Raw genomic sequence first — 143,578 nt, 5'->3', positions numbered from 1 at the left:
TTTATTAAGGCTTTTTAGCCTCTTAGCAAAGTTAGGAAACAAAAAGAGAAAAGTTGTTGAGCAACTTTTTGTTGCTTGAGCAATTTTTGCTTATACATTACAAATGGCCATTTTAGTTCCTCCTAAAGCACAAATGTGCTCAAATTCCAACCAAACACCTATCCCTAAACTTCTAACAAGTCAATCAACTCATTATGCATTCATGGAGGCATTGTGCCACTAATAAGGAGCAACCAGCTGAACTTGAACTTCTAGGACCTAGACACACACAAAATGAGCTTTTAAACTCTTATTCTATGTACATGCTTCATATGAGAAGTTCAACACAACAAAAATGTGTTGGTGGGAATCCTTGGAAGGGTGCTCCTACACCATGCTCTAAAGGACTTACAAACATCACTAATTAATGTTACCATATAAGATTTCATAGACTTGTTAAGTCCACTCGATTAAGACATTTTTATGCTAGAATGATAGGAAATTAATAATTAAATGATCTGTAATATTTAATGCTACCTTTCTTTCTTTTTTTCTCTATGTTCTTCATTGGTCTCTAGTTGATCTCTGTTTGGCTTATTTGATTCTTCTCACTTTTATTTTTCTCAAACTCTACTTGATCTTCCTTCTTGTTTTCTCGATTTATCTTTCTCCTTTCCTTCTCTTCTTCTCTTAATAAATTGCATCCATTCAGCATTCAACCAACAACCAAAAACTTGTTCCAACTTCTCCTTAAATAGTGAACTCTCTACTTCCAGATTCTCCCAAGTTTTGCCACTTAACCACATTCAAGATCTCAAGTTCAATGTACTTAGTCACATAGAAAATATAATTTTCATTGAAATTTTTTCTCATACTTGTCTAAATCTCCATCATTAAATTTTATTTTATTTTTTCCACTTGTAGATCTTGTAACAAAGTTTGACTTTAGCCTTCAAACTTCTTGAATATTCTTTATTTTCACCAAAAGTTAGCCTCATATTCCATCTTTCTTAACTTTTCTTCTAGCTCATACTAGATGAAAATTACATTTCACTTGGTCAATACATTACTTGGTTAACATATGAGTTACTCAGTTAATATCTTAGTATCTCAGGAAATATTGTACTCCTCCTTTCACCTTGTCACTCAATTTAGCTTGTATAGCTCGGTGAATACATAGGCTTCATCATTAAATTACACAATTACATGATTGTAAAAAAATAAAACCGATATTACATTATCATTGTCTAGCTCATTCAAATTCCCATTGAATACCATACTTATCAACTATATCATCAACATACTTTCTTCAAATCCTCTTCATAAATCAAATGATATTGTACTCTACTGAATTATTATAATGTCTATCCAACTAAGACTTTGACATCAATGAAAACACAACAACTGATATAACTATTTCAAATACATTCATAGAATTCTTAGTTACATCATCAGTTGGGACTAACAATCTCCCCCTTTGGCATTGATGGAAACACATAAACAAATGGTTTTATATTACAAAACATTACATAAGATAATCAAATGTATGCATTAAAAATAATACAACTTTTCATCTCTATGAATTCGTTCAAGTTCTTTGCAATATTATTCAACATCATATGTACTTAGTCTATATCTTCAATAGTATCAATATTCAACATTACTCCCCCTTAGGATATGTTTTCTTTCTCTTTAGCAATATCTTTGAATTCTTATATATCATCTCCTCCTTTGACATTTCACCCTCAATTTTGATTCTCTCCATTTTATTATTCTCTCTGCCTTTACTTATTCTTCATCTTCTTTGTTTATTCTTCATCTCCCCCTTTGACAAAAATCTCAAAGGCAACTATAAGTTCCAATGTGAAACTTATAAAACCTTGTAGTTGTATCTTGTACCTTGTATGTACGATTTGCATTAGTTTCACAACTTCATGACTACACCTAAAGTGTGAACTCTTGCATCAACTCCACAGAGATATTTATGTTCATCCATGAATTGATGCAACATGCATCTTCACTTAGTGGATTTTGGATAGGAAAAGGACCCTCAATTAACCTCTTAGATACTCAAAAGAATATTTAGGCAATGGCTTAGTAAATATGTCTATAGTTTTCTCCTTAGACTTCACATATTCATATTCAATCCTTACTTGTCTATCTTGCACTTGCTCTATCAAGTAGTGATACTTGATTGATATATGCTTTGTCTTTGCATGCATCACTGGATTCTTTGATATATTTACTGTATTAGTGTTATCACAATAAATAGTAATAGGCTTGGTTATCTATTCTTGCATTCCTTCCAATAGTTGCTTAATCCAAACAATATTAGAACAACTAATTGCAACAACAACATACTCAGCTTCAGTAATAGATTGTGAAATGCACCTATATTTTTTTCTCAACCATGTTATCAATATTTCTCCTATAATGAAATCTCCACTACCTGTGCTTTTCTTATCATCAATATTATCATCCCAATCAACATCAATGTAGACTTTAAGAGTAAAGTCACCATATTTTTTATAACATAATCCAAAATCTTCAATCCCTTTAAGATATATGAATATCCTCTTGATAGTAGTCATGTGTGTTTCCTTAGAATTAGAGGAAAATATTGTAACAATTCCAATAGCATGTGCCATATCCAGTCTACTATGCACAAAATATTGAAGCTTACCAATCATTGATATGTATTGAGTTTCATTTACCTTGGCAGTAGTTTCTTCTTTTGATAATTTCACTCCAGTCATCATAGGTGTACCACCTGGTCTTGACTCATCCATTCCAGGTGTTTTCAAGATTTCCTTCACATATTTAGACCAGTTCACATAGATACCATTCTTTTTTTATGAACTTGTAAGCCAACAAAAATTTTGATCGCACCAAACATTGACATCTCAAATTCTTTACTCATTTGATTGAAAAATGACTTACATAGAAAATCATTTCTGCCAAATATACTAACATCCACAAAAATTTCAGCAATCAATCCATATCTTCATATTCATTCTTCAAATATAGATTATTGTTCTCACTTGTTCTAGCAAATCCAATTTCAATAAAGTAAGAATATAACATTTCATACCATGCTCTTGATGCTTGCTTTGATCCACATAATGCCTTGTTCAACTTGGAAACTAGGTTCTTCTAATCATGTTCAACAAATCCTTCTAGTTGTTCTACATAGACTCCTTCTTCAAGTATTTCATTAAAAAATGCAGATTTGACATTAATTTTATAAACTTTGAATTTCTTGTAGGTAGCATATGCCAACAATGTTCTTACACCTTCCAATATTTCCACATGTGAAAAAGTCTCACCATAGTCAATTCCTACTTCTTGGGCATAACTTTTGCAACCAAGTCTTGGTTTGTTTCTCCCCACTTCTCCATTTCCATTCAACTTATTTCTAAAAATCCATTGTGTTCCAATCACATTCTTGTTTGCAAGTCTCAGTACTAATTTTTATGTATTTTTCTTCTCTATTTGATCAATTTCTTCATTCATAGCATTTATCTAATCCTCATTATCAATTGTAGCCTTAACTATTTTAGGTTCAAAATTATCAATTAAACATGTATTATCTTTTAACTTAGCTCTTTTGATTAATCCAACAATCCTATCTCTAATGATTTGTTCAAGTGAAAAAAAATTTCTCACATGTTTTTGTAACATAGATTCTCAACATTGTTCTCAATCAATTGGGGTTCAGCTTCCTACTTAGGTTGTACTATATGCTACTCAAATAAAGTATGTTGTTTCTCAATAGATCGTTGTTGTATTTTAGGTAGTGTATCAAGTACATCTTCATACACATATACAAATTTGTTGCAATCTTCAGGTTCCTTCTTTCTTTCCACATCATTCTTATCTATAAACTGATCAATTCTTACATTTTAACTTTCAATCACTGTGTTAGTAGCTTTGTTCAAACATTTATGTTCTTTTCTCATAGATGAATACCCAAGGAAAATGCCTTCATCTTCTTTTGAATCAAATTTACAATTCTTTGCATCCTTAATAATGTAACACCTATTTCCAAATATCTTGAAATAACTTACATTAGGTGTATGACCATACTAGTGTTCATAGGGTGTCTTGTTTATTCCTTGTTTCAACTAAACTTGGTTGAGAGTATAGACTACATTACTTATAGCTTCTCTCCAAAATATTTGTGCAACATATTTTTCCATCAGTAATGTCCTTGCACAATCCACAATAGATCTATTTCTTATATCAGTAGTCCCATTTTATTGTGGTGTCCTTGGTGCAGATAACTATCTTTTGATACTATCCTCAGCACAAAAGTTAGTGAATTCAATAGACATAAATTCACCACCTCTATCAGATCTTAGACATTTCAATTTTTTACCAGTTTTTTTCTCAACACTGGTCTTATACCATTTAAACATATCAAAGGCATGTGATTTTACCTCCATGAACATGACATTAATCATCCTAGTGTAATCATCAACAAATAATATAAAGCATTTGTCACCATGGTAACTTTTCACTCCCATTGGTCCACACATATCACTATGCACTAGTTTGAAAATATCATTAGAAGTGTGTGAATTGCTTTAAAAACTTGAATTTTTCATCTTATAGAGTTGAGATTCTTTGCACATAGCATTCTCAAGTTTATGCAGATTTGGTAAGCCTCTAACTCTTTTCTTTTAGCTTACCTTCAACAAATTCTCAAAATTTATATGAGACAACCTTTTATGCCACAATGCCCTCAAATTTAGGAAACAAGAATGTATCAATAGTAAAATCAAGATAAAATAAATCACCTTTTGTTTGCATTCAAGTTCCAATCAGATTTCCTTCATCATCAAAGATCTTGACTATTATATTCTAAAACTCCAGCTCGTGAATTGCATTATTCAACTAGGCAACACTCAAAAGATTATACTTTAGTTCTTTTACCTAGTATGTATAATCACATCTAATTTTTTCATTCAACATTAGCTATCTTCAAGTTTGGGTATGTGCAGGATCATGGTCAACCAAACTATGGCCTAAGTGACAATGTAAAACTAGAAAATTAGGGTTATGTCAACTTGACATGTAATTTTAAAGTAGTTATGGACTTTATATCAAAAAGTTGTAAGAAAAGAATATGTAGAAAATTGAATTTAGTTAATAAAATACTAGGCCTTATCTAGAGATACAATTATTTGATTGGTTGATATTTTGGACTCTAATGCAATACTACAAAAATCTCAAGGAAAAAATAAAAAATAGGTGTATGTGTAACTACCTTAATCAAAATCAAATGATAATATTTTTTAATATAATTATAATTATATAAAGTAGACTCATGCCTGGATGTGACACATTTTTTGGGTATTTTTATTCCAAATAAATAATTAAATATGAATTTTCTACTATAACTTTTTTAGAATAAAAAAACTCCCATCTCTCACCACCTTAGCTAATTGAAAACTTTACAAAATTAATTTCTCTTTTTTTCTTATACTAGGCAAAGCATAGAATGTGACACAACTTTTGGATTTCAAAAAGGTTATACCATTTGAAAGTTATAGCTATCTATCAACCAATATGTCAATCAGTAGTTTACAAACATCTTCATTAGAAATTAGCTAATAAATACTTATTGAACTCATAATTTGACAAAAATTATATCGATGGAATATTTAGAGTGTTCTCAAAAAACCCTTTTCCTGTCATTGAATTTGGATGAAAAAACATTGTTAGATGGCTAGTCGAAGTCTGAATGTTAGGAAAACATGGCTCGAACACATTTTTTGAGTTGACCAAAGAGGTTTTGTAAATACCAAGCCTAATTGGGTACCCGATCCGTGGTGGAAAAATACAAAATTTTTAATTTGACATAGTGTGAACCAACTATACATTTTAAACCAAAAGGCTTACAAACATATGTAAATATGTTTTACGTTTATGATATAATGATATTTGAATTTATTTATTTTATTGTTTATTATATAATAAATTTTATTGTTATAATATTGTTTATGATATTTAATATGATTAGATATTATATTAGGATCATAGTACTATATATTATTATATAGTATTCTATATTATCTATAATATTATAAATATTATCTATATATCATTATTATTATATATATAATATTAAAAATATATTATTAAATATAGTACTACAATATATATTTTAACATAGTATTAGAAATTATTACATAGTATTCAATAGTTTATTAAATTACAATACGTCCCAAGGTTTCCTAGGAACCCTAGGGACATATGTTGTAATGATATGGATCTAAGGGAGTCATAGGTTACCTTCAATCGGTATGATTGATTACAATGTGTCCCTAGGGATCTTAGGATCCCCAAGGACACATATGGTGATGAAATGCGTCAAAGGAGGTTGTAGATTAGCCTACAACCCCCTTCAACCCATATGATCATTTACGATATGTCCCTAGGGGTCATACGACCCCTAGGGACACATGTCGTGATGAAATGGGTCGAAGGGGGTCAGAGTTTAGCCTACGATTCCATCCGACCCATATGATTGATTACCATATGTCCCTAGGGGTCCTAGGACCCCAAGCGACACATGTCATGATGAAATAGGTAGAACAGGGTTGTAGGTTAGTCTATGACCCCCTTCAACCCATATTATCAATTACAATATGTCCCTAGGGGTCCTAGGACTCTGAGGGACACATGTCGTGATGAAATGGGTCAAAGGGGGTCATAGGTTAGCCTACGACCCCCTTCAACCTATATGATCAATTACTATATTTCCCTAGGGATCTTATGACCCTGAAGGACACATGTCACGATGAAATGGGTCGAAGGGGTCGTAGGTTAGCCTACAACCCCATTTGGCCCATATGATTGATTGTGATATCTCCCTAGAGTTCCTAGGACCCCTAGGAGCACATGTCATGATGAAATTAATCAAAGGGGGTCATAAGTTAGCATTTGACACCCTTCAACCCATATGATTAATTACAATATGTCCCTAGGGGTCCTAGGACCCATAGGTACACATGTCACAATGAAATGGGTCAAAGGGGGTCATAGGTTATCATATGATCCCATTCAACCCATATGATCGATTATGATATGTCCCTATGGGTCATAGGACCCCCAGAGGTGTATATCATGATGTAATGGGTCCAAGGGGGTCGGAGGTGAGCCTACAACCCCCTTCGACTCATATGATTGGTTACGATATGTCCCTAGGGGTCCTATGACCCCTAGGGACACATGTCATGATGAAATGTGTTAAAGGAGGTTGTAGGTTAGCCTACAACCCCCTTCAAAGCATACAATTGATAACGATGTCCCTAGGAATCTTAGGACACCTAGAGACACATGTCATGATCTGAAATCAGTTGAAGGGGATCGTAGGTTAGCCTATGACCCCCTTCAACCCTTAAGATTGATTATGATATGTCCTTAGAGGTCCTAGGACCCCTAGGGACACATGTCATGATGAAATGGGTCAAAGAGGGTCATAGGTTAGCCTATAACCCCCTTTGACCCATATGATCGATTATGATATGTCCCTAAGGTTCCTAGTACCCCTACCAATACATGTCACAATGAAATGGGTTGAAGGAGGTAATAGGTTATCCTACGACCCTATTCGACCCATATTATTGATTATGATATATCCCTAGGGATCCTACGACTCCTAAGAACACATATCATGGTGAAATGGGTTGAAGGGGGTTGTAGGTTAGCCTATGACCTCCTTCGACCCATATGATTGATTACAATATGTCCCTAGAGGTCCTAGGACACATGTCGTGATGAAATGGGCTAAAGGGGGTCAAAGGTTAGCCCATGACCTCATTTGACCGATATGATCGATTATGATATGTTCCTAGGACCCCTAGGGACACATGTCATGATGAAATGGGTCAAAGGGGGTTGTAGATTAGCCTACGATCCCCTTTAACCCATATGACTAATTATGATATGTACCTAGGGGTCATAGGACTTCTAGGGACACATGTTGTGATGAAATGGGTCAAACAAGGTTGTAGGTTAGCCTACAACCCCCTTTGACCCATATGATTAATTACAATGTCCCCAGGGATCCTAGGACTCCTAGGGACACATGTCATGATGAAATGGGTTTGACCCTTAAGATTGATTAATATATGCCCCTAGGGGTCCTAGGAACCCTAGGAATAGATTACAATATGTCCCTCTATATCCTAAGACCCCTAGGGAAACATATTACGATGAAATGGATCGAAGGGGGTCGTAGGTTATCCTATGACCTCATTCAACCCACATGATTGATTACGATATATCCCTAAGGGTCCTAGGACCCCTAGAGACACATATTGCAATGAAATGGGTTGAAGGGGGTCATAGGCTAACCTACGATGGCCTTTGACCCATATGATTGATTATGATATGTCTCTAGAGGTACTAGGACCCCAAGGAACACATGTCATGATGAAATGGGTTGAAGGGGGTCGTAGGCTAACCTTAAACACATATGATTGATTACGATATGTCCCTAGGGGTCTTAGGACCCTAAGGGACACATGTCATGATGAAATGGGTTTAAGGGGATCGTTTATTAGTATACCACCCCCTTCAACCCATATGATCGATTACAATATGTCCCTAGGGGTCCTAGGACCCTGAGGGACACATGTCATGATGAAATGGGTTGAAGGTGGTTGTAGCCTACAAACCCCTTCAACCTAGATGATTGATTATGATATGTCCTTAAGGGTCCTAGGACCCATAGGGATACATGTCACGATGAAATGGGTCCATTTGACCCATATGATTGATTATGATATATTCTTAGGGGTCCTAGGGCCCCTATGGACACATGTTGTGATGAAATGGGTCAAAGGGGGTTGTAAGTTATCCTACGACCACCTTCAACCCATATGATCACTTACGATATGGCCAGTCTTAGGCCACTAGAGACGCATGTCATGATGAAATGGGTCAAAGAGGGTTGTTGGTTAGCCTACGAACCCCTTCAAACCATATGATCGATTATGATATGTCCCTAGGGGTCCTAGGACCCCTAGAGACACATGTCATGATGAAATGGGTCAAAGGGGGTCATAGGTTAGCCTACAACCCCCTTCAACCCATATGATCAATTAGGATATATGGTCCCAAGACCCCTAGGGACACATTTCATGATGAAATGGGTTGAAGGGCGTCGTAGCTTAGCCTAGACACCCTTCGACCCTTATGATCAATTACGATATGTCCCTAGGACCCCTAGGGACACATGTCATGATGAAATGGGTTGAAGGAGGTCACAGGTTAGCCTACAACTCGCTTCGACCCATACAATCAATTACGATGTCCTGAAGGGACACATATCATGAAGAAATGAGTCGAAGGGGGTCATAAGTTAGCCTACAACCGCCTTTGACCCTTAAGATTGATTATGATATGTCCCTAGGGGTTGTAGGACCCCTAGGGACACATGTCGTGATGAAACGGGTCAATGGGGGTTGTAGATTAGCCTACAAACCCCTTCGACCCATATGATTGATTATGATATGTCTCTAGGGCTCCTAGGACCCCTAGGGACACGTGCCATGATGAAATGGGTCAAAGGGGGTTGTAAGTTAGCCTACAACCCCATTCAACCCGTATGATCGATTATGATTTGTCACTTAGAGTCCTAGGACCCCTAGCGACACATGTGATGAAATGGATCAAACGGGGTTGCAGGTTAGCCTACAACCCCCTTCAACCCATATGATCAATTAGGATATGTCCCTAGGGGTCCTAGGACCCCTAGGCACACATGTCATGATGAAATGGGTCGAAGGGGGTTGTAGGTTATCCTACAACTCCATTCAACCCATATGATCGATTACAATATGTCCCTAGGGATCCTAGGACCCCTAAGGACACATGTCATGATGAAATGGGTCGAAGTGGGTTATAGGCTAGTCTACAACCCCCTCGACCCATACAATCATTTACAAATAATATATAATAAATGCATATAATATTATATAATATATAATAACTATATTATATAATAACATATAATAAGTAAATTTGATATATTCATATAATTGCTCTCAACTATATATATGATTATAAATATTATACTATATAATAATAATATATATTACATAACAATAATAATATATATTGTTCTCAAGTAAATAATATATATGACTATTAATACTATATATTATTGTCCCCACTTGATCTTCCTCCAAATTTTGGACGCAGATTTTAGGTACCCAATATCATATTGGATATCCAATTTGGGATGGGATACCCAATATGGGAATGGGTACTCGAATCTATTTACTGACATACTTTTACCAAAATATTCTCTATAACTGCAAACTTGACAATCACATTCTTTTTGGCTTTTTCACAGGGTTCAAAAGTGTTTTGTAGAAAAAACTTTGTTTAGGGCCTATTGTTTGAAAAGGTGGCTACAAAAATTGATTAGGTGTTTGGCATTGTTGTTTGAATGGGGAGTAGTAGTCGTTGAAAGGCTAAATGCAAAAGGAAGGTATCAAATGAAGACATTGCAACATATAGGGAAAGAGATAGGGTAAATCATCGGAGGAAGAAACAAGGTATGTTAAATGTCAATCAAGTCAATGAAGTATTAATCAAAGGTGAAATTATAAAGTTAAAAAATGAATATGTTCAGTTGGGGAATAAAAATATACCAATTGATAATGACAATGCCAGGATTGAAAATTTGGAGAATGAAAATTTACCATTTCATAATATAAATGCCATGATTGACCATGTCGAAAAAGAAAATGCATAGGAACATTACATATCTCGTAATTATAACTAAAATGAAGGTCCTGGATCACCAAAATGGTTAATTGAAATTGTTGAAATGATTATTAGTAATTTGAAAGGAAAAAAATCACAAAGAACCATTCGATTATGGGCTTCAAGACTACATAAGATGTTTTTCGACAACAAGATAGTGGTGGAGAAATGTCAACTTTTTATGCACTTATTAAAGATGCAAAATATGAGACCTATGATTTCCAAATTGAAGATTCGTGTCAATAATAAAATGGAAAGAAATTCCATTATTGTGAGGAATCTTTTCAATTCTCTTAATAGTACTGGAAAAATTATAGGGAGAAGGATAAGAGAGTTGCTTGAAGGTTTATTACAACCTCTTTGGTAAGCCATCATTTGAGAAAGGGTAGATAAATGAGATAAACTTATATTGACTTGAACCTGAATCATACTATTTTGAGAAGAGAACTTACTAAACAAAAGAGAATTAATGATCCTCTTCAATATGATATATGGGCTTTTGGTGGGTGACTTCTATGTTTTGATAAGAAGTTAACTGATGATGTGAAGAAAGAAATTACATAGATTTGGCACTCTAGCTCAAGAGTCTCACCCAATGCTAAAGATGTGTTGAAGTTGAGAATTGGCATTAGAGACCACATGCCACATCCTACACATTATTTGGAGGTAAGTCAAACTATGTTATTTAAATAATTTCATCCAATGTTACATGTATCACAAAGGACTTTTGAGTCCTTGAAGCCATTTTATTGTGTGCCACTTAATATTTGAACTACATGTTGTTGCAAATATCATGTGGAGTTTTCTATGCACCATAAACTATTACACTCCATCTATTCTAATTTTTATATTAATGAAATATTGGATAATTGTGGTACTAATGGGCTTTCAAAATCAGCAAGACTTCCTAGATCAATTTTTATGCACTAGAGTTGATGGTTGTTTCTTTTATAGAAATGATTGCTTAAATGAGAAGTGTTTAGAATGTGGTGGCTAATCCAAGTTTGACACATGTTTCCATGAGGGGTGTGAACAAGATCTTGGGAGGACAATAGTTAAAAAAAAGGCATATGAAACTATGAAATACACATTTAAGAGTGGAGATAAGGGCTCTAGATGTGAATTGATTGCAAAAGAAATTAGTATGGCTAGTTTTACTTTATATTTCAAGACAAATCTTTTATGAAAGTATGCAAGGCATAGTCACAGGTCTCAATGGTTGGATTAGAAATTTAGAATGTGTAAGGAGACTTTTCCCATTGGCAATATTATATCCGTTGTTGACTTTGCAGAGAACTACACATTGCAACCCCAAAATGAGACACGATCTTAGTATTACAACTCCATTAAGATTGCTATTTTTTCCACATAATATATAGACATGCCCCTAATAGCATGGAAGATTATTAGACAGTACATTTTTACATGAGTGTTGATAGATCTCACTCTCATGAGTTTGTGCAACATTGTTTCAAGAATTATTTTGATTTCTTATAGGAGCATGAAATTGTTATGGATAGACATATCATTTCGTCGGATAATTGTACAGGTCAATTCAAAAATGCTTGCATGTTTTATTGGTTGTGTAGGATGCACATAGAGAGGGGGTGCCTCATATTTGAAATTTTTTAGTCTAACCATGGGAAAGGAGAACATGATGGAGTAGGGGCATGTGTGAAGAGAGCTCTAGCTAAGGACCAATTGAATGTATCAAGAGCAGAGCTTCTTGATGCTTGTAGCTTTATTGATCGATGCAGTTCAACATTATCATAGGGGGGAATCTTGATTCAATGGTACACAATTTCTTTTTTTGGTTGAGGAAGGGTCCATAGGTGATAGATTAGATTATGCTACTATTAGAGATTCATCAAAAATGCATTCATTGTAGAGCTTTGATTCTATTAAATGGACCATTTGGACATGACAACTAACTTGCTTTTGTCCTAGTTTCTTTCAGTGTGATTGGGATCATTGTGATTTGAGTGAGTGGGTGGACACATGGGATCCACATTATCTTACTCCATTGTCTATCATACCCTCTATTAGAAATGATGACATGGAAAGTTCAGTTGAGTATACCATATATCAAATCTTTTTTAGCTAGGACAAATCCAATACAAATTCAGCATATAGTTTTCTAATGAAATAGAATGGGATCTCTAAATTTTTGTGTGGAGGTTCATCAAAAGCCATCCACAAATGATCCCAAAATTTCACACACATACCTTCATGTGTGCACCATTTAATTAATAATTTGGGCTTTGTGCGGTCTACTTTTTTACCAGTTTTTGGGTTCACAAAAAGGTTAACTATATCATCTTTACTTATATTTAGTGTCAGAACCTCATCATAGTCCAAACTATCATTAAACATGGCATGCATTTGCTCACATGAGAGGAGCAATATTTTGTTCATCAGTAAGTGTCGGAATATTATCCATTGTGATTTTTAACATGGATAATATGGGAGCCAATGCAAGTATAGTGTTATATGTGGTTTGCAAACCCCTTAGTTTGGTAAGATGTTCTTGTATCAAATCTTCAATTCAAGGAGGATTTTGGAGGGGTAGTGAATCATTTGGTCGATGGTTTTGAGGGGATATTGGATCATTTGATGGAGGATTTTGAGGAACATTATTTCATGGCATAGTGTTATCAATATCATTGGGGTCAACCATGCCTATTAAATTCAAAAGAATCCAAAAATTACTATTTGAATTAATATTTTTGAATTTAAAATAAAACAAATTGGTGATTTATTTATTTTTAAACCTAATTTTAAATATAATTCATTGAAAATTATCAAATAAACAAAAAAAATTACTTACTTGAAATTCCCAATATCATATACTCGTTTTGCTATCAGATACCTAAAATGGGGAGAAAAAAAAATTGAAAATGATTGCTCTTGGGTTTTTTCTTTAAATTGTAGTCACAGGTTTGGATATCCAATCCAATATCGGGTACCCAATAATGGATCAGATACCTGAAAAGAGTTGGTCTAACCTTTTGCTTTGGTATTTGGATGGGTGGAAAAAAGTTAGTTGATTTTGAAATGCTTTTAGACATTTTAAAACTCCACTTTTTTCACATCACCACTTTTTGGCACATCATGATCCTACACATACCCATTTGTCAAATTTAATTATATCATCGGCCATGTGATGTGAGCATCCACTATCTATGATCCATGTATCATTCTTGCCAACATGTGAAATAAGAGTTTTTTCACTGGGATCTTCCTTGATAACAACATAAACCATCTAAACTACTTCCTTCTCACCATCATAACTAGACTTGATGTGCTCTTCTTTAACAATGTAGAATGATTTGTTTCGTTTTTATTTGTAGTCCTTGTTCTTCTTGTACTTGTGATTTTTCTTATCATTTATGTCACTCTTATTTATGTTAGGACACTTAGCTACAAAATGACCAACTTCATTGCAATTAAAATACATTTGGGGTAGTTGAATTAACCTTTTCCTCTTCATAATCTCTTTGCCATCAATGCTTCAATATCATCCATATAATCCTCATAGTGAGATTTAGTTTTATCTTTACTATTCTCTTTCTTTAAACTGCCAATGGTTAGTGAAGACTTAAAAGTGATTCCAAGTGTAATCAAAGTATTATCATAATTCCTCAACTCAAATGCAGTCAACTGACCAACTAAACTATCAAGTGTCAAATCATTACCAAGCATATCAATAACTTCTTAAATTGTAGAAAATTTTATAACATAGATGGGTAGAAGAGTTCTGATAAATTTTCTTATAATATTTGAGTCACTAATAACTCCTTTAGAAGACATGATTGTACTAACAACTTCCTTGATTCAGTTCGCATATTGTACAACACTCTCACCTTCTTTCATTTGCATATCATCATACCTTCCTCTTAAACTTTTTGTTTTATCTCTCAACACATTTGGATCTCCACCATGTACAAGTGTCAGTTTGTCCCATGTTTTCTTAGCATTAGCAAGGTTCTTGACATCATCAACACAAGGTCATTCATGGCACATGAAAATTCAATCAATGGGCTATTATGATTTTTCTTCTCTACCATTTGTTCCAAGGTCATAGGAAGGGGTGGTGTAATGTATTAATTATCTAGGTAGTATGTAGCACTATCACCAATTCTAGATAGGTATAGCCTCATTATATTTTCCCATGAGGAGAAATTCTCCTTGTTCAACTTTGGTACCTCTCTCTTATACATCTTTGGATCTTTAGCTCAAGTTCCTTCAAACTTATTCCTCCAAGAACTATGCTCTAATACCAATTGTTAGATAATTTGTTCAACACTCCACCTCAGTTATCTAACAATCCTAAGACCCCTTACAATATGCTAATGTATAGAAATGAGTCCTAAGTTGTTATAAAGGGTCTTAAGTGGTTCTAAGACACATTTTTTTTGTAAGAAACCTTATAATTGCATACGATACACTAATGCATGCTTAGGGGTCATATGAGGTCCTATGAGACATTAATGCCTCATAGTATGCCTTAAGAACTCTTACCATAAATTATTGTATGATAAAGGGTCCTTGGATACCTGATGACCCCTTTGGATCCCTTAGCAACCATAAGATATACGATAAGGTTTCCTAAGGTAGGTAGGTAGGGAGGGAGAGAGAGAGAGAGAGAGAGAGAGAGAGAGAGAGAGAGAGAGAGAGAGAGAGAGAGAGAGAGAGAGAGAGAGAGAGAGAGAGAGAGAGAGAGAGAGAGAGAGCTAATAAACAATACAATGAGAAACAATCACAAAATTATCATGCATAAGTCAAGGGCTCAACAATATAATAATAGTCCACTAGAAATCATGTTGAAGATAATGTGTTAATTCCTTAAATTTGGCTAAGACTATTTTTTTTAAACCCTCAAGATCCATAATCTTTATCTAAACTCCTATGAAGCTAAAACCATTCTCAAACATCCTTGAAGTATATGCATAAAATGTAACTTAAGTATAAGAAAGGAAGATTACGCAAATTATACTTAAATATTACATTTTATGTATATGATTTTAGTGTTGAAATTGACATAAATGTGCTCTATTTAAAAGGGTTTTCTAGATTTTATTTACCATCCCATAGGGTGTACACACTATCATGTGTGTGTCTTATGACATGCATGTGCTATTTAATCCACTACATTTTGATAGTACTTTTGTGCTTTAGGGTGAACACACATTTTAATGCATTGGAATTCACCAAGCCCAAGACTTGGATTCTCCTTGGAGATCCAACTCAAAGGCTTGGTGATCTCAAATAGTTCTGAGACATTTTCTCCAACAAGCATACTGAAAATTCTTAATTTTCTTTTGTCCTCTTCATCACATTTCGTCATGGTTGAATATCAATAAAATTAGGTTACATGATATTGTAGATCTTTGTGTTAGCTATATAATCATATAATTTATTTTGAATTCAAAATATTTTAAGCCTTTAAACTATAATTTCTTTTGAATGTATGTCATTTCTTTCTCAAATACCAACATGTAGTATTTTGAGGTTAGATTTTGGCTTGTGTGTCTGATTTTGCAACAAGTTAGTTTTTAGAAACTAGACTTCATTCTACACATTTGTAAATAAATTTATTTTTTATTAGTTTTCAATGAAATCTAGGGGGAGCACACATATATTTCACCTTTTTTGGTATGTGTCCACTTACAAAATTCATTAAAATATATATATATATATACATTTTAAAATTACCCAAAAAATATAGGATAAACTACATGGAATTCGATAATGTCTGACCGAAGTGATTAAATAATTTCAAAAAAAAAGTTAACATTTTAGAAAGACCACACTTCACACTATGTTATGTTTTTACTAAAAAAAATAGTACCACTTTTTTAGGGACTTAAACTACACCATTTTAATAAAAAATAGTAGTTTAGAAAGTAGATTCAAAGGAATCTGACTTTTTTTTCTCATATCTTGAAATTTGAGTGTAACTATCTTCAAATATCGTTGAAGTTCAAAAAATATTGATTTCAAAAACAAATAAGTCGCATCTTATACCCCCCTTTTGGTACCAAAACTTTTTGCACTTACCCATGAATAATTAATACACATACGCATATACATATACATATGTGCACGCATGCACATATACATACATATATGTATGTGTGTGTGTGTCTTGTTGGAAATATAAGAGTAACTAAGAGGGGAAGGGTGAATCAATTACCACTAAAATAAATCCCAGATCACTTAGATGTCAACTCAAAATATAAAATTCACTAAAATATTGTTTCTCGGTAAACATACAGGCACTGGGTTGATATCAATAATCTATTGTAACTCAATAACTACTGAAATAACAACAATAACTTGAAAAATTCTTAACATGAAAATATTGTGATATTATCTGTGATTTACCTTACTTAAGTTAGTTGTATACACATGAAAGAAATAACATGAACACAAGTGACACCAAGATTTAATGCGAAGACCTAATTTGGGAAAAACCACCAATTGCAACTAGTTATTGATTTTCACTCTTCTAAAGTGAGCCCTGTTAGGAGCCAACCCTATTAAAGGTTACAAAACACACTATTAGGTGTGACCTTGTTAGAGGATTTAATCACCTTGTTAGGAGTGGCCTTGTTAGAGGTCTTTATACACTTCAATAGAAATGCCACCCTGTTAGAGGATTTACAAATAGTTGCTAAGCCAACTTTGTTAAGAGATTTAGATGACTACTACAATGATTAGAGAGTAACAATGAGTTGACTTAATCTCTAATACAATTGAATTTCTGATTGCATATCTCAACTATAGCTTCTATACTTGATCCTTCCTAACTGAATGTATATTTGTAGCTCCACAAGGATATTCTTCTTATCCTTCTAATTCACTTCCTATCAACATCTTCTATTCTTCTATTCACTTGCACACATTCAATCCTCAACTTAACCTTATACCTTACGCATTGTCAAATCATCTTGAATACATCTTAGAATAATTAATATTCATCACCTTAGTCGGCTAGAACCAACAAACAAATCCATTAAGCTTAATATGCCAAAATAATAAAATCCTTCATTAGCCAACCATGCTCAATAGATACTAACTTAGAAGTGATTTTCTTATGTTAACCAAGTGAACTTAGTTAACATTGCATCTTCTCAAACTTTCCTTGGTAACCGAGTGAGCTCGGTTAACATTGGTTCCATTCAAATTTTCCTTCATTAACACTTAACTTTTGCTAATTTCTCTTTGACACTTGAGTGAACTCAATAGTCATTGAGTTCTAAACTTGGCAACCACTAAAATGCTCAATAGACACATGAAGTTGTCTTTATCACCCAAGTAAGATCGGCATAAACTAGCTGGTAATGATATGACATTTTGTGTTACATCAAAGACAATACACAATTAAACAATTGTTTTCAACAATCTCCCTCTTTGGCATTGATGGAAACCCAACATGTCATAATACAATGAAATTTTAGAGCAAAACAATAGTAAGGAAAATATCCTTAGTTTCATTCTAATTCTCATATGAGAACTCTCTCTATCAGTGTGAACTCCCTTTGCCTTCAATTTCTCCCTTTGTCAGCAAACTTTTTCTTTAACATCTTCTTCTGATAACAAACTCTACTTCTTTGATATCAAACCAAGTTCTTCTTCTTTGACATATGTGCAAATTCTCCCTCATCATAGAACTCTCCCTATATAAAATTTTTGTGAATATTGAATATGAAAAATAACTCTCCCTCTTTGACCTCTCATGCCAAAGATAATATTCAGTGAATATCAATATACCTTATATATTGATTCATATGCAATCTATCATTTTCAATACTGCATCAACTAACTGATCTTCAACATGCTCTAGTTGATGCATCACTAAACTTCATTTAGTGAACTTCAAATAGGGGAATGACCCCTAACTTACCTGTTAGATACAAAAATGCATCCTTAGGTAATGGCTTAGAAAATATGTCTACAATTTATTCTTTAGCATTCACATATTCCTATCTTACCTCTTTAGCTTGCACCAAATCTCTTAGAAAATGATATTTTATTGCAATGTGTTTGGTCTTGATATGCACCCTAGGATTCTTTGATATATTAATTGCATTGGTGTTATCACATAAGATAACCACTAGATCCTTGATCTCTACCTTCATACCTATCAATAGTTTCTTGAACCAAACAACATTGGAGCAATTAACTATTGCTGCCACATACTCTACCTATATTGTAGAATGGAAAATGTAATTTTGCTTCTTACTTGTCCAAGACACTAGTCTTTTACCAAGAAAAAACACTCCACCACGGGTGCTCTTCCTGTCATCAACACTTCTTGCCCAATCAGCATCTATGAAGACTTTCAAATCTAGATTGCCTTCTTTCTTGTACCATAATCCATAGTCTTTAGTACCCTTTAGACACCTCAAGATTCTCTTGATTTCCATCATATGGTTTTCTTTAGGATTTACTAAGAATCTTGCCACCATACCAACTACTAATGCAATATCAGGCCTTGTATGCACTACATATTGCAGTTTTTCAATCATTGATATGTATGTGGTCTAATCCACCTCCTTGGAATCATCATTTTTGGAAAGCTTATGTCTAGTAGACATAGGTGTTCCAACTAGTCCTGAATCCTCCATTCCAAATTTCTTTAGTATCTCCTTGATATATTTGGATTGAGTAATGTAGATACCATCTTTTTTCTATTGAATCTATAATCCAACAAATAATTTTATCTCTCCAAACATGGACATCTCAAATTATTTACTCGTCTCTTCTAAAAAGGCTTTGCACAAGTCATCATTTCAAATGAACAATGTGTCATTCACAAAGATTTATGCCAATACAATCTTCTTGTTTGGTCCTTTTTTGATATACAAGTTGTTGTATAGTGTCTCTCGTGTTTGCAGTCTGTACCTTGTCTATTTTGATTTGAGAGATACTTGATATTCTTTTTAAACATATTTTGAGATGACCTGAGGGTCAAATGTCATACTTTGATTTAGTACCATAGACGCTTTACTGCTATGTTGTTCAGTTTATCATATTTGCATGTTGATGCTATTTTGAGATGACAGTAGATCTATGATGATATCTAGTTATATGGTTTATTGGGCATATTTGTTGATTTTGTTTTGAGATGAATTTTAAGCTATGGTTTTTTACTTCATTCTTGTATCTTTATGCTTTCTACAAATGTGAGTGATGTAAATGGATTAAATAGGTATTTTAATACATGCTGCTTCGGCTGTGATATTATATATAATTACACTTGATCATTTATTTTAGTGTGCAAGAATTATATCCCTGGCAGTGGCACATGGAGTTAGTGATTCAGCTATTCATATTTTACCAATGTCGTCCCTGTATGGTCGACGTGTCCTTATTTTAATTATTATAATTAAAACCTTTCGATAATTAGTAAATCCGAACTCATCTACATTATGTGATTAGACTAGTGAGTGTGTCTATGCATTTAGAGGTTCACTCTATTGTGAACGTGGTAAGTGTTTTTCTATGATTTTGGGTTTTTGGGTTTTAAATCTTTTCAGATTTAAGTTTTGGTAGCTTTGCCTTAGGTAAATTCTCGTTATAGAGAATAACTTGTTTTTATTTGGGTTGATTCAGAGTCTAGCTACTATGGTTGGCTATTTGCCCTAATCGACTATTCACTCAAAAAGTGAATAAGTGTTGAAAGAGGAATTTAATTCATCACTTTTTCTAATTTGGATTTTAGAATTTGGAGAGCTTTTTGAGAATCCTCTTCTAAAGGATTCAAATTTTGTTCATTCTAGGAGCTATGAGTGTGGGTTTTTCGCAAGGTTAGTCTCGTTGGATTTGGCTCAGGGAGTTTATGCTTTGCCATCACTTTCAGAAAATTTGGCAGGTTATTTATTTTATTGTGCGGGTTTCAATTTCTACCCCTTTTGCTATTAGGTAGGGCCTTCTCATTTTACTGTTTTCACTCTGTTTCTTGTAGTAGTATGTTAGGAGGTTGAAAACTAGTGTTCCCCTCTATTTATGTTTGCTAGTTCTGCCCGGTTGGTCGGGTATGAACGTTTTCCCTATTTTTAGGATGGGGGTTTGGGATTTTAAGCCGTTATGCTGGCCATTTTTGCATACAATGTCCGAATTCATTTATTTTTGGATTTTAAGAGTTTTTGCATCCAAAGGCCAAATGGGTTTTCATTTCAAAAAAAAATCAAATTTTGTGGCTTTTACCTTGTTTTGTGTGCTACCCTATTTTCTTGAGTTTTCTCGACACAATGTGGTTTATGGACCTAGATGATCCATTTGGATATCAGTCAAACCACTATTACATTTCTATGTTGTATTGGGATGTGTGTTGCATTTTTCCTCTAGATTCTAATTTTGATTGAGGGACTTGTTGCTTTGTGTTCTCATCCAATCCTTGTGTTGATCTTCATGATGGTGGTGCGCCACACATGAGTACATACGTGTACATTTATTAGGTGACCTACGGGGCCCGATCTTCCATGGTATTTCTAGAAGTCATGATCATTGGGATTGGGTTGGGAGTTTGCATGCCTATGAGCACTCATTGTTGGATAAGCGCAAGTAGGGTAGGGTAGCATACCGAGGGGCTTCTATCCTACAACCTAGTGAGTATTTCCCATTGGTTGGTAGAAGAAGTTTTAAATAAGTGATAACTAAATTAAAATATTTGGTTGGTAATAATTATAAGATAATAAAATGTTTGGGTTGTGTGCCTTCCATTGAGAAGAGTTGTTGCCTAGGTTGTGTGCCTTTTATTGAGAAGAGTGGCTGCCAATACTAGCTTGGGCTTGTCGATGCCAAGTGACTCTCCATGATGTCAACCCCTACGTAGTAGCCCACTGAGATGTTTGACCAAGACCTGTAGTTTATGCATTGTTTATGTCTTGGATTCAGTCACCATACTACTTGGCATGTGTGTTAGCTATGGATATTGTTCTATGTGTGTTTGTGGTTGGATCATTATCTCCATCAGCACAGCATGTGTGGACCTATGGGTGACACATGGTTGGGAGGCATAGCTACCTTCACCACTGCTAGGGACTGGTGTATAGAGATGGTCTATTGTTCTAGCACGATCGTGGTTGGATGTTTTCACTTGATACTTTGGTTTTCGGAGTATGCTTTCTGGTGACTTATGCTTTCATTGGGATGCTTGTATACCATGTTTTGATGATGTTAGTTATTGACGCATTTCCTTATTATGATGATTAGCATGTGATAGGTGATGTTATCTACTTGTAGGATTATCTTATGCTTTGTTGCTAGCATGTTAGATTTCTTTATGCTTATGTTGTAGCATGTTTAGTAGTAACATCCCTATTATGATAGTACAGACAATCTGGTCGATGGCTTGGGATGTTACACGTGGGAATTGGCTAGGGCCCCCAATGGTCTTATGATGCTATTGACAGTTGGGAGGAACTGTGTACTTAGTTAGTTGTTTCATTCATTACAATGTTAATTGTGTTATTACAATCTTGCTTTTAGTTCACTGTGATGTTTCCTTTCATACTTTTACTTCTTACTATTTCTTAGATGGTTATTTTTTATTCTTTCTATCTTTTAAATTTGGTTCAAGTGTTCTTGCCTTAAAATGTGGATCTGGTACTCCCCAATGTGGAGATTTTATACTTTGTTTTACCTTCTTCATTATCTTTTTAGTGTTTCTTTTTTTACCTAGGTGACCATGTGTGGACACATGGTGTGATACAATAAAGTATCGCATGCCCATTAGGATTTTGTTGTGAGATACTAGAAAGTATCGCACCCCCTTTTAAGAACTATTGTATGATACTGGAAAAGTATCATGTGTCTTTGAGAGAAGTATCACTCAATTCTTGAAAGTATCACCTTGCTTCCTTAGAAATATTGTGCGCTACTGGAAAGTATCGCCCAATGCTGATTTAAAGTATTGCCTGGATTTTTGCAAAAACCTATATGAGTGGACAGTGGGAACTTTTTGGTAAGACCCAAACTTTTTGGGAGTTGTTTCAAATACCCTCTTTGATGTTCTTCAATCCTTTGGTGTTGCATTTTGATTATGGTTGTGTGTCTTCCATAGTCAGTTCTTTGGAATTTAAAATACATCTTTTAAGTATAAGTTGATGTATTATTCCTTATACTTAAGATATATTTCAATATATGCGATGATTCATTTGATATAGGTTCCAGACCTCTATGGGCTAAGATAAAGATTCTAGGAAATTTCAAGGCTTCAGAAATTCAGACTTAGTCAAATTTTAGGGCTTCAGGATTTTAGACTTAGCCAATTTTCAGGAGTCATCTTTTGTCCTTTATCTTGGTTGATCTCTTATGTTTTCTTGTTTATGTTTTGGTCAGTGGTCACACTTGGAGATCTTTGGTGGTTGGTTGTTGGATAGTCTTCCATTGTAATCTTTGTGATCCATGTGTGTTGTTGTCATGTGCTCATACACTTGTTAAAAAAAATTATCTCGACTTATTTTAGATCCTTGTTTCAAGGATCTCTAGGTAGGGCATTACATCTGGTTATCATATTTCCTTTGAAAACCAATATTCATCAAATAGTTATGAAGTCTTTCATACCAAGCTTTGGGAGGTTGCTTGAGACCATACAATGCTTTGTGCAATTTACAAACCATATTCTTTTTGCTAGGATCTACAAAACCTTCAGGTTGTTCTATGTAAATGTCCTCTTCAAGAATTTCATTCAAGAATGTAGATTTCACATCTATTTGATAAAATTTAAATCCTCTATGTGCAACATAAGCAAGTAGAGTTCTAACACCTTCTAATATTGCAACAAGAGAAAAATTTCACCATAATGAATACCTTCTTCTTGAGAGTAACCTTTGCATACCAACCTTGCTTTGTTTCTGGAAACTTCTCCATCTTCATTCAACTTATTCTTGAAAACCCACTTTGTGTTAATTACATTTTTATCCTTGGGCCTAGGAACAAGAGTCTAGGTCTTATTCCTTTCTATCTATTCTATCTCCTCATTCATAGCTTCAATCCAACTTTCATTATCCAAAGCATCTTTCAATGATCTAGGTTCAAATTCAATAAGAAAACATGCACCTTTTAATTTGTTTCTTATCATTGTACCATCTGACTTGTCTCCAATGATCCGATCAAGTGTATGGTGCCTTCTTACATAACTTGCTAACACAAGTACTTTGGATTTATAACTCATTCCACTAGCCTCACCATGATCTTCGATATCAATCTTGAGTCCCACTGTCTGTGACTCCGGTCCTTCAAGCTTGATATATTTTGGTTGCAACTCGATAGCCTTTGATTATGACTTGGGTCCTTTAAACTATGACTCAAGCTATACTAGTTGCAACTTAGGTGCATCTAAAGATTTTGGGGACTCAAGAAATGAGGCCTCTTGACTTTTAATTGGATTTGGAAATGTATCAAGTTCAAATTAAATAAACCTTCTATAATCCTTAGGTTATTTGCTGCTCTCTTCTTCACTCTTTTCTACAAACTCATCAATTATCACATGTGCACTTTCTATGATCTTATGAGTGGATAAATTCAAACATTTATAACCTTTAGTTCTGCTAGACTATTCGAGGAATATACCTTTATCACCTTTGACATCAAATTTACCCTTCCTAGTCTCTTTCAAAATATAATATTTGCTACCAAATACTTTCAAGTAACTTATATTGGGTTTGTAGCCATACCATAGTTCATAAGGAGTTTGATTTGAGTCTTTCTTTAGTTGTACTATGTTCAAGGTATGCACTGCAAAATTGATTACTTCCTTCTCGTATTTGATTGCAACATTCTTTTCTATCATCAAAATTCTTGCACAATATATGATGGATATGTTCCTTCTTTCAACTATATCATTATGTTGAGGAGTATCAGGGGTTGATACTTGTTTTCAATTCCTCTTTTAGTATAGAATTTATTGAACTCATTAGAGAATAATTCACCACCTCTATCTGACCTCAAACACTTTAGCTTCTTTCCGATTTCCTTTTATACTCTTGCCAGAAACCACTTAAACTTTTGAAAAGCTTCAAACTTCTCTTTCAAATATATAACAGTCACCGTTCTAGAATAATCATCAACAAAAAGAATAAAATACTTATCTCCATTGTAGCTCTCTATTCTAATAGGTCCACATAATTCTATATGAACCAGCTCCAAGACTTCTTCAGAATGATAGTTCTTTCTTTTGAAACTTGCCTTGCCCATATTACCAATTTGACAATTTTTGCATAGGCCCATATCAGGTTTCCTCAAACTAGGAATACCTCTCTCTTTTGTTTTTGTTTATCTTGATCTAATTATCAAAGTTCACATGCCATAACCAGCTTTCTTCTACTTGAGCAATGAAACATAAACTTTTACTGAGATCTAAGTAGAATAGGTTACCTTTGGTTTGTTTACCAGACCCAACTAGCTTTCCTTTTCCATCTAGTAGCTTGGCCTTCCCATTCATGAATTCTACCTTGCATTCAATTTTATTCAATTGTGCTACACTCAATAGATTATGCTTTAGTCCTTCAACCCAATAAGCATTATCACATATAAGTTCATTGATTAGTGAGATGCAACCTTTTCCGTTTATGCAACATGGTTCATTGTTTTTGAATCTCACACTTTCACTGTCATAATGTTACATACGTTCAAACTTTTTTTTGTCACCATTCATATGATGTGAGAAACCACTATCAATAATCCATGTATAATTTTTTCTAACATGAGAGATAAGTGTCATTTTATCTCCATCATCATATTCATCTTTTACAACAATATAGACCATTTCATCATCTTCACTACTACTTGAATCTTTAGACATAAAACAAGATTTCTTACCTTTGTCCTTGTACTCCTTGAAGTTTTTGAAATCATTCTTGCCTTTGTACTTTTTGTTCTTATTTTATCTTTGTACTTTCCTTTGCCTTTGGGATATCTTCTTGCAAGTAATGCTTCAATGGCTTCAAGATCACTGTCAAAAATATCTTCCTCTTCACTTTTACATTATTTTCTCTTGGAATTTTTAGCTTTCTTCTTGAGAGAAAACTTGGCTTCAAATGAAGACTCAAGATTTCTAGAGCTAGGATTATAATTATCATAGTTATCTAGCTCAAATTCAATCAATCTTCCAACTAGAGCATCCAAATTTATCCTGTTATTTGGATCACATCTCATTTCTTGAGTTGAAGACACTTCAATTGCATAGATCAAAAGAAGGATTCTGAGTACCTTTCTTACCATTTTGACATCTTCAATTATTCCTCCAGAGACTTTGATAGCACTAACACTAGCTTTGATTCTTTCAACATATTTTGCAATGTTTTCATTCTCTCTCACCTTCATCTGATCAAATTGACCTCTCAAGCTTTTTGCCTAGGCTCTTTTCATGTTATCATCATCTCCATAGATATCCTTCAATTTGGTCCACATGTCATGAGTAGTAGCACATCCTTTGACTTCATCAAATTCAGCATAGTTAAGAGTTGGTGCAATGTCAATCATCATAATGTCATGATTTTTCTTTTCAGCAATCTGTTCCACATTCAATGTTCTAGTAGGAGCATTGTAAGCATTTTCTACATATTTCAAACCTAAAGTAATGATGGTTTCCAAGAAAAACTTCATAATTCCTTTCCATGCCTTGATTTTATATATGTTTAACTTGGGAATCCCACTTTTGTAAGACAACCTGATCTTTAGTTTAGGTCCTTGAAACCTCCTCTACAAGCACCAAGAAGCTTTGATATCAATTGTTAGAAAAATAAGAGGAGTAACTAAGATGGGAGAGGTGAATCATTTATGACTAAAATAAATCTTAGATCCCTTTTATGTCAACCCAGAATATAAACTTCAGTAAAATATTGTTGCTCGGTAAACACATAGGCACTCAGTTAATATTGATAATCTATTGTAACTCGGTAACTACTAAAATAAAAATAGTAACTTGGAAAAATTTTAACATGAAAATATTATGATATTATATGTGATTAACCTTACTTAACTTATTTTTATATAGGTGAAAGAAATGGCATGAACACAAGTGACACCAAGATTTAATGTAGAAACCCAATTTGGGAAAAACTACCAATTGCAACTAGTTACTGATTTTTACTCTGTTGAAGTGAGCCTTGTTAGGAGCCAACCCTGTTAAAGGTTACAAAACACACTGTTAGGTGTGACCCTATTAGAAGATTTAATCACCCTATTAGGAGTGGCCTTGTTAGAGGTCTTTAAACACTTCAATAGAAAGGTCACTTTGTTAGAGGATTTACAAATAGTTGTTAAGCCAACTCTATTAAGAGATTTAGAGCACTGCTACAATGGTTAGAGAGTATTAATGAGATGACCTAATTTCTGATGCAACTAAATTGTTGATTACAGATCTCAATTTTGGCTTGTATACTTAATCCTTCTTGATCGAATGTATCTTTACAACTCCACAAGGATATTCTTTTTATCCTTCTAATTCACTTCCACATAGCATCTTTTATTCTTCCATTCAGATTCAATCCTCAACTTGACCTTATACTTATATCTTATATATTATCAAGTCAACTTGAATACATCTTAGATTAATTATCATTCATCACCTTAGTCAGCTAGAACCAACAAACAAATCCATTAAACTTAATATGCCAAAACAAGAAAATCCTTCGTTAGTCGACCCTGCCAGGTAGATACTAACTCATAAATGATCTTCATGTGTTAACCAAGTGAACTCATTTAACACTGCATCTTCTCAAACTTTCTTTGGTAACTAAGTGAGATTGGTTAACACTGGTTCCATCCAACTTTTCCTTCATAAACTGAGTGAGCTCGGTTAACACTCAACTTTTACAAATGTCTATTTGAGGCCCGAGTGAATTTGGTAGTTACTAATTTTTGAACTTGGAAAACACTGGAATACTTGACAAACAGGAAAATATCTTCATCACCTAAGTGAGCTCGGCATACACTGACTGGAAAAGATATGACATTTTTGTGTAACATCAAAGACAATACATAATTAAACAATTATTTTCAACATTTTAGGAAGACCACACCTAACACTATGTTATATTTTTACTAAAAAATAGTACCACTTTTGGACGGCCTTAAACTACACTATTTCAATTTTAGAATAGTAGTTTAGAAAGTAGATTTAGAGAAATCTGACTTATTGTTCTCATATCTTGAAATTTTGAGTGTAACTATCTTTAAATATCATCAAAGTTAAAAAATTATTGATTTTGGAAACAAAAAAGTGGCATCTTATACCCCCCTTTTGGTACCAAAACTTTTTGAACTTACACATGAATAATTAATACACATATGCATATGCATATGTACATATATGCATAAGTGTGCACATGCACATATACATGTGTGTGTGTGTGTGTGTGTGTGTGTGTGTGTGTGTGTGTGTGAGAGAGAGAGAGAGAGAGAGATAATGCTAGGATTGGATATGAGAATGTAAGGTTTCAAAATGAAAATGTATGGATTGGAGATGAGAATGTAGGGTTTCAAAATGAACATGTAGATGTGGACTACGAAAGTGTAGGCATTGGCAATGGCAATCCACTGATTGAATATGAAGGAATCAACAATGATATTGTTGCACAAGAACCAAATGAACACTACATAACTCAAAATTATATGAGAAATGAAGTCCCTTGCAAGGAAGAAAATAAAAATAAGATAGTTACTTGAAATTAATGAGAACATAATGAACAATTTTGATGTCAAGAGATCAAAAAGAATCATTTGGTTTTCTATTTCAAGACCTTTTGATCATTTTGAAGCCACAAGAAATTGGTTGAGAAATTCCAAATGTTTTTGTATTTGTTAAAGATACATAAGATGAGGCCTATACTAGTGAAATTGAAGATTTGTGCAAACAAGAAAATAAAGAAAAATGTTATGATTGTGAGAAATCATTTTAGTGATCTCAACTCCATTAGAATGATGATCAAGGAAAAATACAAGAGAGAATCTTATAGGGTTATTACAACCTCCTTAGTAATTTTTCATTTGAGATAGACTCATTTGATGAGACAAACTTGTGTTCACTTGAACCTAAATAGTAAAAGTTTGGATACAACACTTGCAAGAAGAGAAAGATTTGATGGTCCTCTTCAAAATGATATGTGTTCTTATGGTGAGAGGCTTCCATGTTTTGATTAGAAGCTCATTGATACTATAAAGGATTAAATTCAACTATTTTGGCAATTTAACTCAAGAGTGTCACAAAATGTGAAGGATGTCTTGAAGTTGAGAATTGACATTCAAGACCACACCCTGCATCCTAAATATTGTTTGGAGGTTAGTCAAAAATATTTGTGAGACACATCCAACATTGGAAATATCACAAAGGGTTTTTGAAGAGTTCATTCTATTTTTTGTGTACCCTATAAGATTCAAAATACTTGTTCCAAATATCATGTGGAGTTTTCAATGCATCGTAGACTATTATGCTTCCTTTATTATACTTTGCATTGTTAGTGAAATAGGATATGTAACTTGTAATAGCACTTGTGGATATTTTATGTGTTTTCCAAGATGCTATATGAATGGATATATATGAGATATAAAGAGGCATGCCTCTTGAAGAGACATGTCTCTTTAATATATTAACTTACATTAGTAATAGTTATAACACAATTAATATACCCTCAATAAATTATAATGATTTTATATGTATATATCACCCTTAATATAAGTTAATTATTCCATATATAATATTTGTCATATATTATATATCTCATATATATGATATAATTTATCCAACAGAATTATAACATTAACACTCCCTCTTAATGAAGAAGGATAAAACATAGAGATATTACACCATAGGTAATAAAATAATACATTTAGGAAATCTTTGATTAGAAGATTTCTAGCGTATGATATCATATAAATATTGGACTATCAGAATATCAATATATGATATTCATCAATTACTATTTTATATCCTATTAGGTAACATGAGCATTGGCCTATTAGAATATCAATCAAATGACATTCACCAAGTACTCTGAGTAATGGCCTATCAGAACATCAACTAAATGATATTCACCAAGTACTCAATGTAGTAATGGCCTATCAGAATATCAAGGCAAGATTCACCAAGTACATAAAATATATCTATACAAACAACTTGTAGATAGTTAAATTGATAACATCTAACACCTAGTTGTTGATTTATAAGATAAAACCTTTCATGATTTATACAAAATGTATATCATGATACAAGTTATTGTAAGGTCATCACCTTTTAATAACTTCTCCTAATACAAGTGATAATCATTTAAAAGTCATCACTTCTTCATTATGCACACAAGGGGTAGGCTCATACATGTATGACATCAAAAGCTTGCATAAAGTCTCCACAAATATTGTCATGAGGTGTTGTCACAACATTCACCATAAAACATATCAGAGAATAAGGTTTCTCCCTCTTAGTTTGATATCAACTTTTCTAACCTCTTAACACAAGGTTCTCTCTGATGAGGTGTGGCACTTCCTTTGAATCTGTTATCACCCTTCTAACCTCTTGGAAGCAAGTCATGTCATGCTTCCCTAGTTCAATGGGTATTTTGATAGCATAAAGCCTTCCAAGCTACATACATGAGACTTTATATCATGAATCATAGTCCTTTAGCTATTATAGCTTTTGACTAGTGTTGAATCCATCAACAAGGTCTACTCCTTCTAAACCAATATCATCAAAAGTTTGATTGAAGCATTTTTATTTTTTGCTCCCTCTCTTTCTCCAAGGTTACCTCTAATGAACTATTAGACTCCCTCTCATAATTTCAATCATCAAGGATATTTGCTTCAAGAAACTCACATTATCCAACCTAATCATCAAATGATTCATGAATCCTAATTCACATCTTCTTTGGAGCTACTATCATAAGATTGAGTCTGCACAATATTTGGTAGCATGCCTAATGTACCAATCTTCTTTTCCTACAAGAACATCCTCAGAGACAAAGGAAAAGATCAAGGCAAATAGCTCTTTATGGTAATTATAGAAATACAAAATAAGAGAGAGACTACCATGAGTAGATACATGCAAATACCCAAGGATAATAAATATTTATATGTAATAATAATATAAGTTGCTCCAATGAGGGTCCATATGCATCAAATCAAGAAATGCCTCCATGTAAGAATTTTTCAAACAATTTGAGTATGTCTTTTTTGCTCCCATATAAGGATGGTTCAAATAGGAATAGAACATTGTTTATCATTCCCCCTTACAATGTTAGATTCCCACTCTTATATTATTGAACATATGGGTACGCCAACAAAGTTGCATATATTTGGACACACAACCTATCTCCTTGTAACTCAACCACATTGGTATGGCTTTAGCAATGTGTCCCATGCCTATATATCAAATAATGTTTGTTTACCATCATTTATTTCTCCATTTCTAAGAAAGAAAATCATTATCAATATGCAAACCATCTACACATCAAGGTCATTCCACCAAATACATCAACTCCTGCTTATTTAGATCTGCAATAGCCATGAAGAGCAGAAACCCCAAGTTCTCCTCCAAATCATGTGATTCTAATGAAGCTAGCCTATTTAATGATAAAATTGCTTGATGTTAAGGGGTCGATGTAGGTTTTAAGAAAACTAGGCAATCACAACGAGTATGAATTCCAATGAAAAAATACCCTTGAAGAGATCACAACATGATCACACTAGAATTTCCAAAGCAAACACCAAATTGATAAACCAATGAATATTGATGGAGATTAAACAATTTGAGTACTTGATGAAGATGCTATGACCAAGAACATATATATATGATCAAAATCACCAAAGTTTGACTGAATCATATCATGTATCTACTCCCTCTCAATATCAATCTTCCTCCTTTTTTTCTTTTTCTTTTTCTGTAAGAACATTCTCCGAAAATATCAAGGAAAATAGCTCTTATAGTAATAAAATCACCTTTAATAATTATAGTAGCATTATTTTATAACTATAAGAACATTAGAAATTTGATTTGATAATTAATTCATCATGGATTAATTCTATTTCAATATTTCATATTATCATATTATATATTGCTAGATTTATAAATTCAACTCAATAGCATAAAGAGATTTTAAATTTACTTTACCTCATTTTGACCTTAAATTGCTTCCCAATTCTTTTACCATCTTTTTACTTTAAAATGAATTGCCACGATCAATTCTTTCTAACTTGCTTGATATAGCTACAGATATTGAAAGCTTTGCATACATACCTACTTACCTGTAGGTGACATGTGCTCTTAAATTACTACACAATAGTTCCTTTTACCACATAATCTTTTGTTCATACTAAACTTGTCGATTGCCCAGGTATATGCTTGATTTGAGTAATAAGAAGTGTGCATTGTCTTTGTAATATCTTGTGATAGACTCAGATAAATTTACCTCCATATAATTTATGGTACGAAGGAGGATTCTGTACCACAAAAAACAAAGAAAATGGGGAATTTCCTCATCCACTAAAAAATGTCGTGAATCAAGCTCATAATTAAGGCTGCGCATCAAGGATATCATAGAAGATGGCCTTGCTAAGTTAAACTAATTTCATGGTTCAATTAAGGAATGCTTCACCAACCACTGGTTAAGTTCAAAAGAAAGAAACCATCAAGGATTTATAAATCTAATAATGTTATAATGAGGAAGTGTGTCGATGTTCTATCTCAAGTTGTTATTGGTATTGAATTGTGTCACGAGAACCCTACAAAACCGATCTAGTTTTAGAGTAAGTTGATACCATAGCTTGCACTTGTAGAGATCAGCCATGGTGGCATACCATTTAGACAACCCTAGCTGCAATGTTCTCTGTTGCTCCAAATACTTTACATCGTTGCCCATTTTGCAAGTTTTGCTTGCATACATTTTGCTGCATATACCATTATCATTGAATGATATTATACTTTTTGGTGTTCATATTTTAGCTTGACCAATTTCTTATTAAACATATTATCCTTCTCTTTAAATCTTAATATCATTAACTCATTCGATGTTTGAGAACATCATTTCCATCATGATATGAACATAGCAAAACAAATCAGAATACACAGTGTCCTCATCAATAACTTATGTTGTATTTCTACACATATAAACAAGGTTTGAATACTATTAACATTGCCACTCAATCCCCATCAATTAATGTTCATGCAAAGACATCCATGTCAATGTTCTTCTCTTGTACATTGTTGTAATACTAACTCCATACTTGTCGCTGATTTTATAAACTCAAAATCTTCAAAACCCTCGTGATCATTATTATTGCTTAGATATATCCATCATAGTATGCACTCATTCGTCACTAAAAGGATCACAATATACATAGTTCATAATAATTTCTCTTTCTGTAGAAGTGAAAGCAACTCTCACTTAGATTGGTCTTTTTGTGTTCGGAAAGGCTACATTTATACATTAACTCCACTTACAGACATAATAAACTACAATATCCATTTAGGAAAGACTCAACAAATAGAAGATTCACCAAACTCTTTGTCATCAAATGCAAACATCATATCTACACATTGTAGAACTTAGGCCTTTAATGGTTATAACTGGTTCTAGAACTGAAACCTACTTTGATACCATGTTAGTGAAATAGGATATGTAACTTGTAATAGCACTTGTGGATATTTTATGTATTTATGCCTCTTGAAGAGACATGTCTTTTTAATAAATTAACTTACATTAGTTATAGTTATAACACAATTAATATACCCTCAATATATTATAATGATTATATAATAAGATATATATATATATATATATATATATATATATATATATATATATATATATATATATATATATATCGCTCTTAATATAAGTTAATTATTCCATATATAATATTTGTCATATATTATATATCTCATATATATAATATAATTTATCCGACAGAATTATAACATTAACATGTGTACTAATGAAATGTTGGAGGAGTGTGTTGCATGTGCTCTTCCAAAATCATCAAGGAACTTGACAGATCATTTTTATGTCCTTGAGATGATGGTTCTTCCTTTTATAGACAAGTGCTTTGAGTGTGGTGAGTTAGTGAAGTTTTTTTCATTTTTCATGACGATTTTGAACAAGATTTTGGAAAGATAATTGTCCAAAAAAAAAAAATGAAATGGTTATAAATATACATGGAAAAGTGGAGATGAAGGCTTTAGAGGTGAGTTGGTTACAACAAAACATAATGTAGCTGATTTTATTCAAATTTCAAGATGAAGAGTTTTTATAAGTATACAAAAAAGAGTCACATGTCCCAGTGGTTGGATCAATAATTCAGGATGTGTATAGACACTTTCCCAATTGGCACTATCATATTGGTCATTGACTTTTCATAGAACTATACATTACATTCCCAGAAGGAGTTGTAAGCTCAACATTACAATTCCATTCAAATTGCTATGTTTTGTGCACATAAAATATAGATGTTCCCCTAATAGTATAAAAGATGACTAGATGATAAATAGAGAATACCATTTTTATATGAGCAATGATAGATCTCACTCTCATGAGAATATCCAAAATTTCTTTGAGATTTCTTTTGAGTGGCTGCAAGAAAATGATATCGCTATGGATAAACATCTCATTTAGTCATATGATTGCATAGGTCAATTCAAGAATTCTCATATATTTTATTGGTTGAGTATAGAGAGAGGTGTGTTGTCCTTTATTGTGTAATCACAAAATGGAGGCAACACTATGAAACTTTGACATTAAAAGTTTCTAATTTCTCTAAGTTGAATCACGATATATGATTTGTGAAAGTTGATCAATTAATATTTTGCTAATTCATATCATGAATCCTTATATTGAAGGTTCTTATCACGTTTCCTTTGTTTTTGTAAGCTTAATTAGATTTATCAAATCTAATGGCATATGCATTATTTTTTAGCCCTTTAAAGTCCCTTTTTATGTTTTAGTGTGTTTGCCTTAATTATTTTGGTCCTTTTGTTTCCATCAATCTCTTGCTTTTGATCACATTCTTGTTTTTTGCTATCATAGCCCTTAACCAAGGTTGTCAATCTATAATGCCCCGCCAAGGGATCCAAAAGAATTAACCTAAAGTTTTACTAAGTTTGCCAAACTTTTTTTTTTTTAAACAAGAAAGATAAATCATTCACATCAATCACATAGTAGCGGAAGCAATAACATACAATCAACTATAAACATACATAACAGATTACATTCTTTAAGGATCCATGACATTGAGTCACATTTATAATTAATTAATTCTAACTCTAATAAAAACCACATCCACATGAAAGAATAATTAGAAATTCCAAAGTCCATATTATAAATTCGTTCTGAATGCCTCTTGGCAAATGAAATCTGAAATGCTCAATCATCCACTGTACATGTCACAGGGTATGAAAGGCTTAAAAGAATATACATATGTAAAAATAAAGATACATCATCCTCATCAAAACCATGATACAACGTACAGTAAAGTAAATGAAACTAATAGCATACATGATACATCTATCCATCCTAAAGATATAACACAACTAATCTAAGTGTGTGGTTCCTCCCAACTGTCAATAGCATCATTAGACCATCATAGGTCCTAGCCATCCCCCACGTGTAACATCCCAAGTCACTGAAGAGATCATCAATACTATCATAATACTGATGTCACACCTAAACATGCTACAACATATGCATAAAGAAATCTAACATGCCAATCATCAATATAAGGAAATACACCAGTAAATAACATCACCTAATCAGATAAACAAGCATCCCAAGAAGCTCCAGCCATGGTGACTACGGGCAAATCTCAAATGGTAAGAGTGAAAAAGCACTACCACCCGACCGTATGGAACCTAAATGGTCCACTCCCACTGTACTAAGGAGATAGTCTCAAATCCCAAACAGGATATCAAATCACATAACACAAGTACTCTCTAAGTCCACAAAATCCTAAAAGTATACTAACTCAAAGTTCCAACACATAGATCGACATCTAGACCCAGAGGCACACAAAGACACGTAGGAAATCTACTATATAAGCGGGCAAGTTTCATCACACGAATCATGTTCAGAGTTACCTAAGCAATCCCTTAGAAATCTCAAGTCCCTAGTGATCCCTGCGATGAGGCATACTACGAAATGCAAGGTCATAACCAAGCGTTCTCTCTACTCCCATCCTAGTCTATACTAGCACTTGAGGCATGGGCGAGAACATACAATTAATCTTGTTAGGTTCATTTTACTCTCATTTAGTGTAAATGTTATCACTTATTAAAACAACTTACAATGAGTTACCCTGGCAGCCACTTAGGGCCCCGGCCCCCATTGCAAGCCACTTCCTGACACTGCATATAGAATACCTACCCTAAGCTCATGAAATCACAAATCAAAGAATCACAGTAAAATCACCTCAATCCTGTACAAGCGACTAGAAAGCATCATAAGTATAATCCACAATAATCACATCAGTTCTCCACGAGCAACTGGAAAGCATCAAATAATAATCATAATGATCACAACAGTTCTCTATCAGCAACTGAAGGCATCAATGATAAATCACAATATCCAATGGATCTCCAATGAGCAACTAGAAAGTATTCCAATAATAAATCACAATACTGATCGAAGACTCCAAAATGGTCAAGTAAAAACATGTCAAAACATGACATCATCAAGAACAAATCACTCCAAACACCTCAGTCTTCTCAAAGTGATTGGAAGGTAACCTAAGTATAACTAATTGAGACTCAAAAATGGTATCAAATATAACTGATTGATGACCCAAAAATGGTTAGGATAGGTATCTCATAAACATACACCTCAGCTTCACACAAGGAAATTGGAAAGCAATAACAACCAATAAAAACATCCATCATAGAGCATATCAACACATCATCATGGTTGGGTTTAGAAAGATCGAGACCAACTCATCATATCATCACAACCGCATAACCCTCGAGCCTCTGGTAAACATCCTATAGCTGGTCAACAATCTAGTCAACCCCAAAAATTCCAAAACATAGATAGAACGTGGAAAACATAATAGTCTAATGATGCAAGAGCATCCCTAGGTTTCTTTGTAATCCTGCACATTAGTTCATTCTGCCTAGTTCCAATTGAGCCGACTTTGCTCACATTTAATTTTGGTATAGTTAATTATATTTGATGAGGGCCGACTTGTGGTTTCTCTATGTTCTAGAATTATCCGTAAGCCATTTTGGAAAGTATAAGTAGGGTGTTTAGGTTTAGTGTTAGGAAAAAATTTTAGGAAGAGTTCAAAAGAAAAGAGATATGTGGATTTAAAAAGCTGATTTGGAGATCTGGAAGTTGTACATTTGTAATTGGCCATAACCCAAAAGGCCTTACAGCTGGGCATGTATGCTGAATATTTGATGAATCAATAAATATATTCATGTTCTCTCTTTCCTTGGCATTTTTCCTCGTGTTTGCTTTCGTTGTGTTAACTCTTGCAAGGTGGTTTGGATAGTTGGGTGTGCCTTTGGCCCTAGTTATTCATCTCTTGCCTACATCAGTTGGTATCAGAGCCTGAAGTTCATCCTTGTGGGGATTAGATTGTGTAGAACCCTAATTTGGATCTGGTTGTAGGGTGGAAAATCTATGGATTTGACCTATAACTTGCAAAGGGTTACGATCTTGCAGGAACCTGATTTGTAAAGATGGTTCGTGGTAGAGGAAATAATGTTGATAACGCTATATTGGATCAATTAAGACAAATTGCAGCCAGATTAGATGCTATGGAGACAGCCCAGAGGAGAGGAGCGCATCTTGAAGATGTAAGTGATGATGAAGCAGTAGCACCAAACCATAATTCAGAATCTGAAAAAGATCAAGATGAGGAAAGATTGTTGTGATTATTGTCTAGGGAAAATTCAAAGCCTGTTGTAGAAGTTGTTCCTTATGATGGGAAATTGGATACAAATACTGTGCTCGATTGGATCTCTGATATGGAGAAGTTCTTTGAGTATGAAAATACTCCTGATAACAGAAAGGTGAAGATTGCAGTCACTAGGCCAAAAGGTCATGCATCATTATGGTGGGAGCACTTGCAAACTGATAGACAAAGGAGAGGAAAGGAGAAGATAAGAACTTGGCCAAAGATGGTGAACAAGGTAAAGAAAAAATTCCTTCTTGCTAATTACCAAGTTAGCTTATTAAGAAAGATGCAAAATTTGAAACAAAGGTACATGACTATGAAAGAATATACCGAGGAATTATATAGATTGGACATCAGATCTGGACATGTGGATGATGATGTTGAGAAAATTGCAAGGTACATTAATGGATTGAGATCTAAAATTCAAGATGAGATAAGTTTTATGAAGTTGGAAAGTGTGGAAGAAGCATACCAGTATGCCTTGAAGGCTGAGGAGATCTTGACAAAGAAGCATGAACAAAGACAAAGAGGTAGAGGTGGTAGATTCCAAAGAGGTAGAGGTAGATCTTATGGAGAAATTAGTAGATCTGACAATTCTATGCAAGATAAATGCAAATCTGAATGGAAGAGTGATGATAAAGGAAAGACCGAATGGAAAGGTGGTAATTCTTACCAAGGAGGCACTAATTCTTACCGGGGAAGAGGTAATTCCTATTCTAGAAGTGGATTTCATGGTAATTGTTTTAGATGTGGCAAAGAAGGGCATAGATCTTTTGAATGTAGGTCCTCTGAAATTGGACAGAATAAAAAAAATCATGTGATTCAAGAAGACATTGAAAGTTCACCAAGTGGACCTGAGGTTAGAGAAAATCTAATGGTGAGAAGAACCTTATGTAATAAAAGAAGTGATGAGGAACCTATTTTAAGGAGAAGTCTTTTCAAGACAAGATGTAAGACGGCTGGAAAATGCTGCAAAGTGATCATTGACAATGGGAGTTCTACAAATCTGGCATCAGAAGAGTTGGTTACCAAGTTGCGGTTAGAGAGGCTGATGCATCCCAAACCTTATCATATTTCATGGATCAAAGATAAGCATAAGATATTGGTAAGTGAGCAATGCCTTGTGAAATTTAAAATGGGTAGACCTTGGCAATTTGAAATTTATGCCCATGGATTGTTGTCATATTTTATTGGGTAGACCTTGGCAATATGATAGACATGTTATACATGATGGAAGATTGAATCAATATACTCTTTGGATGAATGGGAAGAAACAAAAATTGTTGCCTTTGATTGAAGTTCCGGATGAGGTTAATTGTACTACTATAAAAATTTGTATGGTTAATGGGAAACAATTTGAAAAGGAAGTGAACAAGAATCAGGTTTGTTTTGCCATAATTTCAAGAAAACCAAGTTTTGTCAATAAAGGCCAAGTGCAAGAGAATAATGCTAACCGAGTGCCAGATAGTGGCGATCAAGTGAGAGATGGTAGTATTGACCAAGTGCCAGAAGAAATTGCATAATTGCTCAATGAATATAAAGACATTATTGCTAATGATCTTCCTGATGGATTACCTCCAGTAAGAAGTATAAGTCATTATATGGATTTGATTCTTGGAGCAAGTTTTCCAAACAAAGCACCATATAGATTGACACCTACAGAGAATGAAGAACTTAATAGACAAGTGCATGAGTTGTTGTAGAAAGGTTTGATCAAGGAAAGCTTGAGTCCATGTGTTGTACCTATTGTATTAGCACCTAAAAATAATGGAGAATGGAGAATGTGTACTGATTCCAGAGCCATTAACAAGATAACAATAAAATATAGGTTTCCTATGCCAAGGATGGATGACATAATGGATTGTTTAAGTGGAGCAAAGTATTTTACCAAGATTGATTTGAAGAGTGGTTATCATCAGATCAGAATCAGAGAAGGTGATGAATGGAAGACTACTTTCAAGACAAAAGATGGTTTGTATGAATGGTTGGTTATGCCTTTTGGTTTGACTAATGCAACTAGTACTTTCATGAGGTTAATGAATGAAGTTCTGAAAAGATTTTTGGGTAATTTTGTGATTGTTTATTTGGATGATATTCTAATATTCAGTAAGACTAAGGAAAAACATCTTGAGCATATTAGACAAGTATTGCAGAGGTTGAAAGAGGAAAAGTTGTTGATTAATCTAAAAAAGTGTTCTTTTATGCAAGAGGAGATTGTGTATCTGGGATTTTTGATTTCAGCTGATGGTTTGAAGATGGATCCTGAGAAGGTTAAAGCAATTTTGGAATGGCCTACACCTAAGAATGTGAGTGAGGTAAGATCATTTCATGGTTTAGCTAGTTTTTATAGAAAGTTTATAAAGAATTTCAGTGTTGTTTGCAATGCTATGACTGAGAGAATAAGGGGAGATAAAAAGGAATTCAAGTGGACACATGGAGCTGATAAGAGTTTTGAGACTGTGAAACAAAAGGTTGCAGAATTACCGGTATTGGCTTTGCTTGATTTCAACAAAGTATTTCAAGTTGAATGTGATGCAAGTGGTAATGCAATATGAGCTGTATTAAGTCAAGAAGGTAAGCCTGTTGCTTTCTTTAGTGAAAATTTGAATGATGCTAGAAGGAAATATTTTGTGTATGATCAAGATTTTTATGCTATTGTTCAAGCATTGAAGAAGTGGAGATATTATTTGATGCCTAAGGAGTTTGTGTTGTATACTGATCATAAAGCTTTACAATACTTGGGAAGTCAACATAAATTGAATCAAAGACATATGAAGTGGGTTGAATATTTGCAGAGTTTTACATTTGTGATTAAGCATAAGAGTGGAGTTACTAACAAAGTTGTTGATGCATTGAGTAGAAGACATTCTTTGTTGACTGAAATGAAGGTTGAAGTTCTTGGTTTTGATGAGATGAAAGAGTTATACGATGTTGATCCTGATTTTTCTGAGGCATGGAGAGAGTGTAGAGCACCAAATCTGACAGATCACATAAGTAAGTATGATGAGTATTTCATTCAAGAAGGTATGTTGTTCGAAGGCATTCAGTTGTGTATTCCTAGAAGTTCTATGAGGTTGAATCTAATTAAGGAAAAGCATAGTGGTGGATTAGCTGGACATTTTGGAATTAATAAGACATTGGGTTTGCTGAAAGAAAAATATTATTGGCCACAAATGTATAAGGATGTTCAAAAATTTGTAAAGAGTTGTGGAGTTTGTCAAGTTGCAAAAGGAGTGAGTCAAAATATTGGTTTGTATACACCTATTACTATTCCTGAGAAACCTTGGACTGACATTAGTATGGATTTTGTTCTTGGATTGCCTAAGACAATGAAAAGGTATGATTCTATATTTGTGGTAGTGGATAGATTTTCTAAGATGGCTCATTTTATACCATGTAAGAAGACATCAGATGTTGAGCATGTTGCTGAACTTTTTTTTAAAGAGATTGTGAGATTGCATGGATTACCAAGAAGTATTATTTCTGAGAGACAGTAAATTTGTTGGATATTTTTGGAAGACTTTGTGGAAGAAGATGGGTACTGAGTTGAAGTTTAGTTCTACATTCCATCCACAAATAGATGGACAGACAAAGGTTGTGAATAGAAGCTTAGGTAATTTGCTAAGATGTTTGGTTGGGAATAAGCCAAGTAATTGGGAGATGGTATTGGCACAAGCTAAATTTGCATATAACAATTCTGTGAATAGGAGTACAAGGAAGACACCTTTTGAGATTGTTACTAGAATGCATCCTAGAGGCATATCAGATTTGAGAGATGTTGTTGGTGAAGAAAAGAGAAGTGTTGCAAGAGAAGAATGCTGATTTTATGGAGTCTTTGCATAAGGAAGTGAAGTTGACATTGGAACAAAGTAATCAGAAGTATAAAGAGAATGCTGATCAGTCTAGAAGACACCATGATTTTCAGGTTGGTGATGAGTTGATGGTTCATCTGAAGAAAGGAAGATTCCCAACTAGAACATACAGTAAGTTGAAGATGAAGAAATTTGGACCTTGTAAGATCTTCAAGAAGTTTGATAGTGGTAATGCTTATGAAGTTGAGTTACCTGATGACATGGATATATCTCCTATATTCAATATTTCTGATTTGTATAAGTATCATGAGTCAGAGGATGAAATTGTTGTACCTGATGATTATCCTAAGAGGCAAATCGAAGAGGTTGAACAGATATTGGATCAAAGAGTTGTTAAGAGCACAGAAGGAAAAGATTACTATGAATATTTGGTGAAGTGGAAGAATAGACCAATTGAAGATGCTACATGGATTTCTCAGTCTGAGTTGGATTCAGCTTAGGGTGTGACACTTGCATGATTCAGGAGAATCATTTTTTTTTCCAACCCTGGTTGTCTGATACAGGAGCATCCTGGGTTTCTTTGTAATCCTGCACATTAGTTCATTCTGCCTAGTTCCAATTGGGCCGACTTTGCTCACATTTAATTTTGGTATAGTTAATTATATTTGATGAGGGTCGACTTGTGGTTTCTCTATGTTCTAGAATTATCCATAAGCCATTTTGGCAAGTATAAGTTGGGTGTTTAGGTTTAGGGTTAGGGCAAATTTTTGGGGAGAGTTCAAAAGAAAAGAGATATGTGGATTTAAAAAGCTGATTTGGAGATCTGGAAGTTGTACATTTGTAATTGGTTGTAACCCAGAAGGCCTTACAGCTGGGCATGTATGCTGAATATTTGATGAATCAATAAATATATTCTTGTTCTCTCTTTCCTTGGCGTTGTTCCTCATGTTTGCTTCTGTTGTGTTAACTCTTGCAGTGTGGTTTGGATAGTTGGGTGTGCCTTTGGCCCTAGTTATTCATCTCTTGCCTGCATCATCTAACAGTTTGGATTTGAAAACACGTAGTTGAGTAGAACAATAAAGTTTAAGTTTCCAGTGTTATTATGAGTTCCTCACTTAACCCATTCAATTAAACCATGTCTCGTTCTTAAGAGAAATCGCATCATGACTTAAAGTATTAATAATCATTTATTAAATTATTATTATTATAATAATTAATTATTAAATAAAAATAATCTCAATTTCATTAATAATCGAATTTTCAAATAATCAATATAATTTTCATGATTTTATCATTAATTGCAATTAGTTCCAATATCCATTTTTCTTTCTAAATTATTAATTATTAATTATTTAATAATTAATAATTAATTAATATTCAATAACTATTAACAAAATTCTTTAATAAATAGTATTAATTAATCATTAATTAATCATATTTATTAATTATTAAATAAGTATTAATTAATTAATTAATTAATGTTAATAAATTATTATTATACGTTATTAATAAACATTATAAATTAGAATAATAATTAAAATATATATATATATAACTATTAATAAATTACTTAAATTAAAATATTATTAAAAGTTTATAAAAAAACTTTAGTATATCTTACTTTATGTAAAGTATTAATAAAAACTTAACGTGTCTTACTTTACTATTATAAACTTTTTTAAAAAATTAAAATAAATTTTAATAAGTTTTATTAATAACTTTACTTAAAATAAAAACATTGTTTATAATAAATATAATAATCAAAACTTTTAATGAAACTTAACACATTTATAAAGCCGCCGGTTTTGAATTATAGTCATGCGGCTTTTTAAAAACAATCAAATATGACTTAATAAAGTCGCACGTACAGTATGCGATTTATTGCAATCGCATGAGCCACCGAATACAGGGTAGGTAAAAAGGTAAATGGGGGTGGAACCCACCTCCTCCCAAATCATATTTAATCTTTTTTTTTATTTGTTTTTTTTAATTTTCATTTTTAATTTAAAACTTTTTAAATCATTCACCTCCAAGAGTAATAAAATGCATATTATTATTATTATTATTTTAATTAATTTATTTATTTTTATTTTTATTTTTTTAAATATAATTGCAAATATAGTCTAATAGAGGAAACACTTTCAATTATTCGAATTTTCAATATAAGATTTTCATTTCCAATTTCAACCCCTTCTCAATCAGATTTCTAATCTCTTTGATCTATGTAACGAGGGTTTCTGATTACTTATCCAATTTCTACGCATGCAGAAGACATTGGCTAGCATTTAACAATTTACAATATTGAAACGTTTAAGGGTTTCATCGCAGAGAATTCAAATTTACAATCCACGGGCACGAAGAAGACATGAAAGGAAATTACGTAATTAATCAGTGATCAAAACACAAGACCCTATCTGAACCTGATGCTAATACAAAAACCACTTGAAAACTGTGAGAGAATTCGCTTCCAAAATTCACATCCAAGTTCATCTCCAAAATTTGTGTCCCAAAATCTGTGTCCAAAATCTGCAGTCCTTCTAAAATGAACCTTCAATTGTGATAAAGGATTCTCTCTCCTTAAATTGGGGAACTAATTGTGAGTTCACCCGAGAGAACTCCGTGCTCACCAGAGTTAACTCTAAAATTAGCTTTTATTAATCTTTCTTTTATCTTTTCATGCATGTTAAAAGAATAATTAAATTACTTTATTTAATTTTCACTTGACTTCTATTTTTAATTAATTTATTACTTTTAATCCCATGCGCACTTTTATGCAATTAAATATCTTTATTAAGTTCAAAGGCTTTATCTTTTTCATTAATTTCTTTTATTTTCAACTCATGCTCGCATCATGCGATCTAGAATCTTTTAATAGTTTAATATCTTTTTACTTTTAATTTATTTTAGAAACTTAATTGATAAAATATTTAATTAACTTAAATAACAATAATATTTAGCATTTATTTAAAAATGAACTCTAACTATATTATTATTAAATTAAATAAATATTATCACGTTCTAAATTTATCCTTAAAATTTTTATCTCCAAATTCAATTCTTTTTATTTTATTAATTTCTCAATTAATTAAATATAATTAAATATTAAAATGTTATAATAATTTTTTCATTAAATTAAATCATTAATTAATCTTTTAATTGGACTTAATTAATAGAAAATACACCAAGGACTCATAAACAATGTACAAAAATCCATCATAGAAGAACACATACAAAATCAAACTAAAGGGTTATTATCACGAATTAACGTCATTCAACGCATTCGGAGGGTACTCGACTCAGATACTTGTCCTAATTATCAACTAGGACAAATGGCTTAAAGGGTTGGGATTTGGACTCAAGAATTTATCTCCCCTCTCTTACCATTGAGATAATGTGATAGGGTACGCTCATCCTGGCAATTCAGGAAAGTCGATACCCGGTACCTGCAACTTGCATAAAATCCATGCATGTACAAACACAATATTCTAAACTAAATAGGCAATGGGAGGAAGTGGTGCATCGTGTAGATCCCGACTAGCAGGTGACTACGACTCCCTTCCTTAACCACATTAGAAATGCCATACATAAAGAAAACAAACACACACACCATACACATGCAGTATGGGGTAAATATCCAAAAGAAAACACATGTGATAATAAGCCATCTAACTAATCATCATCAATAACTGAAAACACTGTAATAATCATCATGCATACATGAAATGTAGAGTGCCAAGTAATCTCATCATAAAATCAACTGAATCTAAAGCAATATCTAACAATCTTGAAACAATGCCACTAATCATAAGCATAAAACTAGCCTAAAAGAGTTCGACAATGATAACAGAAATGTGAACTAGGGACGGGCACTACACAATCAAAATATATTTAAGGCTTAAGTGAATGTGTAATCAGGCTTTAGATCCCTGATTAAATATTTTATTGAATTGGAACCTTTTAATATTTTATTATGTTGTTATGTTGTACTTTTTATTGTTTTAACTTTAACTCATTTTTTACTTTATAGATATTGCAGTTTTTTATCTTTTAAGTCATATTTCAATTCAAATAAAATCATAAACTTATTCGTTATTCCCTCATTGTGGTCCACCAATTATCATTAAGACTATTTTTCTTGACTAATTTTCCTTAAGAAGAGCTTGAATTAGACCATTGGGTCCACTCTAGGTTCACCAGCATCAATTGTAGAGATGTGTGCATGTTAAACATCCTCTCCAAAATTATGAAGTGGCATATTTATAATATCAATATGTATTATGAATACACATGTAATATATTCTGGAGTCTCAAAAAATTTGGTTCTAATGTTTTGATAAATTGAAATTCAAATAATTGAATAAAGTTAAATGACATATCTTTTCTCAACTAGTTTGAATAACTTCTTCAAAATGGACCTAAAAAGAGAAATTGGCGTGTGGTGGTTGCAAATGACCATTTGAACCTCTCTAGTTTCTACCACCTCTTGTTACACCCAATCTATATTTACTATTTCTTTCAATGCATTGTTTCAGTGCATGAACACAAGAAGGGTCCAAAATGAATATGTCTAAGCATTATTCACCATAAAATTAGCTATTTCATACATATGTTAAATATGTAAGCATTTGTACAGCATCAGCAAGTCCAACATTGGTAAGCATTTTGTAAGGTATCCCAAAGAGACCCTCATTTCTGAAACTATGCATTTGCAATGAAAACCCCATCCTTGTAAAACTAGTTTTAATGTGTGCCCTCATTTGTAGAAGAAATTTTTAAATAGTTTTTAAAACACACTCAATTGTTACAAAGTTTGCTAGTGCATTATTTGATTTTTATTTTGAAAGCACATAAATCATATATAATTGAGTGTGCGAGGAGGCTAACCTTTCTATCAAGTCTAGTTGGAATCTATGACCTTTATTGTTTAAGGAAAATTTCGTTGTGGTCTACTATAGTTATTTATATGGATACCCAGAATCTTTAAAATATAATATCTAAGAATTTTTATGTCAGTGAGGTTAAAGATAAGCCTATAGTACAATAGATCGTGTCTTTGTAGTTCTTAAATCTACACAAATATTACTAAGAGGTTTCATGATGGAAGTCCAATGAACAACTATTTAACTTCTTATTATTTACCTCATTTAGTTTTGACATTCATGTTCAATTCACAGATAGAGTAATTTGGGAATGTAAATTTTTTATTTCCATTTCTTTTCTAAGTAGATTGTCATGTGCTCAATCTACAAGAACTAAAATAGGTGTGAATGCTAATGGAATAAAGAATAATGTAGTTATATTGTCATGGATGTAAATGTTTACCTACTACATTCACGTGTACATAAAATCTACAATATTTACATATCCACAAAAGTAATTAGAAAGGGAATTGGCACCTCTATTGTACAACCTAGAACTTATCATAATATACTTGGTGAAACTATTAATATTTATCCATCTATTCAATATTGTATTTTTATTTAAATCTTTTAAATTTACATGCCTTATCATTGCTTCCATACTTTCTCATCATTGAAAACTTCAAGCTCACAAATTGTAAGAGGTTTAGTATAGAATGAAGATATCGTGTGGGAGTCACTCAAGGTTTGTTGTATGTAGACATTTCAAAAAGTGAGGTAAATTAGTTATTGGTGGAAGGAAATACAAGGGAGAAGAAAGAATGGCATTGAGGTGTGGTAATTGACTCCTCCAAGGTAAGAGTTTGGTTACTGTAGGTTTTGAGTAATTGGGACAAGTTGGGGGAGATGATGAATGGGAAACAATCCTAGAATGAGATTATCCTTCTAGTTGTTAACTTCTCTAGACTAAAAAACCTAAATAATTAATAGGAGGAATTGATGAAACATGCTTTTTCATATATAAAATTTTATAGTGTTGATTGCTTGTGACCTATGAAAGAATTTTAAAATCTTAAATGATTCTTGTCAATGTAAGAACTGGAGATTGCTTATGACCTTTGAAAGACTTTCTAAAATCTTGAGTGATGCTTGTCAACATAAGAACATCAACTTTTGAGAAGATTTTATAAATTTTAGATACTTGGGACAAGGTGGAGGACACAATGAAGAGACACTTCTAGAGTATAATTTGTGTACACATATTTTGTTGACCTCTATAAAGTGTGAGATCTGCACAACTTCTATTTGATATTTTTATTTTCAACCATGCTAAAATATTGTCACGGGATCCAAACTATATCAAAAAAATTTAGTCCTAAAGCTATGATATTTTCATAGCTACTTTCATTTATTCTAGAAATAGGTTGAAACAACAACTACAAGAAGATTGGTCTTCTTGATTTAGATTATTTATAGTAAGAAGTAATGGTTCATGCAAGGGAGTTTATAACCATGTCTCTACTAGGGAAGTAATATTGTTGATTTCTTTGTGTATATTAACACTAAGATTGTGTTTTTCTAGTGCTAGGAAAATGAGAGTAGAGGAAAGATTACTAAATATTGTTGTAGGAACAATACATGTGAAATAAAGAGAAATCAAGATTTTGCCATTTTGTAGTCTTTAGAACCCTTATTTTCATCGATTCTAGTAATTTTATTTAAAAAAACTTGTGGAACTTTATTGATTCTTGTTCTAGTTGTTTTATGAATTTTATAATGATTTTTTTCCTATCTTCTTTTATGAATAAACCTTTTCCATTAATTATAATATAAAAGATACATATTCACAAAAAAAGGGGTTGGGGGATACAAGATCACCTCACGAGTTCAAACAGCACAAGGTCGGATTAACAACTATTCATCAAAAAAAAAATCACTAAGCATAAAGCCCTCAGGCTGCAAGAGCAATGCCAGCCAAGGGTGGGTCTTTATCATCAGAACCGTAGAAGTCCTTGGGGTCAATGGTTGGTGCAGGGGAGCCCAACCGTCATCAATAGCAGCATCAATATCTTTATTGCCCTCCTATTTGGGCAGAGAATGGCTAAATCCAACTAAGGAAAAGCTCATTTGGGGTCACATTGCAAAAATGACCAACCTGCGTCAGGGGCAACAGGAGGAGCCACTGGGGAGCAACCTGAGCCCAACCTCTATGGACGCAAGGTCGAGTGGCGATGGCCACTAGAACCACTAGGAGAGTGATGATGGGGCTAAGGCTGAGGAGTATGTGAGTGGCACGTAGATCTACTTCAGCCTCATCAATGACCACGAGGAGAAGTGCAGTCACTAGATAAAGCATCCAGAGGCACGCGAGCAACCGTACAAGGTGCATTTTTCCAATGAGCTAATACTTCTTGCAGGTGAGCCACCTCCAGTGCAACTTTGTCAGTGTGTACTTGAATCTGCATCATGACATTTTTATAGATATGTGCTTTAGAGTACATAGCAACATGAATATCAAGAAAGCTATTAGAGAATAAAATAGCATTGTGGTCCTTCCAAATAGTAAACAAAATCTCCATTTTGAAAGCATGCCAAATCTAGGCACATCTAAAAGGAAGTATGGGTGGATCTCCCAGAACAACCATATGCCAAGTGAAATCCTCTGGATGAAACGGCTTGAAAAAATCATGAATCCAAAGCCAATACTTTTGGGCTCTTCTACATAACCAAAATATGTGCAGGAAGCTTTTGGGCTAGCCACAAAAAAGGCATCTAGGATCTGGGACTCCTAGATGTCGAAGCCAAGGCCCCAAAGGCAAGCCCTGGAAGAGGAGGCACCAAGAAAAGTGAGCAATCTTTAGCTTTGTAATGGAACACCAAACCCTGGTAAATCTATTACTCCAAGTCTTATGAGGAGAATGCAAATGTCAATGCTGATTAAGAGTATCACCCATCAAAAGATGGGGCACTAGCCACCGATACCCCAGCTTGGGCTTGTAACTAGTCATAGGAGTGGCAGGATACCACTTCCAATCTTTCCACCATGCGCAAGATGAGTAAATACCAAGCTTGTGTAACAAATTGGGAGGCACTGCAGAAACCAGAAAATCAACTATTTGTTGATTTGCACGAATGAGATTGAATTGCACTTGCAGGTTCTCCCATGAGCAAAGGCTCATCGTAACCTAGGAAAATAAGTCCTTGGGAGTTTTGATACCCCTTCGAAACAAGCATAGAGCATTGGCTCCTTGTATCTTGGCTAAAGGAACACCTTGAGCAGCAAACAAGGGAGGCCACCAAAGGTTTTGTTGATTCATTGAGAGGCCATCTCTAAACCCATTACCTACCCAGCAAAGCAAAGGTTTGAGAGCTTCCCAAGCTTTCCAAATACTCTTAATAAAAAAAGTGCCCTGAATCTAAACAGGTTCAGGAGTCACAAGAAGGGTTTGAAAGCCAATCCCCTTCCAAGAAAATCGGTTAACTAGAAAGCTTGAAGAAATGCAGTGCCGTAGTAAAAATTTTCAAGCCTCATCTATAGTGAGGGCTCGAATGACCCACTTAGCACAAAGGACAATCCCCCGCTTGCAAGTGGAAAGCAACCCAAGCTCACCAGAATCTTTGGGCAAAAACAATAATACCAAGCAACTCTGTGAAAGTCGTGATGCACAGCATCAGAGGCCTAGAGAAAGTCTCAAAGGAGATTCTCAAGCTTGAGGTATGAAGCTTTGGAAGGGGTCCAACAGGAAGACTAGTAAACATGCATAGCAACAGGCAACGTTATAAAAAAATTGAAACTTTCCTGCAAGGGAGAGTGGCTTAGTGATCCAATATTCCAACTTCTTCTCAATCCGTGCAAGAACAGCATTCCACGACTCTATTGGGGAGGCTTGAAAAGCAAAGGGAATGCTCAAAAACTTAAAAAGTTCTCCATGTTGAACACATTTCCACCCATACTGCTGCAACCATAGAGGACCTAGTAAGAAAGATTGTTTGTAATAGAGGGTTTTATGTCATTACAAAAAGTATCGAAACATTGCAAGGCATTGGCAGTATTGTCTTCATCTTCCACCAGAGTAATGAAGGAATCGTCTATAAAATGCCCATCAACAAGTTGTGTGGAGGACTCTAGAAGAGAGATACCATGCACCAGACCCCAAGAAATGGCATTCAAAAGAACATAGCCAAAACCCTCAGCCACCAACACATAGAGTGAAGGTGCAAGAGGGCAACCTTAACAAATAGATCTGAAGAGCCCAAAAGCTTCAAATCACCTCCCATTAATGGTGATACAGGTAGAGGCATCACCAAAAAGCATCTGCACAGACTACAAAAAGACTAGACCAAATCCTAGAGCTTGAAGCATGGCCAAGATGAAAGGCCACTCAATCCAGTCATAAGCTTTGACAAAATCAATCTTGATAAATAAAGCCTACTGCTTGGATTGTCGGGCCCATTCCATACCTTCCCAAATAGCAATGATGTTATCCAAAATATATCGAGACTTGATGAAACCAGTTTGTTTAGGGAAAAAATCTGAGGGAGCAAGTGTCGAATTTTAAGAGAGAGGGATTTGGAAATGATCTTGTAGGAGACATTCAACAAAGTGATGGGCCTCCAATTGTAGATTTCCTCAGGATCACCAAATTTAGGTATGAACTTAATACTACCCTTGTTTATAATATTGCCTAGGGAATTAAAATTGTAAGCTTTGTGATACACCTGAAGCAAATTAGGGTCAATATCATCCCATAGGATTTTGTAAAACTCACAAGGAAAACCAATGGCCTTGTCATCGGCCATAGAAATGACAACTTCATTCAATTTTGCAAGCATTAACTTTTGCTCACAAAAGGCATATTGCTCAGGAGCAAGACTATTAGGAGTAACAGCAAGGCAAGCTTGTAAAGCTTGGTGACGTACCTCGAACGGCCCCTGAGCTATAAAAATCTGCTCATAGTGGTGCACAAAAGCCTGAAGAATGTCTAGTAGGTTAGTAAGAACCTATTTTTCTTCTCGGATGCGTTTGATGGCAACTACAGAATGACAAGCCTGTACAACATTAAAAAATTATTTAGAAGCCTAATCATTGACCTCCAACCAATGGACTCAGGCTTTGATCTAAGCTCCTCAAGCAACATAACTGTCTGCAACTTTCTTCTAGTGCCAAAGATTGGCAAGCCGAACCTAGAGATCTGTATCAAACATATTCATGGAGAGGGATTTCAAGGTCGTACATAGATCTTTAGTTGTGGCTTCATAAGATCTTTTGTGATACTTAGATAACTTTCTATCGTAAATGCGAAGAAACCTCATAGTACGGAGGATGGCATAATTTTACCATTGAATCCACCCAACCTGGGTGTGGGGTTGAGGCTCAAGATTCTAGACTTGAAGAATGTGGGCAATAGTCAGTGGATGGGACAGTAAAGAGGTATTGAGATAAAATTTAGTTTTAAAAGGACGAAGCTGAGTTGTTTTCCAAGTGATAGAAAAGATAATGGGGGAATTATTTGACGGTGTCACATCTAGTAGAGGTGTGATAGGTAGGGCATACTTGTGAGAAAACAAAAAAAAAGGACTGTATAGAAATCATAGCCCTATCAAGTCTCTTTAATACTCAGTCAAACCCAACTCAAAAAATGGACCATGTATGCCAAACCCTATCTGGGTGGCAATGACTAGCATTAGGATCAAAAAGACTTAACTTGTTCCACATGTAAAACCAAGCCTCTCTTTCGCCAGTTGCCCATTGAAAAGGCAAAAGCCCTTCCTCATCAGTGGCCAAGTCAACCATGTTGAAGTCCCCACAAAAACCCCAGGTCGCAGGTGGCAAGTGATCTGTTAACCAGCGTCACAAGTGTGAACGCTCAACAACATCATTAGGGGCATAAATGTTAACAAAGCCAAAAGAATTATTCTGAAAAGAAAGCAAAATCCAAACCACCCTATGCAGAGGGTCAAATCTATGTGAAATAACATAAAAAAGTAAATGAGGAGAAAGAAGAGTAACAACTCCACCTCAACCAGCCTCATGTTGAGAAGAAAATACAGCGTTGTTTGGAAAAATAACCTTACAAGCTAAGGTAAGAAGAAATCTAACAACTTTAACTTCTTGAAGACAAAGCTCATCAAGATTACCAATTCGATGCTTGGTGTCATGAACAAAATATTTTCTAGGGAGATCTGTCAGCCTCCACACATTCCATGACAGGCAATTCATGGTAAACCAACTTGCATGTCATCCTCGTCTCCAAGAGAGGAGAAATTGTTGTACAAAAAAGTGGGAGCATCAAGCGAGGAGTCATCAAGAGAGATGACCCTTTGAATCTTCTCCCCATTATCAAAATACCCATCATGGCCATCTAGGTTGCGAGACCGATGTAGGGTTTGTTGAGAAATCATCGATGCCGCTTGTGGTGCTCAAATCCATAAAGGATGAGGATCAGGAGTATGAACACTCATTGTCCCCTGCACTCTAGGGTTTGAAATAGGAGGCAGAGGAAGCAATGGGATGGAAGGCTCTAGTTGAACCAAGATTGAGCTAGGTCTACCATTATCCACAGGCAAAGAGCTCACCTTGGACGTAGCCAAACCCTTTCCTTTTTTCACCACCATAGTCCATTCATCTTTCTTAGTGACCATAACTAGTTTGGCTTTCAAAACAGGTGGACAGTTGGAATCCAACAAAGGGCAATCCCTAATCTTGTGCTCAACTAACTGGCATTAATAGCAGGTATTCTAAAGGTTTAGGTAGAGCACCTCCTGGGTGAAGGTGGTACCACCAATCTAGATATTCACAGAGTCTTTGAGGTCCCTAGAAAGGTCAACCTCAACACAAACCCTATGTAGGATCGAGCATTGAAAAACTTGTTCGGTTCAAGGAAAACAACCTTGTCGATGGTTTGCACAATTGCTATGAAAAATGACTAACAAGGGATAGGCAATCCAAGGAACTCCACTCAAACAGGGATCTTAAGCTTGGTATCATTAGAAATAGAAAAATCATGCAACCAGCATTGAAAAACTAAGAGCGAGGACCTAACAATCCAGGGACCTCGAACAAACACATGTTTAGCTTGGCCCAAGTTGCCAAAGCCTTTGGTAAGACTTTGAATGCCTTCAAGGCGAACACCCTTAGGTGTCCAAACCTTGGAAACCCATTCCTGCAACATGCTTTCAGAAGGAGTGTGACCCACAAAATACCCCATGAGGGTTTTCTGTTCTAACCAAGTGCATGCATTATTAAACACCTTGACATTCAAAACAATATCTACAGAGGAATTACCTCATGAAACACCTTGGGGAAAAACTTGTGTGGTTGTTTGCTCGACGGTGCCATTCTCTCCAGCAACAACTCCAACTCTAGCATCAATTGTTGAGTCGGAGAAGGCCAAGGCCATTATAAATGAAAATTGATCTTGTAGTAAATGTGGTATGACAGGTGGCAAACCAGCAAGGACTCAAACGGAAGTCGTAAAAACCATAGCAGAGCACATTTTTCCTATTTCCTAATTTTGATTTATTTTTCCTATCAAAACAATTGATGATGGCCCAAAAAAAATCTTGTTAAAATTTATATGTAATTCACATATATTCTTCTTTTTAATATTTTTTTGTAGTTGAATTTTTGGGTTTTGCATGAGAGAATTCATAGTGTAGTGCATTGCTTGGCTATGGTGTTGGAGGTAGTATTGGTTGTTTGGCAATTTTCCATGAATTTTAATTACAATCTTGATATGCATACATCTTTTCTTGTACTTTTCATAGGAAAAAAGACAAAAATGGAGAATGTGAAGTTTTCAGAAGCAACACCACAGTACCATTTTGGTCTATTTTTATTATTATCGAATTAAAAGAATGTCCATCCACTATATTCTATATTATTTTTTAACAATGTTTTTGGGAGATAGTTGATAGATAATTTCTACTAATATGATAGATAACATTAAATTTTACTTTTTTTTGCATATTGCATGTTGAACTATGGATATCACTATCATATATGTGTTTGCATATAACCCATTGAAAACATGTGGTCACTACTAATTTTTGTAATCAATGGACAGAAAATGTAATAATGTTGCCTTATGATTAGGTAGAAATCTCAATTCTAAATGTGCTCTTTAGCAAGCCTATGGTCAAGTATAAAGGATGTGAGTACTTTCAATGCATCATGCACGCAAGTTATTGGAGGCCTAATCACATTAATTTTCACCCACATAGATATTATAATTAGAATAATAATATAGATATATCTAACAATGGAAGGTTAATGTTTGAGCATGGTAACTGTTAAGGCCTACTACTATGTTATAATAGTGGGAAGTAGACCATGCAACTAAAATATCACCCCAAACCTAAAATATGATATAATAGACACTTAAAAGAACAATTGTATAGGTGACAACAAGAAGAGAAATGAGGAGCTGATGAATTGGAGAAGTTGTAAAATGTCAAAAGGGAGGGCTTATCACTATGCCAATAGGAACAATTAGGGTCACATCAGGAGAGTTATTAATAACTAGAAATCGCAACTTGGAATGCAATGAGTACGCAGAAGAAATATTAAAGATCAATTAAAAAACAAAAAAATTGGTATATTATTTTGCAAATCTTGTACAACTACTAAGGTAACTAATTTATATTATCATAAACATTGTCACAAATTTTTATTACAAAATATTGATCTCAAACTTTTTATACAAAATATTGCAACAACCCTAACCTTGATCTTGACATAAACCTTAACATTTATCTTAATTCCAACTCTAATAAAAATCACAACTTCATCAAAGAAAAGATAATCATATTGATATGTCTAAGCTCAACCTAAACTTAACCTTAGCCCTAATCAAAATTCAAACCTTAAACATAATACTAACTATAATGTAACTTTCCACCTTAATCATAATAAATCTACCTCTAATCATGATAGTAACCACAAAGTAGAAAATGAAAATAAAATGAAAGAACACAATAAAATGTTGATAATTGTGAATAATTAGTAGTACGACAAAGTGAAGTAGAAAACAAATGTCATTTTTGTGTCAAAGTAAATATCTATCTTGATATTTTGATTTTAAATAAGTCATTTTCCCCTTCAAATCAAATGTATTACAATCCAAAAATAAAAGTAAACCATAAAAACATTAAAGTTATCATATTTCTATAATTCATTAGAAATGCATGACAATATTATTGGAATTTAGATTGTCCATAAGGGTCCCTTTGGTTGCACGAATTGTTGAATGCGGCAATCAACTATGCTCGAATAAGTTCATTCCTGAATTCACCCATTCTTAAAATAATTTATGGGATAAATTCTTGACCTATTTGGTTAACTTGAAAGAGTAGTGGGAAAACATATTTTCTCTATTTAGTTGCAAGAACTAGAAGTCATGGTTAAATGCAGTTGCAAGACAAAACCAACACCAATGTTTAGGGAAGAGAAGAGAGCCTTAAGCGATGGCTTTCTGTCAACTACAAAGATCTTTGGACTCTTTCAAATGCAAAACTGATTTTAATGTGCACAAACCAGCAGCACCGCAATCCTCCAATCTCCTATAGCAAGAGCATTGGTAATGGTAATCTGCATTTCATACCATTTACCAGAGCATACATTTTTTTGATTTGGGTCAATGAGCATTCCAAATCACCATTTTGAGCAGCCAAATTCAAGTTCCAAAACCTCAAGCATCCATCAACTTAAGTTGGACTCCCCTACGTCAGATACAAATACAATGGAATAAGGGCACAAAGGTAGAAGAAGAACGCAAAAAATGATATGCACAACAATGTTTTAGGTCAAAAATCACTTCAACAATGATATTAACCCATTCGTGTTCCTGACAAAAATTACAATATGGCTAAGAAAAAAGTGGAATAGGAATAGCTATTCTTATTCCACCCTTTTGGATGGAAGAGTTGGATGCTCATTTTCGATCAAAATGAGGATACCATCATTCTAATTTCGATTTCAAATTTGACAGCCAAATATCGAATGTGCTAATGTAAGAATTCACACACTCTAATTCCTAGCGAATTCTTGTTACCAAATGGGGCCTAAAGTTTTAACATCAATGTTTCTAAAACATTGATGTTAAAAATTTAGCACAATCTAAATTCTAGAAATTTGTCATGCATTTCACAAATACGTTTTTAAATATAATTTGATACTATCCAAAATTGAATATACATTTGTCTAGATTGCTCACTTTGCCTAGTGCCTCCTCTTCCAGGGTGTGCCTTTAGGCCCTTGGCTTCGACATCTGAGAGTCTCGGATCCTAGATGCCCTTATTGTGGACAGCCCAAAAGCTTCCTGCACATTTTTTGGTTCTGCAATAGAGCCTAGATCTACTAGCTCTGGATCCATGACTTTTTCAAGCCTTTCCATCCAGAGGATTTCACTTGGCATATGGTTATGCTGGGAGATCTGCCCAAGCTTCGTTTTAGATATGCCCAAATTTAGCATGCTTTCATAATGTAGATATTGTTTAATATTTGGAAGGACTGCAATGTTGTTTTATTCTCTCACAGCTTTCTTGATATTCATGTTGCTATGTACTCTAAAGCACGTATCTGTAATAATGTCATGATGTAGATTCAAGTACAAATTGACAAAGTTGTGCTAGAGGTGGTTCACCTGTAGGAGTTATTAGCTCTTTGGGGAAATGCACCTTGTATGGTTGTCTACGTGCCTCCGGATGCTTTATCCGGTGATTGCACACCTCGTGGTCGTCGGCGAGGCTTGAGCAGATCTACACGCCACTTACACACTCCCCAATCACAGCCTCATCGTCACTCTCCCAATGGTGGTTTTGGTGGTCGTCGCCGCTCAACCTCGCCTCCACGGAGATTGGGCTCAGGTTGGTCCCTAGTGGTTCCTCGTGCTGCCCCTAATGTGGGTTGGTTATCTGCACAACGGGACCCTAAATGGGCTTTCCCTCAGTTGGACTTAGCCATTTCTTCGTCCAGGCTAGAGGGAGATAAAGATGTTGATGCGGCTGCTGATGATGGTTGGGCTCCGCCTGAGCCAACCACCAACCCCAAGGATTTGTAGGGTTCTGATGATAAAGATCCACCTTTGACTGGCACTGCTCTTGCAACCTGAAGGCTTTTTGCTTTTTGCTTATATATGTTTTTTTTTATGAATAATTACTAATCCAGTTGTGTGTCGTTTGAACTCGCGGGGTGATCTTGTATCCCCCAACCCCTTTTTTTGTGAATATGTATCTTTAAATTATAATTAAAGAATCTATGAAGTCATGGGAGGAAATAGTGTTTATATTCAAGCTCTGACCGATAAAAAATAGAGAGAACCGACATTTAAATTTAAAAAGAAACTGAATGGTAAACTTGGTACAATAGAGTTTTTAAAATGATAGATATGTAATAAATGTTTTTCACATATACAAATTAATTGTGCTTTCATCCGATATGATACAAAGGCGTCTATAGATTAAAATAGAAACAAACTTGTGAAAATCTGAAACTTCTATTTTATTCTTAAAATGTTTCTTGAATTAAAATATAGTTATATTAATTAAAAAAATAATGATGTTTATGAAAATAGGAAACGGTAGTGGATGGTTTTCCCACTTTGCCGCTGTTTATACATATAAAAGGCGATTACATAGTTAAATACAAACAAATATGTGTAAGTCTTGGATCAAAAGTTAGTTATATTAAGTGATTTTTAATGAAGTTAACCATGGTTAAAGGAGAAGAGGGGCTATCTCAGTGAGGAAATTACGCGGATCAAGTTTTATCTGTTTTGAATAGGTGCCCGGGGAATGTGAGTAGGAGACCCCCTTAAGCTGTAGACTGAAAGGTCAGGATTATTTCAATCGTCTTGCCACCATTTTATGCATAATAAGAAAGGCCCAGTCATCAGCTCCACAGTGCTCTCCCTGGAGATTTCATGCGGAAAAAAACTGTCAGAGCATAAAAGTGGAATATTGAACAATTATAGAGTGATGGAATGGATTTGGGACTCCTATGGAAAGCACGTGATTCTTGATTGGGCCCAATGTTGTATATAATTTCCACCTATTTTTAATGAAATTCAAGGCGGTGGGAGAGAAAGGGCTAACACATCTTGGTTGGTATTTTTTTATAGATATTTTAGCATTGGTTTGATTTGATTTTTATAGTTGTACAGTTTCATTTGGAAGGATTTGAATTTAAATCCTATGTTGCAAATCTCCTCTTGGATTGTGGGGATGCCCATCATGGGAGCCACTTGCAGTTTAAATGGAGATTTAATTCTAGCAAAATGAAACTTGGAATTGTAGATGGATTCTGTACATTATAGAGATAAACCATGGCATGTGACCTTACAGCGAGTTTGTGTTTGGAATCCGTCTATTCATTTGGTGAATATAAGAGACATTTAATGAATGCAACAGAGCCTATTCTCTTTAAATTTTCCTTTAATCATTGGATGTGGTATGTCTCTGTGATGAATATATTGTATCATGTTTTTTGTCTGGGGAAACCATAGCATGTATGGGGAATGCCTTTGGAATTAAATTTGTAAAGCCATATAACACGTAAAGAAGAGAAAATGTTCGTCCGTTTCTCAAGAACACGAGGGTACACCAACACATATATTGGAGTTTATACAGCGGTTGAAGGGAAACTTATCCACATTGGAAACAAATTAAATCTTCTGCTCATGATTTTTCATCAAGTTCCTCATCTGTATATTCAATAATTCATGGTATTAGAGCCCAGTAATTTAAATTCTCATCTAAACATGGTTGCAATTCAATATTCCTCGATGGTGATTTTATATCATTTCTGATAGAAATATAAATCTGAGAGCCTGTGGAACTTGTAGATGAGAGAAAACCAAGACGTTACAATCCACTTCTTCAGAAATTCACAGAGTTCAGACATATATAAATAGAGAAGTGATTCGACTAATAGTATTTCAGCCTCTATGTACTTTGCAAATCTAATATAATATTAACTAGGATTAAATCTACTGCTATTTTATTTATATCAGAAAATAAAATATTCAATTAAATTTAAAAATTTAAAAATTAAGTTAACTATTTGGTAAGGAAGAAAATTGATGAGAAAAAATAGATATCTATATATTTTTCTTTTGGAATTGTAGGAAGAAAATAAACAATAATATATTTCTTTTAGAAGGGTAAAATTGCTCTAATTTGTATTATAAGAAATTTCTATAATATAAACAATGATTTAATTCATTCATTCCTTCATTATGTGCAGAAATAATACAAATAAGAAATAATTTATACAGCTAATTTTAAAGATATTAAGTTTCAATGTCTATAAGGATAATTGCTTTCTCTTCAGCTACGATTTACAAAAAGGACCTAATCCAAAATCCAAACATTGAATATAGAGGAAGGAAAATAGACATTAAGCTTTATTTTGTTTAATGATTGGAATTTGTAAATTAAAAGAAGTGGAGGACCCTACAAATGACATTAATAAGTTTTTCAATATATCAAGATTTGTCAATGGGCCCTTGGTCTATTGGGTACTTGTTTGTGGATGACCTCCATCTATGTGTGTGTGTGTGTGTGTCAAGGTCACACAAGATGGATTCTCTTTGTTATTTGTTCTCAAGCTAAACTAATTTGTTAAAAAAATTGGTTGAAAGTAAAATAATAAATTATAAAGATTGATTAATATTTTTATTTCCCTATTTACGTTATTTAAAATTGGAATTTAAATTATTTGATCCATTTAATAGTTAGAAAATTATTAATTCATATTTTATTTTATTTTAATTTAAAACAAAGTAGAAGCTAACTTTTTGAAATTATTATTTTTTTTGTATTTATATGAGAACAAATATAAGAATATTTATATGAAGGTTATTTTTTGTTTGTCTTAAATAGAAGATAATCTGTTGTGTGTGAGAGACAGTGAATAAGATGAATAAAATAAAGAAAAAAGAAGGGTAGAGAGATAAAAATATTTATAGGGATAAAAAACAATAGGAAACATAATGGATCATAGGATGATAAATAAAAAGAGAAGAGGAGAGAGACAAAGAGATAATGATAGGATAGATAGATAGGTAGGGAACATACAAATAAAAAAGAATTAGAGGATATATATATATATATATATAGAACAAACACTAAAGAGGGTAAGATAAATTAGAGATAGAGAGGGACAAAAGAGTATCTATTTTTGTGAATAAGAGAGATATAAACATAGGGGCAGAGAAGAAGATAGGAAGAGTTTATAAATAACTATTCAAGAGAATCATCAAAATTATACAAGACTATCTACTTAACCCTTGCACCCTTCAAAGGTACAAGTGCTAGTGATATCTTCTGTGAAGAATGAGGAGTATAAAAAAATGTAAGAGAGACCTTTGCCTAAACTTTTTGGAAGGAAAAATTAAACTATTAAGATAATATTTTCTAGATTGTCTAGAAGTAACAATTGTTCTCGTCATGAAAATGGCTCCCACCCGTGATGTTTTTGAAATTTCACCTCCCGCCTGTAACGCTTCGACTCCTACTCACTGTTCCTCCGATGGTGTGCGGGAGGCTCATGGTGTGGTGGCTACCTCTGCTATGATTTCTTGTGTGGTTGGAGGTCGATCTTCTATCTCTTATGCAGATGTGGCGGCTTTTGAAGCAGGTATTGTTTCGGCTCTAAGGAAGGGGTCTCGTATGGCTGTGGCTAGCCATGAGGCTGTGCCTGTTCCTATATGTAAGCCACTTTTGCTTAAGCTTGAATCTGACATTGTTGATGAGATTAATACATATGTGGATGATTTCTCTACTACTGTTGCTATCTTTTGTTTTAGGAGTTTTTGGCCCTCTCTCTTGGATCTTCATGCTTGGATCTCCAAATTTTGGGAACCAATCATTTTAGATTTAGTTTAGATCTACCCTATGGCAAGGGGTTTTTTTATTATGAAATTTGCTAATGCTGATGATAGGGATTCAATCATGTGCCATGGTTTCTCTTGGGAGGAACTGTTCCCCCTAATGGTCAAACCTTGGTATCTAGCATTTAACCTGACTATGGAGTCCTTTGATAAGATTCCTCTTTGGGTTAGATTGTTGAATCTTTCCCTTCACCTATGGCAGGACTCAATCTTGGTGGCTATGGGGGATGGCCTTGGGGATTTCTTAATGGTTGATTTGGTTTCTTCCAATGTCTTTAGGACAATGTATGCTCACATCCTTGTGGAGATGGACATCTCTAAAGGGATCCCTGCTATGATTAAGTTGGCTTCTTCAAGTGGTTCTTGGATTCAGCTTCTCAATTATGAAGGTATTCCCTTCAAATGTAAGAAGTGTCATCATACTAGACATCTTACTGCTCAATGCTCCTCTAATAAGGTTAGATCGAAGAAATCATCTTCTTGGTGGTTGGGGTTTTCAGATGATCATTATATGGTTCAAAAAGTTGCTTCGGTTGTGGATGGGTTGGATAGTTCTTCACATACTGATCTCACTTTGGATGAGTATTTTGTGGATGTCTTTGATGCTGTGCAAGTTGTCGCTTCCACGGTTTTGACTCAAAGTTTTGTTGATGTTTTGTCCCTTGCTGACTCTGCGATTCTTGACCCTTCTCCTGCTTTGAGTCAGAATTTTGTTGTTGTCCCTCCCAGTGCTGACTCTTTCCAAAACACTGTTGTTGGCTCTTTAGCTGGGGGGTTTTTGGGGGTTAGTGGGGATTGGCAAAAAGTTGCAGGGAAGGTGGAGAATGGTTGGACTTCAATTAAAGGGAAAAAATGAAAGTCCTCCAAACCTTCATTTGATATGGCTTTACAGTCTCAAAAGAAGGGACCAAAATGTAAATCTTGATACTCTATGTTTGACTTGGGTTGTTTGCCCTCATGTTGGGAACATTAGTGTGTGCCACTAGTTTGTCGGGTGGTTCTCCACAATTGTTTTAAGATTCTAATTTTTATATCTTTCTTGTCCCTTTGTATAAGGTTTCGAGTCCTTTCACTTGTTTTTACTTAATCAAAAAAATTGTTCTTGTCAAATCATTATAAATGGTAGTTGATATTTTGTTACTAAAAATTCTTTGTTTCTTATTGAGTCATGGAAGGATTGAATTGTTTTCTAAAGGCTAGTAAAGTTTTGTATAATTAGAAATCCAAACTTAAAAGCCTTATTCTTTTTTAGGAAGTGTCAATCCAAACAAGGATTAATGAGTTAAGCCAATAGATTATATTTAATTTCATCTAATTTATTTCCTTAGATTTTAATTAAATGTTGTGGCACTTGATAAATGCTCGTCGTCTTATTAGGAAAACCACCACCCCTACTAATGAACCACTGCAATCTCAAGCCATAAAGGCAAAAAAGAAATTACAATGATTATGAGTTAAGCTAATAGATTATATATAATTTCATCTAAATTTATTCGCCTAGATTTCAATTGATGGTGTGGCACTTGATAAACACTTGTCATCTTATTGGGAAAACAACCACCTCTACTAATGAACTTGCCCCAATCTTAAGCCATAAAGGCAAAAAAACAATCACTTCTTTACAATTTAATTTTCAATGATAGATATGTTTATGCTCCATTAAATGCCCTTGTCTAATAGTTATTTAAATATAGTTCATTCATTTATTATATTAGCAATATCAATAAACCTTTTTTTTATAATTTTGTTTATAAAATATAGGCCTTCTCTATTGATCCAATGTAACTTTCAAATATATAAAACAATATGAAGTGAAGTGAACATTGTCGTTATATGTCCATTACAATTTCACTATAAAATTACCAAGTGGTAAAGTAAAATAAATTGACTACTAAAATAATGAAGCCAAAATACGAGACCAATGAGTGATATATGTCAAGATTGTATTTTGAGATTATATATTGAAAAATTAAAAATAATATTACTATTATATCTCCATTACAATTTTGGTGTAAAATTACCAAATAAATAGACTACTAAAAGCATAAAGTCAATTAATGATGTTTTGAAGATGAGTCATTAATCAAAGTCAAGATTGTCTTTTGAAATTATATAGTCAAAAATATCTATTATTTCCATAAACATTCTAAATAAATAAAATTAATGTATTTTTTATGCTTATATAAAATTGCACTCTTTAACATATTAGTTGTTTTGATGTTTAAGTTATGAGAGGGGAAGACAGCTAATTACCACACATGCTTTAAACAATCAAAAAAATGATGACTAAAAGCCCATTACTAAATTTCACATATACAAAAAGTAACCACTCATACCCTAGTAGTTGAATTTTTCAATTTTAATTGGGGTGATGCAACTATAACGGTACCCATACCACACAACTAGTAGGGCATTTTGTGCATAGGTCTTGACAACTTTTGAGATGGTTGTAGTGCATAGTTATTGTGGCTTCTTTAAGTAGGTATCAAGTGAAACTTTAAAATGATCATTTTTTAACTGTCGAGCGCATAACAAATCATATAATATGTGGCATCACTATATAGATGCCACAACAATAGCTCTCTGTAGTAAGTTTGAAATATCCCCATCCAAATCTAATCCAAACTTTCATTGCTTTTGGTGAATGTTGAGTGAAGATTTTGGTGTGTTTGCAAGTGTTGGTGTTGTGTTTTATATCAATGATATTGTAAAGTTTTACCATGAAACATTACAACAATTAATAATTCTTTGAGCCATAACACAAATTTATAGGACATATATAAATTATGAGGATCTGATCTATTTAGAACAGCAAGGCAGTTATTTCAAAATTTAAAATATTGAACCACCAAGAATACGAGTTTGCATATCTAAAGTGTAAAGTCTAGTGTAAACTGGAGGATTTTTACTAATGAATTCAATGAAGATTTCACTATAAGAGCATCCAACTTGCAAAAGCAGCTCCAAATCATTTTATTTGCAACTACAATAATAATTGAAAACAAAAATTGAAAGAAATAATGGAATTACTAAACCCTAGCTTGCAAGCAAATTATTGAAACCAAATTGGAAATTTCTTAATGTGTCAAACAAGTTGATCCACAAAGTCTCCTTGATGTCTAATGAATACCAAATTTGCTTGGTTACTAATCAAGAAATTTGCACAAACCCCAATGTCTTTCTCACTTTTTACGACTTGAAAGAGGAGTCATACAGCTAAAATCAGGAAATTTTGATCATCTGATTCTACTCATTAATTGTCATGTACATGTTGCAACCAATTCCCTTGCAGAAATTTCATCAAACAATGTCCAATCAACCTCCTACTATCATTCATATTTATTAAACAAATCATATATGAATACACCAAATATGAGGTAAGAAAATCTATGGAATCTACCTACAAACCATCCATTGTCATACAAATCAAAAACATGTACAAATTCTTCTCAATGGTGAACTAAATTTTCATGCAAACAATTCCCCAGTGATTGTCACCATGCAAAATACATCACAAGAACTATTCTAAAAAAATTATTAAATTGATTTGATGTCTCCTCATGGTACTTTATTGACTTCAACCCCTAATTGATCAATTTAAGGTTTCCACTTTATATAATTAAGTTCATTTTTTAGTCATGTGTTATTTTATTATAAAAGTAGCCAAAATAAGTTGGTTGTCCCTTGCATTAACAAGGTTTGGATTCCCCCAAGGGGTCTTGGTCTCAAATGTTGGATTTCGAGGGAATCCCTTTTCGTTGCAGGAAATGCCACTTGACGGGTCATGTTGCTGCTCGTTGTGTAGCTGGGAAATCCAAACCCAGGCGTTCCCCCTCTTGGTGGACTGGGGCCTCCTCTAAGCATTATACGGTGAAACAATCCTCGGTTGCTCCTGTGGTTTCAGAGGTTGAGGCTAGTGTTCCTGCGGAGGTTGCTTTGGCGTCTCATCCTGTGGATTCAGTGGCTATGGGCAGCGTTCTTTCCAAGCTGGTGGTAAAGGATTTGGTCTCTCCCCCTGCTTTGGTTGACCCTCCTAGGGGTCAGTTGTCGAGTGTCTCTCATAGGGTTGCTGAGGCCTCTGCGTCCCCTGGGTTCCACGGGTCTTTGTCCTCTGAGGATTGGGTGACCGAGGCAGCGAAGTTTGAGGACGGTTGGATTGTGGTTAAAGGGAAAAAGGCTAAGCCTTCTGCTCCCCCTTTAGATATGACCCTTCGGTCGCGTAAGGGTAACCTCATTTTAAAAGGATAAACTTTTGTTCCCTTATGTTGACTGGTTCTTTTGGGTTGGTGTTATGGTCTTGTCACTAGTTTTCTGGTATCTGGTTTGGATAGCCTTCCTAGCTGCTTTGCTCCAGTCTGTTTGTCCTTTCAGATTCCAGAGTTTTTGGTTAATTTTACTGGTCATATCTGTTGGTTTCAGATCCCTGCAAAACCTGGTTTAGTTGTTTGGCTGGTTTCAAGTCCTTTTAGAACCTGGTTGTGCTTAATGTTTTATCTTTCTCTTTGATGTAATGGGTTTCAGGGCCCCTTCAAAACCTGTTTTTACCTTAATCTAAAACAAGGTTTGGCGGGACAAACTGGTCAGTAACAACCCATAAGCAACACAAGTGTTGACTAGAAAAGACAACAAAGTAGCACTAATGCTAGAACCCCTTCAAATGAAGGGTCGAAGTCATGCCACATGAGACCTAATTAGGACATTGGTCAACACACATGATAGAGTGTTGAAGAAGTAGAGCATTATTAGCAAAAACTTGTCGCGAGTAAGAGCAATAGGATCTGTACGAGCCACATCGCCAAATGGGGTTGCACTAGAATTAGCAAGGTCAACATCCAAGGTTGCAACAGAAGTAGGAGTTGGACAAGTAGTAGAGGTTTGGTTCAAATCAATAACATGAGCAACATCCAACTTTAGAGGAGGTCTTTCATACTCATCAACGTTCTATCTTTAGAGGAAGAATCACAGAGAATCAAAAGCACAAATAGTCTCCACCAAGCAATAGCAATTTTTCTATGCATAAGAGTAGTCAATAGTCATGTGTCCCCTAGAGAAGCACCACCAACAACAAAAGATGAGGCCCTCATAATCTAACACTTGAGTCCATAGCCTTTCACCAACCATGACCACCACCTCCCCTAGAATTAGAGTGAAGATATCCATGTCAACCAAGATACAGGCAAAAGCAAAATGGCCTAATGTGGCAATGGCTTCATACTCATAGAAATAGATAAGAAAGTTTCCAATGGCATCGAAGCAAGACATCTCACTAATGTGAATTGGGATATAAAGAAGGCAAACCCATATTGAACACATATTGAGTCGTTCAATAAGAGGGTTGAAAGAAACAACCTATGGTTTTGCAAAAAAGGAAAGATTTTCCAAAACCCACAACGTGTTGAAGATTAAATCACGATTTTCGGATGAGGAAACTGAAGCAATAAAAAAACACCTTACAAAAGGATATAGATCATTGTCACCAGAAGCTTGGGTCCACAAGAACTAGTTACCTACCGATGTAAACCTAAAAAAGAGGGCTAGAGACCCACAAGCCTACAAACCAAATCACAACACTAGTAAAACTTTGTGTTCTCCATGACCTAAAGACCACAAACCATCTAAGGGGAGGCCTTGGTACAAGCAATAGATTGAGTTTTTTCCATAAAACAGATGTACCAAAAAAATTGGTAGCCCTAGCATAATTCATGCCACCAAAAGCTGTATAGAGGGATTAACTCCCTTTGTGGCAACCACAGGGCCAACACTACCAATAAAAGGAGGTGTCCCAACACCCAAGGTGTTCAGCGCACTAGCAAACCTCTCAACTAAGATCAATGTTGATAAGTAGGAGATAATTTCCAAAGATCAATGTTCCAAAGATCGACATAAGGGCAATAGGTCTAAGGGAGGCATTCGATGAACAAAGAGACAAGCCAACGACATCAACAAACCCCTCAATAGTAGCATGCACTAGGGAGACCACATTCACAATTATAGGCCCAGAGGAATTTGAAAATGCATAGCAAAAATGTTTACCATTAGCATCCAACTTCTTTATTCATGTCTTAATACCCTTCAATGGCCCCTAACACATAGATACCTTTTATTACTTTTATAATTTAATGTAGAGTGACATTGGTAATCATTTTATTTTATTTTATTTTATTAAATATTAATGTCAATACATTAATACTTATTTTTATTCAAACCCTATCCCCTGCCATCCCAAACATAAAACTAATGATTGTCATCCCAAACATAAAGCTGATGAAGTGCACGTCATCCCAATAATGTCTAAATATAGCAGGCGAAATAACAGCCTCCTAAAAAATTGTGATCCTCCCTAAATAAAAATTGCAACCAAAGCCTCCAAAATGAACCCTAAGGTCTCCTAATGTGTTTTGGTCAACTCTTAGTCAATCCCTACAAAATAAAAACCCCTTGTAAAAAATATGAGACTATCTCAAACTGTCCAAAATTACTTATAAAACTCCTTGTTAAGCTCCACGACAACTTGGTTAGGTTCCCCAACCAAAGTTCTGTTCTAGTTTGGAGTGCCCACAAAAGGGACATTACAAAGTCACAAATAGAGACGACAACAACAACAAATCATTGAAATCAAGTGTACTATTTAGAGTCTGTGGGTGCATAAAATTAGCTATAACAGCTACTGGTTCACTTCCCCCAGTGCAATCTCTATAAATAAACATTTTTCTATATCAATATTAATTGAGAATGCAATGGTGTATGTAACATTTTACCATCCACTCAACATCATACAGCAGGACTAGAGGTTTACTCGCATACTGTTTTACTTTTAACTTAGCAATAACTTTATCTACATTGAAAATTGTCAGATAATCATTTGTGGTGAAGCCTTGTATGTTACAGTCCATTCTGCTATTTTAGACAAGCTTTTATTTGGACAATTCATGGGTTAAACTCTTTTCCTTCGATAATTCATGGGCTAAACTTTCAATTTTATTTGTTCTCTATATCTAATGATATGAAGTGCCTTTATTTCAAAACACGTATTTTTGTGTCTTTCAACATATTTTCATGTTTTACTTTCTGAAATCTGATTGCTTTCCATTTAAATTAGTTTTCCCTAAAAAATCTTATACATTTGGTTTGCTGATACTTTTTCCAAATGATTTTTTCTGCTATGCGAACAATATGACACATTTCTGTATACATCAAAATTTGCTTTTGAGAATTCCCACTCAATCTTGGCCGGCAGATTTATTGATATAGATATGTATCATTTATATGAATATTAGTAAATAACTATCAACCTCTTCCATTAACTTGATTCATACTGCCTGACTGTGTGTGACAGAAAAACCATCCATAGCACATTGGAACTCAAAATCGAAAACCTATCCATAACACATTGGAGCTCAAAATCGCTTCTTCTCATAGGAGAACAAGTCATGGATGCCACCTTCAGCCTGAGCAGCACCTGTGCGAACCTGCACAAAGGATAAATCTTCTATCATTTGAAGATGAGAGGTACAGAGAAGTTTTTTTGATGAATAGGTTCTTTCTATTATTTAATTAAACAAAAAGATACAAATTCACAAAAAAGGGGTCAAGGGATGCACGATCACCCTGCGAAAGTCACACGGCCACCGGCCGGAAACAGAAAACTATTCATCAAAGAAAAGCTAATAAGCAACCTTCAGGCTGCCAGAGGTACAGAGAAATTAGTTTCTATAAGAGCATATCTACAGACTAGTAGGATAGGGTAAACTTCCAAACAAAGCAAAATGCCAAATCCCCCAGAGAATTCTAAAATACACACTAACTGTGCCTAGAGGAACTTCACGTCCAAAAAGGAATCATCTCTTTACTCACAGTAATCTGCTATTTATGAGGAGGAAACAACAATATAGAGTACTGAACTGAGACTTGGTTCATGTCAAACCATTTATCAATCCTGACCTTCACTTAAAAAATGTTGTATCCAATGAATAAATTGAAATACGTATGAGCTGTATTCACTTTTTCCCCGCTCTATCTCATTGTGCCATGGCAATGGCAGTACTGCATGGAAACACTTATGAAAATGGAGGATTGCACAGAAACGCCAACAGTTACTTAGAAATGATAACATGCATATGACAAACAGGGACAGCTGGGTCTGGAAATAGAAAACTCCGTGATACTTATTCAATAATTTGTAAAACAGTTGCAAGCTGGAAATCCAGGGTAAATGGTATTAAAAATGACAAAAAATACTAATGTAACAGCATTGGGAAAGTTTCAGGAACTCTTGAGAAACATACTGAAAACTGAGGAAATGTTTTCAGGCTTCAGGATCCTACAACATAACAAGTCAAAACATCCAGACCAAAGATTAATATAAAATACATTTATTTGATATATTTCAGATTTTACTACATAGAAATTAATAAAAGGCTATTGAGATGACAGAACTGTGTATATCTTGCAAGCAATATCTAACTCTATGCCATACTCCCACTATGCAGTCGAGAACAAATGAACCTGCAAATGATGGAAAAAAGCCTAAAGGGTATTGAATGCAGTCAGAATTGCAAAACAGAAGACAAACTAACCCATGGTACATATATGTGGTACAGCAATCAAATGTAAATACTTCTTTGCAATATCAAAGCTTTTCTTGGTAGAAAAGAATACCTCTAATCTCAAAGCTCCCGATCTGGTGTTCTTGTGAGAAACATGCAGAGATTGTGCTCCAAGATCTTGGAAGCCTTGCTTCACTGCGTGCATAGTATAAGGAATCAACTTCAAAATGGAGCCTTTATCAGTGACCACCCCTGAGACTCCCTGTGCAATTTTTAGCTTAGATCTATCCCCAAGATACCGAGTATCGCTCCCTTTTTCCATGGCCTCAAGAGAACCCATGCCTCTGTATTTTTTGAAACGTCTCCCATCCTGAGGAATATAGAAACAGTGCCCATTCAAATACAGTTATTAATATACAAATCAATGAAATCTGAGAAAAAATAGGAAAGACAATTGTCTTATTATGGCAGTAGAACAAAACATGCAGGTGTCCAAAGCAACAATTAAATTAAGAGATACCTTGGCTTCTAAGAGGAAGAGTCACCATGTCTAAAACTGAAAGAATTGCAATGGTCATTCAAATAACATGCACACTAAAACTATAAGGTTTTGGCCACTAGTTCAATCTAGAAAATATTCAATTATTAACAATTGTGTTCTGCCTAATTTAAGGAATACAAAGTTGATAGTTGTAAATGTCAGTTGTTGTCATTAAACTAAATATTGAAAATTACTAAAAATCAAATGGGGCAAGCTCAAAAGATAAAAGCATGGGATTTTAGGAAGAGTCACAACTTTGAATTCATGGGATACAAATAAAGTGTTGACTGGATAAAATACAATATCAACTCATTATTGTGGCATACAAATCCTCTAAGTTATTGATTCCGAAGCGGATTTCAGAAGCAGATATGGGATGCACGGATTTTGTTTGTTGGATGTAGATGCGGGAGGAAACGTGTGTGTGTGTGGGCAGGCACGCGTGCAAAGAAATGCAAGAAATATACAAAAACAAATCATTTGATAATATGACTATGATACTTAACCCTTTATCAAAATTCAAGATATTTCAAAATTCATATGATATATCAATATGTGCTTGTCCAACATTAGAGTTTAGTCTTAGACAATAAGTTCAAATAGGTCATGTTTAAGATTCCAACAAAATAATAACTTAGTTAATGATTGAAGATTCAATCAACTTGCATCAAAGTCTAAATCACAGGGATTCGCAAGAAAATCCAAATTCTCATCATCTCCAACTGCTGAAAGATCATTTGAACCAAACATGGTTCCACTTATGCTAGATGCACCATGTGCCAAGCTATCATCATCACCATCTCCAACTGTAAAAAGATCATTAAGTGTTGCATCCAAATCCGCACACTCAGGGACTACATCCCAAAGCTTTGTTGCCCCTTTCTTGTAATGATCATTCTTATGTGACAAAAGATGCAAGTTGGTGTGGACAAAGACCAAGTCCTCAACTTTCTTGGAGACCAACCGGTTGCACTTCACTAAATGGATAAAGGAGTATGTACTCCAATTCCTTTCAACAATAGAAGAACTAGCAACCTAGATAGTTATCACAAAACATACAAATGAAAAGAAAAATAATTTTAAAGAATGTGTGAAACACTAAATTCTAGAATGTAAGTGTAAACATAAAAATTTAAAACAAAACAAAATAAAAAACTTAGTTGTGATAGGGCCTTGATTGCAAGAGGTTGAAGATGCTTGAAAGGTTGACCATACATGTACCACCATGTGATAGCTCCCATTCTATTTTGGTCCTTTAGGGCAAATGGAGAATGCTTTAACCCCAAAGCAAACAGGCCAAATTCTACCCTCACTTTTTCATGCATTTCTTCCAGTGAGAAGAGTCTTGTAAGAGCTTTGTGGCACCCCTCGGCAACCTCCTCATCCGCAAATGGTGCAACTCTACTTGACATACCAACTACCTCCTCACTAAAGTACCTAGGAGATGAGGCATACGCAAGGAGATGCAATGGGTTAGTCATCTTATCCCAGCGATGGTGGATAATTGCTTGCACTTGTTTGCATAAGGCTTCGCTTCATGTGGAGTCACTTTCATGTGCTTGTATAGAACGTTTTACCTTCTCAACCATGGTGTCCATGCCCTCATACACATCCCCCAAGCAAGGTGTATCTGTCTTAGCAAAACGGAGCATAGTCATGATGGGCTCAACGAAATCCAATACATATGCCACACGAGCCCACCAACTCTCAGTCAAGATCAAATCCTTGATCCTTTGTGCTCTTTCTAAATTTGAGGCCTTCCATATGCCCCATTGATTACCCATGACAATTTAGCCCAATGCATCTTTTACCTTGAGAAGTCGTCTCATAACAATTGTATGAGATGCAAAACATGTCTCAGCAACCCAAGCAAGTTAACAATATGTCAATTGACAATAAAATAATAATTTTTATTTTTTACTAAATTATAAATCCATGAAACTTAGTAATTTAAAAAAAACAATTTATCTTCAGCAAATCCAATTTGGATTATGTTCTAAAAATGGATTGTGACATGTGGTTTGTCACAAACATTTGTATCTCCTCCCCCTCTTGGTATATTTTCTTCACCCAATCTATTTAAGTGCCAATCTTCTGCATGATCAAGTTAAGGGAGTAAACAGTGCATGGGGTCCAAAAAATATGCTCATATTGACTCTCAACTAAAGCACTGCACCCCTACACCTATAGCACATTCTCACTACCCACCATCTCGATGGCCTCGATGAGAATTCTAGAAATGAATTCAAAATCCTTCACTTACCCCCACAACTAAGAGCATTCAAAAACATTGCCCCTTTGGGGGAAACTGCAAGCACATTAATCAGTGGTCGATTTCTTGTATCCTTCCAACCACCTGACACAATAGTTAGACTTGAAGTTTTCCAAGATTTTTTGATTGGTTGAAGGTCTTTCTCTATATGTGCCTTCTCTTGTTGAAATAGAGTCGTACACACCTTTTCATGCCCCGGCCTTGTGTAGTCAACTAGTGATGCTTTAATTGTTGCCAACATTTTCTTCCATGATGATCTCACCAAGTTGAAAGGAAGCCCATTTACATAGAGGCAAATGCAATAGCTTCATCAACGTGGTCTCTTGCCTCCGTTTTAAATGGAGTGTGCAATGGGCATCTTTTACAGGTTGAGATTCCCACTTCTTCCTCATCCTCTCCTGGCACAAGTACTTACAAGAATGGGCGTTGGGAGGATGCAATTGGTTCAGTGGGTACATGCATCTGGCTCTTTGAGGATGGACCTTGATAGTAGCTTTTTTTTGAACTATTGATCAATGCATCAGCACCTTCTTGTTCTCTTACAAATTAAAGTATTTATGTACTAGTCATCCCAGTACCATTTTTGCCTTTGCACATTCCAAATCTTTTGCCAGCAGGGCCCATAAAATGAAGTTTCATTCGGGAATATGAGCTATTGAAAGGTTTTCCTTTGTTACTTTGACAATAATTGCACTTCCAATAGTATGAGCCACCTCCTGCAACCTGTGATATCCATGTTGTATGTCTCCATAAAGGAGAAACTATATCAGTTTTCAAATCATCAGTCACTTCCCTTCCTTGGCCCCCCACTGAACTTTGCCTAACACTACCACCGGTATCCATTCTTGCCTAGTTTTTTGCAATTTATTCTATAAGAAAATAAATAAATTTTAATTAAGTCCTCACAACTATGAACATCATGCATACAAGTGGAAAGAGGTGAGAAAAAACTACTAAAATAGATACCCAAACTTGCTTCTACATATCTTTCAAAAAGAAATTGAAAAAAAACTTGAATATCAGTTTTCAAATCATCAGTCCCTTCCCTTCCTTGGCCCCCCACTGAACTTTGCCTAACACTACCACCGGTATCCATTCTTGCCTAGTTTTTTGCAATTTATTCTATAAGAAAATAAATAAATTTTAATTAAGTCCTCACAACTATGAACATCATGCATACAAGTGGAAAGAGGTGAGAAAAAACTTCTAAAATAGATACCCAAACTTGCTTCTACATATCTTTCAAAAAGAAATTGAAAAAAAACTTGAATATTTCTTCAAGAACTTGAAAAAAATACATCAGAAACTCTCAAAAAATCATCAAAATACTCAAGAATGGGATTGATCACTTACCTTGAATGATTTAAACTCCTTTGTGAAAGCTATCTCTTGCTCTTCACTCAATCCTCTTCAATAATGTTGAACTTGGCTTCACAATGGCAATGCAAACTAGAGACCAAATGAGAAGTGGATGTAGGTGCAAACAAAGTTCCAAAATGAGTTGTGAATGCTTCAACATTCACCTTTAGGGTCGTTTTAGGGTTTCATAGAAAAAAAAACTAAAAAAAAACAATTAAAACATGTGCATAATGGGCAAGTTAAGTTGCTTTTGAGTTTTCTATTTTTTTTGGGGGCCTTTTGGCTGTTGGGCTTGCAAATGCTCCCAAATGCATCCGGAAGCCCTGCGGAAGCTGGCTGGAAGCCATCCCAAGGCTCCCGAATGCGTTTGGAAGCTTCTACAGGCTCCCAGATGCATTTGGAAGCTAGTCTGGCTTCCAAACGCATCCAGGAGCTTGCAGATGGCTTTCGGCCAGCTTTTGGACGCATCTGGGACCCGTCTGTTTCAGCTTCCACACCCAAGGGCAAGATGCACGAATCGGTAACTTAGCGAATCCTGGGTAAAGTCATTGCTACTTACATGTGTACATACAATCCTTATTGGCCTGCACTAATTCAAGAACTGTATCTACCTACTATGCATGTGTTGGGTTGTTAAGAAGGAACTTTTTATAGACAAATTTGAAGAAATATAGGCGCCAAAAAACACAGGTCAATAAAATAATACATTAACAGTATTTGCTGCTTATCGGTTATGTACAATGCTTATTGGCATGCAGTCACTCTGCCTACTATGTATGTGTTGGGTCAATAAGCAGGAATAGTCTACGGATGGATTAGCAGATATAAATCTACCGAAACACAAAGACAAGTCAAAATATTAAGTTCTGCAGAACCCTCTTCGTTACCTAGTTCTGAAAGAAATGCTGAATCTGAATCTCAGAGGGAGAACATTGAAGAAATTGAAGACGAAATGCAAAGTCTCAATCTTTAAGAAACTCAAAATTCTAAGAAAAAACCACTTTGGGCCATTAAAACAATAGAGGACACACAAGACTTTGCTGCACCATCTGAAACAGTCAGAGAAAGCAAAAGACCCAAAAGATTTTCTAGTTATACAGCAAACATGAATGATTTGTTTTAATCAGAATCAACCAATGTTTTAGATGCTATTAAACATACAGCTTGGAAAGATGCTATGACAGAAGAATACCAATCTATTATGAAGAATGATGTTTGGGAAATTGTTCTAAGACCTGAAGGAAAATATGTTGTTTCTTCCTGGTGGATATTTAAAATAAAGCATGTTGTTGACGGTAGCATTGAAAAATATAAAGTCAAATTTGTAGCCAGGGGATTCTATCAGAAAGAAGGGATTGATTATGAAGAAACCTTTGCTCTTGTTGCCAGATACACCTCTGTAAGAGCAGTCCTGGCTATTGCAGCATCGAAGGGATGGAAAAATACATCACATGGATGTAAAAACAGCATTCCTTAATGGAAAGATTACAGAAGAGTTATATTTGGAGCAACCTATAGGAATTGAAACTCATGATCCTAAAGTTTTTGTTTGCAGGCTCAAGAAAGCTCTCTACGGGCTTAAACAGGCTCCAAGGGCTTGGTATGAAAGAATTGATAAGTATCTCACTGGCTTAGGATTCTCCAAAAATGAAGCCGATCCAAATCTATATTATAAAAGGGATAAAGATGATATAGTAATTTTGATATTGTATGTTGATGATTTACTAATATCAGGTGATGATCATCTCATAGATCGATGCAAAAGAGATCTAATTAGAGAATTCGAGATGACAGATTTGGGACTCCTTCATTACTTCCTAGGACTGGAAGCAAGGCAAAATACTAACAGCATTATACATAATCAAGGGAAGTATATATTAGATATCTTGACGAGATTTGGAATGTGGAATTACAAGTCTATGTCTTCTCCTATTGAGACTAATCTACATAAACTTAAAAAAGCTGCAGCAGAATCAGCTTCCATAGATTCTACTCTCTACAAACAAATGATTGAGTCCCTTATGTACTTGGTATATACAAGACCTAATATTTGGTATGTTGTTAATGCCTTAAGTCAATTTATGTGTGAGCCAAAGGAGATTCACCTAGTTGCAGTCAAAACATTATAAGATACTTACAAGGCACTCTTAACCTTGGGCTCAAATATGAGAAAGTTGACTTGGATTTACATGGATTCACAAACTCAGATTGGGGTGGAAGAGTTAAAGATGGAAAAGTACTTCTGGATGTTGTTTCAGTTTAGGATCAGCATAACAAAAAACCCCGTAGGGGCGTTGCCCCTCAACCCCGCTTTGTAGTATAACATGGAATGCACTAGGGGCACTACCCCTAGAGTCCACAAGGGGTGTTGCCCCTTGATCCCATCTTGGGGGCATTGTCCTTGAACCCGAATTTAATAATTTGGAGAGAAATTGCAGTGATAAAAGTGGGCAAAATTTAACCTTCAAGTCTGATAATTAATTAAGCTCCATAATGAAAGATTCGCCAAGATTTTATAGAATTTTTTATATGAATAAAAAAATTCGCGAGCACAAATAAGTTTTTTCCTTTCAAATATTAAAAAAAAAAATTTGCTAGTACAAATTAATTTTTTCTACCCAAAATAATGTAGGAATTGCTAGGATTTTATACTTGTTCTAGGGAGGGGGTTTCTTAAAGTTTTCCCTGCTAACAAGGTCAAAACTCCTAACGGAGACATTATTATACCATGATCTTGTAGGTATCATCCCCATCAGGTTTTTCCTCGAAAAGAAAATCTTGTGTCTTATGGTATTGGTTTATATCTCGTTCATCTTGTTTTGTACTGCTATATCTTTCATTGGTGATTTGATTGAAAAGTATAAAGTTGTGTTGTGTGGATTGTTATTCCTAACACAACCATATGGTGGGATGTAGAGTACCAAGAGCTGAAGCAGGTTGATTAGGACCAATATGTCAATTTGGATTGTTTGGGCTTACATTGCAGGATCCAGTCCAATCAAACAATTCTTGCAAGATTTCCATTTTATGATGACTCTAATTTTTAAGCGTGTTGCTCTACCCAACTATGCTTTTCTTCTTTTGACATTTTCAATTTGTCATTTTAATGTCTGTCACTTGCAATTGTGATTTTCAGCTCAGTTGTACATTGAGATTGTGATTCTCAACTCATTTGTACTTTGTAATTTTCATTGATGTATATTATATTTTGTAATTATTTTCATGGATATATAATTTGTGAGAAAATTGCACTACAGACAAGTTAGAGCTAAGTTTTGGCAAGTTGCAGGCTAGAAATCACAGTGAATACTCAGCAATTTGGTGGTGAAAGCTCAACCAATGTCAATTTTTCTAAATTTTGCCAAGTCATAAGTCTGAAGTTTTTTAAGTGACAAGTTTTAGGATTATGACTATTTTAGTGTATAATATCAAGTGAACTATTTGGATCAATAGAATCTCATTGCAAATTCAGCACATCATATATATATATATTTTTATGAAAAATTGCTTCTTTCAATTTAATTGAAGCTATTTTTTATATTTTCTAATTTATTTGATTTTCATTAAACATATATTTTTATAGTAGTTTAATACACGTTCCCGTAATCATGAAAAAGAAAATTGTCCTCAAATCCCCATCCCCACTGTCCCCATGCCTTGGAGGAACATTGTTTCTTTCTTTAATCTTTTAATTTGGAAAGGTTGGTTGAATGTAAAGGTAAACTGAAGCTATTTCTTAAGTAGACACAGAAGATTGTCTGTGCATTGAATAGAAACAATGTGTAAATGCAAATCAAAGGTTACCTGAACAAAAAAATCACCTGGAGCCTCCTCTGTGCCAGCAAGAAAGCTACCCATCATAACAGTAGATGCACCCAATGTCAAGGCCTTCACAATGTGTCCTGAATTTGAAATTCCACCATCAGCAATAACAGGAATCCCTCTCTCCATTGCAACAGATGCAACCTTGTAGACTGCTGTCGCCTGTACCAATTCAAAAAAGTTAAATAAGGAATACTGATGATCTAAAGGCTTTACACAGAACTAAAGGCAAACAGAAGGTGTAAATGTCCTACTTCAATATTAGAAAATTCTGAAGAATATTTTTAACACATGTATTTAATGTTGCATTTTAACTTTTCAGGAGCATCTCTATTATTTTCCTGCTAACTAAAACTTCATTTTTATATACAGCTAAAATAAACTTCAAATTATATTGTTACTGTTAAGAGTCGGACCAAGACAGCTAAAATACACTTCAAATAATATTGTTACTGTTAAAAACCAACTTATGAAGCAAAGCATGTCATAACTCTGTACACAGATGAATTGAATTAGCAAATGAATTACCCTGTAAATATTCAGAATTTCCTGTGACCAAATTGGACCAAAGAAAGATACTAATATGAAGCAACACTATGAAACATGATGATCGGTTTCCATTAATAAGAAGCAATATCAATAACAGCAAGACATCATTCGACAAGAATCAAATCTGGTAATACCGCAGTATCTGTGAACCAGTTAACAATAGCAAGTAAAAGCATTGATTGATCATTGGATGCATCAATAAAGACAAGCAGTAATAATAATCTGAAAATTAAAGGGAGTCGATACAAACAACTAGTGATCCTCCCAGAGTTGATTAATATTAATAGAATGCTTATTAAATAAAGATTGACTTAAGTTAAAATGAAAGGATACACTTTCATTTTAATTAATGCTGGTTATGAAAAGATGTGATTGTAAGGGACACCTCTCTGTAAAGCCATGTTCCATAGTTTTCATGGGTAAATGTTTCTGGGATGTTTCCTAAAGGGCCAAAAGTAAGGGATGGCAGTGTGTGTGTGTGTAAACACACATACATATTTCAAAATATGCTACGATGTTATAGACAGAGGGAAAGAGAGAGGCATATGCCAATAGTTGATAACAAGACATTATATAAATTAAATCATGAGTTACAGCATTACTATAACAGCATTATAACAGTAGTCTCAAACATCAAAACCACGGTCTACCAATATAAATATCCAAATCAAAATGTCTCAAACATGAAAATATAACAGGCTACAGGCATATCATATGAAACTAAGCCTTATTTGGCCTATGAAACATGAATTAAACCTTTGTGACATTAGTAAGATTAAATTATCATTTTTAATCTCTTTTTATTATATTACAGTTAAGAAGACAAATGCTTGCCCTTGTGAACTAATTTAAATACGTTTTCATTTTTTATCTCTTATTTATTATTTTAGGGTTAAGAAGACAAATGAATGCCCTTGTGGGTCCCATATTGCTGCTTTGGCAAAAGAATTTTTAGAAAAGTGTTTTTGTATTTCCTAAAGCCCAAAATTGTCCCAAGGCACAAGGGGGAAGTAAGTCATTTCAAGTATAGATAGGGGACATTTCAGTGTCCCCTAGCCATTTCAGAGATGAGTAACCATCACCAAACATCTGGGACATTTCCTGCCATTACCAACAATTTTGACAACTAGGGACAGCTGAAGGACATTACGTTTACATCGCCCCTCCCCAAAACAGGGAGCAGCCAGTGATGGGAGTCTAGGGACAAGGGACACATCCCTGTGTAACATAGCTATGAAGACATCCCCTGTTATCAGGCACACACACACACACACACACACACACACACACACACACACACACATATATATATAATGAAATACACATCAAAAGACATCATTGACAAGAGATAACTGATAAGTATAAAAGAAGTCAGAATAATTCATGAATATCGGCTTCTTGGTACAGGCATCATTTGATACATATTTAGATAACAAATATTTTATGATAATTCTTGTTTAAATTTCAGAATATAATAAGTGTTAATGTTTTTATAGTTCAGTCGGATAAAACTCATTGCAGCTATTTGTATATATACATATATACTAAGTCACAAGGTTCGAATTCAAATTCGAGTTTGTCAATCACAAAATTCTGATGAAATTTGGAGAGGGTAAAAAATTCAGAAAAAAATTGACATAAATTTAACTTATATAAATTTATTTATTTTAAAATATAAGTAATATATCTACAAAATTATCAAAGTAGTTTTGACATTGCTAAATAATGAAACTAAATAACCCAATATTATTTTAAAATAAAATAAAATTTTCATAAATAACAATATTATATTAAATATCATAAAATTCAGATGAAGTTTGAAAAGGGTAAAAGTTTGCTGAATTTTGAACTTTGTGGATGAAATTCAGTGTATCCTGTGACTTAGCATATATATAAATACTATCATTATGCAATTAATTGAATATATATATAAATTCAATTAATTGCATAATGATAATATGTATAAATGGTTGATTGAATATGGTTGATTGCATGATAATAATTATTGAGCGATTACTTAAATCATTTATTTGGTGACTAACCGTTTTAATTAGTATCGTGGAAATCACGACCACAATGGGTCATGACTCCACGGTGGAGTCACTTCCCATCACAGCACATGACTCCATGCCCATGTAGACATCAGCAGTTTTTTGTTTCTGTAGACCGTTTGTGGAGTCACGACCCATCGCAGCACATGACTCCATGCCCGTGTAGACTAGCAGTTTTTGTTTCTGTGGACCATTTTCTTAGTGACTTGAGATTTTGGAGCTACAATTTGAGTGAAGAGAAGACGGATGATAATTTTTGTTGTAGCTGCTTCTCGTTGGATGTTTCTTCATCCAGAGAGTGTTTTTGTTGTTTTTTTGGTATTGGCTGAGCACAGTGTTGATTACTGTCAAGCATGCTCGTTTGAAAAACTGAGGGGCTTAAGGACTCATATGATATTGTATTTGGAGCCTGCGAATTGGATGGGCCACAACAGATATATTAACGGTCTTCTTAATAAGCTAAATGATGCACGGACGAGTTACACTCTCTATAGTGAGCCCCCCCGTTCCCTCTATTTTAGAACATATTACCATTCGGCAACCACTCAGTGCAAGCATTTGAGATCAGTCAGAGACAACATCCCCCATTGAAGAATATTAATATTAGACACAATTTACCCCAATATTCAGACATACAGATAAGGTTATATCAGAGACGGCATGCATATCTGCATATTATCAATGGTAAACCAGACACAACAAGCAGTTAAACTCATGTCAAACCAATTGTATCTGAGCACTCCAAGCTGGCTCACCATATGCAGACGAATAGTTAAAACAAAAGAACAAGTACAGGTGGTGTACGAATAAGTTAGGGCTGAATACATTCAAAGTGGGATTGGGCAAGTACACCATTAATTATGGAGAACCTTAACATGTATCAAAACAGAGGTTTAAGGTGATATGGAGGTAAGGTCGTGGGCACCAACCCAACTAAGTAGGTATAAAGATATGTTTTGGAATTTTACTAAATATTTATTTCTATATCAATATCATATGGGATAATTATAGTTGAAAATATATATGTTCAAAGTATATATATTCAAATTAGATATTTATCTATATTATATTGAAATAATATTATATATTATTATCCATCATCCTTGAGTATTATATTAGTCTCTCTTATTTTTTATTTCAGTACATACTATAAGAGCTATTTGCCTTGATCTTTTCCTTTCACTCAAAGGATATTCTTGCAAGCAAAGGAAGATTGATATCAGATTCAGCGGGAGTCCGACACTTCATCAGGCAACATTGGATGAGGAGCTCAAAAAATTGATGTTCAAAGGGAGTCTGAAAATCCATGTGTGACTGCAGGATTTTGATGGGCCTACTCCCTATGTACATCATGAGGAAGTGACAATTTCCAAATAATTATCACTTGTATCTGTAAAAGTTATTGAAAGGTGACAATCTTACAATAACTTAACCTTTTATCATGATGGATATCTTATGATGTATAAGCAGATCATGATAGATGATAACTTGCATGGTTGATTAACTTCCTTAAATAGACTATGGCCTTCTATTGTGATGGACATCTCATGTTGTGTAAGAAGATCATGATAGATGATAACTTGCATGGTGGATTAAGTTCCTTAACCATACCATGAATGTTCCTATGGTAAGTATGATTGAGGATATGTGTGCACATAGTGTCACATACCTTATGAACGTTTTTTAGTACTTTGTGAATGTCATGCAACTTGATGTCCAGGAAGCCATTACTCAAAGTACTTGGTGAATATCTTGCCACTCGACATTCAAGAGGCCATTACTCATTACTCATTACTCAAAGTACTTGGTGAATGTCATGTGACTTGACATTTAGGAGGTCATTACTATATCATGGGAGGATATCTAAATGGTTGATATCTTCTGATCAAAGATATTCTTTAAAATTTGTCATTCCTGATATTACATTGAGGTAATATCTATTCATGTGTTTATCCTTCTTAACTAAGAGAGTGTGTTAATGTTTTTATAGTTCAGTCAGATAAAACTCATTGCTGATATTTATTTATATACATATAAAATAAATATTATAATTATGTAATAAATTGAATTGAGGTGTGTGTGTGTGTGTGTGATCATCATTAGGCAAATTACATTGAATATGGTCGATTGAATGATAATAATTATTGAGCAATTAATTAAGTCATTTCTTTGTTGGTGACCGACTGCTTTAATTAGTGTCATGGAGGTCGTGACTCCATGGTGGAGTCACTTCCCATCGTGGAACGTGACTCCACGCCCATGTATTTATGTGGGTTGACGACCTCCTTAAGACATACCACGAACACATGATAAATAGTATTCAAAGGAAATTGTCTGCAGCAGGTTTAATACCATCTTCAGTATTCAAGATGTTATCAACGTAGAACAAATAAATATCATCTCTGATCCTAACAATAAGTGATAACTTCAGACTTATAAGCATTTGTAAAGCAATATTCTAATATGCAAGCTGAAATCATCTGATTTACTAAACTGATTTTCCAATTATAGTTATGTTGATGGTATAACAATTTAATATAAAGAACATAAAAGATATTATGTACCTGACTGTTGAAACTAATAATGGAAAGGAAAGTGAGGTGATTACTATTGGGAGAACAGTGATATCACCTTCTAAGCACCTCACCTCATGGTTGTAACCAGGGAGTGTCCATGGGGCCAAATGGAGACAAAGTAACTGCTTTTAGGCTTAAGCATAGACTTTTGGGGCACCTTGCTGTAAATGATGCCCATGGTCCTTACCAGCAGAATATTCTCATAAGAGACCACACATGAGCTGCTTAAACCACATTGGAAGACCAAGAAGTGGTTGGTGCAGCAATCATACACTTCTTTTATGCAAATGGAATATTGTTTAATGTTACTTGCTAACCTTTCTATGGAGAGATGGTGCAAGCTATCAGTATGGACCAGCTGGGCATAAATGATCTAGGCATTAGAAGTTTAAATCAAGGTTGCATGGGTACTCGTACCCACACCCCTGGTACTTGTACCCACGTACCCAAGTACCGGGTACACGTATCCCACGTACCGGGTACTCGGTGGAGAGCATCATAGCTAAGGACCTTGATTAAGATTCTGATTTTATTTTTTTTGGTTTTTTTTTTTTTGTATTAGCTTGTTGTTTATCAAACTTAATTCAATACCAAATCAGTTTGAAACTTTGATACTCATTAACAATAAACTTTATCACTGTTCAAGTCATAAGTTTATCATTTGCAATATGTCATTGTCATATGATTTAGGATCTTCTTGTTCATGTTTAAAGTCTGCCTTCTTTGTTATGCATCTAAGCATTTATCATGTATTATTATTTCAAACATATAGCAAATCTGAAACTGAAAACAATACATTACATTTGCAAACTTTATCACTGTTCTTGTTTTGAAAAACCATTGTCATGACTCATAATTTCAGATTTTTTATAAATATAAAAGTATAATTTTAAAATAAGTTTGACATACCCATGTACCTCTGTCCCCTATTATGAAAAATACTTTAAACATTAAACATTCAGCAGTAGCATATGTGTATATATATATATGTTATAATTTGACTTCTGGCTCATATTTTCAAATTTCTTGTTTTGAATGCTCAATGTCATGACTCATGACATATATTTTGATTTATATATTTTTTATAAAATATTAATTATATAGAAAAAAATTAGGCATACACACATACCCCCATCCCCTATTTTGAAAAATATGCGTACCCGTAGCCATGTACCCGTGCAACCTTGGAAATTTCCCTCTAATTTAATTAATGAAGAAAAAATCATAGTTTCCGAAACGAGGGGACAGGGGCCTTGATTTGGGTAAGGCGTGGGGATGGCAACAGGGGACTGGGGATGGCAGGGGGAGCAAGGGTGTATATACTATACATATGGTACTTAAAGTGCTAGTTACGAAAAGATGTACTACAATTTTACAATATAAGATATAAAGATGTAAAAAACTTAAACATTGAACATTGCATTTAAGTTTTAAACTGGAACATCATGATTCATGATCAAATGACAAACAATGAACATTGAACATCAACAAATAAAAGAGTGTCAAATTATATAATTTTAAATTTATAATATATATATCAGTCTTCAGATATAGAAATGCAAATGTGAATTAAAATGATGAATAGAAGGCTTTCGAACAAAGTAGGAGGAAGGAATAGGCCCTACATCACATTATAACAAAAATAAAACCAAAAAATATTAAAATAATGCCTTATTTTTTATTTTTTTTAAGTCCCCCATCTTGTTGCCGCAGGAGACTTCCTAGCGTCCTCCTTCATGTGCCCCCACACCCACAGGGGGCATAGAGTCATCTCGGAGATGTCTCGTCGTCTCCGGCGTAGGTGGCACTTTGAGTGGCACCACCCAAGATGCCATCCACTTGTCTCGAGTACAGCCCGATTTTGGTGGGGGGACGCGTCCCCATGTTACACTAGAAAAAATTGATTAGAGAAACATGTGAGCAATAGAAGGATGCAATATTGTGATAGATGGGTGGACAAATGCTAGGAATCATCTACTAATTGATACCATAGTAAAATGCAGCAAAAGTCCTTATTTTTTGAAGGAAATAGAATTTTTAGGGCAAGAAAAAAATGCAAAGTTTCTTCATGATCAGCTATGTGATGAAATTAAGGAGGTGGATGCACCACATATAGTTCAAGTTCTCACTAATCTTGCTCCTATTTGTAAAGTGATAGATATGTTGGATAATGCACTCAAAGATATTGCCAAGTTTCACTAGATTTCTAATCTCATAGAAAAAGGCAGAAAAGTACAAATGTTCATATGCAATCATCACCACACAAGTCATTAATTAAAAATTTGCCATTGTGAAACTTCTCGAACTTGCCGATACATGGTTTGCATCTTATTTTATTCTTCTCTGCCATCTTTTAAAGGGCAAAGAAGCTTTGCCTTCCACGATAGTTACTGATGCACGAGCAACTTGGGGACAATCTACATCAGATACTGCAAGGCAAGATGTATGGTGCTTGATAATCGCCGTTGGGCTGATCTTAAATTTGTTGGGGAATTTATTAGGCCCATATGTGAGGTGACCAAATTTGCAAATTCGGAGAAGCCATGTCTAGAAGAAATTTATGAGGTTCCATGGGTGAATGAGTCAAGAAAAATAACAGATGCATGAGATCTTTCTTTATATCCTTGGATCGAAAAAAAGCTATATAAAAGATGAAACAAAAGTTAGCATACCTCTTCATTGTGTTGCCTATGCCTTAAATCCTAGGTGGTATAACATACAAGAGACATATAAGAGGGTTCCATATGACGATAGAGAGGTAATGAAGGGATTCCAGGCTGCAATAAAAAGATTAATCGCTGAGGTGATGATGCTTCAATTATGAGGCCTCGGCTGAATAAGTTTTCACATGGGCACGGTTATAATTCTTCCATGGAAGCTTTATATGATATGCAAGAAAAGAAAGAGCTTATATAGAGTGGGGGTGAAGCCATGAAGGTGAAACCCTTGAACTAGAATAATTTGCAATAAGATTGCTCTCACAAGTGGTCAGCTCTCGATATTGTGATGGAAATTAAAGTACTCATGGTTTAATTCATTCACTAAAGGGGAATTGATTAAGGTCAAAGAAACCAGATAAAACCAAGTGTGCATTCATAGTTCACTTTCTCCTCTGTCGTGTAGATCCTAGGTATGTGAAGAGTCCTTCAGCAGGTTCTACCTAATGGAGAAATAGCAGCTATGGTGGCTGATGCAGTTGACACAGATGGCCTCAATAATTTATCTCCAGTCCTACTGCCAGCAGAGGAACCTGAGTTTGAAAGTGATGAGTATCTTTATAGAGCATCATAGCTAAGGACTTTGATATGGATGATGAAAACATAGAAATGTAGATGGGCAATTTCTGATTTTTCTTTTTTGTCTGCATATCAGTCTATCAATCTATTAAGCTTTCTAAATTTCAATATGTAACGAGAATTTATTTATAATATCAACTATGTAGTGTGAATTGTGAACTCTTTGACACAATGACATTTGACATCTGCGTATTTAATCTTTTAAGGTTAACATTTAACACTGTTTGTGTTTTGAAAGATATCCATCTGACATTTTCTGGAAATTATTAAATTATTCAATTACTAGGCACGGGGGTCAAGGGTTGGGTATTGGTGTGGGTTCAGACCGGGTCCAGGTCTAATCTGGGTGCAGCCTTGGGTTTGGCAGCGTAAGTCTATTGTCTCTGCAGGTTCCAAAGTAGCTGGCAAGGTGTACATTTGGAATTGTCTGTTTGTGCCTCCAAAACTCATGAAGCATCTGTGCAGCAGCATCCTCACTCTTCTGAAGGTGATCATTATTGTATCCCTTGTAGTTCTGGCATATATTTAACTAACCTATATATTAATACCTATGTTACCCCAGGTTTCCAGGACGGGGGGACGTGGGGACGGGGGAACAGGTTTCCGGGACAGATTTTTTTTTCTCGGAGTAGGGGACAGCAGTGGGAACAGCTATATAAAAAGTAGGGAAAATTTAAAATATACAGGGAAATTTTAAATATTCATATAAAAACATGGATAACACATGCTTATATAAATTATACAACCTTAACATATAATATTTTTGTTAAATAATTTAACTTTAGAGTTCACATGAGAGCGGAAATGAAACAAATTATCAAAACTGAAACATTAATTTTATGGGACAGCCAAGGGAAAGGTTTCTAGAAGTTTCCGAGTTTCCGAGACGGGGGGACGTGGGGACGGGGTCAATTTTTGCCGGAAACGTGTCCCCGAGTAACATAGATTAATACATACTATGTATGTAAAATATAAAATATAAGTAAATACTAAAGATATTACGTATTAGTATATAGTCTTATTAAATACATTATATGTGTGTGTGTATGTGCGTGCATGCGTGCGTGTGCGTGTGTGTGCATGCGTGGGTGTGTGTGTGTGCGTGTGTGCATGCGTGTGTGTTTGTGTGTCTATGTCTGTGTGTGTCTGTGTGTGTGTTTGTGTGTGTCTGTGTGTGTGTTTGTGTGTGTGTGTCTGTGTGTGTGATCACAAGTGGTCAATGGAAGAAGTTTTCACATGGGCATGGTAATAATTCTTGCATGGGCGGCAAAAGGAAGACCTTATTTAGTGGGGGTGGAACCATGAAGGTGAAACCCTTGAATTGCAATCATTTGCAATAAGATTGCTCTTACAAGTGGTCATCTCTTCATATAGTAAGAGAAATTAAAGTACTTATGGATTTATTCATTCACCAAAGAGGAACTGATTAGGGTCAAAGAAACTAGATAACCTAGTGTACATTCATAACTCACCTTGTCTTCTCTCTCATGTAGATCCTAGGTAGACAGATGGTTCATCAGGAAAATGCTACCAAGTTCTACCTAATAGAGAAATAGCAGCTATGTTGGGTGAAGCAGTTGAAGCAGATGGTCTTAATAATTTATCTCCAGTTCTACTACCAGTTCAGGAACCTGAGTTTGAATGTGATATCTAGAGAGCATCATAGTTCAGGACTTTGATATGGCTGATCAAAACATAGAAACGAGGATGGGTGATTTCTGTTTGTTCTTTTTCCTTTGTTTATCAGTCTATCAATCTATCAAGATTTCTGAGTTTCAATATATAACGAGAACCTAATTATAATATCAGATGTGTGAATTGTGAACTTGTTGACATGAAGGCAATTTAAATGTGTATTTAAGCTTAAGGTTAGAATTTATCATTGTTTGTGTTTTGAAAGTTCTGCGTCATGATATTTTATGGAAATTATTAAATTACTCAATTACCAGGCACAGGGGTCAGAAGCTGGGCGTTGGTGAAGGTTCAGCCCAGCTCTGGATCTGGTCTGGGTGCAGCCTTGGGTTCACACTGGATTCAGAAGCATAAGTATATTGTCTCTGCAGGTTCCAAAGTAGCTGGCCAGGTCTACATTTGAAATTGTCTGTGTCTGTGCCTCCCAAACTTGTGCAGCATCTTCCTCACTCCTCTGACAGTGATCATTATTTTATTCCTTTTAGCTGTAGCATATATTTAACAAACTATATAATAATGCATAATATGTATGTAATTTATTATAAATATATATTCATTATGTTATTACATACTTATGAGTAATATAAGTAATATATATTATGTATTAATATATATATATTATGTGTTAATATATAGTTTTATTAAATATAATATATATATATAGATAGATATATTTATATAGATAGATAGATAGATAGATATAGATATCTATCTAACTATATAGATAGATAGATATAAACACACAGACATATATATTCCACAGCTTATAATTTGTTCACCAAATATCTCTAATCATATAATGTGAGGTCTTTTATTGGCAACTATGGATTTATGAGTATCTTCTTTTTATATTTATAAGTTAAAGTTCTGATAATGGAACATGTATATGAAACTTTATAAATTATATATCAATATGCATGTGTGTGTGGACAAACCCAAACCCAAGGAAAACCTGCCGAAACCCAGTATCCATACCTGAACCAGAACCTAAATCAGCAACTTAGTTAACTTTATTATAAGATGGCATCTCAAGTACCCTCATCTCATATTTTGAAAAATAGTCCTACCGGTACTGCTACCAATCTCCCATACCAGTATCAGCACCAGTCTCCTGGCAGACTTGCTTTTTATCCAGAGTGTGTTTTCAATGGTGGGGGACCTATGGACAACCCAACCTACTGTTAAAGGTATAAGATCACTGCAAATGTAATAGCACTGCATTTTTCTTTTGATATGTGTGTTCCAAGTACAAATTTGAATGAATATATATATAGATAGATAGATAGATAGATAGATAGAAGTAGAGGAGACATATGAGACATGTCTCTATGGTAATTTGTAAGTTAATAACCATTTTGACAATATAAACATATCTATGTAAGTACATATATGAGAGTTTATCTAATTGATGATTAACCAATAACCATAGAATGATTATCTCTATGGTCAATTCAATCCGACTGAATCTACAACATTAACACCCTCTTGGCTAGGGAGGATTGTTATAGAACACATTATGCTCTCAAGCATATAGAGAGATGTAATCTCAATAAGATATACTTGGAATGACATATTTGAGGATATCAACATATATCCATCAAAATAGATATAGATGTTATCTTTCAATATCATCCGAAGTATGATTCAACAAGGAATATCAACCATATGATATTCATCATACTTATATTCTCTTTGTATGTGCACTAGCATCAAGTCCATGATGTCTACCAAGAGAATACGTAATACCCTAGAGGGATATATGTTATTTGATCTCCGAGACAGCAACTTAAGGTAGTCCAGCAGAATAACAAGTGGCTATCATGATCTTTGGGACAGCAACTAAGTGTAGTCCGTCATGAATAGCAGACAGGTTGTCATGACCTCCGAGACAGCAACTTAATGTAGTCCATCATGACTGGTATTATCATGACCTTTAGAACAGCAACTCAATGTAGTCCATAATAACAAGTCAAGCTATTGTGAAGATCATCACCTAACAACTACGACCATAATCAAACATCGATGAAAGATCATCACCTGTCATGATGTTTTTCAACAAAATCATGTAGTAACTAACATGATATCCACCATGACCCATGTCAGAGGGTGGATCCACCATAGCTGCTCCTGGAGTGTGGAACAAGGGCTTTCACCTCAAACTTCTCTCACAGAGAAGAATGAATTACAAGGAATTTCACCTCGAACTTCTTCCTCATTAAGCAAATCTCAATCTATTGACTTTTTAATCCAAGATTGCTAGTTAGACTCCTTCTGAAACACAATGTCCAAGATCCTCCAATGTCAATTGAAGTAGATTCTCTAGTTACTCACTCTTGAATTACTGTCATAGGATCATCTGAACGACCAATTTTTCTCTTAAAACAAAATTCCATCGCCATCTACTCCCTCTTGATGGAAGAGCCCCCTATCTTGTCTTTATTTCATAGTTCTATATATTATCACTCAACAACATTCATAATGCATCAGTCTTCCTTTCCTGCAAGGTCGTCTTTAGGGACCAATGAAAAAAACACGACAAATAGCTTTTATAGTACATATAGGAATACATATAAGAGATAAAAGTAGTACTCAAATAACAACGAAAATACTTATCTCATTATTTAGGAGTAATCAGGAAAAAAAATTCAGCTCTGACCAACATTAACGATCAAAGCCATCTCCATTTGTCATTCAAGAGTGATTGAACCAGAACCTCTGATTATAAAGGATGTGTCAAATGCCGTGAGCCTTAAGAGGTTCTCAAAATCAATTTCGGTCCACTCTAATATATGCTCAACTAAGAATTTACTTTGTATGCTTGTGATATTCATCTTTTACTTTGCACAATCGGAGGCTTGAATATTTGTGGGATCTCTAGAAATCAATAATGTTCAATAGCTAGACGAAGGAACCAAAAAGAAGACTAATCTCAATCATGTTAACAAAACATGTCAAGCAATAGTCAGCAATAACCCAAGGCAACGATGCTAATCTTTTGCTTGTATATAGTAAATAACTCAAACTAGTAATATGCCATTGTCTTCGAATGGATAGATTCCAAGTATCTGGAAAATAATATTCACACATGGGTAATCTCTAGAATATTACCATCAAATATTGTTTGTACTTCTGTAGTGCCTCTCGTGTTTGCAATCTATACCTTGTTTATTTTGATTCGAGAGATACTTGTTACTCTTGTTATATTTCATTTGAGATGACCTAAGGGTCGGATGTCATACCTTGATTTCAGTATCATAGGTGTTATACTACTATGTTGTTTAATTTATCATATTCGCATGATGATGCCATTTTGAGATGACAGTAGGTCTATGATGATATTTGGTTATCTAGTATTTTGGAATTATTTTTTATTCTGTTATGTGATGGATTTTATGCTATGGATATTTACGCCATTCTTGTTTCAGTATGCTTTATGCGAACATAAGTGATGTAAATGGTTAAATTGGATATTTAATGCATTTATTGCTTTGGCTATGATATTATATGCAATTGCACTTGATCATGTGTTTTAGTGTGCAGGAATTATATCCCTGGTGATGGCACATGGAGTGAGTGATTCAGCTATTCATATTTTACCAATGTCATCCTTGTATGGTCGTCGTATCTCAATTAAATGTTTAATTAAAACTTTTGGTGATTATTAAATCTGAACTCATTTGCATTACGTGACTAGACCTATGAGCAAGTCTATGCATTTAGAGGTTTGCATTGTCACGAGAGTTGTAAAGGTAATTTTTGTGATTTTGGGTTTTCAGGCTTTAAATTTTATTGAATTTAATTTCTGGCAGCTTTTCCATAGATAAATTTTTATTTCTAAGAATAGTCTGTTTTCATTTGGGTCGATTTGGAGTCTAGCTAGTCTAACTGGTTATTTGCCCTAATTGATTATTCACTCGAAAAGTGAATAAGTATTGAAAGAGGAATTTAATTCCTCACTTCTCACTTTTGCAATTTACAAAATTGAGAGTTTTTTTCTAAAATCCTTCTCTGGAGGATCACATTTTTGTTTGTTGTGAGAGTTGTCGGCGTGGGATCTTCACGAGGTTAGTCTCGTTGGGTCCAACTCGGGGAGACCTTGCTTTGCCGTGATTTCCAACAGTTTCAACGAGTGATTTATTTTATTGTGTCGTTTCCTGTTTCAACCCCTTTTGTTGTCAAGTAGGGCTCTCTCGTTTTCTTGTTTCAGCTCAGTTTTTGTACCCATTTCTGGTAGTTGTTTGTTTGGAGGTTGAAAACTAGTGTTCCCCTCCGTTTCTGTTTCCAAGTTCTACCCGGTTGGTCGGGTATGAACGTTTTCCCTTTTTTTGGTATGAGGGTTTGGGGTTTCGCGACATTATGTTGGCCATTTTTGCATACAGTGTCCGAACCCAAATTTTATTGGGTTTTTGAGGCTTTTGTGCCCTAAGACCAAATGGGTTTTAATTTCGAAATTTTCTAAGTTACCGAATTCGCACCCTGGAGCTCGGGTCCGAGTCCGGATTCATTCGGGTCCGGGTCCGGATCCAAGCCCGGGTCCGCGACCGGTCCGGGCAGGGTCCGCATTTTGGCCTGCGGGTCCTCCCGGGTCCGTGCAAGTTGGGTTTTTGAGGCTTTTGTGCCCTAAGACCAAATGGGTTTTAATTTCGAAATTTTCTAAGTTACCGAATTCGCACCCTGGAGCTCGGGTCCGAGTCCGGATTCATTCGGGTCCGGGTCCGGATCCAAGCCCGGGTCCGCGACCGGTCCGGGCAGGGTCCGCATTTTGGCCTGCGGGTCCTCCCGGGTCCGTGCAAGCACGGACCCGGGAGGACCCGCAGGCCAAAATGCGGACCCTGCCCGGACCGGTCGCGGACCCGGGCGAATCCGGGCGGACCCGCGGCAGGTGGGGCCAAAAAGTGGCCCAAAAAAGCAATAAAATAATGTTTTTTTCATTATTTTTTTTGCCAAACCCTAAAGTAAGGCCTATTAGATGCATTTCATTCATCTAATCTCTCATTTGCTTTGTCATTTTGCTCTCTCATTTTGGTGTGGCCATTTTGCAAGTTTGAAGAGAAGGTTTTAGAGATTATTTGTGGAGTTTCAAATCCTTCAAATAATCAATGTTGAGTGTTCCAGGTATGCATTTGATCCTTCCTTTTGCTTCTTTCATAGTTTGTTTTTAGTTTTTTAAATTTTTTATATTTATTGTTCTAAATTTTTATCAAGTTTTGTATAAGTTTTGAAATATTTTTTTAAATTTGTTTTTATAGATTGCAAGAATCCAAGAATGAGTAGTCAGGGTTCAGTGGGTGGGGTGGGATCCCAAAGATTTAAAATTGATAAAGGCTCTCCTTTGTGGAAGTATACAACAAGAATTGAGCAATGTGCTGGTGGGGGAGGGTATATATGGAAATGCAATTTTTGCCAAAACCAATATAGAAGCTCCTATTTTCGGGTTAAACATCATTTGATAGGTCCACCAGGTCAAGGGATTTCCATGTGTGAGGGGCCCCTAGAGGGAGGTAAAAAAGGGTTGTCAGCTCCTCAAATAGCAGGCATGTTAAAAGAACAAGAAGAGGCTGATAGGTTAGTGTCAAAGGTAAAAAAGGATAAGTCAAAGCAAATACCACCAACACCACCCTCTCAAACAATTAGTAAACCACATCCCTTCCTACCTACCCCATCTATGGATGAGGATGAAATAGAAACACCCGCATCCCGCAAGAGAGGCCCATTAGATACGGCATTTGAAAATGACAAGAGAGAAATTGCTGACATAAAGGTTGGGCGTTGCCTCATTACAAATGGTGTTTCATTCAATCTAGTGAGATCCCCTTATTGGAGAGAGATGGTGAAAGCAATAAATGATGCACCTCATGGTTACCAATCCCCTGGATATGAAAAGTTGAGAACCACCATATTGCATAAGGAGAGAAAGAATGTAGAAAACCTCCTCAAACCAATAAGAGATTCTTGGATCCAAACGGGGGTGAGCATTGTCTCTGATGGATGGAAAGATTGCAAAAACCGTCCATTAATAAATGTGATTGCTGTTTGCCCCAAGGGGGCAATGTTTTTGAAGGCGGTTGATTGTGAAGGGCAAGTAAAGGATGCAAATTTTATTGCCCAACTTCTCATTGAATCCATAGAGTCCATGGGAGTTGACAATGTTGTCCAAGTAATAACGGACAATGCTAAAGTTTGTAAGGCTGCAGTTGCTTTGGTAGAAGCACGATATGAGCATATCTTTTGGACACCATGCAATGTCCACACCTTGAACTTGGTGATGAAAACAATGGGCAGCCAAATTGAATGGATGAAAAATGTGTATGAGGAGGGTGAGCAGATCCAAATGTTTGTGACAAACCACCATATGTCACAAGCAATTTTCAGAACTTTCTCCCGCTTGGAATTATTGAAGGTAAATTTTCAACTTTATTTAGCTTCATTTATCATATTAATTTTTGTGTCATACTTTACAAAATTTAATACATATTCTTAAATTTTTGTGTTATCATATTAACTTACAATTTGAATTAACATGGTAATAGGTTGCTGAAACAAGGTTTGCTTCACACACAATCGTCCTTAGATGACTTGTGAGGGTGAAAGAGGCATTGGGTCAAATGGTTATTAGCAACAAATGGGGTGGATGGAAGCAAGCTGATACAGAAAAGGCCAAAACTGTAAAGGATTTGATCTTGAGTGATAATTTTTGGAATAGGGTGGAATATGCATTAGAACTCACCGAGCCCATCATGTCTATGCTTCGGTATGCCGACACGGATGAGCCTTGTTTGGGAAACATATATGATGCCATGGACTCTATGCTAGAAAGAATGAAATCAGTAAGTTTAAATTTTTATACAATACTTTATCCTTGTTTATTGAGAGATTTTGATTTTTGATTTTAATTAAGTTATTAACACTACATCAAGATAACTTACATGTACATCATTTGACATCCCAGGTCATTCAGAGGAGAGAGCAGGATCCTGATACCTTGTACACTAAGGTGGAGAAAATTGTTCTACATCGTTGGAACAAGATGACTACACCTTTGCACCTCTTGGCATATGCACTTTCTCCTAGATATTATAGCAGTGAGATACTTGCGATTCCTGGTAGAGTGGCACCATATAGAGATCCCGAAGTTGCTGCTGGGTATAAGAGGGCACTTAACAGGCTCTTTAGTGATCCTGATGTGGCATCAAATGTTAGGAGAGAGTTTGTTGATTTTGTCTCAAGCAAAAATGCAGAGCCTGATGCAATCAATGACCAAAGTAAATTGGATGCCATTGGATGGTGGTACTTACATGGGGAAAGTTACATGTACCTCCAACCTCTTGCCATTAAGATCTTGTCACAAGTATGTATTTAAGTTTTTTTTCCTTTTCTTATGGCTACTTAGCTTGTCGAATTAGCACTCTTAAATTCCTATTGTATTGTAAAATTACTTAGCTAATTTTTTAAAATTTGTTTGTTGTCTCTCTAGGTTGCAAGCTCTTCTGCTGCTGAGCGGAATTGGAGTACATTCTCCTTTATCCACTCAGTGAAGCGTAACCGGTTGGGTTCAAAGAAAGCAAAGGACTTGGTATTTATTCACAACAACTGGCGCCTCTTATCACGCAAGGATCCAGGATATAAGAAGGGACCAGAGAAGTTGTGGGATGTACTACCTGAGACTTCTAACTTGGATATGACTGTCCAAGATATATCTAGAATTGCCTTGCTAGATGTTGAGGAGGACGAGGAGGAGGATGTGGCTGCATCTGGGGCTAGTGGAACTGGTTTGGGTTCCAATGATGTGGAAAATGTCAATGATATAGATGAGGATGAAGCCATTGATCCCTCATATTTTGATGACCCATTTGACCCTTGAAGGGCATTTGCATCTTTGATAAACTATGTTTAAACATTTGTCATTGACTCATTGAGTCATTTATGATTTATCACTATGTTTCACAGTTTCAAACTTTATTAAGTCATAATTTATTATCTATCAATCTGATGAAGTAGTCTATGTTTTGAAATTCCATTTTGCATTTTAGTAATTCAATGTATGATTTTATTTACAACATTAGCATAGATTAATGAGTGAGTATTTAATGTTTATCTTTGACATTTGGCATTGATCAATAATCAAGTAACATTGATATATTCATACTATGGAATGACTTAGTTTTACTTTTACAACTATATGAGTTTATATTTTTTTTGCATATATATATATATATATATACACTAACGAACCCACCCACGAACCCAAATGGGGAAAAAAAAATTGCCCGAACCCACGAACCGAACCCCGAACCCGAACCCGTCCCCAAACCCGAATCGGCAACTTAGGAAATTTTCTAATTTTGAGGGTTTTTACCTCATTTTGCGTGTCGCCCTATTTTCTCAAGTTTTCTTGGCATGAGATTGGTTGTGGACCTAGATCATCCATTTGGATGTCAATCCGACTATTGTTGCACTTTTATGTTGCATTGGGATGTGTGTCACATTTGTCCTCCCAAGTCTATTTCGATTGAGTGTATTTTTGCATTGTGTTCTCATCTAGTCCTTGTGTTATGATCTTTGTGATGGTGGTGCACCACACATGAGCACGTGCACGTGCATTTGTTGGGTGACTTGCGAAGCCTAATCTTCTATGGTACTTCAGAAGTTATGATCATTGGGGTTGGGTTGGGAATATGCATGCCCACGGGCACTCATCGTTGGATGAGCATGGGTAGGGTAGGGTAGCATATGGAAGGGCTTTTATCTTGCAACTCGGCGGTTGGTAGAGAAAGTTTTAAGTAAGTGATAACTAAATAAAATACTAGGTGGTAATAAAATTTAAGATGATTAAAATGTGGATTGTGCGCCTTTTGTTGGGAAGTTGATGCTACCAATACTAGCTTAGGCTTGTGGATGCCAAGCGACTCTCCATGATGTCAGCACCTACATAATAGCCCATTGAGTGTTTAACCAAGACCTGTTGTACTTGCATTGTTTCGTGATCTTAATTTTAGTCATCATTACTGTCTAGCGTGAGCGTTAGCCATGGATGTTTTCTTTATGTGTTTGTGGTTGTATCATTATCTCCATCAACACGGCAGGAGTGGACCTACGAGTTTCATGTGATTGGGAGGCATAGCTACCTTCACCACTGCTGGGGACCGGTGTACAGAGAGGGTCTATTATCCGAGTGCGACCGTTGTTGGATGTTTTCACTTGGTACTTCAAGTTCTGGAGTATGCTTTCTTGTGATTTATGCTTTCATTGGAATGCTTGTATATCATGTTTAGATGATGTTAGTTTATTGACACATTCCCTTATTATGATGTTTAGCATATGATAGATGATGTTATCTGCTTAGTTGGAGTATCTATTGCTTTTGGTTTAGCATGTTAGATTTCTCGTTCTTATGATATTGTTACGCTTTAGCAGTGACGTCCTTATAAGATAGCTTCGACTCTCTAGTTGGCAATTTGGGATGTTACGTACGGGGGATGGCTAGAACCTTTGAGGTTTCATGATACTATTACGATTGGGAGGAACCGCATACTTAACGCTTTAGTAGTGACGTCCTTATAAGATAGCTTCGACTCTCTAGTTGGCAATTTGGGATGTTACGTACGGGGGATGGCTAGAACCTTTGAGGTTTCATGATGCTATTACGGTTGGGAGGAACCGCATACTTAGCTTGCTATTTCAGTTAATTGTGATGTTGCTTTCAGTTATTTCCTTCACTGCTATGTTAAATGGATAGATGCAATTTCCTTTTCATAGTTAATGTTCAAGTGTTTATGCCTCGACTATGGATCCAGTACTCCCCGATGTGGAAGTTCTGACTTCTTGTTTTATTCCCTTGTTTCCCGTGGAGCATTTCTTGTTGTTCCTAGGGCGACCATGCATCAACATTGGGCGATACTTTAAAGTGTTGCACGCCCAACAGAGAAATATCATGCGATCGCTGAGAGTATCACACGTATTAAGAAGAAATGTCATGCGATACTGGAAAGTATCGCACACATATTGGAGAAAAGTCGTAAGATATTGGAAAGTATCACACAGTGCTGAATTATTGTATCACCTGGGTTTTAGGGAAAACCTGTCTGGGCGGACAGCAGGCACTTTTCGGATTGTCCGAAAGTTTTTAGAAGTTGTTTTGACTACCCTCTTACGTGCACCTCAATACCTTAGAGTTGCATTTTGATTTCAAAATGTTTTGGCTTCAGATTCGTTTGTGTCCTTCCGTGGTTCGTTGTTGTTGGTCAGTACTGGCGTTTGAAGATTCGTTGGTGTGTGGATGTTTGTTTCGTCTTCCATTGTGATCTTTGTGATCCTCATATGTCATATGTCGTGTGCATCCATACTAGTTTTTAAAAAATATATATCTTGGCTTATATTTATCCTTTTTCCAAGGATCTCAAGGCGGGGCATTACAACTTCAGCATGCTTCACTAGATTGTACATAAGTCCCTTTAGTCCTAAATGCATTCATAATATTCTGTAAATCTGTGATAATATATAACACAACAAACCTATTTGTTGTCATATGATGTCTACCAACAATTATGTATATTATTTTCTATTTCCTTCTGATCTCCTTGCAATCAGTAAGTATCTTTTTCATTTCTTATTCTTCAATTTAATTGAGTGGTGGAGATTATGTCCAAAATTTTATTTCTGTGTCTAATTCCATTAACATATATGCCATGTGATTTGCTTTATATGTATATATGAAATTTCCCTTACATCTTGAAATATCGTAACAATGTTTCAACATGACGGTGAGATCCTCCTCCTATTATATTCAGGATTGTATATTTCCTGATATGTGCTTCTTTTATTTGATGTAAGTTTTATTATATTTGGTTGGGAATTGTGATACATGAATTGGTATTTTAAATATATATATTCAGATTCCATAATCTTGAGTGCAGACTTCTTTATATTGATGATGACTTCTCTGTTGTCATCGACCAAATTGTGAATCAGTGTGATTACATTACCACTGCCTTTGGTTAATATCTTAATCCTATGTAGATTTTGATAGGTTACTTATCTTCTTTTACAAGATATATTTCAGATTTCTTCCCAATGATGATGTATTCTTGCAAACCTATGCCATTGTCTCTAATGAAGCCACCGTATGAAGCTCTTGACCAATGTAATGGTCATTAAACAAGAATTATTATTTGTTTCTACGCTTCCCGATATCTTATTATCCATCCATCCTGATGAGAGACTAAATGTTTTCAACTCTAATATGTTGGGTGCTATAGTTATTTCTAATTTTATAATCCTTGGGATTATATGCAACTGATTAGGGCAAAGGGTGATTCAATCTAATTGAACAATTCTGAAAACATGGTATTTTGATTAGAGCGTTGACTCCGTTATATTGTGTCATTGCTGAATCTTTTGCTTCTCTTCCTTCTTTTCTTTCAATTATATCTTTCAAAATTCCTATCCTGTCGCCAAAATTCTATCTTAAATATTGTGGGAGTTTAGAGAGTTTATGATGTTTAAATCAGTGTAACGAGACTCGGACTCGGCTCAGACTCGGCAAGGGTAATATTGTGATGTGAATATCAGGATTTAACTGTGTGATTTTTGAGTCAAACTTGATGACCCATGTTTCATGAGTAGTGATTCAACATGAATCCATCTCTCGTGAGAATAAATGGAACACTTAGCACTCATTGGATTTAGGTGATGCTCACAGGGGTGAAGCACCGAGACTTCCCGGGAGGTCACCCATCCCAGTACTACTCCAGCTTGAGCGCGCTTAACTACAGAGTTTCCTCCACAGTTAATATTGTGTCATTGTAATATTGTGTCATTGCTGAATCTTTTGCTTCTCTTCCTTCTTTTCTTTCAATTATATCTTTCAAAATTCCTGTCCTGTCCCCAAAATTCTATCTTAAATATTGTGGGAGTTTAGAGAGTTTATGATGTTTAAATCAGTGTAACGAGACTCGGACTCGGCTCAGACTCGGCAAGGGTAACTTGACTCGTGACCCGGTTCGGCGATGACTCGGCGAAGTGAAAAAACCTCAAAATTTTGAGATTTTTTAAGATTTAAAGAACATTCCATGCACCCATTATTGAATAAAGCGTAAAGACACAATAACATCATTAAATAGAAGATAATTTGATCATAATGCACATGTCACATACTTAAAGTTAAAAACTTAAAACTTAAAAGTCAAACATCGATTACATATGTACAATACTACAAACTAAAAAGTTACAAACTTACAAAGGTAAATTGCTAAAAGTAAATAGTAAATACTATATTACTAGTAATTAAAGTCAAACTAAGACAAATCCATGCAAACCATCAAAATGTATATGTATTACCATTTATGCATTATGAAATCCAACACATCAAGATTCAATAGTCATCATCAAATTCAAATGTTCCAAATGTTGATCATATATTAAGTTACTGTTAAACTGTTAAACAAAAAGTTAAAACAAGACTATAAGTCTATAGCTATGGCTCCTAATCGGAGTCCTCATCCTCAGGCTCATCTTCATCCTCATCCTCATCCTCAGGCTCATCCTCATCGTCATCCTCATCATGATCGTCATCCTCATCCTCATCCCCAACCTCAACCTCAACCTCAACCTCAAGCTCAGGCTCACTATAATCTATAAAATGCCTCTTAGTAAGGCATCTAAGGTAGGTCCTAGATGTCTCAGTAGCCATAGCATCAGCTCATGAGGTGCCTCTAGGATCAACTGTACTCTCTGCCTCTGGCTCTGCCAATGTCTGTGAGGTGCCACTAGGAACAACTGGAGCTCTCTGGTCCTCTATTGCCATAGCCATAGCCTCAACCTGGCCCTCTCTATCTGCCTGGTCAAGCCACTGTAGGTCCTCATCATCAAAGACAGGATCAGTAGCCTCAGTGATCCAATCAAACTCTGGATCAACCTCCTCTAGAGTAATCGGAGAGGTGTCACTATCCAAAATCTCCCTGATCCTAATGCGCAGGTTGTAGTGCACAAAGACTAGACTATTCATTTTCTGCACAGACAACCTGTTACGCCTCTTCGAGTGGATGTGCTCGAACATGCTCCAGTTGCACTCACATCCAAAAGCGCTACTTGGCTGGCTCAAAATGCGGATGGCGATTTGCTAAAGGTTTTTGGTTGAAGGCCCAAACATTTGCCACCATCTATCTGAATTTTGAAAAAAGGAAAACAAAAAAATATTAGTCTCATTTCAAAATTTGAACTTTAAGTTTAAAGCTAGAAATTTAGAAACTAGATTGTATAAGGCTTAAGCTGCACTCTTTACCTGGCTGCAATTTTGTATGACCTTCTTTGCAAATTTGACTTGAAAAAATGGGCCCTGATGCATTATTATAGGCATCCATCTCAAGCAATATATATGTGGGATTAGAGGACATCTTCGATACCACTGTGTATAAGCCACTAAGAACCTCCTCATCTGCCTTGAAATCATCAAGGAAACGGTATGCCGGATTGAGGTAATAGGCTGCTGTGTGGATGGGCTTATGAAGTTGATTTTGCCATCTCCTATCAATTATGTCCCAAATAGGGCCATAGTTTTCCTCAACTCCTACATATTTGGCCTTAATAGTCTCCTTGACCCTATCCATGCCCTCATAAATGTAGCCCATAGAAGGCTTCTTGCCATCAGCAACTCGTAGGTGGGCTACAAGGGGCTCGGTGATCTACAAAACAATTAAACAAAAAAACAATTTAGTGAATGATGAAACTTTGCAAAGTTGCACAATGAAAATAAAACAAAAATATGTATGAGACAAATTAATTTATAAAATTTTAAGACTTAAGCTTTTAAAATTTAAAATTTAAATTTTAAATTACCTCCACAATCTTCGAACATGGCTCCCAAAAATTATCATCCTCATAAATGCATTTTGTTGCATCTATCCCTGTAGGGCTGTTCGCAAAGGAGAAGGAACTCCATTCTGGACCAACAAACATGCACCTCAACTCTAACCTTGAACTCAGCAAGGATTTTAGTGTGATAAAGTTAGAGGCAAATCTTGTGATACCAGGACGAGCCAACTCCTTTCCCTTCGTGTATTTCTTCATAGTGTTGAGGACCAAGGCATGATTATAGATGAACTTACAAAGATTTTTGGTCTTAGTAAAACATGATTTCACCCATACAAGCTTGCCATTATCCTCTAACATGAGGTCGATGCAATGGGCCGCACATGGAGTCCAAAAGATTTTTTGGTGTCTCTCCATCAATAGTTTTCCTGCAGCAATTTTAAATTAGTTAGTAAACAATGAGATTTTTTGATGTATTAAAAAACTTTTAATTTTCAAAATTTAATAAAAAACTAAAACAAGTTTTTTAGAAATAAAACTTAGAAAGTTAGAAGTTAAAATTTTACCTGCAGCAACATAATTAGCTGCATTATTTGGTCACCACTTGGACAACATTGTTTTCCCCCACCTCCCTTATGACCTCCTCAATAGTCTCACATAAGAATTTTGCATTTTTCACACATGAGGAAGCATCTATGGACCTCAAAAACATGGTGGATCCTGAAAGTGAAAATTAAACAAAATAATTATCATTCAAGAATCAATACTCAATAAAACAAAATTTTTGTTATTCAATAATAGTATACATTAAATTTTAGACTTCAAGAAGTAGAGCATGATGAATTACCTACGCTAGAAACAAAAAAATTTAGGAGGGTTCTAGACCTCCTATCTGTCCATCCATCTATCATGATGGTACACCCCTTTTGGCTCCAAATCTTTTTGTGGTCCTCCAACTCAAGTTTCATCTCCTCAACCATATCTAGCAAGAGGGGGCCACTCAACTCATCTTCAGTGGGGGCTTTGAACCCTACACCACAGATGTAAACTGCATCAATCATCCCTTGCCAATAAGGAAGTCCTATTACATTTATAAAAACATTTTAATTAGCATATTTCAAATTTTCAACATCAAGTTAAAAGTATAAAATTGAATATAAATTTTAAACTTAAAACGTAAAACAATCAAATATAAATGAAGTTGAAAATTTGAAGTACCTGGCTGCTATAAATGGAATGTCGCAGAAAAATCAAAACTTGCAAATTGCTCTTACTCCAGCTTCATGTATCTCCCTATTCCAGCCCATGCTCTCAAGTGAGGGTTGTGCACCAGGAGTGGCACGCGGTACAAAAAAGTTGTCCAACTTACTAGATTTTCTAACTCTAGGACAAAGAAGAGCAGCACTACTAGAAGGGACAGCAGCAGTAGCATCACTAGAAGTGCAAGGAATAGATGTAGAAAAAGCACGAGTAACAAAAGCACTAGGACGATAGGGGGGATGGGAAGAACCTTCTCCAACACAGCCTACTCACTCAGAAACATTTGCAGATGAGTGTGGAAGGGAACTAGAACCAATCAAAGCTAACTCTTCTAATTGTTTTTTTTTAAATTCTTTTTCTTGTTCATATTTTCCCAAGGCTACATAACAAAAACGTTGAGCCTCAACAATTGCAGCTCCACCAGGCTCAATATCATGACCACATAAGCCACCAATATGGTATTTTAATCTATTTATCCCCCCACTATTAATGGTTTTGCAAAATAGGCATTTTGTTTGACTTCTCTTTCTACCCGAAAATTCTATGGTGAACTTCCAACACTCATCTTTTTTGTTGCCTTTAGAGAGCTTGGGTTTTTTACCTCTAGAAGCCATTATGACTTAATTAAGGAAAAATGTAAAGGTTGCTGCAATAAGACATTTTAGACCAAATATTACCATTTCAGCATTGCATTTTATGAAGATCTAAAATAAAATAAAAACTCATAAACAAACCAAAAAAATAATGCAAAAAACCCATAAGCATAGACAAAAAAATCATCAAAATCTAAACAATCAAGTCTTACCTCTTTCAAATGTTTTGGGAAGTGTTGAGAAGAGCCCCTATAAACTCCTTGATGATCTAAATGCAAGCTCCAATGTCACAAATGCAAGCTTTTCTCCTCCTCCTTTCAGCTGGTTGCAAAACAAGAAAACTCTATTTCTCTTCTACCTCTCTCTCTCTTTCTTCTTTTCACTATAGACTGTTATGGGAGCCCTTTTAGGGTTATATGAGTGAGAAATGTAAAAAAAAAACATTAAAAAAACATGTAAAAAATTATATTTTAAAGGCCCGGTTTCAAGCCTGTCGCGGCCGAGTCAAGGAGGCTGGGTCACGCGAGTCACTGTGACTCGGCGAGGTCAGCGCGGCTCGCTGACTCGCATGACTCATGTGACTCGCCACGAGTCATGTTACCCTAGTTTAAATGCAAAAGAGACATGTCTCATAAATAAATTGCACCCTTCTTTTATAGCAGTCACATGTTTTAATATGCTTCCCATTATAGATTTAATTCTGATTGATGATATTAAATAACAACACTCAGCAACAACATTTCTTCATATTACCATCTCCTGATCCATTATGATTAAGGTAGGCAGAGTATGGTTGATGATGCAGCAACCTCTATTGAATTTGATGCCTTCCCGTGCTGGTTCTAAGCGAATCACCATTAGGTTTCCTGTATTGAGCTGTTTGTAATGCATAATTGTTGTGGATATATATTTGCTTGCACACTTATACTTGGAATTTCATCCACTAACAGCAGAAACTGGGTCAAGCACAAGGATCTGTTCGCATAGGTAGCAGACTTAATATTCTAGCTTTATATTAATCCCTGAGTAGTTTCGTATATACTGTCACCTTAGTAAACTTATGAGGTGATTTCTTTCATCTCCTAAAGTGCTGGCCAAGAGTGTTTGCTTTACAGCCTCCACAAATTGTTTAACAGATGGGGCTCGCATGCACGTGTGCTCTGCACCATTTATTATTCACAAAGCATTCTCTCCTGATCGAAAAAGTACAATACATCCATCAGCTCTCCTATATGTTGATAAATCTCTTATTCATAGAAATTAGAAAGGTGAAGTATATGTTTGATCTCGTATTTCTCTGCTAATTATATCTTCCGCCTTATATGTAATGAAATATTAAATGTTCTATGTTTCTTGATTTATATGTCGAATACACTTTATTCCCATATGCTGGCAGTTTTGATGTTTGACTGCTTTGTTCAAACTGCTGTCTAAAACATGTCTTTGCAAAGTAGTGACTGACATCACAATATATACTAAAGTAGTGACTGACATCACTATATATACTTGCCAGCTCAGTCGAATGTAGTATGATGCCTACTCAATATTCATAGGCAGACCAATCATGAGATGGGTGTCCTTCCTATCCTGTTATGCCCGGTCATACTCCACATAGAATGGTAGCATTGGTTTTACTGCCACCTTTGCTGACTGAAGAAACAATATATCGACTGAATTAATTTGCCCCATTCTCAGTGATGTCAGATCTCCATGGGATATTTCCATTTAATGCAACGTGAGTGCCAATACAAATAAACTGGATTATATGCATCCGATGGATCAAGCCAGTAAAGGCTGCTATCTTTTTTATAATATAGTTTTGGTTCCCTTTTGCCTGTCAATTTCGTGGTCTTCCTGTCCAATGAGTAGTTCCTATTTTAAATATGATGGTAAATGCAGGGAAACTTGTGCTCAAAGTCTGCCCTCATGTCTTTCTATTCAATTGCAGCCCAGCTCTGATACCATGTTAAAGGTATAATATCACTGCAAAAGTAATAGCACTGCCTTTTCCTTTTCGTATGTGTGTTCTAAGTGTGTGTGTATATATATATATATATAGACACACATAAGGAGAGAGAGAGAGAGAGGAGACATGTCTCTATGGTGATTTGTAAGTTAATAACCATTTAGACAATATTAACAATCATATAAACATATTTATGTATAAAAGTAAATATATGAGAGTTTGTCTAATTGAAGATTAACCAATAACTATAGAATGATTACCTCTAGGTCAATTCAATTGAACTGAAGCTACAATGTTAACATCTACACCAGTTAAAATGTCCACCATAATAGGGCTTTTTACTTTTTAGCCAATTTGAATTGAGCTTGGTAAATGTAGTTCCCAGTGAGAATGCTTACCAATTTAGCAAACAAATAATGGTGACAGTGTTTAAAGAATTAGCCTACAGAAAAATGAATCTAGATTCGACTATTGGCAAGAATGATAAAACAGCAAATGGCTTTGAATTGCCTGTCCTCTTCCAACAGCACAGACTTCTTGTGTGGTGCATATTGAACCTGATCCCATCCCAACTCTGAGTGCATCCGCCCCTGCGTCTAACAAATTCTTGGCCTGGTAGGCAGTGACCACATTTCCCGCAATTACATCCAATTCAGGATACGTCTTCTTGACATAAGCCAACATATCTCGCTGGTAAATGGAATCCCCCTGCGAGTGACAAACAAAATTAATGGCTAATCAATTGTTGAATCAGTTTGAAATGAACATTCAAAAATAAGGATTTGTCTAAATTTTAGGAGTTCGAAATTCAAAATTAAATCTTAAAGAAATTAACTGGGATCTAGTTCTGGGTGGATATGGAGCAAACAAGACCACTGGGTCGTTGGAAGCTAAAACGGAAGCTTGCCCAGTAGCATAATTCACCAATTCAAAATTAATATTTGTATGATTCTCTCGGATTCAGAAACTTCCCTTACCTGTGAGCTATCCAAAATAATGGCATTCACACCAGCATCCACGAGAAGCCTGAGTCTTTCCTTATCAGAGTCTCTTGTCCCAATTGCTGCCCCCACAAGTATCCTCCCATCAGCTCCAATAGAAGGACTCCCCAATGCAGGATTCCGCCTAATTCTTTCCATGTCATTCCTCGACAAAATGTCATGTCCCCAAATTTTTTGGTGACAGTTCGATTTAATTAATTTAATTAATGGTTGTCCAAGGACGACTAATTAATTATTTTAATTAAATAAATAATATTAAAAGATAACCTTGTATTTAATAAAGTGACTTGGAAAATATTTAATAAAGTCACTTGAGGGATAAGATCAAAAAGGTTCTAGAAGTCTCTGGAGAGGATGGAGGGAAAAGAATAAATAGGCACCCCGGGGCTCCATTCGAATCATGCAGTTGATTATCTCTCTTTGATTTTCAGGTTGTGATTCAATCACAGGTGCATTGTGGAACCTAGGGTTTCTGCAATTGTCACAGTTGGCCATTGAGAACGATAACTCTCAATTGGTGCGCAATTTTGAGGGTGTGAAATATCATCCGAATTATTGCAGATTGGAGGTGACATTCAGTCATTTCATCAGGGACAGAATCTGTGGGCTCAAGGCCAACAATTTCGGAGGATCTTTCTGAGGATTGATATTCAAAGATATAATATATTCATAAGGTTTACAGGATCAGTTGCAGCATTGAACAGATCTAGAAAAGAAGGCGAGTCTCCTAGTCAATCTTCCAACAACACTGCCATAAATCATTCAGGCCGACCTTAGTTGAAAGCGTATGAGTATCAAAGGTGAGCTTGTGATCTATACCGGCATTATCTCTTGGTGAAAGGTTGAAGAAGGGCACTCGATACAGTCTGGGCACATCGGATCACCTACAGCGTGTTGTGAATCGATCCAGAAATCTACCTCTGGAACGACCAGTATTGGTTAATTAGACAACACTATTGCCCATCAAAATGATTCAACTCGGCAACAGCCAATGCTAGACGCCTTTCCCCTCACGCATTTCAGTCATTGTCTGAGGAAACTGGAAAGTGCGAATTGTATATGCGACTACAGGCCATCGCTTCAGCATTTGGGAAATTCATCAGTAATAACCGCTGTCTCAAGCCACTGCCAGTGACGTGGGCAAGAGAAGACCGGAGTAAGATTCACATATTGTCAGCACGGGTTTACCAGCAAGCAACGAATTCAGATTCAAGCTATCGGGTTCAGAAATTTAACATGAGAATTCCAGGCTGAACGTGGGTCGTTTGCCGCGCAGCTACTCCAGGCCCTACTTCAACACACCTAGGAACCCAATGAACATCCAAGAGCGGTGCAGAAACTCATAGTCCTCAATCGCTCCAGTCCAGCATTTAAATCTGAAGTCTAACACTGCACACGCATCAGGAAAGAAATACGGAAGGGAATGATTTTGGCAACAGGATAACAAGTTCTCCATGAGGGTTCGGATTTATAAAGGAAACGCACAGGACTAGTGGAATTTCGGCAACCAGGTCAAAGACATCCAAACTTCCAGTGTCCATATTCGGAGATTATAAAGAAAAATTGCCAGGATAATATGCAGGCGGGCAAGGGCCGGATTGAAGACAGTCAAGCATAATAGCTGTGAGCTTGGAAGCCCAATTCAACTCAGCTTGTGAATATGCCAATGAATGTTTCAGGTGCCTAGTTGGGTATTTGTTTTTTAGCTATGATTGTTATGATTGCAGAACCTATAAATGCAATTCATGAATTGATTTTGGCAAACTCAGTTTGTTTCATTTGCATGTTATCTGTTTAAGTACTAAAAATCAAAAGCATTCATCCGATACCATTCTAGAGAGTGAGTCAGCAGGATGATTACTGTGGTATTCGAAGGTTGTTTGCAAATTATTTGACGAATTGCCACAGTACATTGTTGGGATTTAGTGACCTTTATAGTTAGGGTCATCTCAGTGGTATCAGAGCGGTTTTCTTGCCATCCTGTGGGGTGAGAACCGACTTACATGAGTGATCAGCACTCTACTTCAAACAAGATGGACAGGTACAACACAAAGTCTCCAAGGACACAATCTCGGACAAGTAATAGACAGAGTATTCAGAGTCGGAAATGTGGAAAGGAGGACTATTCAGGTATTCAGGATGAACTCAGAAAGATCAAACATAACATGTCTGAACTGTTGGTTAAACACCACCGTATGCTTTACAGGCTGTCCGTCCCAGCTAAGGTGAGTAAATCAACTGGATTTCGTTTTGGCAAATCTTCTCACGAAGAGTTGACAGATACAATGAGAGATGTTACGAGGAACCTTAATGAGGAGTTCGAGAAACAAGTGTGCAACCGGTCAGAGGCTTCAGTTCAGCCACAGGAAGAAGCAGTGAAGGACATTACGCTGATGGATAATAACTGTCAACTTGACACTCAAGTTGAGACAGTTGAATACGAGCTTTCCGAAGGTGATGTCTCATGTACTCAAGGTAGTTTGGTTCCGACAAGCAATGATTTCAGTGAAGTGAGTTTAGATGATGATGAAGATGTCATTGTGCATGGTGATGAGATACCTGGTGAAAATGAGCAGACATCGAGCATTTATGATTTTGCTGACAGAGAGTACCAGGCTCAGTTAGATGCTTCGTCACATGAGGATGAGAATGGCAGTACTTCACATGATTTGTCCAGCCAGCTGAAGGTAAGCAAAGATAGTATTGTGGCTTCTTTATCTCATCATGACAGGATCCGGGAGATGTTAGAAGAACACATCCAGATGATTCAGTTACAAGGAAGACATAAGGGAGTTCAGGCGAATTCTTCTTGCTGTGACTTACATGCAATTGGTGAAGGAATGGGAACGACGAAGTTGAGCTATTTGCATCTTCTATCAGATCGTGACCATCTTCTAAGCCTTACCAAAGATTATTCAGATGCCTTGAGGAGGAAGGAGGAGGAAGTTGTCAAGCTTTCTTGCGAGCTTGAGGACACTCGAGCAACTTTGGCATTACAGGACTGGGAGAGACATGAGAATGAGCATGGCATGGAGCTAAGTTTAATTTCATCTGATACGTCTAACACTCAGCTTTCTACATTTGACGGATCATATATGGTAGCTGATAATGTTACGAGTTCATCTTGCATTCACATCCAGGATACAAGGACAATAGCAGACAGGTATGTGAAGTTAATTGGTATTGGTCACATTACTCAGGTAAGGAGTTTGCTTGAGTTACCAGCTTTTCCTTGTTTACGGATATGGACTCAAGAATGTTTCAGCAGCGTTTGGGATTCAATTGACTGGAGAGCACTTAATAGTAGCAATGTTTGTTTGAGTGCTATCATGGATTTGATTAGCAGAATACACGGTGTTTTCTTTCCTTGTGCCAACAGTTTGTCCGATGTTGGTATTAGTCTTTATACACCGTTGTTGGGTTCGGTTCATATTTCCAATCGACCATCCTTGCTGAAAGGTGTTGAAGGTTTTTCATATTTGGAAGCATGTACAGATGAGTCCCAGGATCGTTTTGACCTTGATGACATCTGGGAGAATGAAGTGAACAGTTTTGAAGATTCAGCTTCCTTGACAGTTTCTTTAGGTACAGAAGAGCTTGATAGTAGGACTACAGATTTTGACACTCTGGATGTTGATATGAGTTTTAAAGTTGATTCAAAAAATATGGATGATAATAATCCAGAGACCAGTATTTTTGAAGACATTCCTCCAGTCAATGTGTCAGAGGGAGTTTATAGAAGACAGTCTAGCCAGAGCCCTCATGTGGTTAGCCAGTTGAAAGTTAGTGAGCGAGACATTGCTATCGCTTGTGAGCATTTTGATACTGCTCGTCAGTTGTTGGCGGTTACTGGTTGGGGTACTTCTATGACAGATGAGTCCAGCGGTGGTTACTTTTCTTTGGCAGAGATTCATGCCTTGCGTGAAGCTGTTCGGATATTGAAGCAGGATTATTTACGATTGGTAGCCGATCGTGATCACTTGGTTGAGTGGGGAGGTACAGCATATGAGGCACTCTTGGATCGTGAAGAGGAGGTGAGTGAGCTTTCCCAAGAGCTCATAGCGACTACTGAGGCGTTAGAGGACACACGGCGGGATCTACAGAAGTCACAGTTTCAGTTGAAGGAGGTGACCGTGGAGTTGGAGCATTTGCGGTCAAAACCAGCCCCAGACCCCGTTCATTTGTCTATTGAGGTAGATGACGGTAAGTACACTCCTACAGTTGCTTTTGAGGAGCTTATTGTTGAGACTGACACACATGTTCAAGGTTTGGAAGAAGTTGGTCTTAATGAGTTTGGGATACCGGTAGAGTCAAGTCTCCAGATTGATTCTTCTCAGTTAGTTGATAGTGTGGTACAGTGGGGTATGCCACCTTCACAGGAGGATCAGTTGTGGTGTGCAGGGAAGTATATTGATGCTTCCTCGTATAATTTTTACTGCAATAAACCGTTCATGGAGTATTTGTTGGATAGTGCATGTGTTCATTTGGACCCGTATAAAGTGACAGAAGGTGTTCTCATCCATGATACTAGTGTTATTTGCAGATTGGTTGAGAAGATTATAGGGGTCCTTTCTACTATGCTACCTCACAGGGATCTCGAAGAAGGGTTTGTTGAGCAGAATGCACGGGATCCTATACAGCCTACAGTCACTCGGAGTCAGAGATTGGAGCCATATATTGATTACCAGTTCAGTGATGATGAGCTAGCAGCAGAATTTGGAGGTTCTTCCCGGCATTATACGGTAGGGTACGCTCATCATTTCTCTTTTGACACAGAGGTAGAAGATTTTATTTCACGCAGATGTAGATTGGCTCCAGTTTCTTATCATCCATTAGGGGATAGATTGGCACCATCTTTTGAAGATAAAACTGGTAGTAGCAAGTTACTCGGCTTGCCGCATCGACACGCCCGGAGTAGTTTTTCAGAGATTGGATTTGCTGGCAGTAATTCAGGTACCTATAGCTGTTGTCATATCTACAGTGCAGTTGGGTGCAAGTGTCATTCTGACGGGGGCTTGAGTTTTGATAGAGTTGATGTTTCAGTTGGCTTGAGTTCCGCAGAATGGTTTCTTCTACTGACATCTACAGTTGGTTTACAGATAATTTCATCAGAGTTGTCAATTGTTTGTATGTTGAATACAGTTTCTCAGCTACTGGTATTGATGATTTCTCCACGAGAGTATGATGAGGATTGGGATGATACACAGATTTACATTTGGGATCCAGGAAGACTGATTGGTTCATGGTTCAGCCATTGCTTGGGGACAAGCAATTTCAGGAAGGGCGGACTGTCATGTCCCCAAATTTTTTGGTGACAGTTCGATTTAATTAATTTAATTAATGGTTGTCCAAGGACGACTAATTAATTATTTTAATTAAATAAATAATATTAAAAGATAACCTTGTATTTAATAAAGTGACTTGGAAAATATTTAATAAAGTCACTTGAGGGATAAGATCAAAAAGGTTCTAGAAGTCTCTGGAGAGGATGGAGGGAAAAGAATAAATAGGCACCCCGGGGCTCCATTCGAATCATGCAGTTGATTATCTCTCTTTGATTTTCAGGTTGTGATTCAATCACAGGTGCATTGTGGAACCTAGGGTTTCTGCAATTGTCACAGTTGGCCATTGAGAACGAACTCTCAATTGGTGCGCAATTTTGAGGGTGTGAAATATCATCCGAATTATTGCAGATTGGAGGTGACATTCAGTCATTTCATCAGGGACAGAATCTGTGGGCTCAAGGCCAACAATTTCGGAGGATCTTTCTGAGGATTGATATTCAAAGATATAATATATTCATAAGGTTTACAGGATCAGTTGCAGCATTGAACAGATCTAGAAAAGAAGGCGAGTCTCCTAGTCAATCTTCCAGCAACACTGCCATAAATCATTCAGGCCGACCTTAGTTGAAAGCGTATGAGTATCAAAGGTGAGCTTGTGATCTGTACCGGCATTATCTCTTGGTGAAAGGTTGAAGAAGGGCACTCGATACAGTCTGGGCACATCGGATCACCTACAGCGTGTTGTGAATCGATCCAGAAATCTACCTCTGGAACGACCAGTATTGGTTAATTAGACAACACTATTGCCCATCAAAATGATTCAACTCGGCAACAGCCAATGCTAGACGCCTTTCCCCTCACGCATTTCAGTCATTGTCTGAGGAAACTGGAAAGTGCGAATTGTATATGCGACTACAGGCCATCGCTTCAGCATTTGCGAAATTCATCAGTAATAACCGCTGTCTCAAGCCACTGCCAGTGACGTGGGCAAGAGAAGACCGGAGTAAGATTCACATATTGTCAGCACGGGTTTACCAGCAAGCAACGAATTCAGATTCAAGCTATCGGGTTCAGAAATTTAACATGAGAATTCCAGGCTGAACGTGGGTCGTTTGCCGCGCAGCTACTCCAGGCCCTACTTCAACACACCTAGGAACCCAATGAACATCCAAGAGCGGTGCAGAAACTCATAGTCCTCAATCGCTCCAGTCCAGCATTTAAATCTGAAGTCTAACACTGCACACGCATCAGGAAAGAAATACGGAAGGGAATGATTTTGGCAACAGGATAACAAGTTCTCCATGAGGGTTCGGATTTATAAAGGAAACGCACAGGACTAGTGGAATTTCGGCAACCAGGTCAAAGACATCCAAACTTCCAGTGTCCATATTCGGAGATTATAAAGAAAAATTGCCAGGATAATATGCAGGCGGGCAAGGGCCGGATTGAAGACAGTCAAGCATAATAGCTGTGAGCTTGGAAGCCCAATTCGACTCAGCTTGTGAATATGCCAACGAACGTTTCAGGTGCCTAGTTGGGTATTTGTTTTTTAGCTATGATTGTTATGATTGCAGAACCTATAAATGCAATTCATGAATTGATTTTGGCAAACTCAGTTTGTTTCATTTGCATGTTATCTGTTTAAGTACTAAAAATCAAAAGCATTCATCCGATACCATTCTAGAGAGTGAGTCAGCAGGATGATTACTGTGGTATTCGAAGGTTGTTTGCAAATTATTTGACGAATTGCCACAGTACATTGTTGGGATTTAGTGACCTTTATAGTTAGGGTCATCTCACAAAAGCTCTAGGACACAACCATGTTCATCAACAAGAGGAAGATGGTCCAATTCCTCATCAACTAAAATGCGCGCTGCCTCCTCAAAACTTAAACCTGCCCGTGCCTTAACCACGTCTGTGGCCATAACTTTTCCAACAGTAGATGCATTGGCATCAAAAGCCAAGTTTGTTTCTGTAACAATTCCTAAAAGCTGGGACCCCATGGCCCCTGTTTCTGTGACTAGTGCACATGAAATCCCTTGCGTTTCTCTCAATTCGTCAATCATTTTAACGCTATCCGAGGCTTTCAAGCAGACTGGATGAGCAACAAATCCCAGTCTCGTTATTTTCGCTTTTTTAACAAGCTCGGCCTGTTCTTCTGGTAGATTATTCCAATGAATGAAGCCTATTCCGCCGAGGGCAGCCATGGCTACTGCCATTGAAGTTTCCGTGACTGTGTCCATCGGAGAAGACACACACGGCGTTCTTAAGATTATATTTTTCGTAAGACGTGTAGATAAATCCACTGACTCCGCAGCAAAATCGATATATCCAGGGAGGAAGATGAGGTCATCATAAGTATAGGAGTATCCCTGTGTGAAAAGCCTGTGAGCTGGAAACCCATCTTCTAAACCCTCCATCTCTACTCCGTTGTTTTGTATGGCCATGACTGCGACAAAACACTATGCACTCGCAGAACCAGGTTTGCTTTCGCAGTCTGCTGCAACCAGGTTTCTTTCCGGCGCCGGCAATGCAGAGGACAATTTCCCCCTATGCATCCATTCCCCCATGCCATTGGCGTGCCCTCCCCATCGTCCTGCCCGTCGGGGCACAGCAGCTCGAAATCGCATAAACTCTGGAGGCCAGCAGTCCACTGCACCAACGCGGCATTCTACCTGCTTGTTTGCAATTTATTTGCAATTTATATAATTTCTTGCAAATCGTGCGAATATTCTAAAACTATGGTTTTGATTGTTCCAATTTTAATATGTAATTTTCAATAATGTTTTTTCCTTAAATTTTGATTCATCAGCCTGAATGTTGCCGAGCTTTGTTATATAGATATTTCAAGTTCAATAAAATTTGCTTTGGATTTATTATTATTATAATAATTAAAAATATTTAATGTCCTATATTTATATATATTAATAAATAATAAAATATAATAATTAAAGTTTTGTCATTATTTTTAGTTTATAATGTTTCAAATTCAAATTGATCTAGAATGGTGTTGATGGCTCTGGTATTGATGACAGATTCAAACCTTTAATTCATAAGTTTTCTAATGTCAGTAAATCGATCTTACATTATAATCTAACCCCATAAATGCAGTTCAAGTACGGATTTCAGTAGACAAGTTATTTGCAAATGTCAAAGAACTCAAAGGATATATGAATTGTAATAGCATTCAATTCAACAGCGAGTAACTAATGATTAAAAACAAGAGTAAGGTCCACACTAATAAAACAATTGTCAGTAAACTCCCACTTTAACCATCATTTAGACTATATCATATCAATAGAAGGATGTTAGACAGTGTTATATTTTTTGTTTCTCCCACTGATCTTTGGTCTACTCCTTAAAATTAGTAGCGGTTTTTTATTTTACTAATGCTTAACTCTAGTTGGTGGTTAGTCTGTGTTGTCCCCTCACTTTTTTCAGGCACCATTATGCATCCCGAAGGAAAAACACATTAAGCTCATTTGGCCCCCTCTTCCTTTACCGATGTATAGCTATGTAATTAATCATTAAAAGACTCTTGATATTAATCTTATTGGGGTATGCCCCTTTCATTTATGTATAATAAAGGACACACGTCCCGGGCTAGACTAGAGGTTTTCTTCCTCTGTTCTTTCCTACCAATGCCCGTCAAAATGGAGATTCTTGTAATTTTGATTTTTTAATCTAATATAATATAAGGCTTCGGTTGTTTATCGATTTTAGAAAAATAAAAAAAATCATTATATAAATTGAAAAATATAATTATATTATTATTATATTAAAATATATTTAATCAAAAATATTAAATGTACAACATTTATAAATATTAATAAAATATATATGGTAAAATATAAAAAATTAAATAGTAAGATATAAAAAATGGCGAGCATAACAAAAAAGTAGAATATGTGAAAAGGCAGGCGTTCATAACTCAACAAAAATCTTCAGTAAAAATTAGATTTCTTCTCTACCATCCAAACCTAGGGTTCAAATCCATTCGGCACTCCCTCCTTTAAACACTTGAAATAGCTTTGAAATTTTATCAATGTCACAGGAGGGAAAACAGATCATAAAAAATATAGAGAGGAAAAACTCATTTAATTCCCTGGTTTGACTCCATGAAGCAAGAAACGAACAAATCTCCAAAACCAATAAGGAAATTAGTGACCAGGACGAAAGTGAATGGCACCGAGTAGTTAATAGAAAAAACAAAGGAACGGTGACCTATCAAACAAAGATGAAAACAAGCACAAATGAAAAAATAGAATTGCACGGTTAAACAATCAAAGAGTACACTTCAGCAAGACAAAGTATGCAAAAACAGGGATTGTGCCAAATTCATGCCCTTATAAGAGATCATCCCAAAACAAACTTTGGTTGTTATCAATAAGCCTCACCCTAAAATTATTTCAGTTGTCAATGACATCCCTTTAGGACATTTGAAACCTAGCCTACCCTTTCAAATAGATCAAATCATAGGGTAGAGTAATTTATCTTCGCTATCGAAATGTTCCAAAGCTTATATCCCTCCTCATAGAAAATGGCCTAAAAATATCATCAAAGATGGAGTTAGAAGGAAAAATTATCCAAGAGTAGAAACCCTAGTTGAAAACCATAAACAACTACAAGACATTTTAATTATAAATAATAGATTCAGCAAAAATAGATGGCAGGATTGTTCTACTTTAGAGTATATGTATATTGGAATGGTCTGGAAGATCACAAATCAAAACTGATAAGAAGTCTAGCAAAGATTTGTGGATCCCAAGTAAGTATCACTACTTATGCTAAGCATTTACTGTATCTTCATTGTGTTAACACTACAATTAGAAATGAATTGGTTTCAAAATCAAATTGTTTTTATAAAGGGTATCTAGTAAAATTTATGGCATGGGAACCAAATTTCTATGGAATATACAGTAGGAAATTGCAAGCACCGAAGTGGTTTAAATGTGAAAATTATCCACCTGAATTAAATCACATTGAAATTTTGAACAAGATAGGGAATTATTTAGGAAACTTAATAGGAACTGAATCAAATTTCAAAACTTCTAGCAGGATCAATTTTTTAATGAATACAGAGTTAGATCAAATAGAGATCAAACCCAAAAAAAGGATTAATATATAGATTGAGCTTTACAAATTATGAAGGAGAGATACGAGGAATTGTTGGATCAAAAATTAGATTGGAAAATACCAACACAAATATCAAAGAGATCATTGGGAATATCAGTACATGGGGAAAAGAGCAGATGAAAAATCAAGAAAGAAGGGAAAGAACCAACTATCAAGTAAAAGCAAAAGGAAAAATCCAAAAACAACAATAGAAGGAAAAGGAAATAAATAGGAAATAAATACAAAAGCAGGAAAAGTAGTAATACAAGAGGATCAACTAGGGAAAATGAAGATATTGGAAGAACCAACAACTAGATTTAAGAAGATTCAGGAAAATCATACCAAACTCACAAATTTCAAAAAATGTGAAGGATGTCAAAGAGAGAAGGAATCTAGAGTATATGGAAATCAACATGCAAAACTTAAATAGACTAACACATGATGTCCTACTTCTATAGAATGACATAGAAGATCAAATAATATTAGGAGAGCAAAAACATAAGGAACATGAGAAAAAAAGTATTGCAGAATCATACAGTAGAAAAGATTAAAGAATCAACAATTAAAGAAGGAGAAGGAGGCTTGTTAAAAGATAGAAACAAGCAATAGCAATATAAAAGCAATATAGAAATTAACACCACAAGGAAGCAAGACACATCAAAACATGATCAAGAGTTTGGAATAAATAACAACAGTAGGACACTATTAGAATCTCTCAAATCAGAGATGAAGAACCAAAAAGCTATAGAAATAGAAATGATTAGAGAAACTCAAGCATGAGAAACTATTATACATACAACATCATCAACACATTAGAGTAATGTCACAATTCAAAAAAAGCCAAAGAAGAGGAGTTATAAATTTTGGCAAACGCAGGCTAATGGAAAAGATCTATTTGAAGAAATAGGGGAAAAGGAACAACTGACATATAAGGAAAGGGTTCATACAAAGGAGCCCTTAATACCTATGGAAATAGAAACATACCTTAAAGATTCAAATCTAGAGGAGAGACAAATCTCTAATCAAAGGAAAGAACTGGATAATCGGTCAGAAAATAGCCAAAGATGGGAAGAATTTGGGGTGATGGAGGACATAGTTCAAACCAATGATGAAGAAGAGACTTGAGCAAAGACACAATATTACAAAGATAGTAATGAACAAAATATAGAAGAAAGAACATTAGAAGAACAAATTGTCAAAGAATTAATATAACAAAAAGAGAACAAGGAAGAAGATAAAAACTTATCATCACAAATAACGAGCAAATATCCTTGGATAATCTAGGCATATCCATTAATCAGGAAGGATTCAAAACTCTGAAATGTGACAAATAGAAAACGAAAAGGGGAAGGAAATCACTTAAGGAATTAAGAAACATTGTAGAGCAAGTGAAAGAACAAACAAAAATCAACGAAATTCTACAAGCAAACAAGGGGAAGATCCTTCCCACTGACCAATGAGAATCGCAACTTGGAATGCTAGGGGTATGAATGCCCCTAGCAAGAAATGCTTGTTAAAGTGTAACCTTACATTATTTTAATCATAATTTATATTATTTCAAGAAACTAAATTGAATAGAGAGGAAGCAAATAAGCTAGAGAGGAAACTGAGTCACTAGAAAATGGCACTTAAGGAATCAAATGGGGCTTCAAGAGGAATAGGTATAATATGGAACCCACAAAAGATAGCTATAAATATAATAATTATAAATAACAACTGGATGAGATGTAGAGTCACTAGTTTAAGGCATAATCTCAAATAATCCTTTTTTAAATGTCTATGAACCCACTCAAACAATAGACAAGAAAGAAGTATGGAATTAAATAAGTTCATTTGTGGAAAACCATTGGAATGTTCAAACTTCATTATTGGAGGAGACTTCAATGCAATTCTAAAAAGAGAAGAAAAATATGGGGATCACAGATGGTTTCACAAGCAACATTGGAGTTCAGAGAATGGGTAGAGATGAATGCATTAATAGATATTCCAACCAACAATGGAATATTTACCTGAAATAATAGGAGGAAATACTTCAGCTTCATAGCTGAAAAACTCAATAGGTTCTTCTTTAAAGGAGAATTAAGTAATATAGATTTGGAAATAAAGGCAACTATCTTGCCACTTGTTGGCTCATATCACTATCCAATCATAATAGACTTAGTAGAACCTAATTAACCATCCAAAAACCCATTTAAATTTGAGAAAATGTGGTTCTTAGATGAGAACTTTATGCAAAACATTAAGAGTTGGTGGCAAGAAGGACAACTCCAAGGATAAAAATGTATTGTTTTGTATCTAAATTATAAATGCTCAAAGAAAAAATTCTATATGGAACAAATCTCAATTCAATAATATATTCAAAGAAAATCTTAAAAATGAAGAAGATCTAAAGAATTTAAACCAAGAAGTTATTAAAAAAGGTATAGACAATGAAAAATTCATTAAAGAAAAAGAACTGCTAGCAAAATAAGAAGATATCCTAACTAAGGAGGAAATATTCTGGAAACAAAAGTGAAGGGAGAAATGGTTAGCAGAAGGAGATTGAAACACAAAATATTTTCGTAATAGTACTATATATAATAGAGCAATAAATAGAATTATGAAAATTAAAAACAAAGAAGGCAATATGGAAGAAAATTTTACCAAGATAGCAGAGATGTTTGTAGATTATTTTGATAACATCCTTACCAACTTTGAATCTTCAAACTGATTAGCTCAAGAAATTATGTTAAAATCTATCCCTAGAATTATCATAAAAGAAGACAACTTGTCTCTTAATAAACCCTTCACATTAGAAGAAACTAAATTGACACTCTTTAACATCAATCCAGATAAATCTCCAGCACCGGATGGGTTCCAAGCATTCTTTTTTTAGGAATGCTGGGAAATTTTAGGGGAGGACTTATGGAAGGCAATAGAAGCATAAAGAAATGGAGGTTCACTTTTAACAAAAACTAATCATACATTCTTAACTCTAATACTGAAAAAAACTTGTCAAAGAGGAACTTGGAGATTTTAGACCAATAACATTATGTAATACGATTTATAAAATTTTGTCAAAAGTCTTAGCAATTTGATTAAATGTTTTCCTTCCTAAACTCATTTCGGAAGAACAAATAGGTTGTGTACTAGGTAGGTCCATTCTAGATGGTATATCAATCATTGAAGAAACCATTCACTCAACATCTAAGAATAAGGAAGCATGTACACATATGAAATTAGATATCCAGAAAGCATACGATATGGTGGATTGGATATTTTTATGTAGAACACTAGAAGCCTTTGGATTTTCACACCAATGGATCAATATCATTTTTAAATGTGTATCAACACCTAAAATCTCACTTCTTATCAATGACACACCTAAAGGTTTCTACAATATATCCAGAGGTATTCAATAGGAGACCCAAGCTCACCTTTCCTATTCATTATAATGGTTGAAGATTTTAGGAGATCAATAAAAAAAGCTCAAGTAGAAGAAATTATTAGAATAATCACAGTAATAGAAAACATCCCCAGTATCACTCACCAACAAGTTGCTGATGATACAATTTTACCAGGGGTTAGCTCAGAGGAAGAAGCTCAAAATTTTAAACAAATAATATATGAATATACAATTTTCTTTGCACAAATTACATCTTGAGGGGCCTTTGAATATATGCAAAGATGTAATGGCATAGGGAAAGTAAACTCTAAGGGGAGGGGAGGTGGGTTGTGAATCAATATTTCAAAACTTTAGCCATTAAAACATTCACCACACATCCATCTCACAATTTGCATATAAACTGAAATACCAAACTAAACATATTCATCCATAGCATGAAAACAAATAAACATTCCACACATATGACACAAGATATTTGGTTACCGATAAACCTCTACTGAGAAGGTAAAATGGGGTGGGGATGACATCCACAAATCTTCACTATTGCAATTGTAAAGTGTGTCCAATGAAGGTTATCATTGTTTGATCATAAATTATGATCTACCCTATGAAAGGTCTGCCCTGTTAAAGGCTTGGAAAAATGGTCAGATCTTACCCTATTAAAGGATTTCAATACCTTGTCAAAAGTGTGCCTGGTTAAAGGACTTCAACTTACAATGAAGTAAGCACCCTATTAAAGGATTTACAAAAGGCTGCTAGGGCTACTTGGTTAAGAGATTTTACTAATTCACCTATTAAAATGTCTCAACCTTGATCCTTCAGTTAGCACCTCTCTACTAGATATCAAATCACCTCTTTCTTGTTGTATACTTGATCCTCTCTAATTAGATGTATCAAGTATGTCCTCTCTTTGCTTTCCTCTATTCTCTCTAACTAATTCTACAATTCAATCCTTTGTCACAACTCCTTAGTCACCATGAATGCTCTATCTACGCATGAAAACTTCTCTCTTCACTCATAAACTCTTTAGGGTTTGCCTTCCTTAAGAAGACCTGGGTGACCTAAGGTTAGGTAGGAATCAATGATTTTGATTCACCCATTTTGTCACTTAATTCATCCCTTTAACTAATTGTTTGCATGTACTACATAGGGATTCTCAATATAGACTCATTCTTATCATCTAGAATCGCAAAACAATCCTTAAGTTTACCCAAAAATGGTTTACATTGGAGTTTGTGTCATTACAAACAACTATGTCCAAAACTATTTACTCGGCACTTGAAGCTTCTGATGCTTGGCATCCACTATATCTTCAATGTTGTAACACGACCTCTAAATGACTCAACATCCACTGTTCATTCGACATCTAAATCACTCAGCACATATTAACTTGCTCATCACTAACTGTCTACTTAGCACATATTGGTGCTTGACACATATTGCATATCTTGCTCAACATGTATTATATGACAACTTATGCTTAGCATGTATTATCTAAAAACTTATGCTCAACATACACTACTTACTCAGTATGTAGTAATGACTTTAAGTGTATTGTCACTCATATGCCAAAACCAAAATGAGATCAACAATTGAAAAAACATAGAATTTATTTTATCAATGCCCCTATGCTAAGGATTGTGGGGAGTGGCTTCAATAGAAACTTAGTTGGACAACCCCCCTTCCTGGGGATCTGCATAGTCATCTAATTGGGTGGCCCAATGGAAGTAAATACAAAATATATGGTAAACTTTGAAACATATCTCTTGCCATACTAATGTGGGAAATTTGGAAAGAAAGAAATAGATGGATATTTAGTAATATAGAGTTAAGTTTTTCCTCTTTCCTTAACAAAGTTGAAGCAAGTATAATAGAAGTTATGAACAATTACCTAAGAAAGACAACCAAAGAAAAAAGGACCTTTACAAAATGGGACGAAGAAGTGAATAAGAAGTGGCATCACTTAATTAACCCACCATTAGTCTACAATAAAAAATACCAAAATGCAAGAAAGGAATGTAAATGAGAACCACCACAAAAAGGATGGAAGAAATTAAATTTCGATGGAGCCTCAAGAGGAAACCCTAGAAAGGTGGGTATAGGTTGTATAATTAGATTAGATTCTAGAGATTGGATCACCAAAAGAGCCAAGCCCTTGGGAATAGAAACAAACAACATAACAAAACTATAAGCTCTCCATGAGGGGCTAATGCAGAGTCTAAAATTGAGTATCAAGAGAATCATTATCGAAGGGGACTCCCAAATCATTCTAAACACATTAAGAAAATGGAAAACCCTAAATTGGCTCATAAATTCAAAACTGAGTGTACTAAATCTTGTTGATAAGTTCAAAGAAATAAGGATTAAACATATATATCGAGAAGGAAACATAGAGGCTAACCAGTTGGCTAATAGAGGAGTGGAAGGAGAGGACATGTTTCTCCGAGCACTAGAGTCTCTTCTTAGTTATTTTTTATATCCCTTAGCTTATTAATCAATCTTTTTACCCTTCACTAACCTTAATTCTTACTGAGACCATTTTTAATCTTAATCATAAAAATGAAGTGATTTATTAAACTATTTTAAATTATCTTAACATAGGAGCGATAGTGAAATTAATAAATTAGGTTGGTCCTAGCAATTATGATTCATACACTAAGAAAAATTCACAAATTATAATGATTGGAAGATGATGTATTTTATCATTCTAGGGCCCCCGAGATGGGTATTTTATATTCTTTTATTAGTTATTTTTCTGTCACTTTCGACAGGTGCTTGATAGGAATTTGTATCTTAGGCTCAACATGGAGTCTTCTATTTGCATGTATCATGTCATGGACATATACACTATGGCTTTTAGGGGTGATGTAAAACTTGAGAGATGGAATAAGATATTGAATCCTAGAAGATATGACCAGGGTTGTCATTAGTCAAGTGCTTGGTGAAAGGGTTTTTAATTACGATTTCACTTGGATTGACATTTATAGAAATGTCTTAGGCTCCTTTATTGGTTGTTTGGTGAGGGCTAATGTAGGGAAATGGGAGATTAATTAACTTTGCCAAAATATTTTTGATCCTATCTGGCTTGAGTGTTTAGAACATGTGGTCCTATGTATTGACAATAAATTAAGGATCCCCCTACCTGAAGTTTATATCTCCCATCCTCTTAGGAGTTTGGAACCAGCCAAAGTTTCTAGGTGGCCTATCCTAGTTATTCGGGATAATATCCAATTTTACCAGGAATGGCCTAAGAAGGAAGCAAGTATTAGTTTTTTACTTCAATGGAGAGGAATTATGGAAGACCAAGACAAGAATTGGCTCCTGCATTATCTTCAGACATTTGACACCTACATCGAACCAAGGGTAGTTTTTGATGATATCAACAATCTATACTTTTGTTTGCCAAATTTGTTCAAATCCAACAAGGATAAAATTTCTTTCATCTTTCTAGTAGGCTCTAGGGAAAAAGATATTGATGAAGTGATCGACATCATCATGGTATATTGGAAAAATGGTGTGGATGCCTAATTGTTGTTCTTTTCTGGATGGGGGTTTCCTAGGTCCTTTGCCCTGGTTTTGTTGTATCTTTCGTTCTCTTTCTCTGTATGTAGTCTTCATTTTTGGGTTTTTCCTCAGTTTGGATTTTTCTTCATTGGCCCTATTTAGGCTGGTGGCCTTTGTTTTGTTCGGTCTTTATTTCTTCCACCGTAGTTGGTTTGTTTATGTTTGCTCCCTATTTGGTCGTGTCCCTAATTAGTAATGTATATATGTTCATATTATGAATATCAATATAAGATACTCTTTTAGCTTAAGAAGTGGATTATTATCTACTTCTCTCTTGTATCTAATTTTTGAACTCAACTTCTTTATTAATCAGAAATGGATTCTATTGTAGCTTAAGAACTTAGAGAAATAATTTAAACATTTTGTTGTTGTAGATGAGAATCTAGTAGCTAGTGTGATGTTGTCTCATTTTATCTTCAATTCACATTTACACCTATCAGTACTTTATTCATATTCATATGGATTTTAGAAATCTTAAACTTTGCCACTCCACTTGTAACATTAATTTATCGATTAAACTTATTAAAAAAATCTACACCCTATAAAACTCAAGTTTCATACAATTGGGATAAAATTTAAATTTAAATTTTTGAAGATAAGCAATGGAATCAACCAAAAGAGACAAGTCTTTGTAACATGAATATAACTACTAGTAAAGAAGTGCTAACAACTAACATGTATAAAGAAGTTGTCTTAACTTCACAAGAAAATCTAGTGAGAATTTGGGAGAGTTTTCATTCTCAAAACTTTCATTTGTTTGTCATGAGCTTTTTTGTAACTCATACTATTGAAACTAGATATAAAGGAAGGTATGCCTTCCAAAGTACCCAAAGAAGATTTGGACAATTGTATAAAAGGTCAAACAAAATTAGTAAAGATTAGGATAAAGAATTATAAAGGATGACCTTCAAAATAATAGAAAATGGGATATACCCCTTTTAAGTTTGTATCTTTACAGGACCTTGGTTTGGGGCAAGACTGGAGGTTTTCTTCTCCATTCTTTCCTACCACTGCCCACTTGAATGGAGACATTTGTAATTTTATTTGTGTTATAATATAATCTAAAAGGCTTCAGTCATTTACTAATCTATATATATGTATGTGTATATGCTATATTAGTATGTTAGAAACATTAAATTAAGAAATCAAAAGCATTTACAAACTAAAATACCATAACATAAATGAGAGACTAAAGAGGAAACCCCAATTGGAAATATGAGCCAAATGAATGGACTCTCCCAATAGGATTTAGCTTTTTGCTTGGTAGATGAGTCTAAGGATTGGGATGTATGCTCAAGTGCTCAAAAGTTGCTTCAATGGATGTTGGATGGGTAATGGCAAATTGGTAGCTTTTTGAGCTCTCAATTTGGCATTAAAAGGCTATGGTTGATGGCTTTTGGTTCTCAAACTAGCATTATAACTTTGGCTTAAAGGTTGTGATGAAATGGCTTGGGAGGGGATTCAATTTATAGGCTAAGGGTTTGAGGGATGGAGGGTTAAGATGCAAGGAGAGATGAAAGCTTAAGGAGGGCTAGGATGCACTCAAAGGGGAGCACATGGATTGTGCTTGTTTAGCACCAATCAGGGAGTGACACATGTCACAGGGTGAGTGGATGGAGGAAAGGGGATGGATGAGTTAACAAAGGAGGCTCAAGGGATAATATCTTCATAAAGACCCTTCATAATGGCTTGTAAGAGCAATGAATGGGCTTGTAAGAGTCTTTATGGCCTTTGTAAGAGCATTCATGGCTTGGTGGTTGGGATATTTTGGAGGGAGTTGAGATTGTTGACTTTGCTTGGCTTAGGAAAGTCTTAAACTTGCTCAGGGAATGTGACAACATTAGGGGGTGGATTAGGCTTGGTTTAGGATTAGATTAGGCTTGTTAGAGATTTGCAAGTGGATGGCATTTAATGAGGGTGGGTGAGTTAGTGACTAAGCTTAGTTAGTATGGGTGGATTAGGCTAAAAAGGGGGTTTAGGATAGTTTAGGGGTTATTAGATTTGAAGGCTTTATTTATCAAATAGGTTTATTTAATAAATGGGGATTTTGGAATTAGATAGAAAATAGGATTTAATTGATAAATAACAGGTTATTTGATTTATCAATTAGGACTATAGATGATTAATTAAATTAATCAACTAGGGGATGACAAAGGATTAATTAATAGGAGTTTAATTAATGATGCCTTTAGGGATAACTAAATAGGATTACCAAAGCGGTGTAATCAAATTTAGGTGTCTACATTTTGCCCCTCTTTGACATAGTGTTGAGACAACACTATTTCAAAGAAGTTCAAATGAAGAAGACACGAGGAAGATGTTTTAGCAACAAGGTTGCCCTAATCTCAGATAAGAAGAGGAGAGACTAGACGTAGAGATGCACCCTCAAGAAGGTGGCGGGGAGAGAAAGCGAGGCTCAATGGCTTCTTGAAAAATACAAAAATTTGAGATGGGAGGACGAAGAGTGGCTTAAGAGAAGAGGCAAAATTAGCTCAAACTCTCACTACGGGAGAATGATAAAGGGGAAAATCATAGGCACAAGAGTAAATAAGCTTAAGAATTTTAGGATTGGGGGGAGGATGAAGGAGCAGAGCGTTATAAAAAGGAATCCAAGATAGGGAGATGGATGAGGGGATTATAATGCTGATGCAACAGGATTTCAAAGTGTCATATTGGCGGAAGATGGGTTTCAGAGATCCCTAGGACTAGGATTGTGGATCTCGAAAGATGAGGCTTGGTGGATTGATTGGATGGATGGATCCCTAAGACTAGGATTGTGGATCCCTAAAGCTAAGAGTGATGATTGATTCAAAGAGATATTGATGCATAAGCTAGGGTAGGAGAGACAGATGCTGGATATGGATGGGGGATAATGGAGATTAAGGGAGTTCATTGAAGTTTTCTGAGCAAGGAGATACTTCAAAGAGAAGTACCACCATGTAGTTGAGCACTAGATTTGCTATAGGACTGTTGGTTAATTGCCAAGGTTACCAAGAACATCAAGGCCTTTTCACCAATTGTCTAGAGGACTAACGAACCAACTCAAAACAAACACACAAAGATTGCCCCAATATCACACATGAATCTCAAAAGAATCAGAGTGGAACCGACACAGGGAAACCCACAAGCAAAAGATAAAAATAAACAAAAGATTTGATCAAGACCTTATGCCCAGATTGCCCCATTTGCAGTATACCATGATATGGAAGATCGTGGCAACCTTGAGGAGGGAACAAAAAGATTGCTTGGAAAAGATATTTCAAGACCCAAAAGGGAAGATTCCAAATCAAAAGAAAGTGAAAATCCAAAAGAGAGTTGTTTGTCAACAAGATAGGTAGGACGAGGTACTAACAGACCAAGATCAAACATGAGGAAAGCTATATCCTACAAGGATCTATCAGAGAGCACCTATGCTGATGGATCTGGATGAGTGATGCGTCGGGCAAGCTGAACTAAGAAGGATAACACTTTGGTGACAGGAGATCTAGCTAAAGGATGCATTGGAATAGCTAACCAAGGGTTGTGCGATGTGTGCAATATGCTGATCAAGGAGGAACTGACACAAAAGCTGGATAGATACAATGGTACTAAGCTAAAGAGGATGTATAAGTTGACTGACCAAGATATTTACAAGCTGAAGCTGACCAAGATAGTTACAAGCAAGCAAAAGCTTAGGATGATAGGATAGCGGGATGGTTCGATGTTGTGCAAGATGCGAAAGCTAAGGATGGGGTGATAGCGAAAGGTATGGATTTGGCAGGATGCATCCAATGATGATGATAAAATGTGCGACCAAAGATGGGGATAATGCTAAGGTTGGTGGTAGCTGAGCTGATAGATGGCGCTAGAGTGAGTGGCTAATGAGAGGATGACATTGGATTTGCATGAGGATAGCCTAGAGCTAGATGCCAATGACAAGGGAGGATGGACAAGACAAGATCTCCAAGGAATACAGTGCCCCTAGTCAGAAGATGACATGCAGAAGGAGGTCTTACGATGGATGTGATAGGATTGAAGCTAGGATGGAAAAGCTGAAGGCGCTAGGGAGAGGGATGATAGCTGTGATGGTTGGCTGAAGCTACAGGAGATAAGTGGATGGTGTGAGATGGAAGCTGGAGGGTGGAGGATAGGTGGATAGATTGGAAGATGGAGTTGGATGTCAAGAGATGACCAAAAGCATGAGGGTGATAGGCTAAGCTGGGGATGGCAAGATTACGCATGACGCTTGTTTGCCAAGTTTTCATCATGGTACTTGTCCAAGGCGCTTGAATTGCCAAGTTTTCACTAGTGGACGCTTTATTTTTCTTTATTTTTTTGACTTTTTGACTTTGGACTTAGCTGGAATGATTTTGGCTTTCTTCAGCTATTTTGGGCTTTTTTCAAAATTTTCACTGGTTGTTGGAATGTTCAATTTTGTTGCTAGCTGTTGGTACATCGGATGTGTGATTTATGCAATAGATTGGATTTGATGGGATTGATGGTAGGAGATGGAGGGATGAAAAGGTGGGAAAGGAGCATGAGATGGGGATGTTTGCAAGATCAACATTGGCACATGTTGGGACAGGTGTGAAAAGAGCATATGGGGGATAGATGGTAGATGCGAGCGTGATGGAGGATTTGTGGAAGTGCGCTTAGGGATATAGGCACCCAAGATGGAGTTAGGAGATGGGGGACATGAGTCACTGGATGGGGGATTAGCAATGGTGGATGCCATTATGCATTGGGTTTCAACTTTTTTCTTTGGGATCCACATGGTTTTGGATTTTCTTTTCATAGGCTTTTGCATTGTTTTGCATTCTTTGATTGGATTTTTCCTTTTTGGAGTATGTCTTTTAAAATAGACATATGATTGCCTAGGATGTGGAGTTTTGGCTTTATGCTTTTTGAAGTTGGCATTCACATTGTTGTGGTAAGCTTTGGGAAGATGGTTAGGAGAAGCTTTGTGAGATGGAGAGGATATGGAAGAACGTGTAGGGGGATGATGATGGATGATGTGCCTTGATATGTGCCTTTGTTAATCATGCATAGGAATGGATGGAATAGGATTTTTATGATGGCTGATAGGAGGATGGAGGATGGTAGATTTTGGGACATAGGGACCCAAAATGGATTTAGCGGATGAAGGGGGGATATGGTAGGTTGTTTTGGGTTGCAAAGATGGTGGAGGGGGGATGACATAAGATTTCTTGAAGGAGTGATGGGAGGCTGGCATGGTGGGTTTGGAGATAGGCTTGGTTTGGGATGGCATGTACCAACACTTTTAGATGGTGATCCTTTGGATACATATCCAAGAACATGAAATCCTAGATTTTTTTGTACAATAATAGGCTTTATGATTCCTTGCTCTTGTGGTCCTAAACCTTGACCTTGATAATGCCATTGATTGAGCATTTGAACTAGCTAAGGATACTTTTTGCTTGCAGAAAATGGTGGAAGTGCTTTATCATATGTACTGCAACAAGGAGATACTATTCTTAATTCTTCCACTTAGAGGAGGCCACCATGGAGGAATGTAAGTGAACCAAGAGGGTAGATTATAGATGCTGGAATAGCTTGGATAGGTGGTAAGATGGAAGCATGGAGTGGAGGAGATGGTAGGATAGGATCTTGATTTAGTTGATGGGATGAAAAGATATCTTGTAGTAGAGGAGGTATGGCTTGAGGTTTTGGAGATGGTGATTGCACTATGGATGGAAGACATGATATGATGATATCTTCATTTATGCTTTGGGGGATGTCAACATGCTTTTGGGCAAGATCTTGATAGGATTGGATTGGAGTGGATGGTGCGATAAGAGGTGAAGGGATGGATTCTTTAAAGGCAACAGATGGATAGATGGGAGATTCGGTAGTGGAGATGGGTGAGTAGAAGATGGATACATAAGGGTCATTTCGAGAGATTTGGGAAATGCTTGGAGGTGATGTGGATAGGATTTGGAGGGATTTGACAGGTGTTGGGATTTTGATGCTTGTGGGAAGTGGAAGGTTTTTAAGCAATTTGATGGATGGTATGGGGATGAGAGCAATGGGAGATGGAGGTGATATTATAGATGGGGAAGCTTCATCACTGACTACTTCACATGGTTGGATTAGATGACATGGCTTATCAACTGCTGGAGGTAGCTTTTCTTGTATTTCCTCTAGGAGATTCCTTGGAGACTCGTGTGTCGGAGGTGGAGGTGGTGGATTGATAGGAATAGCTAGTGTGATGGGGGTGGAAGATTGGAAGCTTGGTTGATTGGGTGATGGAGGAGAAGCTGAGATATCAGATGGCATGACTAGATAGTTTGGAAGAATACATGGATTTTGGGGGATGCTTGGGTGAATGTTTCTAAGGATTTAAATATACCCGTCATAGTCAACAAGATTTTCATCATCATTGGAATAGGAGGTGGCAAGAGCAAGGACAATATGACCGAACAAATCATGATAGGTTTGGGATTTCATGTTTTGATGATGAGTCGGATGGGGATGGGGTCTTGCATATGGATGAACACGGAAGCTCATGGTTGGATTTGGATTAAGCGCAGATTTTGGATTGGCTGATGAAGGATTTCCTAGGGAGAGCCAAAGCTGTATGACAAACCTAAGGAGGAGTGGCTGGAGATTTTTTGGCTTTCCTGTGGATGAAAGACTTCAAGGGCATGCTGTCAAAGAGTGAGAGTTTTTCTTTCCTATGCACTGGATTGGTGGAGAATGTGTCAACTTAAGGATAGACTAATGATCCTATGGGCATGACATGAGATTGACCACTTATGGATCCCAACCTTTAGCTCAAGGTGATGAGGGATACAAGTGACAAAGCTGGATTACCCTAGACAATGCTCTGTCAGAGGGATAACCTTGGTGAGATTGGTTGATTGGTAGGATTGATTGGATAGCAAATTTTGGCAGAATGACAACAACTCTCTAAAGGCTTGGGTGTGATTTTGGATTGGGTTTCTAGCTGGCTGGGGGGGATGATTTGGATGGACTTTGGATTTGGGATTGTTCTAAAGAAAAGAACTAAGGGAGCTTGGATGATCTTCTGAGGAGGTAGTGACTACGCTAAGTATGCCTTGAGCTGGGAGATTTCTTCTTTTTTGGGATTTTGACCAAAGTTGGCAAACATTCATTCAAATGCTATGAACAAACTAGCAGACAAAATTTTGGAGCAAGCACGTCAAACACACCAACATCCTAGGAAGCTTTCTACAAGGATGAAATTTGGTTTAGCTAGGGAGTCCTCGATATACGCAAGGTACGTGAGGCCCAAATCCGTAGATGAAACCAAAAAGATGTCACACAACCGAGAGGAGCGGTAACCCACTTCTCCTCTTTCACTTCTCAAGGGTATAAAGTTCCTTGAGGCTTAGCCTGAGTGACAAAATTTTGATCCCAAGAGAGGTGTCTTTGGATTCACCTCCCGATCTTTATACTCCGCCAGAATGCTGGAGTTGAGGTCGTCCAAGGGGTGATGAAATCCCTAAGCAAGCCTCCTAAAAAGTGTAAAACAAGACCACATACATGATCTTGGGTTTTAAAAGACACGCATCCATTCCAATTGATGATTTAGATTTTGCAAGTTATGATTGAAGACACTTGTGATTATGGCATACAATGTTCATTCCAACTTGACAGCGTCGTCAACATAATGGAAGTTGAGAGATCGTCAACATAAGAAATGCGAGTGTCATTGAAAATGCGTCAAAACCATGTGATGTTCATTGATTGTTAGGCATTCAAAATTGAGTGTGAGTTTGTTTTAAGCCCAAAACAAAGATATGTGAAACTCGATTTGTCAAGCACGCACCTGGAGGCCCTCCATGTCAAGAGTTGTTCAATTTTAAAATCCAAACTTGAAGTGTGATCAATTTAATCTAGATTTTTGGACATTAAAGAAATCTTATAAGTTTAAGACAAACCCTCAAAGAGAAAATTAAGTAGAATCTGATTATGGAACACTTAACACTCTCTTAGGTGGACCCATCCCCATAGATGGCGCTGAGATTGCAACCAATGGTTGAATTGATGGGTGATTAAAGAGGGTGACTCCAATGAAGAAACTACTCAATTTGATTTTTGTTGATTTGTTTTTAACTTAAAAAATTTATTAAGTGTTCAAAAATTAACTTTGCCTAAGTTGCATGCAAAAGAGAGATTTGCTTGATCTTTTTAATGCACCAAAAATTGAAGTGTGAGATATTGCAATAGTTAATTGATCTTTGCATTCAAAATTGAGTTGTTTGTTTTAAGCATGCGTTTCAAGGAAAATTGATTTTAATCCATGGCATTCAAGAGTGTGTTTTGAGCAACATTCATTCAATAGAAAACGTGTTTAACCATTCAAATTCATTCCACGAATAACTTAAAAAAACATGATTAAGTTTGTTGCTCCAACCTGCAATAAGACAAAAAAGCAAATTGATTAGTCACCTAAAATCTTCCAAAATGAAAGCTTAACTATGGAAAAAAAAAGTTAAAACTTTTTTGGCTCCTTTTCCTAGGTGTAAAAATGCTTAGAATATTCTAAATCCTACGGAGCCACTAAAAGTCAAATTTTGATTTATACTTAAAAAAAAAAAAGAAAAAAAAAAAAGTGCAGAAACTGATATGCTAAAACAGAAATGTAACATAAACAGGCAGAGATGACATTTCAACAGGCAGAGATGCCAAAATTCAAAGACGCTGATCTGCGAAGACGCCAATCTACGGAGATGACAGAGAAAGAATTGGAGATGACAGAGAAAGAATCAAAGATGACAGGTCAATTTGGCAGCACAGAAAATAGGAGACAAGTGGAGACGCTGATTTTCAGAGATGACGATTTGGGTTGACGGCAGCGGAGATGACAGAGTAGGAAAGGCGACGACGGAGATGATAGAGTATCTTGCTGAGACGCTAATCTGCGAAGACGACAGTTGAGGATGCGGAGATGACAGTCTAGTGGTGGCACCGACAACAGAAGACTAGGTAGAGACGTTGATCTACGGAGATGTCAGTTTGGTTGCGGAGACGACAGAGTAGCTAGCAGAGACGACAATTTGTAGGCACAGATGCAAACTGTGAAGACGACACTGTGCAACAAAAGCTAAAAAATGCAGATTTTTTCCAAAATTTTTAAATTTTTTTTGTTATTTTTGGATTTTTGAGGGTATGTCTTCTTCCCAAGTGTGCCCTTCAACCTGCAAAAACAAGCGAAACACCCTACAACTCACTCAAACAACAAGAAACATTAGATTGTTAGGAAAAACAACATATAGATAGAAATTGATGATTAAATGACCCATAGTGGGGTCCCACCGGGCATGCCAAAATGTATATGCTATATTAGTATGTTAGAAATACTAAATTAAGAAACCAAAAGCATTTACAAACTAAAATACCATAACATAAATGAGAGACTAAAGAGGAAACCCCAATTGGAAATGTGAGCCAAATGAATGGACTCTCCCAATAGGATTTAGCTCTTTGCTTGGTAGATGAGTCTAAGGATTGGGATGTATGCTCAAGCTTCAAACTAGCTTCAATGGAGATTTTTGGGATTTTTGGTGTGGATGTATGAGATTGGTATAAAATTTGGTCTTAAAATGGCATTATAACTTTGGCTCAAAAGTTGTGATGAAATGGCTTGGGAGGGGATTCAATTTATAGGCTAAGGGTTTGAGGGATGGAGGGTTAAGATGCAAGGAGAGATTAAAGCTTAAGGAGGGCTAGGATGCACTAAAAGGGGAGCACATGGATTGTGCTTGTTTAGCACCAATCAGGGAGTGACACGTGTCATAAGGTGAGTGGATGGAGGAAAGGGGATGGATGAGTCAAAAAAGGAGGCTCAAGGGATAATATCTTCATAAAGACCCTTCATAATGGCTTGTAAGAGCAATGAATGGGCTTGTAAGAGTCTTTATGGCCTTTGTAAGAGCATTCATGGCTTGGTGGTTGGGATATTTTGGAGGGAGTTGAGATTGTTGACTTTCCTTGGCTTAGGAAAGTCTTAAGCTTACTTAGGGAATGTGACAAGTTTAGGGGGTGGATTAGAGATGGTTTAGGATTAGATTAGGCTTGTTAGAGATTTGCAAGTGGATGGCATTCATGAGGGTGGGTGAGTTAGTAGCTAAGCTTAGTTAGTATGGGTGGATGGGGTGGATTAGGCTAAATGAAGGGTTTAGGAATAGGTTAGGGGTTATTAGATTTGAGGGTTTTATTTATCAAATAGATTTATTTAATAAATGGGGATTTTGGAATTAGATAAAAGAATAGGATTTAATTGATAAATGATAGGTTATTTGATTTATCAATTAGGAATATAGATGATTAATTAAATTAATCAGCTAGGGGATGACAAAGGATTAATTAAATAGGAATTTAATTAATGATGCCTTTAGAGATAACTAAATAGGATTACCAAAGTGGTGTAATCAAATTTAGGTGTGTATAGTATGTATGTAATTTCATTATATAAATTGAATAGAAATTAAAATATAAAATTATAATAATATTATATCAAAATATATTTAATAAAATTCAATAATTGTAATTATATATAGGAGTTCTAGTGTTTTAACTTGTGAATATCACTTGCAATGAGTATTAGTTATTTCATTTATTGTTACGAGAGACTAATACTCGTGAAACCTATATCAATGTGAATCTCTTCTACATATTAATTATAATATTAATTTTATCATAAAGACTAATAAAAATAGAAAATGTACCTCTCTTACTAAAAAACATGGTTCTCTGCCCTACAAACTATGCGAGCATCAAAAAATATGACCATGGGAATATCTTGAGGCATGTGAACCAAGTAAAGAACTTTGTACAGATGAAGTATAGAAAGGTGGTATTTTAGTCTAAATAAAACTACAATTCAACAACAGTACCTTGCCAAAATCAATTTGCAACCCTTGCAGGGATTCCATAGATTTTTGTGCCAAAAATGAAGCAAATATTGCAAAAATCTTCTGGAAACAATGAGCATAGTAAAGATAGCTCCTATCCTTTATCGCAGAGGGATCATGTTAGGCGTACAACAACCATTGATTAGAAAATAGAGAAAGTTTGGACCAAAGTTAGGAAGCGTAATAAAAATGCAGCCAAAGCACAACTTAAATCTATAACAATAGATGCAACTGATAGTCAGAATAGGAAACCCTTGGCACAAAAATCCATGAGAAGAGTAGAGCATGTAGTTATCCAAAACAAGAAGATATTTCTAGATCTTCACAATGAACTAGGTAGACTCTCAAAACGTAACATAGTCCCTCTAGGGTTTAATCAAAGTCATTGTCTTCATTCCAACAGGACTGGAAAATTATCATGGAAAGTGACATCAAGCCCCGCTAAAGAAAACTACAATGGTTTCAATCAAAAGAAAAAAAAAAACCTACTATAAGGTTGTAACAAAACCTCACAAAATTAGGACTATAGTGAAAATGGATCTTTTAGGGAAAGTACAGAACAAAAAAGGATCCCTAAAAAAGAGGAAACAAACTTTGCCTCAATTCAATCTTTAAAAAGGTGGAAATTTTATTCAAGAACTTAGAGATTTAAAGCACAAAGTAGGAATAAATGATAAGAAGCATTAGGAACCTCAAGGCATTAATCACCCAAATATCAACATAGTATTGATCATAAGCAACAACTTCTTAGAGGATTGATGGTTTGAATGCAATACCCTAGGGGTCTAGAATGTAGTTCCCTAAACCATGAAATTCAACTATGGCATAATTAATGGACAAACAAAGGATTCAAGGACCAGGTAAGTATTATTCCTCCATCTAATAGTTTAGTATATCTACATTATAAAATTAAACTGATTAGAGATGATTTGCTATATGGCCCTCTATGTTTTCTCATGGGATGCAATGTTAATTTTTTCAAATGGGCCCCCAATATTAATGAAACATATGTTAATAATATGATTAAAGAAACATGAATAGATTTTTAAAAAATCATCTAGAATTAAACCAAACCAAAATATTGAAAAGAATAGGTAATTATATAGGAGAATTTATAGGTTTGGAACCATGTTCCAACAATTCAAACGTTGCCAAAATCCTAATAAATATAAGAGCAAAACCCCAAGTAATGGAACCAATAAAAAAAATCTCTAATAGATCAATTATAATCTATAACCCTGCATATACCAAGATCACATTATAGAAATAAATGTTTGAGGCAGAGTCCAAATACAATGATTATGATATTTACACGCTGGTTAATAGAACAACTAATTTGAAAATGATATACGCTAATGAAGCAAAACAAATAGAAACAAAGAAGACATATAAAATGATAAGGAAAGAGGATTATGAAATATTATAGGAAGAAGAGGGGTAACAATTGAGATAGAGAGACCAAGAAAGAAAATAACTTGTAGAACCCAAATTCCTAGTTAGGAAATAGAAGAAGGAGAGATCGTGGAGGAAGAATTAGGATGAAACCTATAATTAAATCATCACCAATTGAGGATGGATACTAATAGACAGGTTTAGAACCAAATATATGATAAGAATGGTAACAACAACAAACTATTTGTTATTATTGTTGGTTTGGATAAATTGGAAAAGGATGTGGGGGATTTTGAAAAAGAACTTTAGAAAAATAGAAAATTGATGAGAATATAAATAGATTAGAAAACTATGAAAAATGTAAGTAACAAAATATATTCATTGATGACATCAAAGGAAATATTAGTGTTAGAAATGTAAGAGTGTAACTAAGAGGGGAGGGGTGAATCAATTACCTCAAAAGCAAATCCTTTTCCCTTAGATGTCAATACAAACTTTCACTGATCATGCAATATTGTTCAACCTGGTTAACACTAGAATGTTACTAGTACTCAGTTAACAAAGCAATCTTAAGATTATTAATCTGTTATAACCTTTAGTAACTTAGTTGCAGAAACATAAAGCATAAGCAAATAACATGAACACAGATGACACCAAAATTTAACGTGGAAACCCAATTTGTGAAAAATCACCTTGCAACTAGTCACAATATTTCCACTCTCCTGAAGTGAGCCTTGTTAGGAGCCAACACTCTTAAAGGTTGCAAAACATATTGTTAAGTATGACCATGTTAGAGGATTTAGATCACCCTGTTAGGAGTGGCTTGGTTAGAGGTCTTCAAACACTTCAATCTTGAAATATCACCTTGTTAGAGGAGTTACAAAATTACTATTAAGTCAACTCTAATAAGATATTTCTCTTCTACTACAATGGTTAGAAAGTAACACCAATTTGTCCTGATTTTTGAAGCAACTATCTTTGCAAATTCAAATCTTTGTTCTAGTTTGACTTCTAGATCCTTCCTGATCAGATGTTCTTTGCAACTTATCTTTCACACTTCCTACTTTGCTTTTGTCTTCACTCACATATCCATCTTATTTCATATATCACTTCTCTTCATCCTCACAACTTGACCTTTCTTATATATCATAAGCTAGGACAAGTCAGCTTGAATAACCTTCAAAAACATCAACAAGTATCCAAATAGTTGGCCTCAACCAATAAAATATTTGACAAATCCATTTTGTTGTCACTCAGTCAATACTAGGATTAAACACTCGGTTGATACTGTGACTCCTTTGATGCACGACCACTTAGTCTATACTACAAGAAGGATTTACCTTATTAACCAACTACTGTGTTAATACTGGAAAAGTCTTCTTTACTTGAATGCTTAGTTAATGTTGAGATATAGAAGGTTAATACTGCAAACTCTATATTGCTCGGTTAATACTAACATTTGTGTAACATCAATGATAACATACAATTGAAGAATAGTTTCTAACAATTAGGATAAAAAATAAACTATTAAAAGATATAATGTTAGTTCACAATGACATATGTGACCAACTCAATTTATGTGAGGATGCTAATATAAGCCATCAAAGGGAGCAATTGTCATTTAATGAATGGAGTATGAACATGGAAAAAATATCTAGAGGAGATAAGATAACTGAAAACCAAATGAATATGCTGACCCAACCAAAGTAAATCAAGAATTAAGAACATAAAATTGGAATTTAAACATGTATAACATAAATACTTCATCAAAATTACAAGTATAGAAAAATTATACCTATTCATACAATGCCAAGAATAATTAAAGGAAAAGCAACTTCTAATGAAATCTCAAGATCATTAGAGAAATATGTCAAAGGAGATATTATGTTTAGATGCTAGAGACAATAACCATCAAGTTAGAAAGTTATTAATAGTAGAAGAGGAATCATAAATAAGAACAAAATTAAAAACACTAGTAAAAATCTAAGGGAAAAAGACACAATGAGGTAGTACAAGAGCAAAAAAAAGGAAAAAAGAAGAAGATACAAGCACCTTTAGAGATGGGGCAAGAGGACAATCCAACAATCACAAACTGTGAAACAACTTATTTTGAGGAAATAGGGTTAGATATTTTAATAGATGATGGAAAAGACAATTTACCAGCAAATAAAGAAGAGCTCACTAGTACTCAAATCAATCAAGTGGAAAGGGGACATAGGTTGGCTTCCCAAGTGTCAGGTGAACAAAAGAAGCAAAACATCAACAACATCCTGATTGAAGTAGATACCATTCTAAGGAGAAATGGAGTACACATTAACCAAGCAGAGTTAGACCTAAACTAGGAAGAGTTTGGGGTTCAAACTATGGCAAAAAGCCACTAAGAGGATGATCTTTTACCTAATGAAGGGACCCATGTAGTGGGTGAAAGAGGCTTGTATAATATAATCAGTAATAAAATAATTCAATAATTGGTAGAGACTCAAGAAGACAAAGAGGAGGATGAGCCCATTGTAGTTAGTATACAAAATGCATGTAGCAATCTAGATAACCTAGATATTGCAACAAATCTAGAAGGTATAGAACATCTAAAATGTGAAAAGAAAAGCAAAAAATGTGGAAGGAAGTCATTGGATGAACTTAGATCAACCACAGGATAGTCTAGAAATGAAAAATAGATCAATGACATACTTAATGCAATGAAGGGGAAGATCCTTCCCATGAAGCTATGAAGCTAACTACATGGAATGTATTGGGATTGAACACCCCTAACAAAAAATGTTTACTCAAGTGCAATTTATCAATATTTGAATCTGGTATAATATTAATTCAAGAAATCGAACTTAATAAAGAAGAGGGAGAGAAACTCAAAAGGAAACTGGGAACTTGGAAAGGTGAAATGGGAGAATTGATAGGGGCATCTGGAGGGATTGGAATTCTAAAGCATCCTAGGAAGGTATATTATTTACCATAAGTTTTCAAGAGTAATTGGATGGGGAGGGGGGGAGGGGGGGAAGTGAGTAGTTTTAGAAGTGAAGTCCATTTTTGCAGTGCCCACACTCAGGAACCCAAAAGAAATAAATCTAATATGATACAAAGTTTATTGAACTATTTTTTTAAAAGTTTAAACAACATCAAAGTAACAATTCAGAAGCAATATACACAAACAATACATTTAAAAGAATGTAATTACAATACATATTTCATTACTGAAGGGTTCCTTCATGTTGAGTCGTGTTTAAGAAAGTTTTATTCATAAATTTAAGTCTTAATTACAATGTCCATAATCATAAAATGAATAAACACATATATAATTGAATATACATAGACATAAAACTAGCTAATATAATAAAGTACATTCAAATAACATCATCCACTACACATGTCACAGGGTATGCAATAATAAATACAAGTACATCAATATGCAATACATCTCGTAGGATCTCAAAAGACAAGATACATAATATGTAGATACATCAAATGAATAGAAGTATCCATGTGATGATCTGACCCATGTAACTACTCTTGACAATCTCTCTAGCAATATGGAAATTAGATGAAAAAAGCTCATACACAATTCTAGAGGGTAGTATGGTAAGATTGGCATTTGATGTATGGATGCCAATGGAACAATATAGACAATATGGAGGTTGTACGGTGTCTGGGTGATTGTATGGTATGATGGAGTGGAGATGGTAGACCGATCATACACCAAGGATGCGAAGGTTGTATGACGTAAAGTAACTTGTATGGTGGATAGTGGGGTTTATAGGATGGACAAGTCATACGAGGGAGAGGCACAATGGTCGTACGGAGGAGGGAGGTGAAGCATAATGGTTGTATAGTTAGGTGTTGAACAAGTGGTATGATGGATGCAAAGCAGGGCTATATGATGGATTCCAGAGGGTCATTCAGTGTAAGATGAGCCATATGGCGTAGGTGTGTAAGTCCAATAATGTTGTGCAGATGAAGTTGAGTATTGGTGGATAATTGAATCACTTAATACAACCAAGATAAAACTTGAATAATAAATGGAGATTGAACATAGAAACATTCAATTAATATTTGCAATGTGATGGTGCTCCAATTTTTCAGATATGAGTGAAGTATTATAGGAAACGAAATAAGGTGATGGTTGAATCCCATCAAAACCAGAATAACCAAGTAGGGAAGATCTTTCACTTTTGAAATGGTGAACAATAGAGAATCCCAACTGGAATTCACAGTACAAAGAAATAATTCAAAATGCATACCTAACGACTACCTATAAGCCATGCTTAAATACCCATCGAGAAAACCTTCTGAAGGTGTACAAAGATAGTCAACGATGACACAAACTACGAAAAATAAAACAAAAATAGGTATGAGATATATTAAATCAATCGACCCATTAACAATAGTTTGATCAATAATCTATTTTATGATGAGGATATTATAGTTCTCACATCCCAATATTTTCTTTTCCTCAAGCAAACACAATGCCACATGCTGTAAAATGTGCTTGCCTTCCCAGGTTGCATCATCTAATGGCAAGTGTCTCCAATGTACCAAATATTATTTCACTGTTCAGTTCCATTGGGTCTTCTCACGTACTTCAATAACCTTTGTTAGTTCCAATATGAGCTTTCCTTCTTCATTGAGTGATGAAAGGTCTATAGCTATTGTGATGTTCTATCCCACAACTTTCTTCAAGCAAGAAACATGAGAAATATTATGAATATGGCTCCCCTCTAGGAGTTCTAGCTTGTAGGTGACTTCACCAATGTGGCGCACTATATGATAAGGGCCATAAAATCCTGGCTTCAATTTTTCTTTTCCCTTTTCTTTTAATGAGGATTGCCAATATGGTTGGAGCTTGAGGTAGACCAAGTCTCTCACTTTGAAACTCCTCTCTATTTGGTGTCTATTGGTGTACATCTTTTGTTGATTCTGTGCCCATTGTAAGTTTTCCTTCAGGTATCCTAGGATGTCTTATCCCTCTTGAAGCTAGTCCTTCGCCCTTGGTGCACAACTGTCTCCCAGAACTGTGTCGATAAAGGAGAGGGGTTTGTACCTATGTAGAGCTTTGAATGGTGCCATCCTAATGGACAAGTGATATGTGGTATTGTAAAAATATTCTTCTAGGTGTATCCATTTGACCCATTCTCGTTGTTGTGCCAAAACATAGTTTCAAAGCTAACCTTTGAGCCAGTTTTTCACAATCTTCATTTCTCTATCTATCTAAGGGTGGTAACTAGTACTTGGTGATAATTGTGTCCCTGCCAATTGAAATAGTTTTATCCAGAAAATACTGATGAATTGCCCATACTAATCACTGACAATGTTTTGGGGTAACCCATGCAGATGAAAGACTTCTCTATAAAAACAAATTGGCAACTTGTGTGACCTGATAAATATGAGGGGATGGCAAATGAATGTACATAATTTGTCAATCTATCAACCACCATGAAAATATAATCCTTTTCATTCACCTTGGGAAGTCTAGTTATGAAATCCATCGAGATACTTTTCCACTTATGTTCTGGAATTGGTAGAGGTTGCAATAAGCCGACAAGTAGAGTCTATTTGGATTTGTTCTACTGGTAGACTGCACACTTTCTTACATCCTGCAATATGTCTCATTTAAGTCTTTTCCATGAAAACCTCTTCCTAAGACTTCTGTAAGTTTTGAGGAAGCCCAAGTGTTCTACCAAGGGTGAGTTGTGTACCTCCTTCAAGATTTTCTACTTCAATTTGGATTTTGACACTAAAAATATTTGACTCTTATAATAAATAATGTCATCCACCACTTTGTACCTATCGTCCTAGTGTTTCCATCCATTAGCTCATAGGAAAATGTGTTTTTGGAATATTCTATCAACAAATGTGCCTTCTAGTTAGCTGAAATTTGGTTTAGTGAGCAGATAGCAGGTTTCCTAGACAAGGCATCTACAACCACATTATTCTTTTCTTTCACATATTCTATGTCAAAATCATTTGTTGCCTCTCGTTCAAGTCTCGTTGCTTCTAAAAATATCTCAAACTATTGTGATCTGTATGAATGACAAACTTGGCACCCACCAAATCTTGTCAAAATTTGGTTAGTGCATGTACGATGGTCAACATCTCTTTGTCGTAGATGAAATATAAGCATTTTTTTTGTGTAAGCTTCCTTCTCTCATAAGCTATGAGGTGTCTATCTTGCATCAATACTGTGCCAATGCCTTCTTCGGATGCATCACATTCTGAAATAAAAGGTCGAGTGAAATTAGGTAATGCAAGTACAAGACAAGTGCTCATTGCCTCTTTTAGCTTATCAAAAGTAAGTTGTTCCTTTTCATTCCACTGGAAAGGCCCCTTCCTTGTTAGATCCATTAAGGATGCGCTGAGCTGAGAGAATCCTTTAACAAACCTCTAGTAATAATTGCACAATTTGAAAAGCCTTCACAAATCCGTGAGTGATTTTGGGGGAGGCTAATCAAGGATAGCCTGAATCTTCTTTTGATGAACTTGAACTCCATATTTAATGACAACATGCTCCAAGTACAATATTTCTATTATACTGAATTCACACTTGGATTTCTAGGCGAACAAAGATTGCTCCTTCATCTAGATGCTTCAAATGCTCCTCCCATGCCCTGCTATAAATAAGAAGATCATCAAAAAATACCAGTAAGTACTTATGTAATTTTTTGTTGGAGATGTGATTCACGCATGATTGGAATGTAGTAGGTGCATTTGTTAATCTGAATGGCATGACTAGGAACTCATAATGTCCATAGTGACAACAAAAGGCCATCTTTTCCACATCTTCCTCCCTCATGCAGATCTGACGGTAACCAGAATGGGGATCTATTTTTAAAAAATAGACCGTGCCATGTAATTCATCTAGCAACTCATCTATCCTTGGAATGGGATATCTATTCTTTATTGTTTTTTTGTTCAATGCACGATAATCCACAAACATGCACATCGTCCCATCCTTCTTTTTGACCAAAACCACTAATGACAGGAATGGGTTGGAACTGGGATGGATCCATCCTTTCTCAAGTAATTCTTGAATCATCTTTTCAATCTCATCTTTGAATTTCTTGGGATGCTGGTAGGATGTGGTTGTTGGTGTTTGAAAATGCTACCGATTTTCAATTACCCTGATGAGAACAAAACACATCTAGGGGCAACTAAATCCCATTGTCAACATGGCCATTCAGACACCAGGCCAACTATAAGGCTAGACCCTTCTTCTTCTTCAGGCTCTGCAAAACCTAGGTAGGTAGACCTATAGATTCTTTATATGGTACAAGTTATCTAAGCATACACTGAATCTAATATGAAGCAGATAAAACCCTTATTTCTCCTAATAACTCATGAAATAACATCAATCTACAGTAGCTAAATGCAGATCTAGGAATCTCAGAAGCTAAGTGAGGGCATTC

General features: G+C 35.5%; 3 protein-coding genes across 3 annotated transcripts; 1 reads left to right on the top strand and 2 right to left on the bottom strand.

Moving 5' to 3' along the window:
* Positions 1–68,157: 68,157 nt before the first annotated feature.
* Positions 68,158–114,277, bottom strand: LOC149564071 (inosine-5'-monophosphate dehydrogenase-like). Its single transcript, XM_089827164.1, has 6 exons — positions 113,635–114,277; positions 106,522–106,700; positions 106,055–106,252; positions 77,738–77,917; positions 69,874–70,131; positions 68,158–68,684 (listed from the first exon to the last, which is right to left on the bottom strand). Exons 1-6 carry the CDS (start codon positions 114,275–114,277, stop codon positions 68,613–68,615), a joined length of 1,530 nt encoding a protein of 509 aa, XP_089683290.1. The 3' UTR covers positions 68,158–68,612.
* Positions 93,115–98,220, top strand: LOC149564073 (uncharacterized). Its single transcript, XM_089824211.1, has 5 exons — positions 93,115–94,746; positions 94,869–95,267; positions 95,394–95,492; positions 97,991–98,038; positions 98,125–98,220. Exons 1-5 carry the CDS (start codon positions 94,525–94,527, stop codon positions 98,218–98,220), a joined length of 864 nt encoding a protein of 287 aa, XP_089680337.1. The 5' UTR covers positions 93,115–94,524.
* Positions 100,314–106,011, bottom strand: LOC149564072 (uncharacterized). Its single transcript, XM_089827163.1, has 7 exons — positions 103,791–106,011; positions 102,944–103,631; positions 102,573–102,755; positions 102,292–102,445; positions 101,753–102,153; positions 101,199–101,598; positions 100,314–101,080 (listed from the first exon to the last, which is right to left on the bottom strand). Exons 5-7 carry the CDS (start codon positions 102,140–102,142, stop codon positions 101,037–101,039), a joined length of 834 nt encoding a protein of 277 aa, XP_089683289.1. The 5' UTR covers positions 102,143–102,153; positions 102,292–102,445; positions 102,573–102,755; positions 102,944–103,631; positions 103,791–106,011; the 3' UTR covers positions 100,314–101,036.
* Positions 114,278–143,578: the final 29,301 nt, after the last annotated feature.

The sequence above is a fragment of the Cupressus sempervirens genome, chromosome 4 (assembly GCF_028749045.1).
Source record: "Cupressus sempervirens isolate cs-2001-9-10 chromosome 4, ASM2874904v1, whole genome shotgun sequence".
NCBI classification, from domain to species: Eukaryota; Viridiplantae; Streptophyta; class Pinopsida; order Cupressales; family Cupressaceae; genus Cupressus; species Cupressus sempervirens.
Note: the sequence above shows the minus strand (reverse complement) of the source record. Positions and strands in the feature narration are given on the sequence as shown.

Excerpts from the sequence above, each read along its gene's own strand:
- LOC149564072 (XM_089827163.1), bottom strand. The coding sequence starts at position 102,142 with ATGGAGAGACACCAAAAAATCTTTTGGACTCCATGTGCGGCCCATTGC. Across the intron at positions 101,599-101,752 it reads CATGTTCGAAGATTGTGGAG|ATCACCGAGCCCCTTGTAGC; the intron begins GTAATTTAAAAT and ends ATTGTTTTGTAG. Across the intron at positions 101,081-101,198 it reads TCATACAAAATTGCAGCCAG|ATAGATGGTGGCAAATGTTT; the intron begins GTAAAGAGTGCA and ends TTCAAAATTCAG.
- LOC149564071 (XM_089827164.1), bottom strand. The coding sequence starts at position 114,277 with ATGGCCATACAAAACAACGGAGTAGAGATGGAGGGTTTAGAAGATGGG. Across the intron at positions 106,701-113,634 it reads ACATGGTTGTGTCCTAGAGC|TTTTGTCGAGGAATGACATG; the intron begins TTTTGTGAGATG and ends GGGGACATGACA. Across the intron at positions 77,918-106,054 it reads GTGCTGTTGGAAGAGGACAG|GCGACAGCAGTCTACAAGGT; the intron begins GCAATTCAAAGC and ends GAATTGGTACAG.
- LOC149564073 (XM_089824211.1), top strand. The coding sequence starts at position 94,525 with ATGGTTATTAGCAACAAATGGGGTGGATGGAAGCAAGCTGATACAGAA. Across the intron at positions 94,747-94,868 it reads TGCTAGAAAGAATGAAATCA|GTCATTCAGAGGAGAGAGCA; the intron begins GTAAGTTTAAAT and ends TTGACATCCCAG. Across the intron at positions 95,493-97,990 it reads CAAAGAAAGCAAAGGACTTG|GGAAAACCTGTCTGGGCGGA; the intron begins GTATTTATTCAC and ends CCTGGGTTTTAG.